This window comes from Callospermophilus lateralis, chromosome 19, assembly GCF_048772815.1.
Source record: "Callospermophilus lateralis isolate mCalLat2 chromosome 19, mCalLat2.hap1, whole genome shotgun sequence".
NCBI classification, from domain to species: domain Eukaryota; kingdom Metazoa; phylum Chordata; class Mammalia; order Rodentia; family Sciuridae; genus Callospermophilus; species Callospermophilus lateralis.
In genome coordinates, this window is record NC_135323.1 from 32,712,699 (window position 1) to 32,852,298 (window position 139,600).

General features: G+C 47.2%; 2 protein-coding genes and 2 non-coding genes across 5 annotated transcripts; 1 reads left to right on the plus strand and 3 right to left on the minus strand.

The window, feature by feature from the left end:
• Positions 1-8,729: 8,729 nt before the first annotated feature.
• Baiap2l1 (BAR/IMD domain containing adaptor protein 2 like 1) lies at positions 8,730-96,827 on the plus strand. The gene is made up of 14 exons (XM_076840337.1): positions 8,730-9,023; positions 32,234-32,309; positions 37,481-37,567; positions 71,559-71,620; positions 71,729-71,800; positions 73,280-73,417; positions 74,471-74,623; positions 77,070-77,237; positions 79,466-79,613; positions 81,651-81,858; positions 82,871-82,948; positions 84,691-84,871; positions 94,617-94,654; positions 95,065-96,827. Exons 1-14 carry the CDS (start codon positions 8,973-8,975, stop codon positions 95,138-95,140), a joined length of 1,536 nt encoding a protein of 511 aa, XP_076696452.1. The 5' UTR covers positions 8,730-8,972; the 3' UTR covers positions 95,141-96,827.
• Positions 18,905-18,977, minus strand: Trnas-cga (transfer RNA serine (anticodon CGA)). Its single transcript has one exon. It is a non-coding gene; the product is annotated as a tRNA-Ser (tRNA).
• Positions 35,816-35,890, minus strand: Trnal-caa (transfer RNA leucine (anticodon CAA)). Its single transcript has one exon. It is a non-coding gene; the product is annotated as a tRNA-Leu (tRNA).
• A 124-nt stretch (positions 96,828-96,951) lies between the features above and the next one.
• Positions 96,952-111,642, minus strand: Bri3 (brain protein I3). 2 transcript variants are annotated; one of them, XM_076840340.1, is made up of 3 exons: positions 111,516-111,642; positions 105,277-105,379; positions 96,952-97,347 (listed from the first exon to the last, which is right to left on the minus strand). In XM_076840340.1, the coding sequence occupies exons 1-3, from the start codon at positions 111,640-111,642 to the stop codon at positions 97,215-97,217; spliced, it is 363 nt and encodes a 120-aa protein (XP_076696455.1). In that variant the 3' UTR covers positions 96,952-97,214. The 2 variants fall into 2 exon arrangements, with proteins under 2 accessions (XP_076696455.1, XP_076696454.1); XM_076840339.1 differs by lacking the exon at positions 111,516-111,642 and adding an exon at positions 105,659-105,913.
• Positions 111,643-139,600: the final 27,958 nt, after the last annotated feature.

A 139,600-nucleotide genomic window follows, 5' to 3' on the forward strand; every position in this document is an offset into this window, starting at 1 on the left:
TTTTTTATTTGAAGGTGCCTGATGTTTAGCCAGGCATAGTGTATGTATCTCTAATCCCAGTTCCTTGGGAGACAGGCAAGGGGATGACAAGTTCAAGGCCAGCCTCAGCAACTTAGTGAGGCCTTAAGCAACCTAGGGAAACCCTGCCTCTAAAAACCAAAATTAAAAAGGGCTGGGTTTGTAACTCAGTGGTAGAGCAGCCCTCCTGAGTTCAATTCCCTGTACAAAAAAAAAAAAAAAAAAAAAAAAAAAAGATTCATGATGCTTATATGTGTTGAATTTGACATGATCTCAAATTCTCCCACCAAATTTTAAGAACAATATAGGCAGCTCTTTGGATCCTCAGGTTCTAGTCTAGAACGTGAGATTTGACCAACCACCAATTGAAAATATTTTTTAAAAAATTGTACCTGCACTGAACACGGATAGACTTTTATTTCTTGTCATTATTCCTTAAATGACACAACATAACTACTATTTATTTAGATTTTACATTTTATTCCCCGTGGCTCGGGAGGCTGAGGATCGTGAGTTCAAACCCAGCTTCAGCAAAAGCAAGGCGCTAAGCAACTCAGTGAGACCCTGTCTCTAAATAAAATTTAAAAAGGGCTGGGGATGTGGCTCAGTGGTTAAGTGCCACTGGGTTCTATCCCTGGTACCAAAAAAAAAAAAAAAAAAAAAATTACATTGTATTATCTAGAGGTGATTTAAAGTATTGCAAGAATGTAAGTTATATGCAAATATTACACCATTGTATATAAAATTGGAACTATAGCATCCATAGATTTTGGTATCCATGGGCATCCTAGAACCGATTGCCTACAGATACCAAAGGAAAACCAACTATGTCACTTAGGAAGACTTTATTTAGCTGCCAATCAGAAAGCTCAGTGCTCACCGAAGCTTGGAAGTCAATGACGGTCTCTCCCTTCGGTTCATCTCCACTTGTTCATGTTTAACCTTTTTCATTGCTTCGGGCTTACAGATGGTGGCTACTTCTTGCATGAATGGATCTGCTTTCTAGGGAAAGCAGACCTTTGTTTACTCTGACTCTTTGGCCAGAATGTGTCTATTTTTCCACTCCTAACTTCAAAGAGACCAGAAAATCACATTTTTCCCCCTAGCTCACCATCTCCTATAGTAGAAAAAAGGATTTGCACATCAGCTTTTATATGCTTACTATGATCTTTCCAATGCTACAGCATTTACAAACTTTAAATATCCCTAAATACAAAAAAAAAATAATGCATAGGATGCATCTTACTGCTGAATATGAAAATAGTGAAGCTCTTTGGACAGTGAATTTATGGCTCCTATTTCTGAGTCCACAGTGCTTCCTGACATCATGGCCAAACTCCTGCTATAACTTTTATACTGCTCAGATACTGATGGGATGTGGATTGGCGAGGTCTGCTGTTTATACTCAGCAGAGTTTCCATTGATTCTTAATCCTTGCACTTCTCCGTCAATGTCAATATGTTGGGGACATTTGAAAAGAAACACATAAATTACTACTCAAGGTTTTGCTTAATTATTTATAATTGCATGCATTTGCCCTAATGGAAAATTTCATTTTATGCTGAATTTTAAGATACGTGGGGCTAATACATCCCCTTTGAGCATTGTCTTGTTTATTGCACTCCATAGATCCCTAGGAATTTGAAGTGAGAACCGAGGGACTGTGATGCTCAGAGTGGTGGGTCGCAAAAAGGTCTGAGTTGTTTGGGGAAACAAATTCACTAGAAATGCCAGGGTCCAAGGTGAAAGAGGCTGGTGTGGTGAGATGGCATCTGGCACAAGAACATAAATATGAGTGTGATAAGGTGGGTGTAGACAAAAAGGATCAACTGAGGCATCCTGTGTCGTGTCATGACCTTTGCTCTCTTGGAAAAAGAACTAAATGTTAAAAGACAGATCACCCTAGTGAAAAGATCGGTCCATGGTATTCCACCCCCTTAACCTCTCCTGGTGTTCTCATTGGGGAAAACTCCTTAGTAACCCCAGCCTTTTGGTGTGGTGGCTTTCACCTGTGATCCCAGCTACTCAGGAGGGTGAGGCAGGAAGACTGATTGAACCCAGGAGTTCAAGACCACCCTGAGCTACACAGAGACCTGGGGAAAAGAGAGAGACAGACAGAGACAGAGACAGAGACAGAGAGAGGGAATGAGCTTTTGTCTGTCTCCATAGATTTCTGCAAAAGTACTTCAGAGCATCGTTTTCCAAGTCTTCTCTTTCAGAAAAAGTCCCAGTGGAAGGTAAAATTGTTCCAGAACTTACTGAGTTTATCAAGGAAAAATACTGAGTACATATGCAAGGATTTGAGTCCAGAGACGTGGAAATCGACAGGAGCGGTAGATGTTTGGCATTTGGTAAATGCAAAACCCAAATTTGCTTGGCGAAGGAAAGTCTAGAACTTTCTCTGCTGATGCCTTCCCATGGCGGGGTGGGGAGGTTGGTGATGAAGACAAGGCCAAGGAGGAGAGGCCAGGAAGATCCACTTCCACAAATCCAGCTAGGCCATGTCCCCTCAAGGCCAACTCAATGAGGAACTTTCAGGACAACAGATCCGTGGCTTTCCTTTTCTGCCCTTGGAAAAGTAAAGAATGTTCTGGTTATCTTGGCCTTGGGCAAATAATGCCCCCCCACTCCCAGAAGCCAACCGACACTAAGAGAAAAAGATTTCACAATCAGATCTGTGCGCAGAAGTTTAAAGGGAGGGAGAGAGGGAGAACTTTAGGACTAAAAGTAACTTGAAGAACAACAACTCTATTCCAGAGGCAAAAAGAATCCTAGACCAAGAAGTGGAGAAAAAAAAAAAAAAAAGTGTCCCCTCATACCACAACTGATAGAGATAAACTGAAACCCGATCCCTGACCTCCTGTCCAGAACTTGCCACTCCACACACAGCCTCAAAGGGAAACAACAAAGGTTCTTTTCATGTTTCTGGCCCACTAGACAATCTAGAATTCCTCTAGTGACAAAGATTAAAAATGACAGATAAAATCTATCAAAACTGTTTCATTACATAGCTGAGTTTGCAAGAAAAAAAAAAAAAAAGACATCAAAAACACAAAGGAAAGAAAGCCAAGCAAACAGCACAGGAGAGCCCTTGGGAGTGGGGTGGGAATATAGGAGCTAGAAATGGGCCCAAATAGCCAGGTGGCTGCAATGTCCTGTGTTTCACCAGTATGGAGACTCACCCTCCGTGCAAAATGGAAAGTAGACACTAAGACTCTTTCATTCAGGAAGCTGAAATGACTAGAAAATTCTTAATGGGCTAGGGGGATGCCAAGGGAGCCTACCTTCACTGGGGTCTTTTTTTGTTTTGGGGTTTTGGTTTTGATTGTTTGGGCACTGGGGATTAAACCCAGGGGTGCTTCGCCACTGAGCCACATCCCCAGTCCTTTTTCTATTTTATTTAGAGACAGGGTCTCGCCAAGTTGCTGAAGCTGACTTTGAACTCAAGATCCTCCTGCCTCAGCCTCCTGAGCCACTGGGACTACAGGTGTGCACCACCACACCCAGCTTAATTGGGGTCTTGAGCAGAAAAAATTAATATCCTAAGATTGTGTCACAGGCCAGGGACAGAGTCTGAATTTTTACCCCACCCCATGGTGAGTTCTTTGGAGTGCCTGGCAAGAACAGATGGAGAAATAATGTATAACCCAGATGGGAATGGGATGGGATTCTTTCAACAATTCTTGAGCACCTACTATATGCTAGGCCTTGAGCAAGCTACAACGGACAAGACAGAAATCATCCTTGCCCTCATGGCGCTTGTCATCTAATGGTGGGGTGGAGGAGGAAGACAGCAATGAACAGGAAAAAGATGAGCTAGCGTACAGTTGGTCCTCCATGTCAGCAGGTTCCTGTTGTGGACTCAACCAAACACAGGTTGAAAATATTCGGAAAAATCTGTGTTAGACACAGTGATGCACACCTGTAATCCCAGCAGCTCGGGAGGCTGAGGCAGGAGGATCACGACTTCAAAGCCATCCTCAGCAACAGGAGGCACTAAGCAACTCAGTGAGACTCTGTCTCTAAATAAAATAGAAAACAGCACTGGGGGTGTTGCTCAGTGGTTAGTGCCCTGAGTTCAATCCCCAGTCTCTACCCAACCCTCCAAAACACTGTCAAGACTGAACATGTTCAGGGGCCGGGTTGTGGCTCAGTGGTACAGCGCTTGCCTAGCATGCATGAGGCACTAGGTTCAATCCCCAGCACCACAAAAAATAAACAAATAAAATAAAGATATTGTGTCCATCTACAAATAAAAAATATATTTTAAAAAAAGACCGAACATGTTCAGCTTTTTTCTTATTATTCCCTAACCAATGTATGAATTAATTAAGTATGAATCATCTAGAGATGATGCAAATGTGCTGGGGGATATGCACAGGTTACATGCAAACTCAACACCATTTTATGTAAGGCACTTGAGCATCTGTGGATTTGGGTATCAAAGAGGAGTCCTGCAGCCAATCTGCCATTCACATGAGGGATGACTGTATTGGTTTCTCATTGATGCTATAACAAATTACCACAAACTTAGTGGCAACTTATAACTTAAAACAACACTTACAGCTGTAGGTGAGAGGACCCATGTGTTGGCAGGGCTGGTTCCTTCCAGAAGTTCTGAAGGGAGAGTTCATTTTCTTGCCTTTTTCAGCTTTGAGTAGCTGTGGCTACCTGTGTTCCTTGGTTTTGGGCCCTTTTCTCCATCTTCTGCCATTGATATCACCTGCTCCTTTGGCCCTTCCTGTGTTTTTTTCAGAATGACCTTTGTGACTCTATCAGACCCATCAGCTAATCCAGGACCATCTACCTCTTTCAAAATCCCTAACATCTGTAGTCTCTTTTGCTATGTGAGATAACTGATGTTCACAGATCCTGAAGATTAGGACACAGACATCTCCCGGGAATTATCACCCAACCTGCCACAGCCAGTGGTAAGCACTATTAGAATTAAAATAGGATGTCCCAATAGGGACGTCTAAAGTACTATTCAGGTTGAGTGGTCAGGGAAGGCCTCTCTGGAATCCAAATAACAGGAAAGAGCCAGAGGGCTGAGGGCAGGGTAGAGAACATTCCATCCAGGCAGAGGAAACAGCTAGGGAGAAGCTCTACAGCAGAAGCTTGGTGTGTCAATGGCTTTTCAAGAATGAGAAAACTGTAAGCCCCATCCTGTCTCTTGGAATCTTTATGGGAACTTTCTCCAAACTTCTGTTCTCAACAGGAACTTCTTTTGTCACAAAACCTGATAGGATACTCCAGGACAGCTGGGAGCACTCACGGGAGGCAGAGAGCCCCTCAGCAGCTGCATACCAAGTTCAGAAGACACAGATCCCTAAACAAGAGCTTGTTTTGATTGTGGTTACCAAGATGTTATTGACATGGTTATTTGCAATTGCACTTTGCAAACCGTGTTAACATAAAACAGGACATTAGATTATTTCAACTGAAGCAGGAGCTAAAAGAGGAGGGGGTGGCTGTTTGTCCCTCAGGAGGTGTTATGCTGAGATGCTAAGAGACTGGACCAGTTCCTCTTCCTAGCTGTGTGTGTGTATGTGTGTGTGTGTGTGTGTGTGTGTGCGCTTTCTTAGCACATACTAAGCTATTGAATGACACCACAATGGTGACTTTTCTCCATTTTTTTCCTGAGTCATTCCGTTACATTGATTCATTTTCCTTCACTTTGACCATCACATAGTCCAAGAACAACTAAGACTATGGGTTCCCAGGTTTACATGCAATCAACAAACATAGGTGAAGAAATTAATTTAAATGGCCTGGAGGGCACACCTATATTTTTACATACAGCAGGATTGACCATACCTCTATTACAGCTTTCATTTTAATCCTCCTTCAATTTTGCCTCCTGCATTAAAGGATGAGGTAAACCTGGTTCCTTCTGCACCCAAACAACCCCCAAAAGAGTGCCTGGCACAGAGTATTGGATAATCAATACTCATTTTTTGTTGTTGCTGTTGTTTTTCTTCAATAAAGAACTCCCAAGAATCTAAGGACAGAGAGCCCTGAGCGGGGGCTGAGATATACTATATATGCCAGGACAGATTAAAAACTGATGATTCTCGCCGGGCACCGTGGCACACACCTATAATTCCAGTGGCTTGGGAGGCTGAGGCAGGAGGAATCGAAAGTTCAAAGCCAGCCTCAGCTAAAGCAAGGTGCTAAGCAACTCAGTGAGATCCTATCTCTAAATAAAATAAAAAACAGGGCTGGGGATATGGCTCAGTGGTCGAGTGCCCCTGAGTTCAATCCCCAGTACTCCCTCACCCTCCAGAAAAATCCAATAATTCTCAAAGACTTCTGAAGGAGCAGGATGATCATAGGAAATTATTTCCTAGGAAATTATTTCCAGAAAGGCATGTTAAATATGACCAAACATCTGTTGGAATATTTGCATACACTTAATAACCTGGTCCTTCCATCAAATTCCAACCTCCGCAATTAAATTGGGCTATCTGAGATACTCGAGGCTTTATGGTGGCTTGTTAGTCCCTGTCTCCTCCAGCTCTGACTCACACAGCTGGGCTGTGGGGGGTTAAAGGTTAAGCCTCTGCTCTCTCTCCAGCTCCCTGGATGACTGCCTGGCAACCTAGAGGAGAATGACTTCATCAGAAGGAAGGCTCAGAAGCAAGTTCTAAGACAAAAGGTGATCTGCAAAGTTAAGGTGGTGATTTTCACATTTAAATAAAAACTGACATACTCTAAGAGCCTAATATGTAATGGTGGTAATTATAAGGCCATAAACATATCCCACATACAGCAAAGGAGGCCTAGTTGGAAAAATTACTAGCCAAATACTGGATACCTATTAAGGAAGGGGGTAGCTGCTTCCTTTGCCTGAAATCCAGGACGATGTGTTATTTACCCCCAACATCCAAGAATATATAACTGTTTGGTTCCCAAGCGTGATATATTTTATAGCTTGCAAAACCTGATAAGACTGCCCCAGAGTCCAAGTGGATGTGTCTGTTCTAAGTCCAGAGACATCTCATACTTTCGGGTTTCCCATCCCAGTCACACAGTGCCTTCATTGTGAGATTTCCTAGTGAACTTTATCCCAGGAGCAGTTTAAATCCCACCCCCCACCCTGTATTGGGGAGCTGAACCCAGACCTGGTGCATGCTAGGCAGGTGCTCTCCCATTGAGCTACATCTCAGATCCCAGGAGCAGTATAGAAGTTATAAGTGATGCAATGTACCTACATAGAAGTTCAGTATTTCACTGCATAATCATTGCCACTACATTAAAGTATATTCACGAATATTCCATGCATACTAACCTTGTACCAAAGACAGTTTAGTAATTAATTATTTTAAAGTACACCAGCAAGATTAAAAAAAAAAAAAAACAGCTTCAAATAATGGTCGCACCCCTCTTTTTTACAACAACAACAAATTGGCATAAAATCTGTGACAATTATGCAGTGGAATATGGTTTTTAAAAAATCAGACTAAGCCAGGTGCGGTGGCACACACCTGTAATCCCATTGTCTTGGAGGTGGAGGCAGAAGGATCGGGAGTTCAAAGCCAGTTTCAGCAAAAAAACAAGGCGCTTAGCAACTCGGTGAGATTCTGTCTCTAAATAAAATACAAAATAGGGCTGGAGATGTGGCTTAGTGGCCGAGTGCCCCTGAGTAAATCCCCAGTACACGCCCCCCCCCCAAAAAAAAAAAATCAGAATCAGATCTCTTGTCTGTGCTTGGTGGAAGAGTCAGATGCTAAGCAGTGGCTCCTACTGTAAAACGGCTGTTCTGCACCCTCAGGGTCTGGGTCACCCCGACATTAGGTGCACACTCTGGGAGAGGCCCAGAGATGACATCTGCCTCACCCCTGGGCAGGGCTCGGCCCAGGAGTAGACAGAACAAGGAGCCTGAGGGGCCCCACCTGGGAGACAAAGGAAGACAGGCTTCCCTAAAACTCAGCTTACCATGGTTTCTAAATCCCATAAAGATCTTTTGATAAGCACAGCTCCAATGAGTTAAAGGTCGAGCTTAACGTAAAGGTTAAACACGTACTGCCATTTCAGCTACCAGTTCTGGGCACTTAATCATTTTTTTATATTCCAGGAGCTTCCCAAATTACAGGTGGAAGTCCCCCTTCCTCCACCTAAGAGGGTCATGCCCTCCAGTCTTTAGGTCAGCGAAGGGGTGGGCGGGGAGGCAACCATCAGGAAAATCCTTGCGCCTGGGGGATGCGGGTGCCCCCTTCCTGCGTTACCAAAAGACAGAGCTTAGGGGAAGAGCTCGCGGAGGACGCGGGCCTCGGACCTCCAGTCCCAGCTCCGTGTGGTGCACACAAGGGCTTTATTTAGGACCACAGAGACCCGAATGTCCTCGGTCCAGGTCCCGTAGCACAACAGCGACGCAGCAGCAGACTTTTTACAAGTCCCCTGGTCGCCAGGAGCCCTGGGAGGGCCGCGAGGGGGCGCGCGGTGGCCGCCCCGCCCGCCTCAGGTGGGGCCGCCACGCCTACTCCACCCCATCCTGCTTTGGCCCCGCCCATTCCGCGGCTCGGCCCCGCCCACCCGGCGCAATCTCATTGGCCTCCGCGGAGGCTGGCCCGCCCACTCTCACCCACCCCACCTTGGGCCCGCCCATCGCCTGCCAGGCCACGCCCTCCAAGCTGCCCCAGGTGGGGCCGCCCCGCCCACCGGCCCCGCGGCCCCGCCCGCTCCGCGGCCTCAGGTGGGGCCACCCGGCCCGCCCCGCCTGCCCCGGCCGCGTCTGGCCGCTGCTCCTCCGCTCCCCGCGCGCGGCGGTGCCGCAACTTTTGACATTTTGTCAGTGGGGACCCGGGCGAGCACTCTTGGGCCGACGGCTGTGGCCGCAGCCGACCCTCGGGGGTCCTCGATCGCGCCCCGCTGCTCCTGCCGCCCCGGGTCGGGCGGCCACGAGGCCCCGCCGCGTCCTCCCGCGCTCGCTCGCCCGTCCGGAGGCTGCAGCCATGTCGCGGGGGCCCGAGGAGGTGAACCGGCTCACCGAGAACACCTACCGGGTGAGCCTGGGGCGCCGGGCGCGGGGTTGGAGGCCCCGGTCCCTGGGGGAGGGGGGCGGTTCTCCAGGTCCCGGGTGCGGAGGCCCCGGGCGCAGGGGTTCGAGGCCGAGGGCGGGAGGCTGGGAGGCCCTGGGACTCCGGGGGAAACCGGAGTTCGGGGTTCGAGGCCGGGAAGGGGAGCCCCGCCGGCAGCGGGCAATTAATTGTCCCCAGGGAAAGGTCGGGATTTTCACCTTCGGGGTAAGGAGGGGGACTTTCGCGGGAAGGCCCTCCCCTGCCCGAGCCGGAGACGCCCAGCGAGCCCCACGTTTCACAGCCGACGTGTTTGGGGGAAGCTGGGGAAGGCGGGGAGAGGCCGAGCGGGCTCTGGGCCCCGTGCCCCTCCCAGCTTCTCCTTGCAATCAGTGACCGCGCTGGCCTGGCTGGGCTGCAGCCCTCCGAGGCCGGAGAGATCAGCTCGAGTTTCCTCCGAGAAAAGAAAGCGCACAGGAATGTGGGGGGGAGCTCCCCTGTAATTAGCCATCGCCAGGTGAGCCGGGCTCCCCGCCGGAGCCTCGCAGGAGGCTCGGGGAATTTTCTGGTTCGGTGGCGAGTTTGCTCTGGGAAGCCTTGAAACGCCCTCCCCCTTGCACCTTTCCTACGCAGCTTTAGGTTGAACTTGGCTTTCATACCTTCATGGTTTTGTCAGGTTATCGCAGCACCGAGGAGTTAATAAAATTGACATAACTTTAAGGAGCGCTGGATGGTCTGTCTCTTGCATGTTGTGCGAGAGAGAATTTTCCCAGAAGCAAGACATGGGATTAGTGGCCAGTTTAGTAAGTTTAAGTCCTAATAAATGAATTCCAGTTGAAATAAGATATGCGTTTAATCATCTGCTATTAATAGAATACAAAACAACTTTTGTTTTAATTCTGCTTAGGCTCCTTACACCCTTGAGACTTTGAAGTTCTCTGAATTCATTTGTAGCCATGTGTACATGGCTTTGCTCATTTTGTAGATTTCTTTTAATCTTAAAACTGAGTCTTTAAATTTGCAAGGACTGAGTGAGTTCCTGTAATCAGAGGAGTTTATTGACCTTTGTTGGGTAAGAGTCTAAAAACAGCATGAAAATATTTTCATAATCTAGCCATTGAAGGCCCCCAAATTATCGATTCTGTTCATCGCAATACATAAAGTGTATACTGTATCATGTGAAATATTACTTTATAGATAGACAGAGTAGACTGTTGACACAGCATTTGGGGGTCAGGAACTGTGACCAAAAACTGTTCCTGCTAGTGTATTTCCTTAATAGAAGGCAATTTCTAGAAATGCCAGAAATTTGGAGGCTTAAATTCTTATGTTTGTATTGAGATTGTTAACATTTAAATGACCCCAAAGATGGCGAGGCAGGAGGTGTGGGGTGCTGACAGAGAGTAAATAAAACATTCTTAGATTGGGGAGTCATCACTACTCTGATTATAGTTAAGGAAAAATTGTATGTGACTGAAATGCAGATCACTACAAATTATGTGTGGATTCTTTAAGTATTCGTTGGAGTTCAAAAACACATGAATATTGAAGTTCTCCAACGTAGGCCTGTTTTTCCAGTCCAAAATGAGAATATCAACTTTAGACAAGCAATCAGATATTCAGGGTAAACTCTTCTCTCTCCCTTCTGACTGACTGATTGCAGGAGTCTTAAGAGGGGTTGTATTCAAGCGAATTACAGAGTCACAAATGTCAACAATTTTGGCAAGTCATATACCCATGGAACTGGGACAGAAGGAAAAAGTGTGGATTTCATTGTTTTGGTTATCCAAATTTGTAATCATAAAACAGTGTAAGTCATTTTCAGATTTTGAAAGGTTATAATATACTGAAGATCAGAGACCACTACTTTATTGCTTTCTATTCCTAGGTGCCTGAAAGCACACCCCAAACTCACTAAATATTGATTGATTTTAATCACCTTTTCCTTATTAATATGTTGGGATCAGGCTTTTTCATGTTGAGGTGATGGGGAAAGAATTTGCAGAACCAGAAAACAGGTTTACATAATCATGCAGTAAAGGCTGCTAGCCCTTGGTTTGGCTATGATGAATACACAGTGAAGTTTTACATCCACAGGTCTGATTAGAAACCTGAAAAGCCTTTTGCCTCCTCCTCATTGAGTTTTTCTTCCCCAGGCCCCACCCACAGTGATCAAGGCTAAAAGCAAGCATAGTATGACAAAATTCTACTGACAATATTGGTGACTCTCATTCTTATAAAAACAGATTTCCTTTATGTTACCTAGCGACCTGCAATATTTTACTAATAGAAACACAGCCTAACCAGGTGTGATTGCAAAAGCCACCTGCAACTGAGATTTTTTTTTTTAATACTCAAATTTCTTTGAAATAAAGGAATGCATTCTTTAGAGAAAAGGGAGGTTTATAAAGTAGTCCTCTATATGCAGCATCAAATATCCTTTAATACATATTTAAACATTTGCTGAGTTTTCTAAAATATGTACTTAGACAAATTATTACTGGCAATCCATGCTAACTCCCAGGACGGCATGCATTTTACAACTTCATAAACAAATGACATGATAATAAGCCTCAAAATATCAAATAATCTTGCTGTTGCCAATTAAGAGTTTGCCCAAAGATCCCGCCCCTTCCCACACTTTAGTCCATAGTATGCCCATAATTTCCCTCAAAAGCTTGTGATTTTACATGGTTTTCTGATGAGTACATGCTTTAGTGGGAGAGGAAGAAGTCAAGTTCAAACAAACCTTTAATTAAGAGTAGCCACAACCTTCCTAGAAGTTAGAACTGTCCGTGTCTTAGGAAGTTGATGGAGGCCCCGTGTGGTGTCATCTAGGGATGTCCTCCTACACAAATCTTGCTAAACAGTTGAGGGCAGGAGGAAGATGACAAGGAGGGACAGGGACACAGAAGACTCAATGTCACCTTCTCAAGGAGGCTTGTTCAAACAACTTTAAATTTGCTGACAGCGCTCTCAACCTCAACTTTACCTTTCCTCCCATAAAACTTTCTACTCAGTATCCTAAGTGATATATTTTCTGTGTTTTTTCATCTCTTTCCTCTTCAACTGGACTGAGCTTGACAAGGCAAGGAGCTTTGTTTTATTGTTTTCCTTATGCCTAAAACCGTTCCTGGTGCACAGTAGGTGTGCATGTTTGTTGAGTAAATACACACTTAATTTATTAAACACCTAATCCTGTGCCACGCTCCCTGCTCCCACCCTTGATCATGTTCATAGAGCATCTTGTTGCTAAGAATATATCCGCCCTTGAGGTGGACGTACGTGAATTATGTGTACTTATTTGTCATTTTTAGATGAAAAACTAAGGCCTAGAATCTATGACCGGCTTCCACACTGGTCTCCAAGTAGTAATTTAATTTGTAGTTTCTAGTGATCAACAAATGCACAAACCAAATACATTGATTTTTTTTTTCCCCAAATATATTTTCATAATTTGGCAATCTAAGATGTCACTGGAATTTTTCTGTCATTCTGACAATTCACCTTTGGCATGTTTTGAACAAGCCTTTTGTTAAGAAACAAGTGCTTTTCTTTCGCTGGGTAAAGGGAACAATCTATGCATGTGTTTTCCTTGTCTGTTGAATACCTGTCAGGTTGATTTCCAGTGTGAGACAACGACATACACGTCTGGCATGTAAAACTTTCATGCCTTTCGGGACCCCCCTCTGAGGTGTGCTCATCACTGTAGCTCTACCCACTGCTGGGTGTCTTGATCTTTTCCCACACCCCTGCCTTCTTCAGGTGTGCTGAGATAAGGCGGGATTGCAGAAGTCCAGGCGGCTTGCTCTTGGCTCCCGAGGACTGACAGAGTGGACAGTAGAGCCATGTGCTAGGAGCAGCAGGAGGGGGTGCCAGGTAGCGCAAGTATTCTGAACAGCCCAGTGCCTTAGCTTTTTGTTTGGTAAAATGAAAGTACAAAGCAAACAATAGATTTTTTTCTTCTGTAATTTTTTTTTCCTGATGGGAAAGAGGTTTTTTTGAATTCAACAACATTGCCGTGCGGCATCCTTTATTGTGAAACCCAGGGGGCCACCTGGACAAGTGACACCTTCCTTGGGTTTCAGGTGGCTTTTGAGTTTACATTTGTGGCATTATTCCAGAAGTCACTAGCCTCATAAAAACCTGTACATTACGGAAAACTATTGTCCCCGGAATTGCCCCGAGTTCGTTTTCTTCATTCCGCGTGGCCATTTATTCTGCAGTCCAACAGCAAAAAATAGCCCGGCCAGCCTCAGCAGCTAAGCGGGGCCCTGAGCAACTTAGCGAGACACTGTCTCAAAATCACTGTAAAGCACTTCTGGGGTCAATCCCTAGTACAAAAAAAAAAAAAAAAAAAAAAAATTAAAAATTTTTATAAATGTACAGTTTAACCTGTTGACCCATGCAAATATATTTTGTTTTTAAACTTTTTATTAAACTACAATATACATAGAGAAAGGTGTGCTCAAGTATATATAGTTTACTAAATTGCCACAAGCTGAACACAGGACTGTCCTAACCTCTGATGGCCTTGCTTATTTTGTCCCCTTGCCCAGGTTTTGTGGTTCTTGTTGCTGAGTGGCATTCTACCATATGAATGAATCACAAGTCATTCTTCTCTTGACAGGCATTTTGGATTGTTTGTAGACTCCGGATCTTAGGAGTAGTGCTTTATGAATGTTCCTACTACAGTTATAGTCAGACCCTCATATCTCTTGGGCATACACTCAGGAGTGAGTTTGCTGATGTAAAGTATTTGAATACTTAGCTTTAGTAGAAAGTGCCAGGCAGTTTTCCAAAGTGGTAGCACCAGTTGACATTCCCACCAGCAGTGTATGAGTGTTCCTATTACTGTGCATCTTGCTGGCAAGTGATATTGCCCGTCCTTTTAATTTTTTGCCATTCTGATGGGTATGTGCAAATAAAATTTTAAAATTCAAGACCAGAGTGTTTGCTCCAGGCCCCTGACTGATTATCTGTTTCTCTGTAGGATGCCTACAACCTAAACAGGAGCCCCTTAGGGGACACTTTATGTCAGAGACAGGATCATGACCTAGGGGTTTGGATCTCCAAGAGGCCGTTCAGCTGTAGTGGTATTCTCTAAGGTAAAACATGACTCTCAGTGTATTCAGTTCTAAAACTATCATAGCTGCACATATCAAAGAGTTTATTATGGAAAGAAGGTTGAGGATATAGACAAGCCCTGTTTAGACAAACTGGAATGCTTGGGTGGAGTGCAGCACTTATAGTTAATTAATTTTCTTGCTAATTGAGAATTAGTGAAAGCCCCTCTCTCTCTCTCTCTCTCTCTCTCTCTCTCTCTCTCTCTCTTACACACACACACACACACACACACACACACACACACACACACACGAGATTGAACTCTGTTGCTCTACCACTGATCTACACCCCCAGCCCCTTTCCTTTTAAGACAGGGTCTCACTAACTTGCTGAGGCTAGCCTCAAACTTGAATCCTCCTGCCTCAGCCTCCCAAGTCACTGGGAGTAAAGGCATATGCCTCCACACCCAGCCTTTCCCTTTCTTTTTATGTAACTTTTCTTGGAAATATATGAACTTTATTGTTAGGGGCACAATAGGTTAGTATTTTTAAAAGATTTCAGTTTAGTTAGATTTCAGGGCTAAAACAAATGTTATTTTTAATTTCTCTCCAGTTACATTGTAGCTGTATGTACTTGAGAAATCTCCAAATGATACCTTTCAGCATTTCCCGGTTGATTCAAATGTATCTGTGTGTATATTTCATCTTGGAGGCTTTTCGTTGTTTATGGTACTGGGGACCACTCCACCACTAAGGTGTACCCCCAGTTTTCAGTACTTATTTCCACGCCAGTCGGTATTTGGTGCTTCGTCATTCTGATGACTCCACAGTACTCTGTTTCTCATCATAATTTATTGATTGAGCCCCTGTTGTTGGACATAGGTTGTTGCCAGGACTTTGCTGGTAAAGCACTGCAGTGGGCATTTCCGCAGGTAAAGCTTTGCCCAAATCCATGATGTTTCTGAAAGCTAAATCCCCAAGAGGGAGGCTGGGTCAAAGGGTGGATCGTTGCAAAATGCCCTCCAGAAAATACACACTAAATTATGCTGTAGCCTGCATTATGGGAGAGCGCACCTTTCCCCGAACCCAACCAGTCAAGTAGGTCTTTTAAAACTACTTCCTTTTTTAAATAACCCACAGAAGGTGCGTGAACTTACAGCAGTAAAACATGTTTAGCTCTGCTGAGATAGGGACATTGTCCAGAGTGCCAGAGATATTCCACCAGCTTTAGGCATATTTCCCCATAAACTTAAAACTTGTGGCTGTGTAGCAAGTAATTACAGCTCTGTGACCCTTCGGACCTATGTCCTTCTGTCCTTATTTTCCTCCGCCTTGGTTTTATACTTTTATTTATGTTTTCCTGACCTTGAGTCTCTTTCTGACTTATCAAGTTAGTGATTATGTTCCACCTCTAACAGTTGCTGCAAATCTTTGTGGATAAAGGTGAGGCTCATGTATATGAGATAAAATGTTGCTGTTTTCTCTTTCAAAGATAAATGAAAAATGTTACTAGAATGAGTTCCCAAACCAGGGAGAAATAGATGTTCACTGCTCAGAGATCCATGCCTTTCAGGCAACCTGCCAGGCTGAGTGGTTTGGACAGAGCTGCAGGGGTCAAGATGCCCTCCTGTGTTTTGTTGCTTAAACTGTTTATATGGTGCTTTGAAGGTTAAAAAGTCCCCAGGCAATAAACAATTCCTTCACTAAAAATCTCAGTGGCCAGCAAGTTAACTGGAGGAGGGAGATCTGGAGTAAGGAGGCTCTGCCTTCTGAAGTCTTTACATTTTTTAATGTCGAAGGGTCACTTTTACAATGCTTAACTGAAAAGAAGCAGCAAGGGCTATATAGTCCATTTACTAAGGTAAAATTACCATTTTCTATCTCTGTTTGCAAGTTGACCTTTTAAAGTTAAAAAGTTTTAATGGTTTTTCTCCTAATTTTCACATACAGGAATACTTTTTAACACTTACTAACCTGAGATTATAAATGCAACAGAAAACTACCTCAAAAGAATCAAACCATTCAGATTTCAATTCTTAAAACATGTTTTAAGAAGCTTATTCCTATTGTTGCAAACAGCTGATCACCTTCAAGGTGCAGCTGTGTCCTACCAAGGTATAAAACTGGTGATAACAACCTGTCAAGGAAGTCCACCTGATTAGAGCACAGTACCTGCATAGATGCACAGAGGGGGAGAGGGGATCAGAACCGATGACCAGCCCAACACCAGCCATCGTAAATGCAGAGCTGACCGTGTAAGTTATGGGGAGGGGTTAGGGGTACAGAAGATGGCCCTATCGCCGTCACATGCCTGTCAGATACAGGTACTCAAGACTTAAGGTAATAAACCAATCCACTCTGGCTACAGAAATTCAAATGACAAATCAGGAAAATTATATTGATAATTCCTTAAGTGTCGTGATAATGACGATGATATAAGACTTTGATGATTGGATTGAGGATGCTGTTTAGTGGCCAGACATTTGCATGGCATTCATGAGGCCCTAAGTTCTATCCCCAGCACCACAGAGAAAGAGAGAGATTTAGGTCAGTTATTCTCTGAACAGCTTGAGGTGCAGGACATGAACCAGGTCTTGACAGTACACTGTTTATCTCTAAGCATGTAAACATGTGAAACCTTGTTTCTATTAGAGTATTGGGTCTGACTGTTAATGCTCTTTGAGAAGATTTCTCCAGCTGACCAATCCATCCCCTGTTAGCCTAGATTTGAGGGTAGTTGATAAGTCATTCTCTTCCATTTGATCTTGTGCTTCTGTTTTCTTGTCTGTAAATAAGGATGATAATAGTATCTAGTCACGAGGTTCGTACTCATGAGGATTAAACATGGTAATGCATGAAAGCTTTTAAAACAGTGTCCAACACATAGTAGGTGTTTAGTTAGTGTTCCTATTGGTAGCTTGAGTCTACTGGACTGTAACTGTCATACAAGCGTTGATTTTCGTGTTTATATTTACAGCCTTCCTCAGTATCTAAAAGGCTGACACATAGGTGGAGCTGAATAAATATTTGATAAGAGTGGTGTTGAAATTATTGGCACATGTTTTTCTCTCAATGAGCTGTATGCTCCTTCAGGGTTTTTTAATTCCCTCATGGGGCTGGTGCATAGTAAGAACTCAAAAATATTTGTGGGATAAATACTGAAGATCTGTGTCCCTCACACAGCTGTGACTAAAACCATCACCTGCTCCTTAGCATGTGGGATTGAGACAGCAGTACTAACAACAGTGGCCCTGGTATGAGCACCTGTTGTGTGTGTCCTGAGCTTGCCACCAACATTCATTCTTTCTGCAACTGTTTTCTGGAGCACCACAACTGTGCCAGGCCCTGTGGTCACTGGAGAACCGACCAACACAGACTGGCCTTCTGAGGTCATCACCAATGGTGGCACAGCTACCAGAGTTTAGCCCCGCCAGCCCTCCCCCTCCCCCTCCCCCTCCGCCTGCCTGGAGTCATGGATTGCACTCCCCTGGCCCCAGCCCAGAGTTGTCCTGCCTTTGCCAGTTCATTTCTTGGGAGTTTGTTCTCATATTGGAAGAAAGGAGGAAAGAATTAAGAGATGTGAAGATTGAGTTTCAGAGAGGTTTTTTTAGGTATTTTGTAAGAAGCCTTTGGAAAGTTGGATATATAAAAGAAGTAGAGGAGAGATAACAAGTATATTTTTTAGAAATTTTAATTCTCCTTACTGGAATCTAAGAAATATAAAGATCTTGAACTGTCGTTAAATTATTTGGGGTTTTTGAACAATAATTTTCACCTTGCAGGGGCTGTGATCTTAGTGTAGAGCAGAATGACTCTTCTCAGGTGGAAGTTCACTGGAATTCTTCTAGATACTACCATATAAGAATGGGGTTGGGGGCTGAGGCTTTAGCTCAGCGGTAGAGCACTTGTCTAGCATGTGTGAGGCCCTGGGTTCAATCCCCAGCACCACATAAAAAGCTAAATAAACAAAATAAAGGTATTGTGTCTGTCTACAAATAAAAATATTTTTAAATTTTTTTAAAAAAAAGAATGGGGTTAGGAAGGAACTAGTGAGCTTCACAGAAAAATGGCATTTGCTGTATGAAGTCAATGTACTTTGGTTTCATAAAGTTCCAGTGTCCTATATAGTACTTTGGGGCTTTCTAAACAAATGCAACCCCAGGCATGAGTTGGGCTCTCCTGCAAATCCATTGCTTGGATGGATTTTTAAATTGCAGGGTGCACTTTTTAAAAACAAAAACTAGGCAGGTAAAAACCCCTAACCAAATGGTGGAGGGTACTTCAAGAATGACGGCTGTTTTAAATCAGCATCAAATCAATTTTTGTTTTTAATATATGCCTTTTACATAATTAAGGTTACATATTTCTAAGTGATATTCAAGTAATATTAAAGATGTTTGCTTTTCTTATTTTTCCCACATCAACCTGAATTGCTGTGGTATTTATCACACACCTGTCTTCCTATTCGACTATACACTTTGAGGGCTGAGCTGTCACCTCATTTATCTCAATGTTTTCCTAGGCTCAATGTGTGTGTGCACGTGTGTGTGTGTGTGTTTATACATATATATTTTTTATTTTTTTGGTACCAGGGATTGAACCACTGAGCCACCTCCACAGCCCTTTTTATTTATTTATTTTATTTTGAGACCAGGTCTTCTCACTAAGTTGCTTAGAGCCTCACTAAATTGCTGAAATTGACTTGGAACTTGGAATCCTCTTGCCTCAGTCTCCTGAGCCACTGGGATTACAGGCATGCACCACTCTATCTGGCTACATTTTTAGTTTTTGTTGGGTTGGTTTTGGGGATGCTGGGGATTGAACCCAGGGCCTTTTGCCTTCGAGGCAAGCACTCTACTAACTGAACTACATCCCCAGCCCAGCATTTATAGTTTTTCAGGTTGCTTCAACAGCCCAAATGTGAGGAGGATTTTACAGAGCTGGTGGAATGAGACTTAAATACATGTGTTTTCTAGTACTCATCCTGATTCATTTGTTCAGTGTATGTCTCTCTCAAATACCAGAAAAGAGAACATTTTCAGATCCTGATTGCAGTGTTACTTTTAGAATTTAAAGTCACATTCTGAGGTAGTCATCCTGGTACCACAATTTAGAACAGGAACGATCATGTTTCTGTTCTTTCAAATAAAAACATATGCCTCTATCAACCAAGCAAAAATGGTTACAGCTCTTATCATAATTGGAATTTCAAGAAGCAGTGTTTGTTTCAATTTCATAGACACTACTCTCCCTGAAGTTCAGAGTCTGAAAGCTGCTCCAGCTCTGGGTAGGTTCCCCAGGCCAGCACAGGTTAGGCGCTGGTGCGAGCCTGGTGGCTGGCTGCTGCCAAGGCTGGGGTGCCTGCTTCCAGCCAGGGGTTTTCCTGGCACCACTGACCCCAACCCAGTGTGATCATCTGCACTGAAACTACAAGGAAAAGTGATTATGAATTCTACCAACAAAAAGTGTAAAACTTTTGTCTAATGTTTAAAATAGAGATTTTCTGGTTGTGAATTGAGTTCAGATCATTATTTTTTTTTCTTCAAGTCACTTTTTTATCAGACGACTGCGAAATCTGAATACCTATATGTGGTTCTCCCTCCACAATTAAAAAAGTAATTGAAAAAAATCCAGATTTTTATATGATATACTGGCTGGGATCACTCCGACACATAATTTTCGTGAAAGCCTTGAGAACTTTACCTAAGAGGTGTGAGCCGCAGCAGAACTTCCTGCTCATTCCCATCAGTGTGCTGGGGCCTTTTTGTTTGCCTGTATTGGGCTTTAGCTGAGCACAGTCCTTGATGTCTAAATGAGTAGGGACTAGTGTGTCACAGAAATCTGTTTCTTAAAACAGTGACACAGAATGCTGTGGGCATGTGATTGCATCTGGTAATTCATACCTATCTTTTTGGATGATCACACTCGTTCTCTTGGTCGGTTCTTAGGGAGCTCAGGACCGCATAGGTGCACCCATGACTCGGAACATTCTTCTATGAGAGGCTCAGCCCAAAGGCGTATCCGTGCTTCACTGACCACTTGCCCTGAGCTGCTCAGGCTCAGGCCACATCACTAGGAACAGATCCATGTGAACCTGCACAGTCCCCCCTGTTTCTTTCTAGCTGGACCTCTGCACCTGAAGGATCTCTTTTTTTTTTTCCTTTGCTGTACTGGGGATTGAACCCAATCTCAAAATAATTTTTAAAGGGGCTGGGGATGTGGCTCAAGCAGTAATGCACTCCCCTGGCATGCGCGGGGCACTGGATTCGATCCTCAGCACCACACAAAAATAAAATAAAAGATGTTGTGTCCACCGGAAACTAAACAATAAATATTAAAAAATTCTCTCTCTCTCTCTCTCAAAATAATAATAATAATAATAATTTTTTAAAAGGGCTGGGGGTACAGCTCAGTGGTAGAACATTCCTGGGTTCAAAAGACAAAAAGAAGGACGCAGTAAGGACTTTTGCTGGAAAAACATGCTAGATTTCTTCCCTAGTCATAGCTGGAAAGACAGCTGCTCCTCAGCAGTTTGATCTCCAAATTTGTGGGTTATCACTTTCTCCTAATGGGTCACATCGATTTTCATCCTGTGAGTGGAGACCGCTGCAGACAGCTGCATGAGCACAAAGCTCTAGAACAATAACACTCTCCGCTGGTCCTGAACAGCATTCCCAAAGGGTGGCAATGACCTGCGTCTCAAAACATCTGGCTCTCTGTGTGTGAGCTAGTTAGCCACAACCAACGTGCAAGCAAACAACTCTGTAGCCATCCCAAAGCATGAGGATGTGAATCCTTAGCAGTCAAAAGCTGTCTGATTTTTAAAGCTTTATTTTTTTAAAGCTTCATGGAGTTGTAGTTTATGTAACTGTCAAGTTCACCCCTTTTAAGGGTACACATTCTTCTTGCCCGTTTTCTGTCCTTTCTTACTCCATCTCAGACAACCTCTGATACATATTCTCTCTATAGATACATCTTTTCTGGAAATTTCATATAAATAGTGTCATGAAGTGTGTAATCTTTTGTGATTACTGGGCATAATGGGATTCATCTATGTAGCATGAATTAGTTCCTTTTTATGGCCAAATAATATTCCATCGTATGGGTATACCATATTTTGTCCACTCACCAGTTGATGGACATTGAGTTGTCTCCAATAACTATTCATGTTTATTTAATTATTTTTTAATGGTACTGGGGATTGAATTCTGGGTTACTCAGCCACTGAAGCCTGAAACAACCCAAGCCCTTATGTTTCATTTTTAAACAGGATCTTGCTAAATTGCCCAGGCTGACCTTGAATTTGAAATCCTCCTGCCTCAGCCTCCTGAGCAGTTGGGATTACAGGCATGCACCACCACACCTGGCCGAATAAGACATTTTTTTTTATTTAAGAGCCACCTTATTGCTTAATGTGTGAAAGGTGATTTAAATGGCAACTTGGGAAAACACAGAATTTGGAAGCAGACTTCATAAGGAAAGCCCTGGCGTTTTCAGATTTTGTAAGTCTGGGAAGCCTTCGCAGGTGGAGGGCAGAGCCTTGCAGCTTTTATGATCCTCGGATGGGCCTGTTACTTGGAGCTAACGAAGCTGCGAGCTGTGGCCCCATTACCTCATGCTTGGTCTGCGCGGCTAATTGGCCCACTGGGCCGAGGTGTCTGTGCAGTGCAGATGAGCTGTGGGGCCGAGGGAAGGCGGTGGCAGGTCCACCGTGGACAGGCCTCTCCGCAGAACACGGTCCCACCCTGGCCGGCCCCCAATGGTGCAGGCGCTCTTCCTGGTGCAGGGGAAGCCGTGGGGGCTGATTTAAGGCCCTTGTCCTTTATTTACATCTAGTTCCTGCTGAGGGAACAGTGTCCTGTGGGGTGGGAGTGCTGAGCACTTTGAAGGAGGAGAAGCCAGGGTCCGTGAGCACGAGGGAGGGTCTCAGAGGTTTTGGGCTGAGGCCAGTGGCCAGCTCTCAGAGATTGAGCCTTCTGGCGCCAGAGGAGCAGGGACGCTCCCCTCTGGGAATGAGTGCATCCCGTTGAGGGACAGCTGGAGCCCGGGACTGGGTGGAGAGCACAGCTCTGGCCAGGGCACAGCCAGGACCTTCCTCCTGCCCTGTTGTTAAGAGGACAGTCGTCAAACTTGAGGACTGAGGGTAAATCCACCAGGAAACCACCTTTCTCTTTCTCTTCCCTACTTGGATGTTTTCAGACACATGTGCTTTTCTCTTTAATGCAGACAAGGGAAAGAGTTTATGGCCTTTTAAAAAGGGGACTTTCTTTCGCTCACCAGGTGGACCAAAGTATAGTAACATCAAGTGTCAGGCTGTGGGACGTGGCATTCTTACTCAGGGTTTGTGCAGCCGCTTTCTTTCAGCTTGGCAGTACTGCGTCTGCAAAATTGAAAGACCTGTCACATGTTGAGTCCCAGCAATTCTGTTTCTGGGAAAACTTCCACCTGTGTGCACACCTGTGTGATTCCTTGCCCCGTAGCTGATCGTAGCAAAGCTTGTAAGCCACACACAAGCCACTCAGTGGAGGAGCAGAGGGAGGCCATGCAGCTGTGTATATGCTGAGTGTGTGTACACTGGGCGTGTGTGCACTGGGTTTGTGTACGCTGGGCATGTGTATGTGTGTCCACACAGAAAGATTATTTCAGGAAAACGGCTCACACAATCATGGGGGCTGACAGTGTGAGGTCTGTGGGCCTCAAGTGAAGGGGATGTTGTGGTCCTTAAGTGAAGTTTTCTCTTCCTCAGGGAACCCCCAGTTTTGTAGTTTAGGTCTCTCAGCTCATTAGATGGAGTGCACCCAGAGTTGCATTTAATTTAAGTAAACTATAGCTAGTGCCCGCATCTGCAGATGCCCCCTAGCATCACCTGGGCTAGTGTTAAGGCAACTGAGGACTGTGGCCTAGCCACGGGGACACCTGAAAGGCCCCATCACCATCCACACAGACGCTAAATGGGAATGAACCAGATCCATATATATCCGGATGGACAAGTCCTGCAGCTAATGCTGAATAACACAAGAAAGTACAAGGGAAACATTGTATGGTGCCATTTAAGTATTTTTTCATTTAAACATCTTTTCAATGCATAAAGCAAAATTATATGTCAATATGACTAAGTAGATATTCGTGTAAAAGTATAAAAGGCGGGTTAGAAAGCTAGCAGCAGTGTTAATTAGCAGCTTCCCTGGGGGCTCCGAGACTTGGGTGGGGTGGTTATGGCGTCCTGCAGTTTTTGTAGATTGTTTTAGTGACTTTCAGCAAAGGGAACCAGTAGGACAGTGTTGACTGTTAGCCACTCCTGTGGGGACTCTAGTGCTGCGGATTCTTCCTCCCCTCCGTCTCTAGTGGAAGGAAAAGGGGAAGGGGGTGAGAGATCTTGCCCAGGTGGAGTGGCTCCATGCTGTGATGCTATGAGGTTAAAATATTCACCCAGGAGGAGGAATGAAAGCATAAGAAGGATCTAAAGGAAAAGGGGACACTGGAGAAACGCAGCTCCTCCCTGAACTTGTGCTCTACTTCATAAAAGCAGTGCCCTCTCTGTTTCACAATCCTTCAGGAGGAACCATGGAGGCCCCGGGCTAAGCGCAAAGGTCAAAGCTGCCTGGGTCTGCCTCTGCCTCTTGCTGCCCCTAGGACCTTCAGCAAGGTTTAAACATCTCAGCTATAAAACAAGGATAACAACCATGATGATAAGGTCAGATGCGAAGCTCCATGGAAAATATTGGGCATGTAGCCAGACACAGACCCAAAAATTAAACAAGCAAATGCTCTCAACTGAATAAAACAGATAACACCAATTTTCTTTCTAGAGAAGGGTGCCATAAATCCTAGATGGTTTGTAGTTGTGATCTCTCTTATCCCGATAATGACACTTTGAGGTGGGAAAACGATTCCATTTATTTTCAAGTTGCAAATGGAAGTACCTAGAGAAATCTGTGTAAACAGGGATGTTTATTCATCTGAAGGTTGACTAATATTTAGAGCTTTTCTTTTGAAATATTAATTATAATTCGTTCAGTATGTGCTAAGTGTCAAGAGCTATGAAGAGCACATAACAAGTGCCCCGCAGGGCCGCGGTGTGGCTCAGTGCTAGCTCAAGGTTTGCCTAGAATGCACAAGGCCCTGGGTTTGATGCCCGTAAGTTCACTGTAGTGTTCAGTTTTCACATTCAGTCTTCATATCCCTTATAAGGTGAAAATCGCCCTTATTCCCATTTTATAGAAGAAGAGACTAAGGCTCAGAGAGGTGGTGATGTGATCTGCCCAAGAATTCAAGGCACAACCCCTCGCCCCCCAGTCTTGTTGCTGCTCTCAGGTCCTGTCACATAAGGTATACGTAGTGCAAACTGAAGGTGATTTAATAAATGGGGAGGGGAGGCAAAACACTACCTCACGGACAGAAAGCGTTTCTGTGTTTGTGTTTGCATGAGTATTTCTGATCTAGCTTTATACTTCACAACTATACAAAACATCTCAGTTGTCTGATTTTCCTCTAAGCAGCTGTGCTTGGCATCCATGTGGGTATGAACTGTGACTCCTGTGGCCTTCTGCTAGCCCTCAAGCAGCTGCCTCTTTGCCGGAGTTGCTTACTGATACTCTCCCTCAGGCAGAGCGGGTCAACCCAGTGCCAGGGAGGTTAGCAACAACTGCCAGCAACTTCCAAAAAGGAAGCAGGATTTTCTTCAAATAAAACCCACCTGGTACCCCCAGATAGGGGGCTGGGGACACAGCTCAGTTGGTAGAGCACTTGCCTTCCATGCACAAGGCCCCAAGTTTAATCCCCAGCACCATAAAAATCAAAAAAGAAGTACCCCCAGGTAGCCCTTGTCACATTCCTGCCATGTAACACTAGAACGTGCCTTGATTCATATGAGCAATTATGATTAATTCGCATGAGAGCATGTAGAATAAAATAATATATGAAATTTCAAAGATACATACTCAGCCAAGTTGTAGAACTCCAAATATTTAAAGATTCACAAATCAGTTAACAATGAAATCCATTATTCTGTGTAATCGTACTGATAAAAAAGGAAAAAGATTCACGAATCACTTTTAAAGCTCATCCAATGTAGATATCATTCCCCTTCCCCCACCTTGTGGCACTGGGGATTGAACCCAAAGGCACTTTACCTCTGAGCTACATCGCCAGCCATTTTTATTTTTGGAGACAGAGTCTCACACTGAAATGATGAGGCTGGCCTCCAACTTGCAATTCTCCCACCTCAGCCTCCCAAATTGCTGGGATTTCAGGCATGTACCACTATGGCTGGTTTATTACTTACATTTTTAACTAAGAAAAACAGGGTGCTGAGGGCTGGGGTTTTGGCTCAGCGGGAGAGCGCTCACCTAGCATGTGCGAGACCCTGGGTTCGATGCTCAGCACCACATTAAAAAAATAAACAAAAAGTTAAAGGTATTGACAACTATAAATAAAAAATAGATATTGAAAAAAAAAGAAAAAGAAAAGCAAGATGCTGAAATATCAAATAATTTGTTCTTAGTCATGTAGAAAACTGGTGGATAATGGGAGAAAACTAGAAAATAAACTAATGCTTAGAAATTTAAAGTCTTCTTAGTTTCACTGTCTGGCTAATCATAATTTAATGATTTTATACTTTCTTAAATGCAAATTAATTATACCCAGTTAATTTGTGTATAGTTCTGTATTGGTAAAGGTAATTTTTTTTCATTTTATTTATTTATTTTTTTGGTACCAGGGATTGACCTCAGGGCACATCCCCAGCCCTATTTTGTATTTTATTTAGAGACACAAATTAGTTAACAATGAAATCCATTATTCTGTGTAATCGTACTGATAAAAAAGAAAAAAGATTCACAAATCACTTTTAAAGCTCATCCAATGTAGATATCATTCCCCTTCCCCCACCTTGTGGCACTGGGGATTGAACCCAAAGGCACTTTACCTCTGAGCTACATCACCAGCCACTGAGTTGCTGGTCTCACTGAGTTGCTCAGCGCCTCACTTTTGCTGAGGCTAGCTTGGAACTCTCCATCGTCCTATCACAGCCTCCCAAGCTACTGGGATTCCAGGTGTGCCATCAGGCCAGCTGGCAAAGGTGATTTTTCAAAAATGAAAAAATCTGAAAACTAAAGTTGTTAAGGCCATGATAAGAGTGCATGATTTGTTATGAAATTATGATTAGTAACTACAAGGGCCTATAATAAACAGACCAACTAGAAATCTGGTGAAAAGTGCCTACAGGTTCCCAGGGACCTGCTCTTCAATATTTTATTTAGAATAGCTGACAACTGGGCTGGGGACATAGCTCAGTTGTTACAGGGCTTGCCTTGCATGCGTAAGGCCCTGGGTTCAATCCTCAGCACCACCGACAAAAAGAATAGCTGACAACTAGTTCTCCAGTGCTGCTCTGCATCTGCACTAGAACTAGCCCCTCTTCACTTGAGACTGGCACAACTAGAACTGGAACATCGACAGTCCACTAGCCTAGAATTTACTTTATAACCGTAGCTATGCCTACTCTATGAATGGAAATGAAACATTCTGATTGAAACCTGGTTGCCAAATTCTCCTATCAGGTAGTAACCAGAGGTGCATATTAAGTGTTCATTACTTCTTTGTAACAAAAGAGTGCTTCTTGGCCCATTTGTATCCTTTTTGTTCACTTTATTTTAGACTTGGGGTCTTAAGCCTTTTATCCTCAGGCCAAATTTAAACTGGACTTTGTGGGTATTGCTGATGACTCTAGTTGCAGATCAAGTCTTAGCGGGCTTGGCCATAGCACTGGCCTTTGACCCAGCGATTGCCCTCCCTCAAACCAGGGACCCATAAGCTCACAATGTGTCCGCTGCCACTGTGATGTCTGTAGATTTTGGAATACAAAGGCAGCACTTCTTATTTGTTCCTCATTGTAGAAATCACATGGACATCAGCTAAAATAACTAGATCAATGGCCAAAAGCCAGTGTAGAAATATATTTTCCACTCTTTAAAGGAACGAAAACTTCTGGGGGACATTTCCTAAATAACAAAGTCTTGTGCTGAACACATTGGACTTTTCAAGCTGAAAAACCCTCATGTTGTTTCCTCCAAAGCTGGTTGTGATCTTGAGCCTTGAACTTTGCTTCTCAGTGGAACCATTTGGACAGTGATTTGTGTTTGGTGTGCGTTGTTCTTGGTGTTTGAAGGTGACAGTTATATGTGAACATTTCAAAAATTATATCAAGAAACCAAAGTATGCTTTCCCCTTATTGGGTAAGGAGCATGCTTAAGAAAACAGACCTGGGTTTCTGTGTGACCTCTTCCACGCAGTAGGACGGTGCTAACTTAGCATTGGTTTCCTCTTTATGGCCTAGACGCGGCCTTCTAAGAATATTACAAGAATTTTAAGCCAGATTTCCTAAAGATAATTTTATCTTTTAATTAGAAAGTGAACATTTCCTGGCTGGGACTATAGCTCAGTGGTAGAGCCCTATCTAGCACGCAGAGGCCCTGGGTTCAATCCCCATTACCATTAGAAAAAAAAAAAAAGTGACCATTTTTTAAAAAATATTTATTTTTTAGTTGTAGTTGGACACAATATCTTTATTTCACTTATTTATTTTTATGTGGTGCTGAGGATCGAACCCAGGGTCCCACCTGTGCAAGGCGAGTGCTCTACTGCCGAGCCACAACCCCAGCCCCATAAAGTGACCATTTTTTAATGAAATTATTAATTTTTAAAATTATTGAGCTCACCTTGATTGCTGATAGGAATGTAAAATGGTGCGGCCACCCCGGGAGCAAGCCTGGCAGTTTCTTATAAAGTTAAACATATACCTAGCCCATGACGCAACTGCTGAACTCCTGGGTATTTGTCCTGGAGATACGAAAGCTTGTGTTCATACAAAAACCCGCCCATGATGGCTCATATCAGCTTTATTTGGAATAGCTAGTGACTGAAAATAACTCAGATGTTTTCCAACAGTAAATTGATACGCAAACTAAGATTCACCCGTACCGTGGAATACTAGTAAGTAAAAAAGAAGGGAATAAACTGTTAATATGCCAATACATGGAATGTGTCTGAAGGACATTATGCTGAGTGAAAAGGCCATTCTCAGTGGGTCACAAACTGTAGGATGCCATTCATTCAAGGTCTTCCCAATGACCAGGTTAGAGATGGAGCTCGAGGACGCGTGGGGAGGGTGACTAGGAAGGGACACACAAAGGAGTCTTTGTGTTGATGGACAGTCCTGTATAATTGAGGTGATGGCTGTACCAATCCATACAGGTGATAAAATTTCATAGAAATAATGAAACCCCCCACACACACCAAAAAAAGGTGAGATGAGAACTGGAAAAATCCAAAGGAGGTCTATAGTGGGGCTACTGGTGTCACCAGGATGTCCTTTCCCTGGGTTCCCTGCAGCCATAGAAGACATCATTGAAGATGCTGGAGGAAGCATGCCTGGGAATCGGCCATCCCACTCCTTGTGAGTCAGAAACTATTTTAAAATTATAACTTTATTTCAAAATAAAAAGAGAACTGATAGGAGATCACAGAAAAAGCAGCTGTGGCGACAGGCGTCCAGTACTGAGGCTCTGCCGTCCTGCAGGAGGCGGGGGTCACTTGGCCTGGGCCTCCGGACTGCTGTGGTACCTGGGCCCAGGACAGCTGCCCGCCCAGTAACACAGGACAAGTGGGCTTCCCGGGAGACGGGGAAGAGGCGGGGAAGAGGCGCCTTGTGTTTTTTGTTTCCTCCTCTTGCACACGTTAACGGTGGTAAAGGATTTTTTTTTATTTAAATGTAAATCTGAAGTGCAAAGGGACCTGAAAAGGAAACATCCGGTGCGGGGCGGGAGTCCTGTAGGGATTTTGGGGAACAGACGGTGGATGGAGGAGCAGTGGCTGGCTGAGCAGGACCTGCTGCCCTGGGCAGGACTGAGCCACTCCTCCCCAAACCCCAGAAGCTCAGGACCACCCCGCAGATTGGCGGTGGGGGGGGGTCCTGGGATGGGGAGTGGCTGGCTGGCCTCCCAGGTCCCCTTCCTTCCTGCCCCCGCAGCAGTAGCTCCTCTGCCTGACCGACCAGAAAGTTAATCTCAGATCCGGAGCTGAGAGAACTGGTCTGGAAACACCAGGGGTAAGAACAAGGGGCTGGGGTTGAGGCTCAGAGGTAAAGTGCTTGCCGGGCACACGTGAGGCACTGGATTCAATCCTCAGCACCACATAAAAATAAAAAAATAAAGATATGGGCTGGGATGTAGCTCAGTGGCAAAGCGTCTGCCTTGCATTCGCAAAGCCCTGGGTTCGACCCCGACAAAAAAAAATTGGAACAAATCGGCTTAGGATGAGCAGGGTTCTCAGTCAGCCAATCCCCACTTCCCACCCAAGGAGAGGAAACCAGGATCTTCTGTGGAGAAGCCCAGTGGTCCTGGCTGCTGTCTGTGGGCGACCCACGGGCGTGCACAGCTCCCTGCTGATGAGTGAGTGAGGGCTTTACTCACAACATGACTGGCCATGGAGGACCCCCGGAGGAGCTAGAGGACAGTAAACAATGGGGACAGTAAACAATGGGGACAGTAATCAAGGTAATCAAACAATGGGGACGGTGATCAGGAGATGATGTGGGGAACAGACCACTGTTATTCAGATAAGAGAAGAAACCACAGTCCTAAACCAAGATCGGGAGGGTGCTTTATAAAAGGACCAGGCAAGGAACTTTAAAGTACTCTTAGAAGCTTCACATATGACAACATAGCTTAAAAGTACTATAAGAGTTGGAATATATAGTTGAGGATATTCATTAGATGTAGAACATAAAAACAAAGGGGAAAATCAGAGAGAAGATAAAATGATTAGGGAATAAATCCAGGTTGTGTAAAATCCTCATCAGAGTTCCAGAAAGAATAAGACAAATAAGACCAGGAACATTTTCCAGACTTAGAGGATTTGATTTTCCTTATGGCTAACATCCCCAGTGTCCAGTAAAATAAATGGAAAAACACCCACACTGAGGCAGAACAGTATTCGGTTTTACAACATAGGGATAAAGAAGTGGCTTCCAGAAGTAAGCTTTAAGAGGAGGCAAAAGACACAGAGGAAATGACAGATGATTTCTCAGTAGCAAAACTGAATGCTATATACCAAAAGGACTTAAAATCAGCATACTGTAGTGGCGTGGCCACATCAATGTTCATAGCAGCTCAGTTCACAATAGCTAAGTTATTGAACCAACCTAAGTACCCTTCAATAGATGGATAGATAAAGAGAATGTGTGTGTATATATAGATGATGGAATATTACTCAGCCATAAAGAAGAATGAAATTATGGCATTTTCTGGTAAATTATGGAACTGGAGACTATCATGCTAAGTGAAATAAGCCGATCCTGAAAAAAACAGAGGCCAAATAGTCTCTGATATGCATGTGGATGCTAACACACAATAAATGGGGGGGGGGGGAATAGAAGGTCGTTGGATTAGACAAAGAGGAATGAAGGAAAGGGAGGGAGAATAGAAAAGACAGAATGAATCAGACATAACTTTCCTATGTTCATATATGAATACGTGATCGGTGAAACTCCATACCATGTTCAACCACAAGAATGGAAAGTTATACTCCACGTGTGTATAATATGTCAAAATACCCTCAATTGTCATGTATAACTAAAAAGAACACATTAAATTTTTTTTCAAATGCTAAAGACCAGAGCTGAATCTTTAAAATGTAAGGAAAGTTGTTCAGCCTTCTTATTACACTCCAAACAAAAAGATAAAGGTAACTTCAGACACATGGGGACACAAACTTACCTCTCGCACAAAATTTCTTAGGTCAGTTGTAGAGAATGTTCTCCTGGAGAAAGGAGGGGAAGGAGGGTGTGGACCCAGGTAATGAGAGCTCTTAACCCCAGGCAACCAGAGAAGGACACGCAAGGCCGCAGGGGGACAGGCTGAGCAGGAGGACAGGGTCCTTGGAGGGGTTCTGGGGGGAATGGAATGGAAGGTTAACTGACAGTTTTATGTATTTGAGAAACAGTGTTGGTAGTCTTTGCTAGACAGCATGTGGGAGAGCTGAAGATACCTAGAAAACGGAGCATGGCAGGCAGGGGTAAGAATCAACAATTATTGATCTCAGAAATAAGAAAAAGGCTTCACCAAGAAATGTAATCTTGAGTGCATTCTTCAATTGTGACCAGTATTTATAAAGTCATATCAAGCTCTGACTATTGATTCACCAGAACATTGCCATGTGATTATCTAGAAGGACTGAGAGAGGGAGAGTGGAGTGGTGTGGAGAGCTAGGTCCTCGTGGACTGTAGGAAGAAGCCAGTTACTGTCTAAAATTGGGAAACCAAAACGTTCTGGACTCTGGTGACATGCAGGAGAAAAGGTGATTGGCTGGAAGCACTCTGGAGCGAAGGGTGAGGATGGGGAAGGCTGAGGCGAGCTGGTCACTGCTCGGTGACTGTCAGTCTCCTCGCGCTCTCTGTTCCCGGTAGCAATGGAGAACCTTTTACTTCTGCAGGGTGGGAAGAATCCGTCCCCGCTGCATGTCGGGTTGTACACACCTGGGGAGAAGAGGCAGAGAGATTCCCCTGGTCCACATGGGATGGTCAATGCTGTGTAGCTCGTTGTTCCCAGATGGACCAAATACAGTGGCCCTGTCCTCCCTCATGAAGTCCACGTCGCAGGAGTCATGTGCCTGTCTTCAGGCTCTCCTGGAAGGTTCTATTCACGGGGCAGCCCAAACCCTGCCCTTGACTCTGAATGAAGTTCAGGTAGTGGGTTGAGCAGCTGAAGCCCGTCTCTTCACACTAGAGTGACAGCGATTAGCAATCCACTTACACCCAAGAGGGCACCCTCACCTCTGGGCCACAGTCCCGTGGGGCATGGCAGGCTTGTGAATGTCTGCCGCCCGCTTGTTCCGTTTATAGTAGGTTCCAGGCAGCCCTTGCACAGGTGAGAATGGCCAGGGTTACACACGCCTTGCCACCTGCTCCATCAGGTAAGAAATATGGGCTCTTCGTGATTTTTAAGTCCACATGCGTGACTTTGGGGGTGCGACTGGTAAGCATACACAGGTATCCAAGGCCACACAGTGGCAAAATCTGAAGATTGCTTGGTCTGCTGTTTATTAATTTTTTTGCTTTGTTTGTTTGTTTGTCAGAATGTTATGGAACAGTTTAACCCGGGGCTACGAAATTTAATAAACCTAGGAAAAAATTATGAAAAAGCTGTTAATGGTAAGTCTGTTTTTCTACATTGCTCAATGTAAAGCCCATGAAAAAGTTATTCAGTAAATAGTTTACTTATTTTTAAATGCTTAACATTGAATGTTTAAAACAACTTTAAATGGCAAAATTAATTGAATCTACAGAACTGTGCAGTGATAGTGCACGATGACTTTAGTGTGTATGAAATGAGCAAGTTGAACCGGAATGCAGCAACTGCCAGCTCATTTTAACCTTCAAATCGGGCTTGGTTGACATGGCTCAATCTTCTACATCATTGCTCTCAGTGTGTTTTTTCCTTTTTAAACCAAATTCTCCGTGGACTAATAAACATATAAAATGTGTATTTAAAACATTATGCATGTTCATGTCCTGCACACAGGAATTTTTCTGCTTTTTTTAATATCAAAGATTTTCTTGCCTTGAAATGTAGCACTTTTAGAAATAACATGAGAACTAGTAGTTTTAGTCCAAATGGAAAAACGTACAGAGTTTGGACTTAGATTCTCATTTCAAAATAAACAAGCTTCTCATTCATTTAAAAATAAACTTGAGTGTTGACATTTGCCTCTCTGTGAACTAGAGTTGTTCACAAACTCAAAGTTTCATTGAGAAAACTGATATGCCGGTAAGAATGTGTTAAAATTACCTGCTAAAAAATAGATGCTATTATAATTCAAGCATAATCACCTTAATCACCACATTCTGACATGGTCAAGACAATTCTTCCTGTATGGCTGGTGTTACCCACCCATCCCAAATATCCACACTCTGGCTTCACCACCTACCCTGGTTCACCAGGGTCGTCGAGAAACATAAGTAAAAACTTTAGTTTCCAGTGGTTTAAATCTGAAGAAGTCTTCAGATCAAGTTTCAGCCACTTCAGATCAAGTGGCTTTTAACTTACCCCTTCCTTCTCTCTTCCGCCACACCCCACCGTGCTCCCTGTTGATATTTCAAAAATAAACCTGTGGCCTGTGTCCCTGAGCAGAGGCAGCCCAGGAGAGGGGGATGTGCTGGCTGGACTGTGGGTGACAGGGAGCATTGTTGCTGTGGTAGTCATCAGAGAAGGAAACTGCTTCCTTACTTCGTCACCGAGCTTGCTTTGCCTGACACTTTCAGTGTCAGGAAGGGCAGCAGGTCGGGGACCCCCGGCCCCCTGACCCCCCAGCCTCAGTGCCGCCTGCAGGCGCCTTCCCCGCTTCAGAGGGCAAGAGCCCGCCTGGCATTGCCGCCTCTCCCTGGTGGTTGCTTAATCACAGCCCAGAGTCATTGCTGTAGACGTCCTTGTGAAGGAGATCGCTGGGCCCACAGAGGGGTGGTGTTTCTTCCCCTGCCTCTCTGAGGCGGAACTGCAAGGTAGGACAGGGAGCTGCCCACAGCCTGGCGTCCTGCCAGCAAGACTTCTCACTTTAACACCTCCTGGAGAAGATTCTCTAATTCGCAAGCATTCCCAGAGTTTCTGCAGTCCATCTGGCCATAGTTTTGCCAAAGCCACTGAGAAATTTAAATATTTATAAAATTGTTGGTGGGGATTTGGAGTAGAGTTGAGGATGCCGGCCAGATGTGCAGTCAGCCGATTATAAAGTGGAGAACACTGAATGAATAAGAGCCGTGTGGACACCGTGTCCCAGGAGGCTGGTCAGCGGGGGCTGCTGTGGACTGGAGCAGGCAGGAGGCCATGCGGGAGCTGCGCGCTGGCCGACAGATGTTGAACTCCAGCAGGCGCCCGCTGTGTCACTCAGAAAAACAGCATCCAGGCCAAACCCTGGGTCCAGCCGGCCTGGGTGTGGCTGGTGCAGAATAGGTGGAAGGGCTGGCTTGTGTATGCATTTGAATGTATCATAGTCACAGTTGCTGTACAACAAGCCGTCCTCAGACTTGTGGCTTTGGACAGCAGTTTGTGATTTCTTCTGTGAAGGCAGGACAGTTCTCAGACACCTGGAACTCACTTCTGCAGCTGCAATCCACTGAGCCCCAGATCAAGGCTGGGAACTGGGCTAGCTCTCTCCTCACGAGGTCTTTCCCTTCAGTGAGACCACACTGGGTCCTCACACCACAGTGGTGGTGTCCCGAGAGTATAAGCACCAATACCTAGCACCAATCAAGCATCTCTGGTGCTTGCCGATGCCACACTGGTCAAAGCAAGCAAGTCACATGGCCAACCTACCTTCAGTGTGGCTGGGAACCACACAGATGGAATTCTGGGAAGTGTGGTTCATTGAAGGCCATTACAGTAAAGATCTACCCTGATCTCCAGGGAGCATGGGTCTACCATACTGGCCAAGGGAGGCCATTAAAGGCTTTTGAACAGGGCAAGTAACCCAACAAAACTATTTTAAGGAAAACTTAGCTGGTAGAGGTATGTATGTAGTTTATCTAGTTTGATGAAATAGTTTACCAGCCACAAAAGTGGAACAAATATGCCTCATTCCTTAAGCAATAAGTAGTAGAAACACAATAAGAATTGTGTTCCCAAAAGGAGGCAAAATTATTAAAATGTTATTAGTTCTAGATATATTAGTTCTAGATATTAGTTCTAGATACATTTATTATATACATAATTTTATAATATATATAAAATTTTATAATATATATATTTTTTTGCACTGAGGATTGAAACAAGGGGTACTTAACCACCAAACAGCCACATCTCCAGCCCTTCTATATATTTTATCTAGAGACAGGTTGCTGAGGTTGGCTTTGAACTTGTGATCCTTCTGCCTCAGTATCCCGAGCCACTAGGATTACAGGCGTGCACCACTGTGCCCAGCAAGTTATATAATTTTAAAGTTAATTTTATCATAAAAGCAAATATATTTTTGAAGACTAAAAAGATTACATGGCTTTAAATGTAAGTCAACAGTTAATGAAATTTTTGGATTTCACATGGGGATGCAAACCAGAAATTTTGTTTAAATATTGTGCAATCCTGCATGCCGTTCTCCCACTAACTGGCTTTTCAGCTTATCAGTACTTTACAATTTAAAATCTTCATTCTAAAATACATATATTAACTTGACAGTTTACTGGTCATGCACCATGTTTTGAGGTATAGTCACTGTTTTCTCATCCCAGCTAAGACCAGAGAGTCAAAAAGCACCACAGTTTAGGCCTGAGGAAGTGGAGTTGGAGCTGTGTGGCTGTCTCTGACTCACCGCTGACCTTGGGGACCTCCCAGGGTATCTTCACCCCACTCCCCTTCACAAGAGAGGCTGATAACATTCCCATTGACATTATAGGGTAGATTAACCAAGTAATGGCTTGAAAAGTCCTGTAAATGGTAATTACTATTGTTCTTTTTGTAATTATGCTTTAAGTTTATCCCCAGTCATATAAAATAATTGTACAGCAGAACACTGCATTTCCTGAATTTCTATACAGACATAGTGAATGCTGTAACTTAAAATTTTTAAATGTCTACAATAATAGATAAATTTATCATAAAATTGGGTTATTTGTTTTGGCCTTCAGCTGGACCTGATGTAACTCTCCGCCCCCTCCTACCTTGTGTGGGGGGGTGGTGCTGGGGATCGAACCCAGGGCTTTGTGAGTTTGAGGCAAGTGCTCTACCAACTGAGCTACACCCCACCCCACCCCCCGTGGGTGGCTCAGTGGCAGACTCCGTGCCTAGCATGTGTGATGCCCTGGATTCAAATCTCAGCACCGCATACAAATAAATTTTTTAAAAATTCATCAACAACTAATTTAAAAAAATTATATAAAAATTTTTTTTAACAACTTTAACATTTTTACTAGGGCCTTTCCCTGCTATCTTTAGAATAGTTACACAAATATAGATGTTGATACAACTGTGGTCATTGTGTCTTTGATATGCATCTGGTTTTGTTTTCATCAAAAATAGAATATAGCCATCTTTACATATAATACATATATATTTTTAAATCCACTCTTTAAGAACATGCTGGTTATGAAGTAGGCAAAGCAGCTGGGACACCCTCTCGTTGTCCTCTCGGTAAAGGCAGTGACTGGACAGGGGGTCCTTTGGGTTCTAAAATCCTGCCATACCTAAAGCTACAGGGGAAGCCAGTTTCTATGTATGAAACTAATCTTTGGATTAAAGTAAAAGAAATGATTTTCTCCAAAATCACCCTACCTTCAAGCTGGCAAGGCCGGCTTGTCAAGCACCTTCCTTCTTAAGCTGCACTTGCTGTGGCCACTGCCATCGGCAGCCACGTTTCCCCCTCCTCTGTCCTAAAGATTGAACCCAGGAAAGCTGAACCACTGAGCTACCTGCCTAGCCCTGGGTAGAAGTTTTTATTTCAAGACAGGGTCTTATTGAGTTGCCCAGGCTGGTCTCAAACTTGCAATCCTCCTGCTTCAGCCTCCTGAGGAGCTGATACTACAGGTGTGGGCCTCTGGGCCCAGGGAGCAGCTGCCATTTTTTCATCGGTCACTCTCGTCATTAGGGCATTTTATGGATGAACAACCTCATTTCAGAAAGGATATGCAACTTGTCCACAGAAGTCATGGAGTCCTAGTTTAGTCTTCAAAATCAGTTTGAAGGGGGAGATGTTTTTAAAATAATTAGAACCCAGTTCATATGGCAATAAACATTTTTCTGTTTCTGCCAAAAAAGGGAGGAGGAGCATTCTGTTTTGTTGGGTTCTCCCTCCTAAATAATTCTGGGGTTTTTTTGGGGGGGGGCTACTATATTTCAAATTTCATAGGTTTCCCCTAGTAGCAAATATGCTGGCTCTTTGTGATTTCAAATGTCTTTTTTAATAGGAAAAAAAAAAAAAAGTACCATCAAAGGACCAGGTTCTTAGACTCCCCACTCAAGTCCTCCTAACTCATAATGTTGCTGACCCGTAGTGCTGTAGAATAACCATCTGGGAAAAGAGTTTTCGCTGGAGTAGATGTGTTCCCAATCCTGATTGGGTGTCGGGCACATCTGCTCTGGAACTGGTGCCAGGAATGGCCAGGGCCTTCTCTGGACCTCTGGCTCCTGTTGCTGAAGTTTCCTAGGCTGGTCCCAGGTGAGGATCTGATGGGGCTCTGCTGTGGGCAGAGGCCACCAGCACATCCATCAGGCATGAGTCCCGCCTCCAGGCCACATTTGCCATAGCCAGGAGGGACCTGGGATGTTTGAAAGAAAACTTGTATCAGTTCCTCCTTTCCTTGTCTAAGTGACAATTTTGTGTGTTCCCTTTGCTGTCTAGCTATGATCCTCGCAGGAAAAGCCTACTACGATGGAGTGGCCAAGATGGGGGAACTTGCCACCGGGTCTCTGGTGTCCACGGAGCTGGGTGAGTCAACCATCCATTATTCAGAAACCTAACTTGTCATCCTGGGCACCCTGATGAGAAGGTACAGGGTGGCTGCGGGCACTCATGGCCTGTGGCAGCAGAGGCTCAGTGGAGGTCAGGCCAGGCCCAAAGCCCAGCCGAGCAGAGGGGCTTCCCTGCAGCCCGGGAATCCTGGCTCCTGCTCTGGCCTCTCACCGTGGCCCCGAGGTTGGAGCCTGGAGCCTGACCTACATTCTGAGCCGCAGGAGGTGGGCAAGCCGCGGCCTGGCAGGAGTGCTTCCTGAGTCACCGAGGGAAACGGGCTCTGCGTGGCACTCTTGGCTTCCACGGTGGCTCTTGGTGGTGACTTTTCCGGTTCTGCTGGTATGAATCGATCTCCTGTGCAGCAGCAGAGGGCGGCCACACCCTGGGCCGCAGGCGGGGGAGCGGGTTTCTATTTACAGAGTCACTTGGCTGTTGCCATCCCCGCCAAGAAAGGTCCGTTTTTTTATAGCCCTGAACGTCGCCCTCATTTTCAAAACTGTCGAGTGTGTTTTATTGTATGAGGGGTAAGATTTCAGCCTCAGAGTGTTTGGAAACATTCAGAAAACCAGTAGGAAAGGACAGGAAAGAGGGGTCTGTGGGTTTGAAGAAGTGTCTGGAACGTGGGGAGGAAAAGCAGAGGAGTGCAGGGTCCCAAAGTCAGCCCGGCCCAGTCCTGAGGGCCTTCAAGGTGGTTGCGAAACTCTGACCATCAGCGGCCAGGATGGAGAGGGGCCAGCTGGGCGAAGTCCGTCTGGGCTCACGATTTCTGGCGCTTCCTTAAGCTGTAGGTGACAGGTGGGCTGCAGCCAGTGTGATGGGGCCTCATGCAGCTGTGCACGGTGGCTGGACCCTAGCTCGAGCGCTCTGGGGACTGACCTGGGGCTCTGCTCCAACACCCGCAGCTAACAACACACAGATGCAAAACCCAGGACGTTTGGGGGAGTAGGTAGGATGATTGTAAGGTTCCAAACAGGGCAAAATTAATAAGAAATGTCCCATTTGTGTCATCAGGGGGAAAAAAACAAGTGTGACCCTTACATTAAAACATATGGCGCTCTGACTCACTGCCATTCAGGGTGCCTTTTTAATGTTTTATGGGTCCTGCCACTGTTTAAATAAGACTTCGGCTCCACACCTTGCTTTATCCAGCTGTGAATCAACTATTTCCACAGCAACACTGTTGTTATAAACATGGCTTGAAACTCCAGTTTCAGTAAGGAAAATATGTTTCGATGAAGTTTCTTTCATGTGGATGTGTGTCTTATTCGGAGGGAATGGAAATAACTTTGGCTTCAGATTGTTTCAAGATATCCTTTTGCTTATATGCACCGCCTCACAGTTACTAGCTTTCCACTGGTTACAACAGTTCCAGGATAAAATAGCACCTCAGTAGGAGATGATGATTGGGAGGCTGATATTAACTTCTTTTGACTTGCAAGTTTTCATTTTGTTGTGAATGAAATTTTAGACTAAAATACCATCCTGCATCTGTTTAAATTCCCTATATAGAAGAGTAGTGGCAACTAATTTAAAAAAAAAAAAAGTGGCAAAGGTAGACAATATTTTTCTTGTTTTCCAAGAAGATTTTATTGTGTGGTTGGTTATTCCTGCCTTTCAGTGTTGGTGCTCATAGTTTGATTGTAAATCTTATAAACTTTCATTCACTGTGTCTTTTTTTTTTATTTTAATAGTGTTCTTTGTTTTATATACCTTTATTTATTGTTCTCTGGTGTCGAGGATTGAACCCAGTGTCTCACACATGCCAGGCACACGCTCTACCACTGAGCTACAGTCCCAGTCCCTCACTGTGTCTTTTGGGTTGAAGTCCACTAGTAAAGCCAGAGCTGCTGCAGAACCATGGCTGATTTCTAGCTGTGGATATTCCCATTTAGACATCCCAGCTGACATTAGTTCACCCATTGCTCTGTGAATAATTTAGGATCCTTTTGCCTAAAAGTAACAAAGTATACAGCCAATAATGATTTAAGCAACAGCATGCTGCTTGTTCCACATAAGGCCAGGAGTAACAGGTTCCCAGTTAATCTGGGGAACCTAGGTTCCTTATCCTCAGCGTCATGCCCATTTCCTCATTCATGGTACTAAGATGGCTGCCAGTCTGAGCATCACCTCTCTTCCCATGGTCTCCAAAAGCAGGAAAGGGGATTTCTTCTCAGATGTACTCTTTTACAAAGGAGGAAACCTTTGCCCAGAAGCCCCAGCACACAACCCCTCGGGTCCCATAGTCCAGTTTGTTCACACACCGACGCCCAGCTCCCAGAAAGCCTTCCCTGGCATGTTAGCCAAGGAATGCCAGGGAGGAGAGGGCACAGCTGTTAGGAGATGGCCTGTGATGGCCCCCACATCAGGCGTCTGGCATGAAAGGTCTGTTTCAACAGCTTCTGATGGAAGGAAAGGAGCTACACCAGCGTGCCCTCTAGCAGGAGCTTGCGCTTCTGAGCTCTGCGTGTGTCTGGTTGGGTGACATTTTTCTCCCACGTGGCTGGGGGGGGGGGTGCATTACTTCCTCCAGAAGGCCATGACGGTCCTTCCTGGTCTGCCCTGTGTGGAAGCAGGAATTCTAGCGCGGAGGCAGCAGGGTGTGGGCAGCTCTGTGTCCTCCGCCCTCGGGCTTTCCCCAAGCCTCCTGGACTTGTCCCCATGAGCGCGCATCTTCCTCACGCCGCCCTCTCCACGGTCTTCCTCGGGTCTTCTGGCTGGGGAGTCTGCAGGGCCAGGTCAGCAGCTGCTTTCACTTGTGACCCCTCGGCTGTATGGTGCACCGATGGGGGGATAGAGAAAATGAGTCACCCGCCCCTCCGCAGCCACCGGCCGCTGCCATGGATCCCTGCGCTCTGGGACAGCGGCGACCTCACGCAGCGCCTGCGCTTTTTCCTGTGCGTGGCCCCAGCCGGCCTGCGTTCCGAGGCAGCAGGAACAGCGGCCAAGCGCTTGCTCTGCGCGGGGCCCAGTATCCTCTGCGGGCAGCGCTGGCCTTCAGTTCTCGCCGCGGCCCTGGGGGTGGAGTTGAGGCAGCTGTGCCGTGGCCTCACAGTGAGGCTCCAGAGCCAGCGGCTCGCCCTGCCTGGGTCGCCGGTACTCAGAGTTCTTCACCCCCGAACTCTGGAGCACTTCGCTGAGGCCAGGGGAAGAGGAGAGGCCAGCCGGGAAAGGTCACTGAAGAGGAAGAACATAAGGTCCCAGTGATGGAGGTCTTTTTGAGAAGGGATGACAGGTTGTTGTTAATGGCAGATTGGGGCCAGCAGGTGTGGTGATTGGCAATGACCAGTGTCCGTGGAAATGATCTCACTAGGGTCTTGACCATAAGCACCAGGTGTCTGGGGGTCAAGGAGAAGGGAGATTCCGGAGACATCGTCCACACCGAGCTGTGGGTCCACCACCTCATTCCCCCGAGCCCCCCCACCCCACCATGAATTTCTCCAGATTGTGCGCAGATGCAGCATCCCTCTGGGAGGTGATAACATGATGGTCACCAAGGTCGGGGTGTAAGAAATAGTCTGCAGGGGTGACCACCTGGACTCTCTTATCCCCAGCATGTGCTCCCCAGCCAAGCAAGGTGGAGCAAGGCTTGCAGAGGCGGCCACCCTGGAGCTGGGCAGACATCTGTGCACCTAGTGGAGAGCACACCCTGCCCAGGAGCCCAAGGAGGACCCAGGAGTGAGGCCTGGTGCCTTTTACTTTCCCCTTGGACGGTTAGGGAGTGGGCCACCTGGGCCTGCATTGCTGCTGTCAACTGTGGTGCAACCTTGAGCTTTATTAGTGGGCCGGCCAGGCGTAAGGGAGGATGGCCACAGCCTGAAGACGGATGAGGCAGTGAGCCTGTGGCATCCGAAATAACAGAGACCCAAGACGCCCCAGTGCTGGTCCACGGGCTCACAATAGTTGAGAATTTCAAAGCAACAGCAATTTTTTTTCATCAGCATTACTCTCCTCTATAAAGCAGGTGATGTGAATTTGTAAGAATATGCACTTTTCCTTGATTTTTTTTTTTAACTGGGGAGGGAGCCCAGGGCCTCACACATCCTAGCCAAGTACTCTGCCCCAAGCTGCACCCCCAGCTCTTTCCTTGATTATTCTTGAGACAGTTTTCAGTTCTCTCCGTTGTATCTTTGTTTTCTGTTTCATGGATGTCTGTTTCCTCTCTGTCTTTGAGGTCACTCTTATTCTTTTCCTAATTTCTCAAATGGCACACTTATTGTGTTAATTTTAAATATAGCAGTCCTGCTTTTTATTGTAATGAAGATATCTCTGCAAGTGGAAACCACGTTGTCATTCTTGATATTTAATGGAGTAAGTTATTATTTTGTGATCTTTAAAAATGTTTGTCAGAATGTTTAAAATAGTCTTATTTATGAGTGTACAGGGAAGTAAAAAATAATAGAACTAATATTAAGCCACTGTAATTTAAATAATTAGAAACATTGCAAATTAAAGTGCTTTTATAGGTAAAAAGTTTATCAAGTAATTTTAACTACACTGCCTTCCCATACAGCTTGGAACGTGGAGTGAGCATTTTCTCTTTGCTTTAGCACAGTGTCATACTCTCCTAAATTTGGATTGTTGAGACATAAAGGGAAAAAAATCAACTCAATTTCTACTCTTCTCCAGTGCAAACACTTGTATGCCCAAACCCTATACACCAAGCAGGCAATTCTGCAGTGAACTAGCTGGGGTGTCCTCTCTTTCAATTCAACTCTGTCGTTATCTACCTGGAGATAGTAACAGACCCCACTGGTTGAGGGCTCAGTCCCCCAACTTCAGAGCCAATCACAAGTAATAAGTTGTTACCTGTTCTCTGGCCAGGTGGCTTTAAGTTGCAGTTCCCACTACCTCCTCCTGGGTTTGACTCATTTGCTAGAGTGACTCACAGAACCCGGAAACACTTATTACCCATTTATTGTAAAGGATACTGTGGAGATACAGACAGACACACTTAGGGCCAGGTGGGACAGGAAGAGGTGAGGAGCTTCCACACCCTCCCCAGACGCACGGCCTGCAGGAACCTCCTTCTGTCCCGCTGCTGGAAGCTCCCGGAGCCCAGTCCTTCTGCATTCTTAGAGAAGTGATTGATGAAATCGTTGCCCTGCCCTAGCAACCAGCCCCTCCTGAGGGACGCAGGAGCCCCCAGCCATCAGTCAGCTCATGGGCACACGAAAGACGCGCAGCCCCAGACTGGGATTCTGGGGACCTTTGGAGCTGTATATTGGGAAACTGGACAAAGACCAAATATGTGTTTCACAATATCATGGTCAGTTCCCACATTTTATCCTTCCTGATTTCAGTGATGGGAAATCTCGTCAGGAGTTCTTTAATGTGAAGGGCATTTTTTCTGGCCTTTTTTTCCCCTGAAACGCCTTCATCCTTTTTATTACAGCCACCTTCTTCTGTTAGGTTGACATTATTCTCAGTCAGCATTTCCTCCACCCCCGACATTCAGCTAAGAGCTGCCATTTTTCATGTTGTACTGTACTTTCATTTTTTCGGGCGGTTCCTCTTGCAGTTATTTGTCTTTCTAACAGGTCGCCTGGGTGATGACTGGGCCACTTGGCTGTTCGCTGGCCCTAACCATATCACACTGTCTTGATTACTTGGCTACATTGCACGTTGTGGTATCTAGTACTTAAGTCCTTCAGCTTTGTTCTCATCCAGATTGTCTTGGCTGTTCTAGAATTTTTGCATTTACATATATGTTAGAATCATTTTGTCAATTTCCACTTTAAAAGGTCTCCTGGGATTTTGACTAGGAGTGCATTAATATCTTGATATTGAATCTTCTAATCCATGAAAATGGTATAACCTTTATGTGAGACATTTTAATTTCTCTCTGCACTCTTTTTATATTTTTATTGGGGAAGTCTTACACATTTTTATAAATTCACCTTAGACACTTATGGTGTGTGTGTGTGTGTGTGTGTGTGTGTGTGTGTGTTCTATTGTAAATGGTATTTTTAAATTTCTATTTTCTGATTGCTGGTCCCATTGAGATTTTTATTTCAGTGACTGACAGTTATTACTGTAAATTCTCTTTTGTTCGTTTTTGATATGTGAAAAGTTTTAACATTTATTTTATAACAGCTCACTTGAGGAACGATTTACATATAACTCACCCACTTAAGAGTATACAGTTCAGACTGGGGATGTAACTTAGTGGTAGCACACAGGAGGCCCTGGGTTCATCCCAAAGTGAATAAGTGCAGTGAAGTGATCTTAGTATGTTTACAAAGTTGTGCAGGATCGCCACAGTCCACCCACCCCAGAAGGAAACTTAGCACCTGTTAGCAGTCACTTCCCATTTAACCCTAACCTCTGCAGTATTGCAACGGCTTACTTCCTACCTCTGTGAATCTGTTTCTGGTGGGAATTCCATGTAAATGGAGTCGCACAATATGTGGTCTTTTATCACTGGTTTCTTTCATTCAGTATAGGGATGTTGAAGTTTATTCATCAGGTAGGATATATCAATACTTCATTTCTTCCCATGAATGAATAATGTTCCATTGTTCAGATTGAATATCCCTAATATGAAAATCCAAAATGTTCCACAATATGAAACTTTATGAGTGCCAGCATGACTTTACAAAGGGAAATTCCTCACCTGACTCATGTGACAGGTCACAGTCAAAACGCAGGCACACTAGAAATACTGTATAAGATTATCTTCAGACTATGTATGTAATGGATATGAAACATAAATGAATTTCATGTTTAGACTTGGGTCCATGCAAATATTAAATCTGATATCCCAGACACTTCTGGTACCGAGCATTTCTGATAACAGATACACAACCTGTGTGCATCACAGCACATTGTGTCTACACAGTTACCGGTTAAAGGGCATTTGGGTTGTTTGCACCTTTGGGCTATTAAAAATAATGCTGCTGAGAAAGTTCATGTACAAATTTTGTGTACACGCTTTTCCTTCTCGTGGATTTTCTGGCTCCTGTGGTAACTCGAAATTGAACCTTTTGAGTAACTGCCAGACTGGTTTTCAAAGTGACAGTCACTTATATTCCCACCAGTAGTACAGGGTGGTTCCAGTTCCTCCTCGTTCTTGCCAACACTTGTTAATCTCTGTGATTTTGCCTTTATTATAGTTTTCCTAGTGAATGTCAAGAATTATTTTGAGCCAGGTGTGGTGGAGCACGCCTATAATCCCAACAGCTTGGGAGGCTGAGGCAGGAGGATTGTAAATTCAAAGCCAGCCTCAGCAATTTAGCAAGGCCCTAAGCAACTTGGTGAGACTCTGTCTCTAAATTAAATACAAAACAGGGCTGGGGATGTGGCTCAGTGGCCGAATGCACCAAAAAAAAAAAAAAAAATCTCACTTTGATTTTTATTCTCATTTTCCTAGTGACTGATGATACCAGACATCTTTTCATGTTCTTATTGGCCATTCACTATTGTCTTTGGAGAATTGCCATCCCTTGTTATGAAGTTCTTGAGGAACTAATCCTGCTGATGCTATTTTGGGCCTCTTTATTTTATTTATTTTTTGGTACTGGGGATTTAAGCCCAAGGCACTTTACCACTGAGCCATATTCCCAGCCCATTTTGTTTTATTTTGAGACAGGGTCTCATTAAGTTGCTGAGGGTCTCACTGACTTGCTTAGGCTGGCCTGGGACTGATGCGCTTCCCTCAGCCTCCTAAATCAATGAAGGCTGTAGAAGTTTTACCATTGAAAGTCACCAAGAAATGAAAAAGAGAAAGGCCAAGTAGAGGGGGTCTTCTCCGATTGCCTGATATATAACATGGTTTACTTCTTACAGAGGGTAAGATGTAGGAGTGGAGTTAGGTAGCTCAGGGTGAAGCCTGTGCTCAGCATGCAGGAGGGCCTGAGTTCAATTCCCAGCACTTAAAAAAAAAAAAAAGAAAAGAAAAGAAAAGTGATATTTAAAATATGCAAAATTTGCAAGTTTCTCTAATTATCAAAACTTAAGAAATAATGACAGATTTAATTTATATATTAATCTTCCAAGTATATATTTCATCCTCCCCAGACCTCATTTCTTGAGAATAAATGTCCTTTATGAATAGAATCTATTCTCTTTCAGAAAATGTGTCATTGCTTTAAACTATATTTGAAAACAATGGAAATATATTGATGATTTAAGAGAAATACCAAACTCAGGTCATTTTTATGCTGAGTGGTCTCAATTCCTCAATAGTAATTAGCATATTTTTTAAAAAAATTTTTTTAGTGTTGATGGACCTTTATTTATTTATTAATTTATATGTGGTGCTGAGGATCGAACCCAGTGCCTCACCCATGCTAGGCAAGCACTCTACCACTGAGCCACAGCCCCAGCCCTTAGCATATGTTTTTAAGGCTTGTTCAGATTCATGTTGCCAAGTATCACCTTTTGTCAATCACAGCTTAACTGAAGGGTGAACACACATGGCCAGGGGCTGGCCAGCACCTGTGTCTGAAGTTTTACTGGCACCCGACCACACCCACTGGCTTGTGTGTTGGCTGTGGCCGTCTTCAGGTGAGGATGTTGAGTGGTTGCAGCTGGGAAGTCTGGCCCACAGGCCTCAACTCTGCAGTCTAGTCATCCTTACCAGGATGGTGGAAGACTTTAATGTCATGGAATTGCCTGAATATGAGTAATCCTGTGAGGGTTTGACATCCTCTTCTCCAAAGAAAAAGCAGCTTCTTACCCAAGTATCCAGGTTTAATAGGCATTGTTAGCAACATGGTCCTGGACACCACAGTCAGATAAGACACTCAAGTCCCTGGGGCTGAGGTTGTGGCTCAGTGGTAGAGCACTTGCCTGGCATGTGTGAGGCACAGGGTTCGATTCTCAGCACCACATATACATACATACATACATAAATGAATATCCATCAGCAACTAATAAAATATTAAAAAAAAAAAAAAGAAAAGAGACTCAAGTCCCTAACCACTGAGCCGTGTTGGGAGGAACAAACAGACTAAAACTGAATCCAGATTTTGGCTTGTAAAATATTTTCATCCACTTTGTTTAATTATTAAACAGTAAAGTCACAGGGCCAAATGTATATGATTCTACAGTTGTTGGTGTGTACCTGTTGTCACACACGTCGGTGTGTGTGTGGTGCTGGGGATGAAACTCAGGCAAGTGCCCTGCTACTGACCTGCACCCCCGCCCACATGAGTCCTTGTCAATGTGTATCTCGGCTTCCCTGGGCAGCACGCTGACTTAGCAAAGCTTGTTTCAAAAAGGAAGCTGAAATTTAAGCAAACTTCCATTTTTCCCCCTAAATCAAGCAGAGTTTATTTTTTTAAATTTGGAAAATATTGAAAAGGGAAAACAGAAATGGTCAGAGGAAAATGTTTTGGCAAAATATTTGCGGGGGGGGGGGGGGGGACTTGAGTTAGTTTTTTCATCCTTAAAGCAGAGAAAACTAAAGGTTATTCTCATTTATTTAAAAAAAAAAAAAAAAAAACAGGCTTTCTTTGGGGACTTTATAAATTTGTTTGATTTCTTACAATTCACCATCACATGAGTTTAGGCTGTTCTTTTGCTCCAGGTTCGCCAGGTGTTCCATTATTTTGAATCACATTTAATTGTTGGGTCAGCTTCCTAAATTGGACCCAGAGCAGATTTTATCTCCTCACCATCAGGAAAATTAGAATATCACAGACTTTTTTTTTTTTGTAATTGATAGGATGTTTATTGGTCTTGCAACTTTAAAATATATATATATATATATATATATATATATTTTTTTTTTTTTTTTTTTTTTTTTTTTTTACTTATTTATATTTATTACAGTTTTGTTGATATTCAAGTTCCAACCTGGACAGTCTTTGGTCTTAAAAGCAAGAGGAAAACGAATATTTTTCAAAAATGTTTTTAAAGAAGTGTTGCTAATTCATAGAAAATTACAAATACATTCCTAAGATCTCAGTAAAAATAAAAGAATTCATGCCAGAATCAGTGACAGTGCTGCTAAGCCAAAGCGGTTACTATTGTCTGAAATCACTTAATCTTTTGGTTACAGGTTAGGCTGATTTAAAGAGATTAAAATTCTTCCCACAAACACAGGAAAGAAGCCATCCGGGCTTTATTTCACCTCCTTACCAGTGCCTGCTACATGCTGGGCGCTGTTCTGAGACCGCACAGATGTTAGCTCCTGAGATCATCAGGACAGCCCTGTGAGATTCACACTAGGATCATCATTTCTGTTTTACAGATGTGGAAACTGGGGTCAAAGAGTAATTGCTGAGGTCATCCAGCTGTTCATGGCTGGTTAATTTGATCCCAGGCAGCCTGCCAGCTGTGTGGCCTATTGTGCCAACTTAATTTCCTATATGTTGAAAGATGCCTTTCTGACATTTTTTATTGTATGACAGACTAGCCTTCCCATCCTAGCTCAGCAAAAGAAAATAGAGACGCATCATATGGTCTAAAACTGACTCGCGTGCATGTAAGTCTGTGTTGTGGGTTTTCCTCGGATGTAATCAAGATTGTCTTCTTTTTACTTAGGAGCATTTATAATGTGACCATTTATTCCAACTTTTTAATTGTGCAATCCTAGTCAGAGATTTGGAAAACAGTGCGTTTTTTCCTGGAAACACCCATATGATAAATGCCTGTAGACCTCACAAGTGACTTTTCGTACCTCAACTTTTAGGTGACTGTTGCTCACCCAAAACATCTTTTTCCCCTTTGGGAGCAGGAAGGATCCCAGCTATAAGAATCGTAGTGAAAAATAGGCTTATAATCTCTAAGTGTATACTTATAAGGTCTGTGCTCTGCATGGACCATGTAAGCCTATATATCACATAGGCAGCTTGTTTTAAGTATGTGTAAGGTCCTAAAAATTTTCAGATGTTCTGTGTTATGAATCTCACTTTACTGAAGTTGTTATAAGAAAAGCACTCCTCTCGGGCTGGGGCTGGGGCTGAGCCATAGAGCGCTCGCCTAGCACATGGGAGGCCCTGGGTTCGATCCTCAGCACCACATAAAAATAAATAAATAAAGGTATTGTGTCCAACTACAACTAAAAAGTACTTAAGGAAAAAAAAAAAAAAGGAAAGCACTTCTCTCCGCTTTGAACCAACCGTGTGCCCATGTGGTGCTCTAATTAGTAAAGACCACGTCATTCCCTCATTTTCATGATACTTGCCTGTTCCCTGGATCTTTGAATTCTGAGTGTACAATAAAATTATCTCATTTAAACCTAGTTTTCACAGTTAGTTAAATTGGTCATCCACTACTTAAAGAACATCATGTGTCTTCACAACTCCGAGGGGCAGGGCGAGGCACCCTTGTTCTCATGCTGACAGCCACAGAACAGCTGCAAAGGACCCAAGGGACTCTACTTAGCCACTGTCACCATCCTCGGTCACCAGAGCTCCTTACATCCTCTTACAAGCGGATGTGGGTTTCTTATTCTGCTCACAGTGCTGTGCTAGACCTGAAACTAAGGATCAAAAAGCACCGAGATGTAACAATAGAGGAGGGAATTTAGAATTCGCCAACAAGAAGTGGCTCTGATTCGATGCACAGGAAACAACACAGGGACAGGCTGAAGGACAGCTAAGTAAAGGGGAGAGGGACATCCCCAAGACAGAAGATGCTGGACTCGTGGAGGGAGTGGGGCCTGGCATCACCAGACACATGCCCCAGCTTGCCATGGAGCCCAACGGGCTGGACAGCTCTGGAGGGGCCTTAGGCCGGTTCCTTGCTAACATGGGCCGGGTACTAAAGTCTTTGGACGCCAGTTATTTGGGAGTGAATGTGCTTCCTCGGGTACTCTTTCCTCTTCAGGTAACTTAACAAAATTGTTAAAAGCAGGGGTGCCCACAAGCACAGGAAAAGATGCAAATCCTTGTGGTTTACCAGATAACCACTTCACTCCAAGGGAGCAGCTGTCATTAAGACAGACAATAACAGCTTTGTCAAAGGTGTAGGGAAATTGGAAGCCTGTGCATTGCTGATGGGAATGCAAAATGGAGCAACCACTTTGGAAAGCAGCCTTTGGTTCCCTAACGTTGAAGCTTAGTTACCGTATGACCAGTAGTCCCACCCCTTAGATGCCTACTCAAGAGAAATAAAACCTAGGCCTACACCCAATCTTGAAGACACATCATAGCCAAAAGGTGGAAACGGCCCACATGTCCAGCAGCTAATGATCGGAAAAGCAAAATAGGGTCCATTCGTATAATGGAATATTATTCAGCAATGAAAAAATGAAGCACTGATGCATGCCACAACACAGAGGGACCTTGAGAACATGCTGAATGGAAGGAGCCAGGAGTAAAGGCCTCGTGTGGCCTTAGTCCATGTACGCGAAGTATCCAGAGACAGCAAACCCAGAGACAGAAAGCAGACTTTGAGGTTTCAAGGGGGACCAGGAAATGAGGACTGGCTGCCTCGTGGGCACAGGGTTTCTCTTGGGGTGAAAATGTCTTCCAACTGGGTGGTAGCGTTGGTGCACAACATTGTGAGTATCACTGTCGATCTTCATGTGTGTCCCACCACCAGAACAAACGAATGAGTGTGCCAGTAAAGTCCCCAGTGTGGGGTGTCCTGATTCATTCATACTAAAACAGTAAAATGCACAGAGCTGCTGTAGGAAGTCCAGGGGCCACCGTCACACCTTATCTGCAGCCCCTAGACGAGCAGGTGACAGATGTGTCTCAGCCTAAGAAAATTATCTAACTACAGTTTGTAAGTGTCAAGTTGGGGTTAAAATTCAATTCACTGATTCTATGGGTCCTGGAAGGTTTACCATGACCCTCAAAAGAGCTCAGGCTTTAGGCTTCTGGGTCCCCCCACCCTTCAGTAACTTTGTTCTTTGTTGTGCTGTGCTGAGAGTTAAACTCAGCGTGCTCTTCCACTAAGCTGCATCCCCAGCCCTTTTTATTTTTTGTTTGGAGACAGGGTTCTGCTGAGGTGCTGAGGGTCTTGTTAAGCTGCTGAGGCTTTCCTCGAACTTGTGATCCTCCCATTCCGGCCTCCTGCCTCAGTCTTCCAAGTAGCTGGGATTAGAGGGTGTACCACTGCCCCCAGTTCCTACAGGGCCTCATTTCTATTCTTTTTTTTTTTTCTCCTTGCTTGCTTTTTAAAACATTTTTCTTTTTAGATATACATGACAGTAGAGTGTATTTTGACCTTATACATTTTTTGATTGTACGTGATACGGAGTTTCACTGGTCGCCTATTCATACATATGAACACAGGGAAGCGATGTCCAGTTCATTCTACTGTCTTTCCCGTTCCCATCCCCTACCCTTCCCTTCATTCCCAGTTGTCTAATTCCCCCTCTTACTGTGTGTGAGCAGAGAGAACATTCGGCTTTTGGTTTTGGGGGGTTGGTAAAGCCTGGTTCTTAATTGTGAATTTGTCATTTTGTATTCTCTGCCTTAAAAAGGACCCCACAAAAGTTGGATGTCTAGGCAGGAAGCAAATCATAAAAGTAGTCTTTAAAAACTGAAAGATTGGGCATATCAGAGAATGATGTGAATCATCTGCGTCTTGTTCCTTAAATCCAGTGGCAGGAAGAAGCAGGAAACCAGAATTTGGTTCAATATTAAAAAAAAAAAAAAAAAAAAAAAAAAAAAAAAGGCCTTAGGCTCAGCCCCTGGGTGAGGCCTGCCCACGGCTGTGCTGGCAACAGTGTTTCAGAAATGGTTCTGGGACTGGGGAAGATGTCCTGGTGGGGGAGGTACCAAGGCTGGGTGACAGCAGTTGTCAGAACCTTGCCCAGCTCAGTGATAAGTTTTAGAGAGGCCCGGATGTGAGGAGTAAGATAGTCTAAGGATGTTGATTGACTTTGTCCATGTGTCGGATTCAGGAATTGGCTCTGATCCTAGGGATCCATTTTCTCTAGGCTTCTTGAATCCAGGGTCACCATTTCCAGTGTTGGTGAGACCTGATCCCCGACTTCAAGATAACCCCAACCAGTAAGGGGCATGTGAGGAGCACATGCATAGTGTATAGGACCAACACAAGAGTAAAATGTGTAGAAGTGACAGGAGATCACCAGGAGAGTGGTCCCACCCATGGCGGAGCTACCAAAGGGGCCAGGGAACCACCTCAGGGGATGTTGGACATCCCAGTGTGTGGGTGGTGGTGCAAGTTCAAGGGCAGCCTCAGCAATGTAGGCCCCATCTCAAAATAAAAATTAAAAAGGGCTGGGGCATTGTAAAGTGGTAAAGCACCCTGGGTTCACTCCCTGGCACCCCAGAACCTCAAAGGCCAAGTGGGAGATGGGGTGGTGGTGGTTTCTTTCACTTTTCTCTCTTACTGGCCCTGAGGATTGAACCCAGGGCATAACACTGGGCAGGCAGAGCTACGCCCGCCGTGGGGCGGGATTCTGGCAGATGGGGCAGGCTCATCTCTGCTTGCTGGGTAAACCCTGAGGTTTGTCGGGATCACGGAAGACGGTGAGCAGAGGAAAGGAGAGCCTGGTCACTCTGTGTGCCAGGCTGCAGTTTCCACACTTGAAGGTTTCGTTTCAAATTGAAGTAAGAATTAGTATTAGAAATAAAAGGTTTTGAGCTGTTAAAAGCTGACTGATATTTTAGGATCATGGGGTTCAAAGATAAAAGACAAATTAGCAGGTGACTGAAGAGGCACAGTAAGCGACAGGCTCTTCCCCGTGAGGAGCTGGACTCTCAGATTCCAGTGTCCACTTCTGTAACTGCAGGGCCCTGAAGCTGGCACTGACGGAGAAGCAGGGCTGGCGGAGGCTTTCATCTTTGTAACAATGGACTTGTGACAAACTCCCATCCCCCTCTCCTTCAGTGTCCCTGATGAAGTCTTTTCCTCTCTGCCCAGCCCTGCCCAGTTTCCCACTTGATGTTTGTAGCTCGAGTTCTCTGGGAAGTCGAGACACTTTCACTCTATAGTAAGAATTAAAATGTACTTTAAAAAAAGTCAGACCTTTATTGAAAAATGAACCTAATAAACATCAAGCTCGGTTTTTAAAAAAATATTTATTTTTTAGTTACAGATGGATCTTTATTTTTATGTGGTGCTGAGGATCGAACCCAGTGCCTCCCGCATGCTAGGCAAGCGCTCTGCCTCTGAGCCACAACCACAGCCCCTCTAGCTACAGTTTTTATCTTTATTATTTTAAAATGTCTACTACACTGTTGTTGTTTAAAGTACTATAGATTGAGCCAGGGGCTACATCCCCAGCCCTTTATGGTTTTTTGTTTGTTTGTTGAGATAGCATCTCTTTAAGTGGCCAAGGCTGGCCTTGAACCTGGCTCCTCCTGCCTCAGCCTCTTGAGCTTGTGGGGTTACAGGTGTGCTCCGTGATGCCCACTGGCTTATAGATGTAACATTCTACTGTTGAATTGACTACCCGTTTACTCATCTTTTTTTTTTTTTTTTAGTATCTTGTTTTATTTTATTTTATGGTGCTGAGGATTGAACTCAGCGCCCCATCAGTTTTGATGACTATTTTCACCCTAAATTTCTCTCTGTTGACACTGACACAGAGCACAGCCTTATTCCAGGGAAAAAGATGAATGTGGTAGTACCCACATGGAGGACAGAGTTTGGTTTTTGTTGCTCTTTGGGAGAAAGTTGTTTTTTAATTGAGAGGGGGATCACTCTGTGGTATTCCAAAAGGCACATAAAACCAAATACCAGTGATCAAGGGATTCCGTAGTTTTTCTTGCCTAGTTAAACCACATTTAAGTGAGCATCTACTACCTGGTAGGCATTGTTCTGGTCACTGGGGGCAGCAGTGAAACACCAGTCCCTGCTTTCCGGGAACTGACTTTCTAGTGGGTGGTAAGACAAGTTTAATTACCAGGTGATGATAAGGTGAGGGACAGAGTGGAGCTGATTCAGGTAGGGTGACCTGGGACAGGCACTGGGGAAGCTCATCAGGCAGGACCTGCCCATGGAGGCCAACCCGTGCCAAGGCCCAGAGACCTTAGTGGGCTTGGGCTCTGCCCCTGTCTGAGGTGCGGTTAAGGGTGGGGAGTGGAGGGGAGGAAGCCTGGAGGCCAGAAGGCGGGGCTAGGTCTCTGGGGCCTGGGAGTCGCTGGGAGACTCTTGCCTTTCTACCTGGGCTGGAGGCGTGGCCCCTGGAGGTCTTGAACCTGGGAATGACTGGACCCACTTAGGTGTTAAAAGGCTTTTCCAGGCCTCCCGTGTCCAGGTGAGAAAGGTGATGGCCCGGACGGGGACGGAGGTGACAGGTGTGCTGGCTCTCAGCTAGGGGAGAGTCTGGTGCCTGGTCTACCAGCTGGAAATGTGAGGGGAGACCTGTGTGGGCGTGTAGTTCTATACCCTGTGAACAGGAGCGGCCCCTGACCTCGGCCACACTGACACCCAACACCAGCACCCTGGCTTCCCCAGTCGGATCCGAAGGCTCCTTAGGATCAGGGTGCGCCCGACCCGGGGTCTTTTCTCATTTGATTCTCACAAGCTCCTAGGAGGGGGCAGTTCTCTGTCTCACGGGTGACTACAGGGTGCAGGGTGGCGCTGGGCCCTGGAGAGGCCTCCTCCGCCCACAGGCCCCACCTCTCTGCACAGCCCTGAGCAGCGGGCAGGTGGGCAGGTGAGCAGGGCTGCCACATCTCCTGCATGAGTTCACAGCAGGCATGGAGACGTCCCACCCCCACCTAAACCATATTTGATTGGTTTCAAAAGTTTAGGCGCCCAGAGCTGGTAGCCACTGACCACTCTGTTGTGTGTCAGGGCCTCTGTGTGTGTCTGGGCTGTGACACGGGTGCCAGGGCCTGTCTTGGGGAGTCAGTCCACCACCTTAATTGAGCCTCCCGCACGACCCGTGGTGCTCTCCGAACTGAAACTGCTTCCAAGACCAGCCCGGCCCTTGGCTCCTGTGGGCCTGCACCTGGTGCTGGCCAGCCCTCCCGAGGTAGCCGGCTCATTTCTAAACAGTGCTAATAATTAGAAGGTTCCGGCTGGTGTGGGGGAGACCATTCCCTCCTCAGGTGCCAGTGGAGCAAATCTCTTTCTTCACATAGTTGACCAAGGACATCTGCCCAGGTTCTGTCCTGGCCCTTCTGCCTTCGCTGTTTGGGTCACCTTGGGAAGACCATCATGCCTCTCCAGACCTCAGTGTCCTGCTCTGTAAAATGGGGGTACCCACAGAACCTCCCTCGGAAGGCTGTACATGGTGCATGGCAGAAGAAAGGACTGACCCCTCGGGTGGCTGCTGTGCAGCCCTAGTTCAGTGCTGTTTGCCGTCGTTGCCTGAAGGTGGCAGGTGGGTTGACACTGGCGTTGTGAGAGCCTGGACCTACGCCTTCTTAGTCGGCCTCAGTCGTCACTGGGGAGTGTTGGATCCAGAAAAAACAGCTTCCAGCTTTTGCAGAATCTCTCCCATTCACATCCTATGGGACCACTCAACCTCTACCCGGGTCGCCATTGCAGATCAAAGGAAGAAATGGCCACCTGAAACTCGGCTCTGTTTTACTTTTGTGTTTTTAATCTTTTTCAGCTAGAACTGGTTGCTTTAAAACAAAACGACAAAGAAACCTTAGTTCTTTGGAAAATAATTCTTAAAATTTTTAAGATGGTCACAGTAATATTCAACAGAAACTTTTTAAAACTTTTGTATTCATTTTGGTAACATGACAATAGAATGAATTTGATATATCAGACATACATGGAGTATTACCTCCCTTTTTTGTGATTGTCCATGATGTGGAGTTTCACTGGTGGTGTATTCATATATGAACACAGGAAAGTGACGTCGATTCCCATTCCCACCCCCTATCCCTTCCGCCAACTCCACCCTGTCCAATCCAGTGAACCTCCATTCCCAGCACCCTCGCCTATAGTGAGTCAGCATCAACAAATCAGAACATTCAGCCTTTGGTTTGGGGGGACTGGCTTATTTCACTTAGCATGATAGTCTCTGGTTCCATCCATTTACCCACAAATGCCATAATTTCATTCTTCTTTAAGGCTGAATGATATTCCTCTGTGTATATGAACCACATTTTCTTTATCCATTCATCTGCTAAAGAGCACCTAGGTTGGTTCCATAGCTTAGCTTGTGAACTGAGCTGCTATAAACATGAACGTCACATAGTATGCTGATTTTAAGTTCTTTGGATATAGACCAAGGAGTGGGATGACTGGGTCAAATGGTGGTTCCATTCCAAGTTTTCTAAGGAATCTCCATACTGCTTTCCACAGTGGTTGCACCAATTTGCAGCCCTACCAGCAACATATGAGTATGCCTTTTTCCCCACATCCTCTCCAACATTTATTGTTACTTGTATTCTTGATTTTGTTGTTGTTGTTGTTGTTTTGGTACCAGGAATTGAACTCAGGGCCACATCCCCAGCCCTGTTTTGTATTTTATTTAGAGACAGGGTCTCACTGAGTTGCTTAGTGCCTTGCTGAGTTGCCAAGGCTGGCTTTGAACTCCTGATCCTCCTGCCTCAGCCCCCCAGCTGCTGGGATTACAGGCTTGCACCACCGTACCCAGCTTGCTGAATTCATTTGTGAGTTCTACAAATTTTGGGAGTCTTCTAAATATAGAATTTCATCTGCAAATAGGGATAGTTTGAGTTCTTATTTTCCTATTTGTATCCCTTTAATTTTTTCTTCTGTCTAATTGCTCTGGCTAGAGTTTCAAGGACTATGTTGAATCAAAGTGGTGAAAGAGGGCATCCCTGCCTCGTTCCAGTTTTTAAAGGGAATGCTGTGAAACTGTATGCTAGCAGCACTCTGCCACAGAGGTACGTCACTGGCCTATAGACCTAGCATTGTTTCAGTCTTGAGTGAAAATACCTCAGTTAATTAGTTATATCCTAGGAAATAAGGGGTTGTCAGCTGGTCCTTATTGATACCACCTGTCTTCACTTTTGTTAGCATCACAATGGCTGTATTTTTGCCTTAATCTTCCAATCAGTGAAGAAGGAAGATGAATAATTAATGTTAATTTACCTCACTTGATAAAGTAACTTGTAGAAAACTTGTAATCTTTTAATATTGTGTTTTACATTCAGATCTAAAAAAACAAGTACCTGTAATCTGTAATAGATGCAAAATTGATAAATTATTTCTTGTGGTATATAGTTGATACTCTTGAATAAACTAACATTGTCCTTTTAGCTAAAATTAAAATAGTACATTAAATTCCAACTTAGGAGCCAGATGCAGTGGTACACGCCTGGAGTCCTAGCTACATGGGAGGCTGAGGCAAGAGGATCACAAGTTTGAGGCCAGCCTCAGGAATTTGGCAAGGAAGGCCTTGTCTTGGGAGAGGGAGGTAGCTTAAGGATTGAGCACAATCAGGGTTCAGTTCTTAGTACTGGGGGGGGGGCGGGAATCTAAGTCGGGGAAATACTTATTTATTGCAAGCTGGTGTTTTGTTTAACTCCACAGTACTTGTGCCCAGCAGATAGACTGACTGCTTTAGTAGGTAACCAAAAGTCAAGTGGGAAATAAACATTTAATTTGCTTCAGAATCAACTTATCAGCCCTAAAGACTTGTTACCTACGCCCCATGTCTCCCTACTCCTCCTAATAATGCAAATTGCTTCTAATTTTCAGAGAAGACATCTCTACTAGGCACCACCATTAGATTCCCAGTAGTCTATTCATTTCCTGTTGCATTTGTTCTGTCTGGAACGTTTGGTTTTGTTTTTGGTGCTGGGAATTGAAGCCACATCCCCAGGCCTTTTATTTTTATTTTGAGACATGCTCTCACTAAGTTGCTGAGGCTGGCTTTGAACTTGCAATCTTCCAGCCTCAGCCTCCCGAGCTGCTGGGATTACAGGCCTGTGCCACTGAACCTGGCTTTCTAGAGTGTTTTCTTTGGGGGTTCTGGGTATAGATATTGACCCAGGAGTGCTTAACCACTGAGCCACATCCCCAGTCCTTTTTATTTTTTATTTTGAGACAGGGTCTCGCTAAATTGCTGGGCTTGACCTCAAATTTAATGATCCTCAGCCTCCTCCCCAGTCACTGGGATTATAAACATGCGCACCACGCCTGTCTAGAATGTTCTCTAATGGGAGTTCCCAGTGAGATTTGAGTTCCACTTCAAGGGTAATAGTAATGTTTTAGCTTTTTAAAGATTTTTTTTTTATGTGTAAGTTTATAATTAATTGTTTTCCAATCACCTGGGGATTGTTCTTCCTTCAAACCTTAAAAGTCATCTCTTTTTTAAAAAAGAAAACAGTCATTTAATATTGCTCTTTCTTATTATTGCCCTTTTTTATTTTATTGTCAGTCTTGGAAATTGAGCGTTTTATTCCGACTTTCTCCTTTCTCCCTCGTCTCTCCCTTTTTTTCCCACTTTTTGCCAGAAACCAGGAAGCTGGAGGGGACGTAGCACTGAGCCCACGCCTTGATCTTGGCACTCTTCGCTTGCCAGGACTGAACCCGCAGGACCTGGTGCCAGGCGTCTGGTCCTGGCGCGGGAGGGTCTGGCGCTGTCGATTCTCGCTTGGGAAAAGGAAAACTTTGTGAACAGAAATGTTTGTTGTCATTCCCTTCCCACGTCTTGCTTGTGGCTCAAGATCCTCTGAGACTGGACCTTGGTGTCACTAAACCCCGGTGACAGGAAGTGAAAACTGCCAGGCATGTGCCCCTGGTAACTCCAAGATGGGAGACAGAGCCCACGTGGGGACAGCTCCTGCCCCTCGGGGGCTCAAGGTCCAGCGCTGGGACAACAGAGGCCTCTCTGTACCAGAAACAGTCGTCTCAGTGAGGATGAGGGGCTCAGGTCCCACAGTCGTCACTTTTCCCCAGGATCCCTGTAGAGAGTGTGTAGAGCAGGGCCCTTTGGTGGCTCTTCCGCCACTGCAGCACTTGTTTCCACGCGTTGTCACTTACGTGGCCCCGCCTTCATCTGCGGGACAGATTGACCTGTCTGTGACACTCTAAAGGCCTGTTTGGGGCCCGCGAGCCCTCGGGCACACCATCCAGAGAATCCGGACCAGTCTCTGTCCAGAACCACGGGCAACTGTGTTTTCCCCCAGCAGAGCTCTGGTTCCCAGTTACTGATAGTTCTAGGTGATGTCTGCTCTTGTATTTTATTTTAATTAATAGCCTGGTTTTTAGAGCAATTTCAGGTTTACATAAAAATAAGCAGGTCTTGTTATTGTTCCCATATGCTGCCCTCTTCCCCAGTTTCCCCTATTTTTAACATCTTGCATTGTTGTGGTTCATTGGTTATAAATAATGAGCTAGTATTGCTGCTACTACATCATCATCGTCATCATCATCATCATCATCTTGGTACTGGAATTGAACCCAGGGGCATTTAACCACTGAGCTACATCCCTAGCCCTTTTTTATTTTTTATTCTAAAACAGCGGTCTCACCAAGTTGCTGAGAGGCTGGCCTCAAACTTGCAACCCTCCTGCCTCAGCCTCCTGAGTCACTGGGACTACAGGCATGTGCCACCACGTCCAGTGATACATTATTATTAACTAAATCCTTAGTACGTTAGGCTTCACTCCCCAAACCCCAGGCAGCCACTGATCTTTTTACTGTCTCCATAGTATTTCTTTCCCAGAATGTCATGTAGCAGGTTATGCAGGTTTTACAGGTGCTGCTTATACTAAGGTTCCTTCTTGTCTTTTTGTAGCTTAATAGCTTCTTTCTTTTCTTTAACCTTTGCATACTATTCCATTATATGATTGAACCACATTTCGCTGTTCCGTGTACCTTCTGAAGGCCTTCTTGGTCACCTCTAGGTTTGGGCAGTATGAATAAAGCACAACCCCAGCCCCTTATTTTATTTTTTAAATTTTGAAACATTGTCTCACTAAGTTGCTTAGGGCCTCACTAAGTTGTTAAGGCTGTCCTCCTGCTCCAGCCTCCTGAGTCACTGGGATTACAGGCTTGTACCACCACACATAGCTCCTCTTTATTCTTCTTTAGTATTGCTCTGGTTATTTGAAGTCCTCTGCTATACATATAAAGCATAGAATCCTGTTGTTAGTACACACAAATAACTTGTTTTTTGGTACCTGGATTGAACTCAAGGGCGCTTAACCACTGAGCCACATCCCCAGCACCACCACCCCCACCCTTTTTTTTGTTTTGTTTTGTTTTGTTTGTTTGTTTGTTTTAATTTTGAGACAGGATCTCACTAACAGCCTCACTAAATTGCTGAGTCTAGCTTTGAACCTGGGATCCTGCCTCAGCCCCCGGAGCTGCTGGGATTAAAGGCGTGCACCACCACACCCAGCAACCCTAATCAGAGTTTTTATCATTTTCCTCACATAGGATTTATTAGTTTTATTCCTAAATACTTTGTTTTCCTTTTAATATAAGTAAGCAGTATTGCTTTAAATTTAAAATTCCAACTGCTCATTGCTAATATAAAGGAAACTCATTAACTTTGTGTATTAACCATTTGTCCTGCAACCTTGCTATAACCACTTAGTTCTAGAAGGTTTTTAAAATTTTGTTTGTTTGCATTACTTTTGCAGTTCCAGAAATTGAACCCAGAGGTGCTCTACCACTGAGCTACGTCCTCAGCACACCCATCCCCACTGTTTTTTAAATTTTGATACAGGGTCTTGCTAAGTTGCCTAGGCTGGCCTTGAACTTGTGATCTGTCTAAGAAATATTTGGGTGGGGGGTACTGGGGATTGAACCCAGGAGCATTTACCCACTGAGTCACAACCCTAGCCCTCTTTATATTTTATTTTGAGACTGGGTCTCACTGACTTGCTTAGGGCCTCACTAAATTGCTGAAGCTGGCTTTGAACTCATTATCCTCCTGCCTCAGCCTCCCAAGCCACTGGGACTACAGATGTGTGCCCCCAGGCCTGGATTTCTAGGAGTATTTTTGATGAGTTCTTTGGCATTTTCTACCTAGAGAACCATGTCATCTGTGAATAACAGGTTTTCCCTTCCTTCCCAGCCTCTTTGCCTTTATTTCCTTCACTCTTCCCATAGCGTTACTATTCTGCATAGGAGTCATGAGAGGGGATAGTCTTGCCTCGTTCCCACTTGAAAGAGGGAGGGTTTCCCTCTAGCTTCCCACCATTAAGAATGATGTTATCTATAGGATTTTGTGAATCGTGTTTTTTGAGGATTTCCGCATCTCATTCATGATGCTTCCATCTGTAGGTTTTCTTTTGTACTGTTTTTATCTGGTTTTGGAATTGGGGTGATGCGTCTCTCACAAATGAATTAACTCTCCCTTGGCTTTTATCCTCTGGAGGAGACTGTAGAGAACTTATATTACTTTCTTCCTCAAGTGTTTGGAGTTCACCAGTGAAACCATCTTGGCCTACTGCTCTCTACCTTGGAAGGTCATTACTTGTTGATTTAATCCCTTCAATAGATACAATCTTTTTAAATTAAACTCAGCGTGTGTGAATTTTTAAAATATTTTTTTAGTTGTCAACGGACCTTTACTTTATTTACTTACTTACTGATTTATACATGGTGCTAAGGATCGAACCCAGGGCCTCACATATGCCAGGCAAGCGATCCACCACTGAGCCACAACCCCAGCCCTGCATGAATGAATTCATTATTCTTCTAATGTTCATGGGGTCAGTAGTGATGGCCCTCTGATTTTTTTCCCCTAATTATTACATTTCAGTTATACAGAACAATGAGTTTTATTGTGGCATGATATTAGTGATGTATGTTTCTTTCTTTTTCTCTTGGTTAACCTAGTTTGAGGATGATCAATTTTATGGAGCTTTTCAAAGAACTAGATTCTTTTTGTATTATTTTCTTCTCTTTTTCCCCCATTTTCATTCTTTGATTTCTGCTGTACTTTTATTTCTCTGCTTGCTTTAGGCTTTTATTGTTCTTCCTAATTTCCTGAAAAAGGAGCTTAGTTTGTTGGTTTAGGTCTTCTTTTCTAATGCATGCATTCAATGCTATAAATTTCCAGCTAAGCCCCACAGTTGCTGCTCCTACAAAGTTTGATAAGTTACACTTTTTCATTTTCCCTTAGTTCAAACTATTTTTAAATTTCTCTTGAGATTACTTCTTTGACCCATGGGTTATTCGGAAATATGTTGTTTTATCTCCGAATATTTTGGGATACTCCAGCTATCTTTCCATTACTGATTGCTAGTTAAATTCCATTGTGGTCCGAGAGCCTACTTTGTACAATTTCTGTTCTTCTAAATGTGAGAAGGTGTCTTTTGTGGTCCAGAAAGTGGTCCGTCTTGGTGAGCGTAAAAAGAACTTGTTCTCTGCTGTTGGTGGAAATGTCTATAAATGTTGACGAGATGGAGTGAGTTGGTGGTGCGCAGTTCAGCTGTGCACACTGACATCCTGCCAGCCGGGCTTGCCAATTACTGATCAGGGGTATTAAAGTCTCCAATTATCAAAGTAGATTCATTTGTTTATTCTTGCATTCCTATCAGTATGTATTTTGACTTTTTCATTTGGTCACATATCAAGGATTGTTATGTCTTCTTGGAGAATTGACTCCTTTATCGTAATATAATACCCCTCTTTATCCCTGAATATATCCTTATTTTGAAGTCTGCTTTGTGTGAAGCTAATGTAACCACTAAGACTTCTTGAGATTAGTATTAGCACGGTAACCCTACTTATCTCTTTTCTTCTAATATAGCTATATTTTTAGAGTTAAAGGGTTTCTCGTGGAGAACACATATGATGTATGTGGGTCTTGGGGGTTTTTTTACCCATTCTTGTCTCTGTCTCTTGTGTACGTGCACGCACCTCCCTGGAGTTGGAACCCAGGGGGCCTCATGCATGCCAGGCAAGCATTCTGCCACTGAGCCCCATCCCCAGCCTTTCCTTATATTTTATTTAGAGACAGGGTCTTGCTGAGTTGCTCAGGGCCTCAATAAGTTGCTGCAGCTGGCTTTGAGTTCATGATCCTCCTGCCTCAGCCTCCCAGGCCACTGGAATTACCAGTGTGCTCCGCCTCACCCAGCTCTATCAGTCTCTTTTAATTGATAGATTTAGACCATTCATATTTAAAGTGATTAGTGATATTATTGGATTTGTGATTTTTCTATCATTGTACTCTTTCAGTGGTGTTTTGTTTTGGTTTTTTAACTTGTCTTCTGATTTTTTTGTTGTTCTTGTTTTTAGTTTGCTGGGGTTTTTTGTTTGTTTCTGCAGCACTGGGGATTAAACCCAGGGCCTCACACATCTAGGCAAGCACTCCGCCACTGATTTCTTCTCCCCATCCCTCTTCTTTGGTTTTCATTGAAGATTTTATGCTCCATTTTCTCCCCTCTTCGTGTAATCTCAGTTATACTTTTAAAATGTTTTTACTACAATTTACAATTAGTCTATGTCCACTCTCAGATAATACTATACTTCTACAGGTCCAAATGCCCCTCATTTTACGATGAGCTGTATCCTGATTAATCCGTCATACTTGAAGATGACCATTAAGTCAAAATGCATTTAATACACCTAACCTATTGAACATCGGAGCTTAGCAACGCGGCGCACTGTAGAATATCAGTTGTCCCCCCCATAGTCACGTAGCTGGCTGGAAGCCCTGGCCACTGCCACTGCCCAGTGTCACAGGAAAAAATCATCATACCATGCATCACTAGCCCAGGAAAAGATCAAGATGAAAACTCAAAGTATAGTTTCTACTGAAAGCATATCACTTTCACACCATTGTAAAATCAAAAAATCCTAAGTTGGAGACCATCTGTGCCTAATTATAGGAGGTTAACAATTCTTTCCTCCCCTTGTTGCGCATTCAGTTATTAAATGAGTTAATAGTAAAAGGTTTTATTTATCTTAGTTCAATCCTTTTTCTCTCTGTTGTCTTACTGGGGATTCCACTCAGCCCTGGAGCATGCAGCGCAAGCATGTTGCCATTGAGCTGTGCCTATGCCCAACCCCTGCTTTTTCTTTTTGTTTCATTTTGAGGCAGGGTCTTGCTAAATTGCTGAGGCTGGCCTTGAACTTGGATCCTCCTGCCTCATCCTCCCGGAGTCGCTGGGATTACAGGGGTGCACCACCATGCACAGCTGTTTATTCCTTCTTGAATGGACTTCCTTTATGTAGATCCGTGTTTTTGACCATGTGATTTTGTCTAAAGAACCTACTTTAACATTCAAGTATTTCTTTTTGTTTTTGGTATTCTACAGTTTGAATACAATATGCTGATGTCAGAATTTTAGTGTTTATCTTGTGTTCTCTGAGCTTTCTGGATCAGAGAAAATTCTCCGACATTATAATCAAATGTGTTTTTTTCCTGTTCTTTTTTCTCTGTCTGGTTTTTCTACTAAGGGTATGTCACATCTTGTGTAACTGTCCATTCTTCTTGTATATTGTTCCCTTTTCTCATTCTTTTTTCTCTTTGCATCTCAGCCTGGTGAGATTCCACCGACAAGATCTTCAAGCTCATCAATTCCTTCCTCGGCCCTGTCCAGTCCGCGGGAGAGCCAGGCATTCTCCGTTTCTCTGGTTTCTAGCTTTTCCTGTTGGTCCTCCATCAGCATCTCCGTCTCTGCCTACGTGACATCTGTTCTTGCCGGGTGTCTGCTTTCCTAGTAGTGCCCTTAGGATCTTCATCATGGCTGTCCCCAGTTCTCAGTCTTATTATTCCAAAATCTGTGCCGTGACCGAGTTTGGTTCCGATACTTGCTGTGTCTCCTCGGGTCCTTCTTCTTCACATGCCTGTGGGAAGGTGAACGTGCTGGACCAGGTCACTGGGTGGGTCAGTGCCTTCAGTGCTGGGATGTGTGCTTTCTGGCCAGGGTGTACATCATGTTCTATGTGCCTGTAGCTCTGCCTGCACCGGGGGCTCCAGTTTTCCGCCAGTGTCCCTGTTTGTGACTCCTCTATTGCTTGTGGTTTCTCTAGAAAATTCTGTTCAGTGGTGTCTGTCCTGGAGCCCTGGGGTGGTGGTGAAATACTGGGAACAGGAAGTGTCGCTCTGCTATCTCAGGTTGAATCTTGGTTGTTGTGGTGTTTTGTGGACGTTTCCTGGTCGTCGGGGCTACCTGGGATCTGATCTTTGGAAGAGTTTCTCAGCCTCTTTGTTCCTCCCCTCAGAGAGGAAGCCTCAGGGGGCTGGAGTGAGCCATCGCTCTCCCCCAGGTCAGATGAGGCATCAATAAAGCAGTGTCCCTCCAGTGTCCCTCGAGGGCTGGCCTTGCTCACCCAGCACAGAACAGGACTCTAGGCTTATTTAAGGGCGGTGACATTTTCCCTCACCGTTGCCAAAGGGAAATCGTTTCCAGTCTTCACAGTAAGAACCTGACGCGGCTCCTAGAGGAGGGGACCAGGGACCGCGCTCTGGAGTCCTACCTCAGCTCCACACTGAGCCGGCCACTCATCCCTTCCGGCCTGAGACTCCCCACCAGGGTGGCCCCTGCACTGGCTTTTTTAAGCACTCCTGGGGTTGGACCTAGGGACATTCTCTCTCTGAGCTACTTCCCCAGACCTTAGTATTTTATTTTGAGACAGGGTCTCACCCAGCTGCCCAGGCTGGCCTCAAACTGGGACGCACCTGCCTCAGCTGAGGGTCTAGGATCACAGCCTCCCTGGCCCACGCAGCTCCTCACACTGGCTTCTGCTCCCAGGAAACTGAGTCCTTGACCAACCTCCTCTCCACTCTTCCGGGCCAGCCTGCCACCCTGTCAGCTCGATTCTCTGATGAACCTAAAGAGTTGTCATTTCTCAGTTTATGTCGCTGGGATTGCGGGGAGTGGGGGGTTGTTCTGTTTGAGACGGGGTCTCACAATTTGGCCCAAGCTGGCCTTGAACTCCTGAGCTTGAGGGATCTTCCTGCGGCAGCCTCCCAGGGGCTGAACTACAGGCACGGGCCCCTGCACCAGGCTCTTTGCTGGAATCTTCTGGAACCATCTTTTGCTTGTTTTGTTTTGTGAGTAAGGGAGGGATAACCTCCAAGCCCTTTACCTGTCGGAGCAGAACCCAGAATTGCCTATTCAGTAATCAACAGTAGCCAGAATATGTACTCTCCAAGGGATAAATTCTGATAAATACAGTTTATAAAACAGGAGAAAGGTCAGTCCTGAAGGGTGGACTGTTATGAATTCTGTTTAATATAGCAAAATGCAGTGAGGTGGAGGAAAGCCTTTAAGTGTCTTTTCTTACATGATAGATTGACAGTTTCCTTTGGAACCCAGGGGACAGGCGAAGAAAGGAACCGAGAGGAGAAGTGAGAGTCAAGTTTAGGTGAAGTAGGTGTCTGTTTCTCCTTTGTTCTGTACTTTTTAAGCATTATTCTGAAACATTTGAGCGTACAAAGATTATACATATGTGTAAGATACGAAATAAAAAAGAAGGGCTGGGGCTGGGGCTCAGTTTAGTTTAGTTTTTTTAGTTTTTGTTTTTTTTTTTAAATATGATGCTAGGGTTTGAGCCCAGTGCCTCAAGCATGCAAGGCAAGCGCTCTACCACTGAGCCACAGCCCAGCCCCGAGTGTGTGGATTTTATTTTCATAAAACAAATACCCAGGGGCTGGGGCTGGGGCTCAGTGGTAGAGCACTTGCCTCACATGTGTGAGACACTGGGTTTGATTCTCAGCACCTCGTATAAATAAAAAATAAAGGTCTATCAGTAACTAAAATGAATAAAGTAAATATATATTTTTTTAAATCATTGTCTCCAAAAATAAATAAGCAAATACTGCAAAAAGAATTGGCATTGTAAGCCTGAATCAAAAATGCCAAGGTGGGGTTGTGGCTCAGTGGTTAAGTGCCCCTAGGCTCAATCCCCTGTACCAAAATCCAAAAAATAAATGAATAGATAAATAAATAATGCCAAGTGTAGGTCAACACTCGGGAGCTCAAGATCGTAACTTTGAAATGTCTGGTCTTTGTGATTGGATTCAGATTACGGTTTTTTTGTAGGTTTGTTTGGTACCAGGGATTGAACCCAGGGGTGCTTTACCACTAAACCACATCTCAGCCATTTTTATATTTTATTTAGAGACAAGGTCTCACTGAGTTAGTTGCTTAGGGCCTTGCTACGTTTCTGAGGCTGGTTTTGAACTTACAATCCTCCTGCCTCAGCCTCCCAAAACGCTGGGATTTCAGGCGAGCACCACAGCACCCGGCAGGTTATACTCCCGTAGCTGGAATGTTGTCTGGGTAATTTTGTGTCCACTGAATATCAAATGTGGCCACACAAGCATTCATTCCCTCTTGTTTTTATGTAAATATGGTTGTCCAGTAAAGGAGTCATGTGATTTCTACACCGCAGGTAATTATTTTTTTCTACTGTTACTAACAAGCAATTTGTGGGAGAAAACTTCCAAATTATGCAACTGTCTTGTTTCCTCATCAATATTTGTACCCTCGACTTAGCACCTATTAGTGACTTTGGCCCCAGCCAGTCTTCACTGCTGCATGGTGACTTCTCAGTTCTGACCCTCCCTCCTCCCTTACTGATGGCCGCTGGGCCGCCTGCCTTCAGCAAGGCACCTCCTTGTCTGCCCTGTCTGTTTGATCCATTGTCACCGTGGACCTATGGACTCCTAGAATCTTCAACAATTTACTATTTATTATTGCCCTTCACTATTTTGGTGCTCAAACTGCCCCATATTTGACCAGTACCCGTTCCTTGTGAAAGACGTTCATTAGAGCTGAAGTTCTAACATGAGCAGTAACATGTAGTGGGTTAAGTCAGAAGGAGACCTTTGGAGGAACGTGCAGCGAGTGTCACCCTGTGCCCGGTGTGGCATTGTCCCTGCATTCACTTCCCTTACCTGCACAGCACATGAGCTGCTGGCCTGCACAGGGACAGAGCCACTGTTAGAGGGGCGGAGCCCCCCATGTGGTCACTAATCTGCCTGTGTGCTAATTCCACACGGGGGGCCTCTGACCTCAGCTGCACACTTGCAACTTCCGTGTATTTGCTCTTCACTTCTATTATATTTTCTCCTGATCACGTTTGACATTTGGAAAATCATCAGAAAGATTCTGTTCTTTTCCAGTGACATTTTTGATCCGTCTTGCTTTACTCCGCACAGCGTTACTTCAGGCCAGTAGGAGGCTGGCCTGCCTTGGTTACTGGACAGTCTCATTCCACTTGTAGTAACACGTAGGAAGTGGCGCGTGACTCAGCCACTACTCTGCTTTCTGGAAATAATGAGTGTTCAGAGTACCCGTGATCAGATATAAATGGAAAGTGTCTTTCTCCCGGCCTACGCGTTCCACACATGTTCCCTGCTGCTCGGGTCCTTCGGCAGTCTCCATCTGGCTCCTGAAATTTTTACAATTTTTAAATTGGTGAAGAATTGTATAGTCAAAAATATGCTAATAGTCCAGTGGGTGGTGGGGGCTGTAGCTCGGTGTCTGAGCACTTGGCAGCATGTGCCAGGCCCTGAGTTTGATCCCTGGCACCTCAAAAAGAAGAAAAATTCAAAGACCCATATTGCAAATGAAAACTTTCTATGCTTATGCCAATAGTATCCTTTAAATTTTGTTATTTAGCATTTAAAATCCATACTGCCTATTGGCCAGATGCATCTTTTTTTGTTGTTGCTATTTGTACCGGGGATTGAACTCGGAGTGCTTAACCGTGGAGCCACAACCCCAGCCCTTTCTATTTTTTGAGACAGGGTCTCACTAAGTTGCTGAGGCTGGCCTCCCCATCACTGAGTTTATAGGTGTGTGCTACAACACTCCACCGAATATATATTTTTATATAGTATTATTTAAAGTGTTGAACATATTCGTTCATGGTTTCCAATAAGAGTATATCCCTATTGTTTGTATGAATTTTTTGAAAACTTGATGGTAGGTATTGTATTTTGAGTTCATGATTTTGAAGTACATATATATTAAATCTAAATTCTTTGAGCCGGGAGTATAGATCAGAGGCAGAGAGACCCTGGGTTCCATCCCCAGCACATGGAAATTTTTTTTTTAGTTAAAAAAAAAAATTATAGATTCCTTTAATATTGTCAGTTAAGAACACAGTACATGCAGACTGAATCACAGGACTATAATCACTGTGAGTTTCTCCCCACCTGGAAGGGAGGCGTGGAGGGCTGGGGCGGGGCATGGCGGCCTCCTGCCGGGGCACGCACTTAGTTCTGCTCTGTTTGAATCTGGGTTGTGCTTTCTCCCTCCAGTGTTTTCAGGGTTTGGTTTCTTTCTCTTTTTTTCCTTCTCACGTGTGATTTATGAAGAAGTAGGTTCACAGGACTCAGAGCAAAGGCCTGGGGGCGGGGGGCATGACTTTTCAAACACAAAGCAACACTCACTGAATCCAAGACTAGATCTGCAGATTGAACATAAACGCAGTTTTTCATCTTGTTTTCAAAATATACTTGAGCAGCTTGCACAATCCCAGCCAAGGTGTGTGTCAGCCCTTTTATGACCGAGGACTCAGTGGCTGCCACTGTGGGGCCAGGGACAGGAGTAACAAGGCCCGGGTTTCCTGCCTGCCCGCCGTGAATGGACTGGTTCACTAGCCTGAGCCTCAGTGTGAGGAGCAGGGCGGGGTGGCCCGCAGGGCCAGAGCACCAGGGTCACCCAGCGCCTGTCCTCAGGAGTGTCCTGGCCACACATCGCGCGCTCCTCGAGTCCTCAGTACACCGGGTTGTGGAAACAAAGTCACAGAGAACAACGACTGTGGCTGCCGAGCTTCAGCCTGGGTGGCTCTCATGATTTAAGCCAAATTATTTTTGGGCATTTTTTTTTTCTCAGTGACTCTAACTTGCCAAAGATAGAGTACTTAATCTTCAGATAATTGAAGTGAATTTTGTTTGTGTTTCATCTTTAACAAGGACTTAGTTGTTCAGGGGGTTAAAATAGATGTAAAAGAAACTCAGAGTATTTTAATACCTAAGATGACTAAATGATGATCAAACGGCACATGAATGTCCTCATGTTCTCGGCCATGGAAGGCTCCTTCTGCAAAGAATACCCTCTGTTTTTTCATAGTTTTGGGAGTGGACAGCGTGAAGGACGCAGGAGAGAAAGCTGGTGAATTGGGCGGTGGCACCCTGAGGGCTGGGGATGGCTGAGCTCTGGCTGGAGTCTGTCTGGCAGGTTGACCTATTCGACTTCCTAGAATCACAGAGCTGAGGGAAAGGGCTGTTTTGTGACTTCACAGTGTGTGACCTCCCGGGTTATGTTCCAGTAGGCAATGCTCTGTCCTACCACCTGCAGAGGTAGGGACATGGCTCCTGGAGGATTCAGTTGTTGCTCAGAGCTGGTTTGTCTGGGACACCAGGAGAACCGGGGAGTGACCTGTTGCACCTGTATTTTGGAAAGATCCCTGGCCCCTGTGAAGAAGGTGATCCCTAAGAGAACACGGGGTCAAGGAGGGGGTGTCCACAGAGATAAGGTCTGAGCCGGGCTTGGGGACAGGGGAGGCAGGAAAGACCTTACAGAGTCAGTGGCAGCACCCTGTGGGGACGGGGAGATCCCTCCCCTTACTGCTGGTTGGACAGACTCAGTGAGCGGGTGTCCATGACGTCACCACCTGTCCTTCCCACATGTCCTCTCCCTGGCAGGAAGGAGATAGGAGCCTGGGAAGGGCCGGCACAGCTGTTGCCCGAGGAAGCACGGTGAGGGCGGGCATATCTTCCCTAGAGGTAGCCACATGGAGGCGCCATGTGCCCAGCAGCGGGCCTCGGCCCTGAGTAAGACACAGCGAGCGGCGGCCCTCATGGCGGGCTGGCAGAGCTGGGGCGAGGAGATGGGGGGGGGCGACTTAACCCACACACCTGTCCAGTCTGAGGTGCCTCGGGGGTGTCGATGAGTCCAGGTGGAAGTGGGAATTCTGAGTCAGAGGGTGAGGGGAAGGGCGGGTTTGCAGCTCAAGTCAGCTGTCTTGAATGCTCCTGGATCGCAGCGAGAGCCACTGTGCAGAGTCACAGCTGAGGCCACGGTCTTTCCCTGAGTCCCACCACAGTCCTTGTTTTTACCCTTCCCCGGAGTCATTCAGCTCACCACAGGGTTCTTTTTACTTATGCGTGACACTGGAATTCACTTTGGTATAATATACAAGCATGGCATATATCTTATTCTAATTGGAACCCCAATCTTATGGCCGTACATGATGGTGGGTGCACTCAGGTGTATTCGTGTAAGTTCATGGGAAAAGTATATTGGGCTCACTCCACTGTCTTTCCTGTTCCTAATCCCGCTGGCTTCCTCTCATTCCCCTTTGTCTAATCTAATGAATATCTGCTCTCCCCCTGTCCCCCGTTATGGTGGTTATCTTCCACATGGCAGCAAAGACACTCAACCTTTGGCTTGGGGGACTGGCTTGTTTTGCGTAGCCTGCTGGTCCTCAGACCCTTCCATTTACTTGGAAGGTCATAAAGTCACCCTCTGCCTGGCTGAGTGACACTCCTGTGTACGATCTAACCTGGCCACTGAACTGTGGGGTGAGCCATCCTGTTGTCTGGCTCACTGTGGTTCTGAATGATTCTGTGTCAGGTATCGGATGCACTTGGTTCCTGGAGACAGGTCGGCAGAGAGAGCCTGTCACTCACTCTTGTCAGAGGAAAGTGGCAAAACGTCAACACGCTGCTACCAACTGCAAGAGACGAGCTCCGCAAACTGTGTGGTCAGACCGCTGCTCTCTGCAGTGAGGCTCTTTGTCCTAGAACATTCTCTCTGTCATGTGACTGCCCCTGTTTCAGAGAAGTGGTGTCATCCCGGGAGACCTGGGGCTGAGCACGGTCCTGGCTGCCGTTTCCCCTGGCACTCATATTTTCAAGAACTACAGCGGGAGGGGAGGGAATAGCCACTTTCTCGTATGACTGGCAAATAATCAGATTACTCCGGAGGTCAGATAAAAATAACTAATTTGTTCCTATAGTTAGTTCCTGTGATGACTGAGGTAATCTTCTGTAAGAAAATTTCAAAATTAATCAGATCTAGGTTCTGGTTTAGGAAATAAGTAAAATAAAACAATGTGGATTTGAAGACAGTGGGCTCTGGATGTTGTGAAGAAAGTCTGCCCCCAGCCGGCCCTCCTGGGACCCCCTGGGGACCGTGGCCCTGCTGTGCTTCCTCCAACTTCTGTGCGCCCTTTGTATCTGTGCGGAGGGTACGCTGGCTTCGGCTAACGGGTCTGGTTTTGTCCGCAGGCCACGTCCTCATAGAGATCTCCAGCACCCACAAGAAGCTCAACGAGACTCTCGATGAGAATGTATGTGGATGTCTTCATATTTGCAAAATGTGTTCATTTTATTTTTAAATTTTATTTTGCCTAAAACCACAAATCTGGTGTGGAATTTTTATTTCCTTTTGTTAACAGTTCAAAAAATTCCATAAAGAGATTATCCACGAGCTGGAAAAGAAAACAGAACTGGATGTAAAGTACATGAACGTGAGTAGGGTGGTCACCCTCCCCCCCCCCCCCCCCCCCCCCGGGGTCTGACCTCGTGGCCCCAGAACTTTCCCCATTGCTCCGTCAGCAGCCAGTGGGGTGGGGGTGGCCTTGATACGGGTCTGGCTGCATAAAACCAGCAAGCCCTTTGGGCTGAGTAGGCCCAGTTTTGCCTCCACGCGGGATCTGCATTAAAAGAAGCGTAGAAGAAAAAATATGGAAGAAATTACAGTGCCCTGGAGAGCAGGGATCTCAGAGGGTGCTTCTCTGTGACAGGGCCACTACATCGTGTCCTGCAGCCAGTGCTTTCACAGACCAGTGGTTGAGGGCATGAGTTATGTGTGGGAGGGTGCCAGAAGCCTGTCCTGTGGGTGCCTCTTGCCTGTCACCCAGGATTGTCCATTTCAGTGGTTTTCTGGGCTCTTTCCATTTGATCCCCCGCCGCAGTGCATGGGCTCTCCGCCATCTTTCATTTCTGCTCTAGAATGCTTGCTTGCTTTTGCCACCCCAAGTCCCCTTTCTTCTTAATAAGACCCCATGTGGCAGTAAGTGATATAGGTTACCCCTAAGTCACGCCCACCCATCCACCCACCCCGCCGCCCATGTCCTCACGAGGCCTATGGCCTGCCCAGTGCTTTGCTGTGCACTGCTTGAGAGACCATAAGGCCTGACACAACTGTTCAGGCACATTTAATTCCGAGCCTTTTGTGTACATTATCTGATTTTAGTCCCTACAAAAACCCCATATTGTACATGCAGCTTAGAAGGAAGGCATGGATTTTAGAGAAATTAATTGCTGAGATCACACAGGCAATGAGAGTGTAACCTGGGTCTATGAAGCTCCGACACTAAGTTCTTAAACACTCTATTGCTGAACATGGTGGTGCAGCCTGTAATCCCAGCGGCTCAGGAGGCTGAGGCTGGAGGATCGCAAGTTCAAAGCCAGTCTCAGCAACTTAGCGAGGTCTAAGCAACTCTGTAAGACCCTGTTTCTAAATACAAAATAGGGCTGGGGATGTGGCTCAGTGGTAGAGCGCTCATGAGTTCAGTCTCCGGTACACAAACACACACACACACACACACAAATCCACTCTGTTACACAGGACCCCCAAAAAGCCACAGGCAATTGCACTTGTTCATTCCATCTTTTGTAGGTTGACTCAAAAAACAAGAACATGTGATTGAGTTTATGTAATCACTAAAACACATACTTACTACCCAGTGTCCAAAAACCTTTGAGGAAAAGGAAGAATAAAAGAGACTGTTGTTCCTGGAGAGCTGCCCTTGTGGTCAAGGGCCCTCGTACAAGCAGGGGACGTGAGGACAGACAACCCCAACGTGTTCAAGATGAATGGGGGGATCTGTGTGAAGTGTGGGTGTGAGGGTGTCAGAGTTACAGTCAGCCACACAGTGATGCGTGAACAAAAAAATGGTCACGCGTGGTGCCTCAGTTAAATAAGCACAACATTTAATTTACAGGCAACTCTAAAAAGATACCAAGCAGAACACAGGAATAAATTAGATTCTTTGGAGAAATCTCAAGCTGAGTTGAAGAAGATCAGAAGGAAAAGTCAAGGAGGACGAAATGCACTAAAATACGAACACAAAGAGATCGAGGTGAGCTTTCCTGGGTGTTTGCTTTTGCTGTAGGGTATTGTTTGTACACTGTACGGGGAGGCGGGGCTGTGCCTACTCACTGCTGTGCTACTGCTGTAATTAAAAGTAAGCATTATTTATTAAAAGTATTAAGAGCTGAAGACTGCAGAATTTTCCAGAGTCAAAAATGATTAGTCTGTGAGCTGGGTTTGGCACATGCCTGTCATCCCAACTACGCTGAGTCAGGGGATCCAGGTTCAAGGCCAGTCTGAGCACTTTATTGAGAGCCTGCCTTAAAGTTTTAAAAAGAGCTGGGAATGTGGCTCCGTGGTAGAGCACACGCCTTGGGTTACATCTCCAGCACCTCAGAAAACAAGCAAGAAATATAACTGATTGGGTCAGGCGTGGTAGCACATGCCTGTAATCCCAGCAACTCGGGAGGCTGAGGCCAGAGGATCAAGTTTGAGGCCAGCCTGGGCAACTTAGCAAGACCCTGTCTCAAAATAAAAAAAGGACTGGAGATATAGCCCAGTGATGAAGAGCTCCTGGATTCAATCCCAGTCTCAAAAAAAAAGTAATCCGTCCAAGGCCACCTAAAAACATTAGCATTTCCCCCTGACGTGAGTAGGAGCAGGGGCCTCCTTGACTGGTATTGCTGTCCCCATTTAACACCCATTTTACAGTGAGGGGAAGTGAAGTTTAGGTTAATCCTATGGTTGGCATTTGGAACCCGGGCTTAAACCTGGAGCTCTCTGGCTCCAAAGTCCACAGTGCTCTCCAGTAGAACGCCGTCATCACGACCATATCTCTGGGGCACAAAGTAGTATTTTGTGCCCGGCGTCCTGTGGGAATGTGAAACTCCTGGCCACTTCTTTCCACACATGAGTCAAGGACTTGATGATGGTATTTGCTCCAGTCAGATTCCACCTCTGCCCGTAGAAGGTCTGTCTGCATTTAGTGTTTATTCTGTTATCAAAATAAACTGAGCATAAAGATGACAGGAGATAAACGTCAGGCCATGCAGCTATCTGATGCCTTGTGTCATACTTTTATCGTTGTTGTTTATTTTCCTAGTACGTAGAGACTGTTACTTCTCGCCAGAGCGAAATCCAGAAATTCATTGCAGATGGCTGCAAAGAAGCTCTGCTTGAGGAGAAAAGGCGCTTCTGTTTTCTAGTGGACAAACACTGCAGCTTTGCAAATCACATACACTATTATCACTTACAGGTGAGTGTGTGGGCAGATGGCAGTAAGTGTACCAGCATAAGCAGATGCCCTGATGCTCGGCCCTTCTGGGTAGGCCCCTGTAAAGCAGTGGTAGCCTATTTGCCAATAAGAAGATTCAAAAAAAATTATTTTTTTGCCAATTTGAATGTGCAAACATATAAAAATACAGATATATTGATCATATGTCTACTTATAATATTTAATTAATTTAGTAATCACCCATATTAAAATTCCTTATAATGCTTATTCATTGAGAAATGGCACCTTTTTTCTTTTCTCACCTACAAATTGATTTTTCATACACTCTGATGGTCTGGAGTCTCAGTGTCTTTTTTTCTCCCTTGTCCTGAGGATCAAACCCAGGGGCACTCGACCCCCGAACTATACCCTTAGCCCTTTTTATTTTGAACCAAGTTTTCACTAAGGTGCCCGGGCCAGCCTTGAACTTGCGATCCTCTTGCCTCAGCCTCTGTGAAGCTGGGATTACAGGTGTTCTCCTGTGCCAGATCTTGACCAGGGCCAGCCCCTGGGTGGTCTGAGATGCTTTTCTTGTAGACTTTGGGGGGGGTGGTCACTGGCAACTCTGCATCAGGCATGGACCCCCATTCATATCCATCAGAACAGCTGGCCCCATCTTCAAGGTGTTCATTCATGATCCCCTCAGCTGAGTGGTTGACTGACTTAGTTCCCTGCTCCTGATACGTGCAGCTGTGAGGTTAGAACCCAGGAGCTATTATACAACGTGCTAAATTTTCCTCCTCCTTCTATTTTTTTTAATTATGAATTCTCTGGGGCCTATGTACGTATCCAAAACTAGCACTAATTGAGGTCAAATATCCACTGTTGCTCATAATAAGGTAATTCAGAGAGTGCTCCTCAGTAGGAGATGCTTTGCAAGAGCTTAAACATAAGTCAGCTGTCTCTCTTTTGGGGACAGCCTTGGCCTTATGTGTGTATGTGCATATGTTACCTATTCTAAGAAGGTTTTGCAACTTGAAGAAATATTCAGCCAACTAATACGTAAATACCTAAGATTTAAAATTGTGATAGCAAAAAACGAACTACTGTATTAAGTATTTGCTTTTGTTAACCTTACACTACTTAGAGCAATGTTGAGGTAGCTTTAGAAACTTGTTTCCGTGGCGAGGGCCTCGTCCTGCGGCAGGGTCATGCCGTGGAGAGCTGTAAGTGGCCCCGAAGCTCCCTTCCTCTGGCACAGCCCCACTGTGCCGTGAGGCAGCCTGGGCTGTTTTCAGGGAGCGCCGTTTATTGGCAAGCTCTTTCTTAGACTTAACCTTAGGTCCCTGCTATGCTTTGGAGTGGCACACACCAGTTCTGTGTTTTCTGTACTAGAACTTTTTGACTATCTGAAAACTGCTTTGTGACTTCCCTTATCACAGCCAAAGCATCCCAGTCTTTTTTGTGGCTTTGGATGAGGCAGGGCCAAGCTGCTAGTCCACTGTGTGGCACTGCCCCAGTTTGTCAAGGGAATAGTCAGGGTAGGCTTTGCTGGGGTCATTGTGTCCCCAGGATATACATCAGCATCCCCAGCCACTCCCGATAAACCTAGAGTCTGCATAGGAACCATGCGATCCATGTTAAGTAGCTTCACGAAAGGCTCCTACTTCCCTTCTCTGGCCAGACTGCTGCCCTGGGAAAGGGCTTCGCTGAGAGGCTTCCGGAGCCTCTGGGAGTCCCAGTGCCAGAAGCAGAGTAGGCTTGAGGGAGCAGGAGGGCTGACCCAGGCTCCGGGCTGCTCTGCCCACATGTGCCTTTGGGCTGTCCCCGCTGCTCCATGAGGCCTTGCTTAGCCTGTGGGAGGGCACCCTTGGTGCTTCCACCACACCCTGCCTGCGGTCCCTCCATCCCAGGCCAAAATCTGACTGACTTGTCAACATGTGCCTTGGTCTTCTCAAAGTCCAAGGGGTTCCTGGGCCTCTCACCAGCAACTGAGGGGATGCTCTTAGGAGTAGGAGGAAGGAGACGGTGATTGGTATTTCTGGGGCAACTCAGAAAATAGTGAGATTCATAGATTGCCCACCCCTGCCTCCTTTAGCTTTTGAACTGATTCTTTCTTTGGGGGCAGGTGTTTTGTCATTCTTGTTTGTTGGTTGGTTTTGGTGCCTGTGCATGCCGAGCACGCGCTCTGCCACTGAGCGCACCCCACCCCTGAGCGATTTCTACTTATTTGCCACCTCTGCATTAGGTGTGTGTTCACACTGAGGCAGCAGAGAAGTTCCTTGAGGGTGGAGTCTGCTGCCATCTCAGCAAATGAGACACAGCAGGTGCTCACAGATGCTTATAACTGCTTCCTGAATTAAACTCGGAGCTCCCCCCTTCTGGTGGGAAGCCAGTGGTTCATTATCAGTGATGCCACACGATGTGGTGTTGCCAGCTCTTCACACAGTGCACCTCTGTGTTTATTTTGTTTCTTTGGGATTCACAGTCTGCAGAATTACTCAATTCCAAACTGCCCAGGTGGCAGGAAACCTGTTGTGATGCCACCAAAGTGCCAGAGAAAATCATAAATATGATAGAAGAAATAAGGACTCCAATCTCTACCCCTGTAGCCGGGACACCTCAGCCGTCACCCATGATTGAAAGAAGCAACATGGTAGGAATCCATCACTCTTCTCTATTTCAACTGCATGTTTACTGATATGATTTGGCCCAAAGGGCCAGGGCTTCCTTTGTTGGTTGAAATCATGATCTCTCCTTGTCTACTTTTCTCAGCTTTTTTCCTTTACCTTCAGATTTGGAATTAGCTGTGCAAATGTGGAATACTATGTGTAGCACTTTTGTCTCTGTTTGAAAACTTTATTGTTACTCTTTTTAATTATAATGATTCCAGCTTTATAAGTTTATCCCCAGTGAAGAAAGTACAGGTGTCTTGGAAAAGAGACTGAAAATCTCCTGTGCCATTGACCCAACGTCAGTTACTCGGGGAGGGGGGTATTCAAGGTAAGGAATTCAGGCTCTCTAGTTCCCTGGTGTTGGAGCCTGGGCGTGACAGCCTTCTTAGTTTTCACAAGCGCGTGTGGAGATCTGGATCCGAGGTGTCTGGACACAGGGATCCCCCACACTTGTTCATCTCCAGCCCCAAAAAATGATAGCCTCCTAGCCCCAGAACAGAACCCTGAGCACCTACAAAAGTAAGAAATAGCGCCCCAGGAGCAGCAGCGCTGAGGAGTGAGAGAAGAGAGAGAGAAGGGCAGAATCAGGGCGCAGGGAATCGACATGGGAGGAGCCTCCTCCCGTGGATCTCTATTCAGTCTCTTCCTCCCCGTGGACAGGACGTGGATCTCTATTCAGTCTCTTCCCTGGCCCCAACTACAGGCCGCAGGGCCTTTGGTCTACCCGACAGAAAGCGTATGGGGACTCCGGGCGGGGCGAGCACCCCTGGAAGAACGTGCTGCCTGCCCCCCCCCCAGCACCCCCTCGCTGTGGCACCAGCGGCAATGAGAACGGAACAAGTGCAGACTAGCAGACTAGTGAAAAGAAGAGGGGCCAGCGGGGGCTCCTGGACACTGGGAAACCCACATCACGAAAGGAGACACCAGAGTAAACCAGCAGGACCAACTGTGGTCACAAGTCAGCGGAGGTGGAGGAAGCCGTCAAGAACTACTGCTGGAAATCTTGGGAACTAAAAAGTGGATCATCATTTGTATTGAAATGATGTCTTGGATTTGTTTCAAGATGATCCAGTGTGGTTTGGGAAGCCGGGCGAGGCACGGAGAAAGACAAGCCATGAATTGGTCGCCCACTGAGACCAGGCCCTGGGCGAGGGAGGGTTGCCGTGCTGTTCAGTCCCACCTTTGCACAGTGTTTGAATTTTAGTTACATTTTTTTCCTTCTCCCTTACCCCAAAATAACACCCCCAGTGGATGGCTCAGTAGCAGAGTAGAACTGCCCGGAAAACTAAGCCGAAGAGCTCTCCCAAACCAGAGGGCTTCACAAACAAGGGACCCAGGACAGATACACGCCAGCAGGTGCACTCACTGCCTCCTCACCGCCACCCTTGGATTCCACAGGCTCTCAAGTCCAGCTTGTCTAAATCATGTCCCCGATTTCTCCACCTAATCCTGCTTGTCCATCTTCCCCAGCCAGTAAGAGGCAACTTGTCCTCAGCCACCAAAGCTCTGCTCTGTCTCTGTCCTCTGCACCAGCCTCTGTCAGCATATCCTCTTGTTTTGGCCTTCAGAGCCCATCACAGGCCACTCATGGCTTCCCCCACCCCTGTGCCCCCCCACAATGTCCTCTCTTGGGGAGGCCTGCAGTGGCCCTGGGCCTGGTCTTCAGCACAGTGGCCAGGGGGATGGACACCTGCACAGATGTGAGCCAGGTTTCAGAATATTAAGGATACAGAGAAAACTCTAGAAAATTCCAGGGGGAAGAGGATGATTTACTTACAGAGAAAGGTGAATCCCATTGATACAGATTTCTTTTAGCAAAACAAGATGATAGAATTTGGTGTAAGTACATTCAAAATTCTGTGGAAACATTATTTTAAATGTAGAATCCTATAACTAAGTAGCACTTTGAGGGAACCTAAATTTGTATAGAGAGAAATTGGATCAATGAGTGGTCGCCAGAGGTAAGGGGATGGAGAGTGGCTGCTGCCTTTTTTTTTTTTTTTTAAAGAGTAAATATTTTTTTAAAAAAGGTATGGAGGGGGGAAAAAAGAGGTATGGTATTCTTGAAACAATCAATATGGGGCATTGCCCTACAACTAAGAGAATTGGAGAAGAAGGTGGGATTTAAAACACGTGATACAAAACAGTTCTGGAACTCTTTATCATTCTACTGTGTTATTCTAATATTAGACTAATTTTTTTCCCACAGATTGGGAAAGATTACGACACCCTTTCTAACCATTCTCCAAAGATGCCCCCAGCTCCTTCAGCCAGAGCGTATACTAGTCCTCTGATTGATATGTTCAATAACCCAGCAACAGTTGCACAGAATTCAGAAAAGATAAATAATTCAACAGGTAAGATATTTGGTTTAATTTCCTTTCAGGTATCTTTTTAAATTTTTAAAAGTAATTTGTAAAATAAATATTTTGGCTAAATGTATTGGGAAGGAAAAAGGTAAATACTGAGCTGAGTAGATACATCTGGCCCCAGCCTTGAGTAGCTCACATCTCAAAACAAATGAGGGTTAGACCATAGGACATGTTGATAAGTGACCCATTTCTGACACTAATTCTGAATGCTGATGGATGTTGGATAGAGTAAACATACTACTGAGACGTGCTACATCTAAGAATGAGCCAGCTAGAATGCACCCAGCCTCACCCTGCGTTCCATATTTGGTGGCTATTACAGTAAAATTTCCTTTTCAGTAAAACAAACTATAAAAGTTCACATGACAAAATTATGGTCATAAATCTTACCAAAAGGCTTCATTTGAATTCTCCTCCGTATTCTCCATCATCTCTAACAGGGCACCTCAGACTTTCTGGAAACTTAAGTATAACTGCTTAAATTTCTGAACCCATCACTGTAGTTCAGCACTCAGGACCAGTTTGACAATCAGGAAAAGCAGACAGACGTCTCAGGCTGCTTCCCTGGTGGCCCCTCTCCTATGTGGTCATTGGCACACAGGCCCTAGGGCCATGTTGTGGTGCCTGGCCCACGTGTGTGGGTGTTGCAGAGGCCCCAGCAGCAATTAAGTTGGGTGTTGAAGAGAACCTGCAGATTACAGATGCTTACAGCTGTTGGCCGAAGATGAGAGATTCCCTAATGACAGTGAGGATTGCTTAGCAGGAAAAAATGATAGCCTGTGGTTAATTCCTTTCAAAGGAAGTACAGAATTGCGCAAGATGTAAGGCACATGGCCAGACATGGTGGTACACGTCTGTAACCCCAGCTACTCAGGAGGCTGAAGCAGGAGGATTGCAAGTTTGATGCCAGCCTGGGCAACTTAGTGAGACCCTATCTCAAAATAAAAACAAAGAAGGAGAGTGGGGCAAGGCGGCACTCGCCTGTAATACCAGTGGCTCAGGAGGCTGAGGCAGGAGGATCGCAAGTTCAAAGCCAGCCTCAGCAATGGTGAGGCGCTAAGCAACTCAGTGAGACCCTGTCTCTAAATAAAATAGAAAATAGGGCTGGGGATGTGCCTCAATGGTCGAGTGCCCCTGAGTTCAATCCCCAGTACCAAAAAACAAAGAAGAAAGGTCTGGGGATGTGGCTCAGTGGTAGAGCACTTACCAGTTCAATTCCAGTGCTGCAAAGGGGAAAATTTTACTTATTTATTTATTTATTTTGATAAGAATAAAGCAAAAAGAGATCCTCCGTTGCTTTACATTAAATCTCCATTCCAATTTTTGTTTTCTGGAGTGGCACGTGTCAACCTGCCATCGATTTGAGACATGACTTTTGTAACATAGCACCTCCAAGTAGAGGCTGTGGGCTTGCTGCCGCACATGGCGTCCCGCACACCCTTGCCAGTGGTGCATCCTGGGGACTCCGTGGGGCTCGGTTCCTTTTTCTGTCTGTCAGTAGTAACCGTGGCTTTCTGGTGGCTGAAAAGCACTGAGATCGTTGACTGCCCCCTAGTGAGGGCTCAAAAAAGAGAACTGTCTCCTCACCCTTGCTCAGGACGGAGAAGCCAGAAGTCCACCTTTCCAGTCTGCCCCTTCTCCCTGTGGCTCAGGGCATTAGCAGTGGGGTTGTGCTCTCGCCTCAGATGCTTCTGTGACCCAAGCAGGGAGCAGCTGGGTGTTGGGACAGGTCTTGTCTCTGAAGCGAGCCAGCCTGGCGGCCACCAGTACAAAAGAAGCCAGTGCTCCCCGCTCATCCTCTCCTCTTAAAGGGCCCGCGGCCCAGGCTCCTCTGCCCACTGTGAAAGCCCTCGGGCCACAGCCTGCTTGTTCCCTTGCAGGCCAGTCCCACCTGGGCAGTGTGAGGCCTGGAATGGGCCCACTAGCCTGAAGGGTCACATGGGCAAGGTGTGGCGGGGGGTGTTCTGAACTTGCCTGATGGTCAGCTCTGAGAAGCCGTCCCTGCTGTCCCCGCTTTAACAGATACCTCAGAGGACGCCAGTTTACAGCGTTCTGTTTCGGTCGCTTCTGGACTGAACCTGATGAAAAAGCACAAAGTAAAGACCATCTTCCCGCACACCGCGGGCACCAACAAGACCCTGCTCAGCTTTGCACAGGGAGATGTCATCACGCTGCTCATCCCCGAGGAGAAGGACGGCTGGATGTACGGGGAGCATGATGCCACCAAAGCGTAAGTTGATGTGAACCGCTACGCAGGGCTCACCCAGCCCTCGTTCAGAAGGTTCACTTAAGGTGCAAATCGTGGGGACAGACTAGCTCTTCAGCCAGAGTTGAGTTTGTAGTTCAGTTGGCAGAGTCGCTCCATCCCAGGCTATTTTTGGTGCATCTGTGTATACAGAGATAGATTTGGTACATGAAGAGATTAACAGATCGTGTGCATAACCTCTGACAGGGGCTTACATGTTGTTTTAAAAAATGTGGCTTTGGGCCAGGCGTGGATTGAAGGCCCATAATCCCAGCAGTGCGGGAGGCTGAGGCAGGAGGATTGCAAGTTCACAGCCAGCCTTGCTAATTTAGTGAGGCTGTAAGCAACTTAGTAAGACCTTATCTCAAGATAAAAAATTAAAAAAGGGTAGGGATGTGGTTCAGTGGTTGAGTGCCCCTGCATTCAATCCCTGATACCAAAAAGAAAAAGAATACAGGACTTTGGGTTTCTCGGGGATATTAGATAGACTTTAAGAAGCAGCTGGAGTGGTGGCATACTCCTGTAATCCCAGGGCTTGGGAGGCTGAGGAGGATGCAGGTTTGAGGCCAGCCTCAGCAGCTTAGAGAGGTCCTAAGCAACTTAGTGAGACTCTGTCACAAAATATAAAATAAAAAGATGTAGCTTGGTGGTAAAACACCCCTGGGTTCAACCCCCAGTACCAAAAGAAAAAGAATTTAAGACAAATTGTTTAAATGTCACCCTTGTCATTTCAACCACAAGTCTACATAAGTCTCATCGGCACTAGGTTGTCAGTTTGCTGTGTATGGTGACTATGTATGTAAGACGTTCACTGTCCTGGTTTGTGTGGGCAGTCAGACTCATTCATAAAGCCTGGTTTCCCTCAGTCCCTATGAGCCTTCACTGCTAGCCGGGGCCACCTGCCCAGGCCATCGTCAGGACGCCCCGTGCTGTGCACTTGACCTGCCCGCATCTCAAAGCACAAACAGGTCCTTTTTTTTTTTTCCTTCACCTGCAGGAGGGGTTGGTTCCCGTCGTCATACACAAAGTTATTGGAAGAAAATGCAAAGGAATCGGTGGCCGCGCCTGCTCCAAGGTAGCCGATGTGAGCCAGCTCTCCTGACCTTCCCCTAATGTTCCCAGAGGGCTGGGTGTGGGTCCGTGTAGGACACTGCAGTGTGCACGAGGCCCTAGGGTTCAATCCCAACGACCACAAAACAGACAAAAAAGAAAAAAAGCAAGAAAAGCTGAGTTATAACCTAGACGTGCAGCAGGCCCCACCACCACCATAGAACGTCAGCCCCCTGGAGTAGGAGTGGTGGCTGCTCCAGTGGTTTCTATGAGTGGCCCCGATGTCTGCTGTGAAGAAGCTCGCGCCTGGCCCACCTCCTGCAGCCCTCTGAGGCCACCCTTGCCGCCTCCCCCTCTCGCAGGTGCTAACCCACAGCTCACATTCAATGCCCTTACCTTTCCCAGCAGCTCTTACCACTAGAGAAGGCTTTTCTGCACTGAGTGTTCTCTCCCCTTGGTTTCATGACCCGTTTGCCATCTGTTTTCCTTGGACTCACCCGCTGTCCCCGTTCAGAAGCCTCTGCAGGGCCCCCGCTGCCCACCACCAGTACTGGGCAGTCCTGGGTCCGTCCTTAGCCTTTCCCTTGTCTGCTTTCTGGGCCTTCTCATCTGCTCATGACCGTGACCCCACAGGATCAGACCAGTAATGATAGCCCCACCTCGGGGCTGTCCCCCTGCTTTGTGTTGGGAGCTCACAGCAACCCAGAGACGGGACCCTCCCCACACCTTTAAAACAGGCAGCTGCTGGGCGTGGTACACACCTGTAGGCCAGGAGCATTGCAAACTCAAGGCCAGGCTGGCAGCTCAGCAAGACCCTGTCTCCAAATAAAGAATGGAAAGGGCTGGCTGTGCAGCTAACTGGCAAAGCCCCCGGCTTCAGTCACCAGGACCACGAAAAACAAACGGACAGACACAGGAAACATGGGCTGGGGCTGGGGCTCGGTGGTAGAGCACTCACCTAGCACAGGTGAGGCACTGGGTTCGATCCTCAGCACCACAGAAAAATAATATATTGTATCCACCAAAAACTAAAAAATTAATATTGGAAAAGAAAATGTTCAAGGATACAGAGAAGTGCAGAACCCAGACCCAGAAAGAGCTCTTTGATTTAAGAATGGATTTTTGTTCTAGTTGGCTGTCCCTTGGCCCCCACAAATGACAAGTTCAAATTGAGCTGGTCCTCCTCCCCTACACTGCCTCTTACTTAGTGTTCCTTGTCTCAGAGAAACCATCACAGCCCCCCCACCACCACTGTGCAGGTCGACCCTTAACACCACGGTCCCCGGGTCCTCCCCCAGCAGGGTCTTGTGACACCATCTGGGTATGCCCATCCCTAGCAGAAGAGCCAGAAGGCCACCTGCCAACAGAAACTATCGTCTTAAGATGTTAAAATTCCCAGTGTCAACATTTTTGATCCTGGTCACCCGCTGCTTGCTGAGGGTCTGGTTGATGTCCTTAAATGACTCAAGAGTCAACCCCAAATTAAATTGTTTTCCTCTCCTTTTTTTTTTTCTCAGTTTCACTATAAATCTTTTTTTAAAATCTCTCTCCTTTTTTCATTTCTTTTTAAAAAATTTTTTTTGAATAGACGTTTATAATCCAGGAAAAACACCGAGTGCCTTAGGCAGATGCATAGAGTGTGTGCCACCGTCCCCCCTCTTCCCTTGTGGCTTAGTGACCTGCTGTTACTGTGGTCCTGGTGGGGGGTGCTGGAGTCGGGCGGGTGGAGGACCTTCTCTGACTTTGCTCTGTGGTCTCGGCCTCAAGCCCTGCCCCGGTGAGGAGCGTCAGCACGGTGGACCTGACTGAGAAGAGCAGCGTGGTCATCCCGCCCCCCGACTACCTGGAGTGCGTGTCCGCAGGAGCCGCTGCCGGTGGGAGAGCCGACGCTGCGCAGAGCACGTCCACCTTCAGAGCGCTGGCGTCCAAACCAGAGGCCACGTCTCCTGTGAGTGCACTTGACTTCCCTCCCGGTCACCTGGCTCTGCCCTGGCAGAGGGTGGGCTCCTGGCCAGGTGGGCTGGGGGGTGTCTTCTCCCCCCAACTCCGGTCATCTTCCTGAAGCCCCATCACGACAGCCTTCCTGTGTCCCTGTGTCCCTGACGGTTTCCACATCCTAGTTGCTGGGTCTTTTAGGGCTTTCAGGAAACCTTGCCTCTGGTGGCAGCTGCAGTCCTGTGGTGACAGCTGTGTCCCCTTCCTCCACCTTTTCTTCCCCTCTGCATTGTGTTCACCCCTGTGACGTCATCTTAGACCAGCCCTGGGAAGAACAGCCAAGGCATGGGTTCCGGGCGTCATGGCTCCTTTGACAGCTGCAGGCGAGGGGAGAGCATCTGTGGCACACCAGGCGCTGGTGCGGGCTCTGGGGACAGCGATGAGTGATGATGCCCTGGCTCCCTCAGAGCCCAGTCCTGGTGTAGGAAGCAGAGCATAAAAAACCAGCAGACCCAGGATGAAAGAACTAAGGCCAGGCGAGGAGGTGGCAGAGCGGGTGACAACCTAGGTAGACGGGACAGGTTAGGTGTGCTGAGTGACCTCAGCGCCCTGGGAGGGAGGCCTGAGGGAAGGAGGGGCGCTCTGGGTGGGGACAGTGTGGAGCTGGCTCGGTGGCCAGGCCTCTGGGCCTCGTGACAGCCAAAAGTAGTCCCCCAGCAGCCCCTGCGTGGGGAGCAGCCCTCCAACCTGAAGGACATGGAGCATCTACAGCCACAGGCTTCTCTGAGGTGACATTTAGGCTGACAGTGACAAGGATCCAGCTGTGCAGGGCTTGAGGTTCTTATGAGACGAGCAGGAAGCTTTAAATCCCTGGGCGCCATGTTTCTGCAAGGGCAGAGAACGTGGCGCTGGGTCAGGGCGCTGCTGGTCCCCGGGTTTCCTCTCCAGCACAGATCAGAAGGGATGGAGAAGGGGCTGAGAGGCCAGACAGGCCAGGCAAGGAGGAGGCCGAGGGCGAGGGTGCACCCAGGGGTCCCTGGCCCTCTCCGCTCAGGGCGAGGGAAGGTGGCAAATTTGACGGGAGGCTGAGGAGCAGGGCGCAGGGCAGCAGTCAGAGGGTCAGGCTGCTTGTCCTGGGGAGCCCAGGCTGTGTAATGCTGGCTGTGTCCACATGGCGTCCTCTGCGGTGTCCTCCTCTCTGCGTTCCTGGTCACGGGTAGTGAGGGAGGCCTCAGGCCTGGTCGGACCTGCACCATGGCTTGTTCATGGTCCTGTCTGCATGTCCCACGGCCTCTCTCTGGGCTGGTGACTGCTGAGTCACCAGGCCCCGCTGCTGCATCAAGGTCATGTGATAACCTCTTATGGCAAAAGAATTTTGCCCCAAAACGATGCTCTGGGATTACGAATGAAGACACTGACGTCCATCTCGCCCTTGTTGCCGTTGTAGTGGGGCTGGACCGGGGGCACTCTCCCACTGAGCTTCGTCCCTTGTCCTTTTCAGTCTTTATTCTGAGACAAGGTTTTGCCAAGTTGCTGAAGCCAGCCTTGAACTTGAGATCGTCCTGCCTGAGTAGCAGAGTTACTGGCATCACTGACCTTTGGTGGCTGCCCCGGGGAGGCGCTAGGGAGGGAGGATGGCCTGAGGCTGGCAGACACCACTCCTCCATTCCACCCACTCCTCCTCGCACAGCAGGAGAGCTGTCATAGTCAGCATTTGCATCACGCAAGACCCGCAAGAACAACATAGAGAAGGCAGAGTTTGTTTGGGGCAGGTCCTTGGTCCACAGACAGCTGACCCCATTGCTCTGGGCCCAAGGTGAGGCAGAACATCATGGCAGAAAGGCGTGGTAGATTAAAGCAGTTTAGGATATGGCCACCAGGAAGCAGAGAGAGAATTCTACTCACCAGGGACAAAATAAGTCCCAAAGGCACGCCCCTGGTGACTACCTCCTCCAGCAACGCCCAGTTTATCCCCATCGGGGATCATCAGTTACAGCTCTCATCCCCACCCCTGCCTCGCACTGTGTCACGAACACATCCTATCTAAACCCCAACAAGCAACAAGCACACAGTCTTCTCCCAGGGACCCGCCCTGGAGAGTGGGAGTGGGGTGCATGAGGGAGGGCAAGACACACGAAGCCACTGGTGCTTTCCCACCTGAGCTCTTGGGGCCTGGGGGATACAGCCATCCCCTCCCTTTAAGGGGCTTCCGGTGAGTCATGCCCGCAGAGCTGCTTACCCAGGACCCCTCCCCACATAGCCCATCCCCATGACCTGGGGTCCTGTTTCTGTTTCACATGCTAAGAAGGCCTTCTGTGTCATTTTAGTAGCCATTAGTTTTGGGTTTCACTTAAGAACACTTAAAAGTTTCCAATGTCTAGAGAAAATGCCTGCCTTACGTGGTTCCAATGGTGATTTCAGTTGTCATCACTTGGCAAGTCTCACTACCCCTGAAACCTTCCTGGGAAGCCTGGTTAGCCCCTCAGACAGGTAAGGAGTTGGTACCTGCAGCAAAGTCATGTGGATGACTGATGGCAGCTGACATTCCTCTGGCAGAAGCCCTCCACCAACCTGACCTCTCTGTAAACACTGTCAAGTGGTAGGTGAGGCCTGTGTGGGAGGAATCTCTGTAGATTAGGGTGAGACCTTCACATAAACATTCAGCCATTCTGCATTTGCAGGCCAGCTTGTGGTCCAGGTCTGCGCACAGACAGGAGGAAGACCAAGCTGGGGGTGGAGCCCAGGGGGCAGGTGGAGCCCAGAGTGCAGGACTGGGCCCTGGAGGCATGGGGGTGGACGTCTAGGAGGAAAGCATCTAGCCGAGCTCTAAAGGCTGAGATTTAGCAAACACACAACCTAGCTGTAATGGCATCTGGCTATGACTTGTGGGGGACAGGCAGCATGGGGACCAACAGGAACGTGGTGGGGTGGACAGGTCAGGCCTAAAGCCTGATGAGCCAGGCAGCCTGAACTGCATTGGGTCCTGGGTCCAGCCTTTCAGTTGGCTGTGAGGCTGGGTGGTCATCCCCCTCCAATGACATGGGAAGGGTGACAAGGGCTTCTCCAGAACTGGTGACTGACTGGTGTAGACCACGTGGGGCAAGCCATTGTTCTGTCTCTTCTCTCAGCAGGTCTGATTTGCTCATATTTACATATTTTGGAGCCATTTTTTGAAAACTTATGTAATTTGAACTCTAGATCTTTAACATGCCAATCTTTTTTTTGGGGGGGGGGCAGGGAATACCAGAGATTGAACTCAAGGACACTTGACCACCGACTCTCATCCCCAGCCCTATTTTGTATTTTATTTAGAGACAGGGTCTCAACTGAGTTACTTGGGGCCTCACCATTGCTGAGGCTGGCTTTGAACTCAAGATCCTCCTGCCTCAGCCTCCTGAGCTGCTGGGATTACAGGCGTCTGGCAACATGCTAATCTTAAAAATAGGAAAAACATTCTTTAAATGCTAGAAAAAAAGATGGGACCATTTTGAAGATTCTGAATTTTTAAGTAAGGGCCTATAGGTTACGATCTTATGCATTAATTCCCAAATGAAAGACTTTTGAGACAGAAATACACCAAAATCTACATTTGTTTTCTAAGTGTAAAGCGATTGATAAATGTTAGTTCTAAAGTTTGTCCTTGTTTCTGCCTCCAGAAATAGTTTGTCAATTTGATTATTTTGTAGCAGAGCTTTAAACAAAATATTCACTAGAAATCCATGTTTTAATGTAGTAGTCAAACATTATCGTCTGCTAGATGCGTTAAACATCCACCAGATTAGGTTCCCTTTTTAAACCCACATGCAAGTCATAGCTTCAGGTTTTTGTTAAAGAGCAAAGTTCAAGTTTGGGCAGTGGCTCCTTCGTAAAAACTTAACCATCTAGAATCGTTACACTCATACCTATGGTGCTCCTATTAAAATAACATTTGCTGCTTGTAAAAATCACCTAAGGTTCTGGGATTTTTTTTGGTAATATCATTAAGGAAACTAGAAAAATATTTTTAAATTTTTAATTATGTTTTCACTTCTAGGATACCATAAACATTTTATCGCATTCCCTCAAGAGAGAGATGGACAGATAGACGGACAGCTTTCCTAACCTCCGCCTGTCTGCACCAGTCCAGCCACACAGCGGAGCCGGGGCCCCAGCTGAGCTGCCCTGTGGTCAGCCAGGCCCCAGACACCCAGGGGTGAAATGCAGAAAGGGGAAGCACAGAAACATGACAGGCAGTTCTGAGTCCCACAGCTCTTTGGGAAATAAGCCGTGAACAGGCATCAGCCTTTCACATCAGAACATGCTCACTGGTGGACACCTGCCACTCTCACCTGTGGCTAGTCACTGAGGTCCTGAGGAGTTGCTTTGCCGTTCCTCTGACCTAGAGGATAGTGGAAAATTCCAAGTAGGGAAAGTCACAAGAAAACAGTAATTGGCTTTTAAAAATCGAAGGGCCACCAGGCCTGAGCGCCTCCCAAGCAGGTGCTGTCAGCCGCCACTTCAAGGGCCACCCAGCTGTGCTGCTTGAGGACATCCACTTTTCCTTCTCTGAAACAAACAAGGAAGAGGGCAGCAACCCCCAAGTAGGTAGTGCCTCACAGGTGCACGCACGGTTAAATGGTCGCCTTACGTTCCTATCACAGAATTGACATTTTTAAAGTAGTGTTTCAAGATCTCATGTTTTTCTTTTCTTTTTTTCTTTTTTCTTTTTTTGGTACCAGAGATTGAACTCAGGGCCACTCAATCACTGAGCCACATCCCCAGCCCTATTTTGTATTTATTTAGAGACCAGTCTCCCTGAATTGCTTAGCGCCTTGAAGTTGCTGAGGCTGGCTTTGAACTCGCGACCCTCCTGCCTCAGCCTCCCAAGCCGCTGGGATGACAGGCTGTGCTACCACGCCCACATGAAAAGAAGGGAAACTACCCCCGGCATATGTGGCCTCTCCTAACGTCGTTTTTCAACTGGATGGGCCACTACATATTCTTTGCTGCCAAGAAGTTCAAACCAGGAGTCCTAGGGCCACAGCCCTGGGAGGCCAGGGACCCTGTGGCAGGAGTGGCCGCTTGCCGCAGGCCTCCTGGTGTTGGCCGCCTCTCCCGGAGCAACAGGAAGTGCTGTGTCTAGTACTCTGTGTGGCCGGGGAGAGCTGCAGTAGGTGACACTGGAGAATTTAGGCATCAGGCGGAAACGTTCTAGAACTGTCCTGCTTAGTGCAGCAACTGGGGCCTGTGGAGCAGCTGAGCAGCCTTAAACAGTGCAGGGCACTTAGAAAGTTGGATAGACTATTTTGTCCATATATGGCCAGTGGCCACCCTGCCAGACAGTCAGGTTCCAGTCGCGCAAACTACAGCAGTGTTCAAGATTGACCCACAGTGGGACGCTCTGTGGGATGCTTAAGATGGCAGCCCACCCTACCTGGCAACCATGGGGACCCAGTCAAGTTCTGACACCCAAATGGTTTAATTTTCTTTCCTTAACCAAAATGATGAAGCCAGCTGTTGATGTGGGGGACTAGGTGCTGCTCAGGCCAGACTCAGGGACCCATGAGAGCTGGCAAAGCCACCTCTGTGCTTAAACAGGGTTCCCCCCCCCCCCCCCCCCCCCGTCTTCAGCTATGGTCACTTGCACACAAAGGTTTGGTGTTTCTAACATCAGCGTTCTTGGGCTTACGGACACCCACACATGATACTGGCGCCTTTCTGCCCCGTGATGTCGCCTCTGAAAAGATCTCAGAAAAGCCAAGAAGGGCTTCACCCCAAGTGGTTCAGGGGAGCAGCCATATGGACCAAGCTCAGGGCTCAGCGTGGGCCATTGTTCCCTAAGTCACCTGAGAGAGATCCTTGCAAACATGATTAAAAGCTCAGCTGTCTCAAGCCCAGAGCCACATTTCAAAGTGCACGTTTGCCATGGCAGAGCCCCTGGTGCAGGCCGGGGGGGTGCTTTGGTTGGCCCCCCACTGGGCACTTTGATTCAGAAAAGGTCCCAGGACTCGGAGCCATTGGCTTCTCCCTGTTTGGCCTCAGTGTTCCCATTTTAAGAATAAGGGGTTGAACCAGATCAGAGGGAGCTGGGAGACAGTGGCAGCCCCAGGGGACCGCATGAATTGCCAGCGCTGAGGACAAGTGTTGGAGGCCTTGTGGCAAGTGACTGGCCTCCAGCTGCTTAGGAAGGAAGTGTTGTTCTGTTCCACTGAGTGGACGTCCTGAGGCCAGCGTCCTTGCTGTCCCATCACCGCCTGGCCTGCCACAGTGAGGCCCACTCGCCGTCCTTGGCTAGACCTGACTCACCCTGGGCCTCAAGGCTCCTCTGTGCCGGCAGCTGGGGAAGGAACTGTTCTGGTGGTCTGAGGTGACAGGGACCTTCCTGTAAGCGGGGATCAAGTGGTCCCCTCAAGGCACATGGCCCTGTGGTAGACACCCCCACAAAAACCTGTACAGGAGGGAAGGGGGAAGTAGAGTGGACAGCAGCTGCTCGGTCAGCAGTGTCCCGTGCAAGGCGTTGGGGATTTCTGGGTTCTCCTGCCCTGTCCTGCCCTGAGGCCCCCACCTGTTGGTTCTCTGGTTCTCCAGTTTCAAAGTCGTCACTGCCCTTACCCTTCCACTCTCCTGATGGCCTACTGTGGGCACCTGGGTTCAGCCTGGATCACCTCCTGTCCTGTCCACTGTGCTCTGGGACCAGCACCATGCTGGCTGCCGAAGAGGACAGAGGAGGAAGTGCAGCAGGCCCTGCCCACTGTCCCCCAGAGCCCCAGAGATGACTCGTTCTTAGGCCAACTAGAAAAGGGGGCTGCACTGGGGAGCACTCAGTCCTGGCTACTGAGGGCGTGTGCTGACCGAGCTGGGCGGGGTGCTGGGAGATGGCAGTCCCTACTGAGGTCACTGATTCTGGGCACCAAAAGTACAGTCTCGGCACTCACTGGACTAGAAGAAATCGGGGCTCGTGGCGAGCTCCCCTGACCCAGCATTCCAGCAGTCACTAGGATCTTTGGTACTGGGGTTGAACCCAGGGGCCTTTACCATGGAACCACATCCCCAGCTCTTTTTATTTTTTGAGACAGGGTCTCACTAAGTTGTTGAGGCTGGCTTTGAATCTGCAATCCTCCTGCCTCAGTCTTCTAGTGGTGTGCACTACCACACCCAGAAAAAACCCCAAGTGTTAAAGGGGAAATTGGTCTGAAAATGACTGACACATGTGCACCTGGACTGACAGCACTGTAAACTGAGGACAGGCCTCGCCTACAGACATCCCAGCTGAGTAGCAGCACAGGGCACACAGTGTCAGGTGTCTCCCCTGTGATTGTGGGGCTGACAGGAGCCACGGCTCGAGACCTTACCAAGGGCCACTAGAGACTGCGCCACATATTGCTGGCCCAGGTGAAGATTCACAAAGTTCAAAGTACAGTTTCTACTGAACACACACTGCTTTCACACCAGCAGGAACATGGAAATCAAGTCAAGACATTATATTCAGGGCTGCGTCTAGGCTTGTTTTTTTTTTAAGTAAACATTTTATTAAAGAATACCACATACAGAAAAGTGCACAACACATTTCCATAAAGTGACTCTATATCCAGCAGCAGCTCAAGAAACAAGGTTCCCTGGCCCCAGGGCCCCAACACCACCCATGCACACCCCATGCAGTTCCCATCCCTCCCGCAAGGCCAGAATCCCAGTATCCTGGCACTGAGTGGCCTGCCGGGGACAGAATTGCCTGGGTGTGTTCAGCATGGGCTGTTAGCACTGGCTGCCCGCAGCACCTTGGTGGCCATGTGCCCTGCTGGTCCATGCCAGTGCCGGGGTATGCCCAAGGAGACATGGGCACAGCACCAGGATCTGCCCCAACACCTGAGAGGTTCTGGTCTGTTTTCCCTCTTCCTCATGGCAGTCCTTGCCTTGTGCCACGTTACTCTTGAAGATTTGCCAGGATTCCTTCAGGCGAGGTGGGTAAGCACCCAGACTGATGCCAGGGCTCATTAAAATGCCAGTGAACTTGCTTTAAAATTCAGTTGGGCCATGAGGCTCCAAGCAAGCGCAAGCCTCTGCTGGAGCACAGCTGCTGGTGGGGGCTCCCAGGTAGAGGAAGCTTCTGGCTCCGGTTCCAGTGGGCAGAGCGCCTGCGCCCCCAGGTGGCAGCACAGGGAGGGAACAGTGCTCTACCCCAAGGCTAGAAAGTGCCTTCCAGTGGGAGGCAGGGCCCAGGGCTGGGCCTGCTGGTGTGAGCGGTGCTTGGCATGGTGTGTGGAGTGGCTCTGGCCAGACACAGTGCCCTTCTGACCTCTGGGTCTACAGGAAGTTCCCTTCCTGCACAGGGGCTGTCACCACGGGCTTCCTGCTCCGGGCAGTGCGTCACTCCAGCGCTTTGAGAAGGCAATCAACAGGCACAGTGGGGCACACTTATAATCCCAGCAACTCAGGAGGCAGGCTGATCCAAGTTCAAGGCCAGCCTCAGTTATTTACCAAGACCCTATCTCAAAAACAGTATTAAAAAGGGCTCAGAATGTGGCACAGTGTTAAGTATTCCTGGGTTCACTCCCCAGTACAAAAACCAACACATTAGGAATGACACCAGACATAACCTACTGAGGCCTGTCGGGGAAGCCTGGCTCCCCTGGAGAAGTCACTTTTGCAGCCACTTCAAGGCCCTATGGGGATTTGCTCAGCAGGGCAGTGGCTGTGCTTCTGTGAGGAACAGCAGACGCTGCAGCTGCCCTGGCCTAGGGCTCTGAGGCTTCAGTCACACCCGGGACCCAGCTGTCTTGGGCCCAGCATTTGGAAGACACCATCCAGCAGGAGCCTGGCCCTGGCCTTCACCCTCAAGGCTGGCGCTGGGAAGTGAGAAGAAGCATTCCAAGTCTCCATGTGCCAAGACAACCCGGAGCCTGGGAAGCTTTCTGGGGACTTCAAGGCAGTTGGGCCTGGCTCCCTTGGCCGGACGGCTTTTCGCTGCCCTCTGCTGGGTGTCCACGTGCAGCAGTGGCAATTTTTCCAGAGAACAGCAAGAACTAATGAGGGGGAAAGGTGCACACACACACCTGGCCCCAGTCGGCACTGCACAGCAGTGCCCATGAGAACCTCAGTGGCCTCCCCGGGACTCCAGGAGGGACAGCCCTGGGGGGGGGGCAGCGGAGGGCTCAGCGCCACAGGGCTTGGGCAGTTCCTGGTGTTAGACAGCGTTTGCGTTGGTGCCATCTTCTCTCCCTCCCATTTTGGGACTTCCTGTCTGTAAGACCACTGGCCCCAGTAATCGCCTCAGCCTCCCGGTCAGCAAGGTTTGATTTTTACCTTCTACTTTTTCAGGTCTTCATTCAGTATTCAATTCCCAAAAAAGCCCACCACCATCAGGACGGCTCTGCCAGAGCCAAGCCTGCCTCTCCCCTGAGCGGCGCTGGCCTGCACACAGGTGTTTCCTGGTGGCTCGGCTGCTCAGTTAATTTGCCCAGGTCTGAGTGTCCGTGTTTAGGACATGGTCGTCACAGGCTGGCCTGTGTGGGGGCCTCAGCCACACTCTTGAGGCAGCTGTTTGGTCCGTGTTCTGACACTAGTGAGGGGCCCTCCTGGCCGTAGGACATTGTCACATCTCACGCTGCTTCTTTCCAATGAATTCAGACACCCAGGTGATCTCACATACAGACCACAGGGTGCTTTTAAAACAAGGAACCTTAAATAGTCCTTACGCTTTCCGGTTCTTTATCTGCAGGTCTTATTAAAAATGTCCCAATTTCATGAGCCTTTCATGAACTTCCTCTTTATCTTTCCTACAGAGTGATGCAAACGGGACTGCAAAGCCGCCCTTTCTCAGGTATGTGTGACTCCTGGAGCAGCTCTTCAGAGCTGGTGCTGCCCTTGCCTGGGGGAGTGGGCAGTGCCCCAGCCCAGGAGGCCCAGCCTGAGAGGGCCATCATCCCCGCCTGCTTTGCCCTTCCCAGCATCAGGCCTAGAGGGACCGAGCACTTGTGCCCTGTCCAGCTCCTGTTCCGGGTGGTTCCCACATGCAGCCAGGACCACAGAGGTGTAAAGCGTTGGCGTGTCCCCAGTGGGTCACACGGAAAGGACTGCAGACTTTCACAGAAACATCATTCGAGGCTTGTACACATGGGGAAGGTGGGGAGCGCCACAACCCAGAGCAAGAACAGGGTTAGCAAACTCGTTTTAAATGGAATTCCTGTCCTGCAACAGTTTGTCTATAATTTCCCCCTCCCTCCCCTACAGTGGAGAAAATCCCTTTGCTACTGTGAAACTCCGACCAACAGTGACAAATGATAGATCAGCACCGATCATTCGATGAAGATGCCCATTCGATGAAGATGCCACGGATCCTCCTGGTCCCTCTGATGTCGAGTTCTCACCTGCACAACAATAGGTCTATACTGACAAGTGCTGGGACTGTCGTAGGCTTCACCCAAGGGGGCCTGATTTCCAATGTATCCTACTTGAGCAAATCAATGCATTTTCTCAATTTAGTTAGCATAGTTGAGTTTACACATTTCTGTCTTTAAGATAAGTGAATAATAGTTTAGTGACAAGCTCAATCATTTGAAGTATTTTTTCCTATTCTGTTTAAAAAAAAAAAAAGTAAATTTGATCCCAGTCCTTACTACATCTTTAATATTCTGATTTTTAATAATAACTGCCAGAATAAGGGATAGTCTATGCTTTCATGGTTGGCTTCTGCACCTAAATGCGAATGAGACCATGATTTTATTTTATAAAGCACGTACTCTTAAATAGCATTATAACATTTGTCTAAAGAAAATATTGTATAAAGTTTGCATCTTAGCATGCAAATCGTAATTTTAAGCAATATAAATTATGAAAAACATCATATTAAAGGTAATAATTTTTTTAACTTACAAACTTTGAACTTGTGGTTAAACATAGAGCTCCCCAGAGATGGAGGACTCCTGGCCTCCCTCAGAGTTGCAAAGTGCAGACACAGCTCATCTGCCCTCTGCACAGCCACACTGGGCACTAATGAAACCGTCCGTAAGAACTACTGAGCTCAGCGTTGGCGTCACAGCTGGATTCACAGTGGGCCACCCAGGTCGTCCTCACTGCGGCCTGGCGAACTGGCAACATGTGACTCCAAGGGCCTCCTCCCTAAGCAGGTTGATCAAAGCTGCATCCACTTAACAAACCTCTTCCTAGGGGGCCTCCTGGAAGCCAAGTTCCTCTGCAGGTGGCACTTGTTCCAGCCCACCACTGTCAGGCACTCAGCTTCAGACCTTCTAGGACCAAATTCTGGTCAGGCCTCTCTGCACACTGCCCCAGACCAGGGGCTGTGGCTTGACCCTGCTCCGAAGGATCTGGGTCTGGTCAGTGAAGACTAAGATCCACACAGAGGGGGGGCAGGAGCCGACTATAATGGCTACTTTGATCTCAGCATATATAAATCATTGTTTTGTAAGTCAGAAGTTGATCAAGGTCAGATGGAGGTGAACCAGTGCATATAAGACTCCAGCTCCTTCCAGCTGGCAGAACAATGTCTCAGGCTCTCCTGGGGGACGCACAGGCACCCCCAAGAAGGGCTGCTGCTGCATGACTAGTTAACACCCTCCCAGGACAAGGTCTGGGTTACACCATGAGCAGGTGTCACGTGGCACTGTCTTGAAGGTGCCCCAGCTTGGAAAGAAAGCAAATTTTAAAATCTATTTAGTGGCCCACTGCTGCTCCCACCATTTCAGAAGCACAGGGTTAAGGGAGTCCACTGTCTTTAGCAGCGGAGAACGAGTGAGGCCCATGGTTTGGAAATGGGGGGTCCACACCCTAGACTTCATAGCTCCCCATTTGGGAGTTTTCTTAAGCTTTGTGACTCTGGTGTGTAGTAAGGGACCCCCCCACACACCAAGGTCATTCATTAGTTGCAATGTGCAGCCCCTACAGCCTGGAACTGAGTCGTTAGGTGCCCGAGGTGCGTGCTCTGTAATTGTTGGGGGTCTTGTGTTTAATGTTGAATAAAGAGTCTGAAATACCCATTCCTGCGCCATCATCAGTGCCAATGAGAAGACGGCCACTCACTGGCTCTGCATGTGTAGTTTCCCCCAAGGAGACTTCCCGTGGGTGACAGGCGCAACGCCAAACACGCAGGACCCGCTGAACAATGGTATGAATCATTTATTTAAAACAGTATTTCTCACCTTTCTCAAATCGAAGACTGCAAAAAATAAAAGCAGTGCTTTCTTGAGTTGTCATTAACCTTGGGAGCAGGGTCACTGCCTTCCACATTCTGCCAAGCTGGCACATGCCAATCTATCCCACCTCACTTTACAAAACAGTCCTGAAGCTTAATCAAATAAAACTATTATACACGACATTTACATTAGAAAAGAGCTGGATGTAGGAAAGCCAGGTGTGTTGTTCCCTTAGGTAAAGGTTGCTCCACAGTTGGGACATCTTCGCTTCTTCAAGGCAAAACAGCAGATGAACCCAAAGGGAAACAAGATGATGGCCAGGAAGATGCCCAGGAAGGTGAAGCAGTCCTCCAGGACCCCGACTCTGTGGAGAGAGGGGGTGGGCGGTTAGGACCCTGGCCCTCCCTGCCTGGGCTGCACACAGGGCAGCTGGGACCCGCGGCAGAGCTGCCTGGAAAGGCGGCCCGTCCCCAGGGTCCCCCAGCAGCAGCCTCAGCTGAGGGCACAGAGCAGCTGCTCGAGGCAGGGCTGCTGACACCAGCTTCACGGCCACACCCTGGCATCTTTTACACCCCCTAAAGGGCAACTGTCCCTAAAAAGTGATGAAGTCTCCCTACAGTGTGCATGATGGAGGGCACCAAGACACTGGGGACACCGCCCTGGTCCTGTGCAAATGAGCACAAGTTCATTGACCTGAGTCTTCCCACAGTCCTGGCCGATGGGAAACAGGCTTATGCTCAGCACTTGGGTCTCCCTCTAGAAAGCGCTGGACCCAGGGCTAAAGTGATAAGCATCACTAGCGCTCCCCTCCAGGCCTCGGAGGTGCTGCCCCCTATCCCAGACTGTGGCCCTGAACTCAAGCACTTCACAAAGAGAAACTACAGAAAGGACAGAAGGACTGGGGCTGGAGAGGGGGGAGCAGGGACCTGCTGGCAAGGGTTGCTTTCCTTTGTAAAGCTGAGGGGAAAAAATGTCATCAAGGCCCCAGAGGACCCCACTCCCTACCCCCATCCTAGCTCCTCCTCTAGCTGCCCACCCTACACACACACACACACACACACACACACACACACACACACCTGCCCACAGTGGCCCGGAAGCAACCGTAGTTCTCCTGCCCCCTGGTGGAAAGGAGGAAGGGCACAGCTTCAACCAAGGTGTGAAAGTGGCAGAACTGAGGGCTCCCACCAACTCAGGCCACAGCAGCAGCCAACAGAGGCAGGGACCCAGGGACCAGTACCTACTTCTTTGGGGCACATGAAAAAACAAACCAGAATATCCCAAAAGTCTGGTTTTTTGCTAAAAAAAGATGTCAAACTCAGTGCCCACCTCCCTCCGACCCACACAAGGGGCATGGACAGTGAGTCCTGAGAGCACTTTCCACCACACCTGGCCCCGGGTGGCTCTGCAGAGAAGGGAAGGTAGGACTCTGGTCTCTCCCCTCCAGGGGAACGGTTCCAGCGTCCACTGGCTCACAGGCTGAGTGCCCTGGGTCAAGACTCCTGGGGAGCTGGGCCTAGTGGCACACACCTGTCTGTAATCCCAGAAGCTCAGGAGGTTTGCATCTTCAAAACCAGTCTCAGCAACTTAGCAAGACCCTAAGAAATTTAGTGAGACCCTGTGTCTAAATACATAAAAATGGCTCAGAATATGTCTCAATGGTTAAGCGCCCCTGGGTCAATCCCCCCAAAAATAGACTCCTGGGGAGCTCTGTTCCAGCTCTGCTTCCCTGACTCCCAAGAGCTGGCCCTTTCTGCATCAAGATGGTGGGCCAGGCTGGAGCATGGAGAAGCCCTGCTCTGAGGCCACACAAATCAGGTCTGAGTTGATGATGGCAAAGTTACCACTTCTGGTATGACTCCTCTGTGTAGCACAAGGTCATTAGGTCACCACACTTGGGCCTACCCTTGGTCCCCTGCCTCCAGTCCAAGGAGGGTACCCACGCCCAGCGTGCTACACACAGCATGCCCCAACCTAGGGCCCTGGCTAACCAGGGGTTGGGCAGGGCAACCCAGATGAATAGCACCTGAGGCCACTCTGGAGTCCTCAGCCACCAGCTGCCCCCGACAATAGATGGATGGGACAGGGCCCTGGGCTTAGGACCTCACCCTGGTTGAGGGGGGCCAGGTGACTCCAGACTACTGGGAGCTTCTGGCTGTGCTGCCCTCCCCACCCTGTTCTTCCCACACCTGCAGGTGAAACCCTGGGGACACTGGTTTGCATGTTTCAATTAGAAAATGTCCCATGAAAAAAGCAGAGGGCAGGAGGGAGCCAGGTGAGTCAACTTCCAAAGAAGCCAGTCCCTCTGAAGGGGTCCCAGGGAGCCAGGTCCAGCACCTCTCCAGGCTGTGAGGAAACCAGGAGCCTGTGGGGACCACCGAGACCTAAAGACAGTGACCAGCTGAGTGCTTGCCGGGCTTGTTCCCCCAAGGATCAAAAAGGCAGAGCGAGGAGAGCACCAGAATCTGCTCATGGGCTGCGGAGGAGCTGCACCCAGCCAACCGCTGGATTTCAGTGCCAGGAGGGCAGCAGGTGGCACAGGGCATCCTGGCTGCAGGAGTGAAGGGCTGGGGTGGGCTCCTGGTATTGGCCTGCATCTCATCCCCACAGACCATCCCAACTGCAGCCTGCTGCTGTCCTCGAGGTTCGGCACTCAAGGGCACAGCCCCACCCCATATCCTGATTCTCTATCCAGACTCCAAAGCCTTGGCCACATTACAGAAGCTGGAGGGAGCCCAGGAAAGGTAAGGTGGTCACTCCAGGTCTCTCCCTGCCACCAATTCACAGTACCACCTGATGCTACGATTCCCACCAATGGCCAGGTGAGCTTTCTGGGGCGAGCTTTCTGGGCCCAGCTCAACACCCAGCACCTCATTTTCTCAGTCCCTGGAGGGGCACTTAGAACTTATAAAGTAACAGAATTGTGGCCTACACTGGCTGGCCTGGCCCTTGGCCTCCAGGCACTAGGGCAGCTCATCCTCAGTGCCAAATTCATGGGTTTCCTGTTCAAACCCACTGCTTCCTTGAGCCAGAGCTCAGGGCTGGGCAGCTTGTGCCACCCTCCACTGACCTGGGTCACGAGAGCCAGGTCTGATGCTAGAAGTGCCCAGCAGTACCCAACCTCGTAGCTTCCCACACTCCCGCTGCCCAGGCCTGCCTGTTCCATCTACCTTCATCCCCTTGCCAGAGAGGGCCAAGGCTACCTGCGCTCTGGGAAGAGTGAGGATGCTCCCCTCAGGTCCACCCATGTGGGATTATCACCCACAAGGCTCAGGTATCTACCATCAAAGAGTCTGTAACCCAGGACCCAAGAATGCTCGTCCCCTGACAACCTGCACCCATGGTCTGACCTGGCTTCAATGGGCCCAAGGGATGGAGAGGACACCAGCCCACAGCCTGCTTCAGAAAGCTTCCGCCCTGAGCCTGGGCTCAAACTGAGGCCCCCACACCCTCCACCCCAAGATGCTACTCGCTTACCTGCAATTCCAAATGCCAAAAAGCTGGGAAAGTGCAACTTTCCCCAAGTTTATAGCAAACTCACTGGCAGCGACATGACCTGAGCTCCTATGTGGCTATTCAGAGTTTTAATTTCTCCTACTTAACGTAAGACTCTCATCTTGCCATAGGAATATTAATGTTTTAACTACAGTACTGCCCCAAACCTCAAAAACTGTTGGCATGGTCTAGATTTTTAAAACCCAACAACTTCTGATTTAAAAAGCATGACCCAGCTTTGAGGCCAATCTGGAGCCAGCAGCACACAAGACCACCTGTGGAGACCAGCCCCTCCTGCCAGCCTGGCCCTGGTGGCCTTGTGCTCTGCCTCTCCAGACCCAAAGGCAGCCCCACGCTGCCCGAGCAAGTTTCAACTCCCTCAACTGGCTCAGAGTCCAAACCCGAAGTCCTTCCAGCTGCACTGGCAGGCTCCTCCCCCGTCCTTGCACACAGGTCACGTGGGGGTCGGAGGATTATGGAAGCTGGAGACACTAGGGAACTGACTAACACTGAGAACGCCGCTTTACCCCCACTTGAGCCTCTCAGAACAAGTGGCCACTAGAACCTGCTGATGTCAGCCGGAGCTGGGCCCTGGGGGGTTCCAGATGAACTCCGCCTCACCAGGACAGAAATGGGCAGAAGACACTGGAAAGAGCAAGCTCTGAGCTGCCCAAGGACAGGTACCCAGTCAGAATTGTCCTTACCCCTCACATGTCCTCACATCACCGAACTCCATAGGTATCATCACCACCCCACCTGACAAGACGACCCGGAGCCACCTGCAAGGCCACATAGCTGGGAGTGCGGTGACAGGAAATGCAGATGGGCTCCCCAGTCATGGTCCTGCCCAAAAAGCCCCAGCCAGCACAAGGCACTCAGGAGCCTTCCCAGTTCATCCCCAGTCATTTTCTCCTAAGCTCAAGGCACAGTCCAGCCCCAAAAGCAACCCAGCTCACCTGCCCCTGAAGGACAGCCTCCTCAAGAAAAAGAACACGTAAGCCCACCACAGTGGTGCACCCCAGTAATCCCAGCGGCTCAGAGACTGGGCCAGAAGGATGGCAAGTTCAAAGCCAGCCCCAGCAATTTAGCCAGGCCCTAAGCAACTTAGCAAGGCTCCGTCTTAAAGTAAAAAATTTAAAAAAGGGCTGGGGATGTGGCTCAGTGGTTAAGCACCCCTGGGTTCAATCCCTGGTACCAAAAAAAGAAAAAAGAAAAGGAACACAGAGGGCTTCTTCCCTGGCCCACAAATCTGCAGCCAAGGCTCAGGACCAACCTGCCTCTGGCTGTCCCAAGGTCTCCAATCTGAAGGCCCCCTGAGCAGCAGGTTCACTAGGACCTGCAGGCCACACAGGGCAGTTCTCACCAAGTCCAGCTGCCAGGCCCAGCCTCGGGCCTCCCCAGTGGAAGAAAGTAGACCTGGGCAGGGCAGCATCCAGCGGGCTTCCCAGAACACCAGTCTGTCCCACCAGCCACCACCTCAAGGAGTCCACACTACCACGGCTGGGGGACTTGGACCGAGCAGAGACTAGGCAGCCAGGGAGGCAGCCCAGGCATCCTGTCATCAGGCAGCTTGGCCAGCATGCAGGCCAGGGCACAAGTTCCTGCCATCATGCACATGCCCCCACCTCAGGCCAGGACCACCCAGGGCCAGGGACAGCCCCTACCACAGCTCAGGCTGTCACTTCCCTGACCAGTTCCCCACCACAGGCCCTTGGCCACCCACCATCACCTGAAGCCCAAGGCTCGGCCACTCCTTCTCCCCTCCAGACTCCACAGTCAACCAGAAGAAAGACTGTCTCTGCCTCCAAGGGCTCCACACGGACCACCCAGTGCCACATCCAGGGCCTGTGGGCAGCATCTGACCAGGGTACCTGTACTTTCTCTTGGCTTCCAGGACCCCACTTCTGTGACTTTCCTCCTGCCTCCCTGGTCACCCCCAAAGCCAAATACTGAATGGCAAAAACTCAACCAGTGCTCCTGGGCAGCTTCACACACGTTCTGCCTGCAGCCTGTGCTCCCAGGGTACCTGGGCCAGCACACAGTGGCCCAGAGAGGCTGCAGAGATCCACAGTGCTGCCATCCTTCCCTATATCTAGGGACAGCCTAGGGCAGGGGAGAACTGAGCTTCAGAGGCCTAGCACCAGCATGGACACCCCTGGCCAAGGCAGTTTCAGCAGGCCTCGGCAGGGCAGGGTACAGGAGGTGGCTTGGAGGAAGCAGGCACAAGACTCACTCAGCTGCTGGGGGTGAAGAAAACACTACTTGTACACGGCTAAAAAGGGAAAATGGAGTCAGGCTGCTTAACAGCGGCTCAGACAGGATGGCAAAGTGACAAGCGACATAGGCCTCTTATGCCAAGCCTCGCTCAGAGGGAATCACAGACGTGTGACTTGGGCAAATTCCTGCCAAGCCACCAGGGAGGGCAGGGACAGAGCCTGGCAGGCCTGATGTGGAAAGAGAGGAAGTGTAGTCACATGAGAAGTATTCTGTCTCTCGGTCCTAAGATGCCAGACAGGGGCAGACTCGACTCTTTTGGGAGGAACATCTCTGTTCTCTGTCCCTATGCACAAGTGGCCCTAGATCACACACCCTCTCCCCAGATCAAGAGGCTGCCTGCCTCCAGGCTGGCCATGTGGCTATTCACCTAGGATTCCTGCCTGAGAGCAGGGGGCCCTACACCCAGTGAGGCTGCTGCCACCGTGGCAAGAATAGCCTCAGATACCTGCAGCAGTAAGGACTGCAGGTCTCCAGGTGTACAGGCTCTAAGGACACAAAGGGCCTTTACTGTCGGACATCAGGCATGCCCAGCCCCAACAGAAGGGCCCAGGAGGATTAAGGAGCGCTCTGGTTCCAACTTTAGGGATCTGGTACCCATAAACTTATCCTCGGAGGACCCAGCCTCTCAATGCTGGCATGCTGACCACCACTGTCCAGGGGCACAGAGGAAACCACCAGCTCCCATGAAGGCAGCCCCCCTCCAGACCTTCCCCAGAGTGCACAGCCTGTGTTCCAGACCTGCAAAAGCCACAGCCTCCAAAATGAGACAAGTCACCTCCTAGAGAAAGGGAAATACCAGGGAAAGTGCTCCCCATGCCAGGAGCTGATTAGGCACCCCACATTCCTGGGAACTTCATGGCCACCCTGCCATGCGCTGGCCTCCCCTCCAAGTTCAGGGGCTCAAGCCAGAGAAGCCTCCAAACCATCTCATCAAACACCAACATATCCCAGGATTGGGAAGCGACCAGCTGCATTGGGCCCTTTGCTCCAGAGGCCTTCCTGCTTCTCCCTCTCGTCAACCAGCCTAAAAACCTCACCTCAGATCACTTGATATCTTCTCTCCGCAAAAAAAAAAAAGGAGGAGGGGGGTGGGCCTTGGAATCCAGGACTTGACTGAGTGGGGACAGAGGGCCTTGCACACAGCAGCACTCTGAGCACCCAAGATGAACCTCAAAGCCAGAGATTCTCCTTCTCCCACCTCTTCATGCAATTATCCAGAGGAATTTCCCAATGACTTTCTGCACGGGGGACTAAGTCCTGACCTCCTCACTTATTGGCACAAGGCCCAGCTCCCAAGCCATGCCCCCACTTTTCTCCACCAAGCCCACCCCATGTGCTTCAAAACCAATCACTGGCATCCCCAGGTGCAGCACCTGCAGACAACTGCACTGGGAGACAGCCAGTCCCCTCGCTCCCACTTCTCCCAAGGCCCATGTGTCAGTAGGGAAATGACCACCAGGGTGTCAGAATGCACACCCAGCTAGGGTTTGTACTGGGGTTCCTGGGTGGGCAGACAGCCTCCCAAGGCTCTCGCTGGCCCACAGCCCCTTTACCAGGCACATGGTCAGCTCCCAGGTTCCAGTGTCTCTCCCCTCAACCCACAATGCCCTCCTCATTGCACAGTTGCCCCCAGGGCTGTGAAATCATTAACTTCCCTATGACTGGCTCCACACTGGGCCTTACCAAGACACTTTTGAAATGAAGTCTCAGTCCAAACCAGGGTTTCTTAATTCCATCTCAGAGACTTCAACTTCCTCCTCTCAGAGGCAGGCCGAAACCTTGCTTTCCAACTCTGCCCCAACTTCCTGAACTGAGTACTTCCAAATGCCAAGGATAGGGATCAAGTCTTATTTGCATTTGAATCCTCAAAACCTGCACACACACACACACACACACACAAAACACATATGCACGCACATGCGCACACGCACACGGTCCAGCTGTACCTCAGACCCTATAAAAAGTCCTTAGAAAGTTTCTGTCAGGCTTCAGGTTTGAGGATATGAGAAAACCACTCCTGCCCGGAACAAAGAACCACGGATTTCCTCCCAGACCAGCCAGTGGCCAAGAGTTGTTAAGCCCTGCTCCAGGGCTCTGCATTCAATGACCCTCACAGCTGTTGCTCCCCTGGTCACATGGACCTCCATCTCCCTAAACATAAAGGCCAACTGACTCATGTCGTGGCAAAACAAATCAGCCTCCTTAAAAAATCAACTGCACAGCAAACTTTCTAAAGAACCCGTCGCGGGTCCAACACCAGCGAGGAAAAACTATCAGTCCCATTTTGCATGCCACTCATTCGGAGGTACAATGCCCCCCAAAGGCATACGACTCCCCAGCAAAGGGAGCCCACGCCCTTTGCCCCTTGCGCGCCGTGGGCCAGCGATTCCACCTCTCCCACACTGCAGTCAGGCGGTCCAGCGGCCTCTCCCAAAGCAGGGCTCACCCCAGCTCGCCGCCCCCCGCTGCCTCTGCAAGGTCCCGGCACGTGCGATCTCAGCCTCTCGGGGCCAGGACTTACCTGCAGACCGGGCAGCCTCCGACCACGACGATGGAGTTGGCAGGGTACCGGGTGACCGTTCGACTCTGGATGTTGTAGACCCGGGGGTGGTGGGTGGGGATCCCTGTGGGCGGGGGTGCACATCAGAGGGGGTGGCCCGACTCCATCCTCCCCCCGATCGACCCCTGGTCCTGGCCCGCCCGGCCAGGCCGCTGCCCCGAGCGCCGGCCCCTGGAGGGAGGGCTCCCCGGACCAGCCGCGCCTCGCGGACCCCACGTTGCCGGCCAGGGGCAGGCTCCAGGAGGGGCGCGCCGCGGAGCCGCTCGGGGCAGCCCGGCCCCGCGGCCCGCCCGGAGGCTGCCTGGCTGCGGGGTGCGCCCCGCCGCCGCGCCCGCGGGCCCACCTGTGACGAGGTAGGGGTAGGGCGGCGGCGGGGGCGCGGCGGGGATGGCGCCGTAGCCGTGTGGGCCGCACGCGAAGTCGCCCTGGCCGGCCTCCAGGCTGTAGGCGGGCGGTCGCTCCTGCAGCAGCGGCTTGTGGTCCATGGCGGCCCGGCCCGCGCCCGCCCGCTCTGGCGCGGTCGGCTCGCTCGGCCCAGCGGGGACGCGGCGGGGACGGCGGCCCGCGGCTCGGCCCTGGGAGGCGCCGGGCGGGCGGGGCGGGCGGGCGCGGGCTTCCCGGCCCTCCCGCCGGTCACAAGACCGAGTCACGTGGGCTGCGCGGCGGGCGGGGCCGCCGGCGTCTTAAAGGGGCCGCGGCTGCCCGCGGGTTAGTGCCTGGCTCCGATCTCCTCGGGCGGACCAGGGGCTTCCCCGCCCGAGGAGATCCCGCAGCGGCCCCAGATGCCCCTTGGAGTCTTGATTTTTACGGCCCGCGGAGAGCCCTGGCCTGCCGAGGCGACCCCCTACGGGTGACCACCCACGGAGTGGGGGCGAGGCCCCAGACGGTCCCCGGGTGTGCCCGCCGCCCACAGAGCCAGGGCTGCAGGGCACCGAGGACTGGCTCCCGCGGGAACGCCCGCTCCGCGCTTGGCTGCTCAGCTGCGGCGCATTCCTCCCTCTGCTTTTTTTGACAAATTAGGTCGTAGCCAGGGTTGGTGGCGCTTATTACAATAATTCCGCCATCTCGGGCAAACCCTAACTACCGGGCACCTGCTGTGCGTCCTCAGGTTTCCCACTTAACCACCCTGCGAGTTGCCTGTAGTGGCCCCGAGGTTACGACGCGGGACTGAGGCTCGCGTGGGCGCGGGGGAGCAGTGGCTCCACCTGGGCCCCAACCCGCTCCCTGCTGGCTGCTGTTAGGCCCCTCGCTGAAGCGCTCCCACATCTGAAGCTTAATGGGTTTGGTGTGAAGACTGTTGCAAAAGTGGAACACTTAGGATCACTTCCTGCGACTTTGCAAGGACTGACCCAGAAGCACTTCCCGTTTTCCGTGCTTTTATATGTAACCTGCATTTTGATTCCGCACTAGGAAAACTACAAGTTCACTCAGACCCGCCTTGTTTTTGATTTTTAATAGAAGACCATCATATTCCCTTCTAAGCCCATTTCCGTCTGTCTTGTAAGATCTCCCAAAATCCCATGGAGAAGAACCAAGTAGTGGTCCATATTCAGGCCTAACCTGCTTTAGGAGGACAGCCAGGTCAAGAATGAGAGTGATGGAGAGTGGCTGAGGGTTTCAGGGTGAGCAAAGGCCCTGACAGTCACTCCTCAGAGACAGAACTCAAAGTAGGGCCAGTGAAAGTGGGAGTCTCTGTCCAGGGAATTTGGCGTCCAGCATCGTCACATGAGAGGTGGTTCCAGGTCAAGCTTCCTGACACCTGGTCAGCTGTGGCCACCCAGATAGGGACCCTCATTCTTCCCCCTGCCCTGCAGACTACTAGTAAACACAGTAGTCAACTAGCCCTCCTGATATCCTTTCCTATCAACCCAGCTTGAGCTAAAATATCAACCTTCATAAAGTTCACAAACTAATTTCGCCTACCTTTATTCATCAAACCCACAAGCCTCTGCTCCCTTCCCTTCCATTAACTGATTTCTTTCCCCCTAGCATTGCCCCTTGATTTCCCAACATTACTTTATTACTACTGCCCTTCATTCAGGCAGCTTGCAGCTGATGTACCTCTGCTATCCCGGTTCCAGCCCAGCTTGGGGAGACAAAGATGACGTTCATGGGAACACAAAGAAGGGAGCCCTTGGGTAGAGAGCCAGGCCTTAAACTTGCAACAGACAGGTTAAGAGATGCCACACACAGGAGGTGGTACACCTGAGTATCCTGGAGTACCAGGGCCAGAGCCCAGCTTGGGGGCCAGTGGTGAGTTGGTCCCAGGGACCAGGCACAAGCCTCCCAGGCAGGGGGAACCACAATCCCAAAGGGGACACAACAGCCAACTCAGTGCCAGGACTCTTAAGTCCTGAAGTGTGACCTTAGGAAGGGTCTCCTGGAATCAAAGACAAACCCCCAGAAGTGGGCCCAGTCATTGAAGTTGGGAGAGCATCCTGTAAGAGCTAATTGGGGAACTGCATGGAGTTTAACCTGGTTAGCAGCAGATTTGCGTATTTAGAAAAATGACCAGCAGCAGGAGGGTCAAGAAGATGGAAGAAAACGTGTGAAGAGGTTAAGAGCCCATTAAGACTCCTCCTGGGTAGAGAGATAAGGCGCTGAGGACTCCAGATGCTCAGGTTTCTGGCTCAAATGACCATAGATAAAGACACCTGCTCCTTGCTGAGGACTCAAGAGAAGTCGCTGTGAAGGAAAGGACCAAGCAGCCCTTTTGCAAAGGTGAATTTGAGCTAAGCAAAATGGCATCTGTTGAAAGCTGATTTTTGCTAAAAGCTCTGCGATGTCTCACAGCTAAAGTGGCTCATCCAAGAAGCATTTATGGAGCACCTAGCATGTGCATGGATGCACCCAGAACAAAATGCATATTTAAATTCATCCCACTTATGGAGTTTGAGTTCTCTTGGGCTGGAGTAGGGGAAGGGAATTAGGAAGTGATCAGTGCTGGCAGGGATGAAAAGGCTCAAGGAGCTGGGGAGTGAGGCAGGCAGGGTGGGGAAGAGGCTTGTGATTTTCTTTCATACAGTGTGGGCCCCGTTTGGGTTTCTTTGTGGTGCTGGGGATCGAACCCAGGGCCTTGTGCATGTGAGGCAAGCATGCACCAACTGAGCTATATCCCCAGCCCCCTGGGCCCCTTTGGAAGGAAACATTTCAACAAAGACCAGAGGGAGGTCAGAGAGGTGGTCATCGAGATGGAAGAAGGAACAGCCTAAGTTTGCCTGTTCCTTAAGATGAGAGCAACAGTGTTTGCAAGCTGATGGAAACAGTCCAGCAAAGGGAGGAGGAGGATGCAGAGGGCCAAGATGGAGTCTCACACATAGCAGGGGCAGTTCCTGCTAGCATCCTGGACGGCCACCCAGTCATCCACAGGACGAGAAGCAGGAGCAGGCAAGCTGCTGGTTGCAGGCAGTTGGTGCTGACTAGTCTACTCAGACATGCTGGCCACTGGCCACAGTGCTCCACTTGTCCTGGGGCCATCCCATGGAAGGAAGCATTGACATCCCAGTTGCTTATGGAGGAAACTGAGGCACAGAAAGCTTCTGTAGCATCTCCAGGGCCTCCCAGCCTTCAGACATCAGATCTACCTCATATAGCCCTGAGGTGCGCCACACTCGTGCCTCTGCGCCAGATACACAGAGAGGCACAGCGATGGTTGGCTGGTTTGAACAGAACTACATTTTTACAGAATGGAATATAGTTTACACAGATCCTAACTCCTTCTAAGCTTATTTTTCAGGTAGCTGAAATTCTGCTCTTTATCCACTTAATGTACTTTACAAACAAACAAAAAAGGTTTAGCATTGGTATTGCCATAAAAATAAGTAAATACAATTTTGATTTTGACTGTTTTGTGTAAATGTTTTCTCTGCCGGGCCCCAGAAGGGATCTGGTCAGACAAAGGATCTACTGGCTCCTGCCTGGGGGACCCAGGGAAGTGGCATTGTCCCCCATACTTGACAGTGACAGTCGTTGTGACTCTCTCAAATGTATCAGAGGCAACCAAAACAAAGATCATGCCCTTGAGAAGTGCTGATAACCCATCACGTGAGTTTCTTGGCACATACAGGATCCTGGTATCTCACATGGTTGGGACTGTGACCAAAAAAAGGAAGCAAATATAATTTCAAAATCCAAGGCTGTAACCAATTACAAGTGCCTCACTCAGGGAAGGACCTTGCCAAATATTTGCTGAATATGTGTTAAATGTTTATCTTAGATAAACACTTTTAAGTTTTATGGTAAGCCTGTGGTAAGCCTTACAATTCTACTGGGCAAATATTTCTAAATATTTTATAAATCAAGCACATAAGTTTCAACATCACACACAAAAATGTCTCTTTAGTTGAATTGCTTAGTACATCCTATCATAAGTCATATACATACATATTTAAATCCACAGGATTCCCTTCATTCTCTAAGGGAGTGGTCCTTGTCACAGAATTCTGCTCACCCAAAGGAACATAGAAAGGCCTCCCCTTGTAATCAATGTTTACAAGCAATCCTCACAAGAACAAAGAGCAAATTCCAAATAGCAAGTTTCTGTCTAAACAGTTTTCCACGTGGCCATGCTTGGAACCCCTGAAAAGCCATGGTAGCACTGATGGTTGTACAGATCTATGTGAACACGCTAAAAATGGAAGCCAACATGCAAAATATCTATGTATTTTAGCGTGTATCTATGTGAACACGCTAAAACATGGAAGCCAACATGCAAAATTAACTGAATGCGTTTCCAATTAATAGCACAGTGTGTGTGTGTGTACGCATGCCCACATGTGGTGGGGCTAGAACCAGGGCCTTGTGCATGCTAGGCAAGCACTCTACCACAGAGCCACATCCTGAGCCTGCCAAGACTTCCTGACTGAGGAGCAGGAGGAATCCAAGGAAACTCCATCCAAATCTGGATGTTGAAGAAGGCACAGAGAGGGAGCCAGCTGTGGTTGAAACAACTGGTTCTCAGAATTCCGGGTGCAATTTAAGCAAGTCACTTAACCTCTGGGAGAAGTGCTCTCTTAAACCAGAGACTTCAAAGGTCCTTTCAGAAGTAGAATAATGTGCCTTCTTTAGGGACATTTTGGCCTCATCACCTTCCAGGATGACAGAATCAACCTTTCAAAATGGAACTCCAAGAGACACATCATCATCTGTCACACCCCCGTTGTGTGTGGGGCACCACATGTGATTCACCCTTCTGTGTTTCAGAATCACATCTGACCCTCAGAACCATGAGGAACACTATTCCCCCTAATTCACAGAGGAGGTCAGACATTGGTTCCCCACTGAGTGTCTAAGATCCCCCAAGGTGCCATATAATTTGTGTATCTGAATCACCTAGAACACAATAGGTGCTCAATAAGCATCTGAGGTTGAGGTCATGTGCCAGGATCACTTGGCTAATAAGGCAAGAATTTCAATCTTCCTCCGCCAGAATTAAGCTCTGGCCTAGAGACCACGAAGTACATCTCCCACCCCTTTCAGGCTAGAAATATGCCTGGATCGTTCCAGAAAGTTCACTCAAGAGTGCCCCGAAGGGAAGATGCTAGTGAAGCAAGGCAAATGAATGCTCTCTGGAATTCCACTGGGTGGGGCTTTGTGATCAGGGGCATCACTAGGGAACCCGCGTCCTCCAGAGCTTTCCTGCCCTGTCATGGGGCACCGCACAAAGGTCTTCCCCTTTGAAGTCTGCCCACTGTGGTTTACAAAGGCGGAGAAACCAAGTGGAACTTGAAGCACGCCTGTCGCCAGTTACTGGAATGCTGAGTCTGGTGACAATCTGGAATCTTTGGTTGGGGGAGGCAGACCAACTACGTCTCCCAGGTTGAGATGGAGAAGTCAATCCTTGGCGGGGGAAGGACTTCTGGGACCCAACCTCCTCCAGTGGTGATTTTTGGGGGGCTCTCAAGGCTGAAGGGTCTTAGCCTTCTCACAGCCGTTGTTCTGTGTAGCCAGCAACACACAGAACTCAGCCCCCTCAGGTCCCAATGAAGGAGCAAACACGGGGGCTTTGAGTTGGTGTCCTGGGTCCCTGGCTCTGTGAAACAGGTAGGCTTGGGGACAGCTGTGGGAGAGTCCTTGAGAAGAAGAGAGGTCGCGGGGATGGAGGGAGAGGGAAGAAGCCACCAGATACTCAACTGCAGGAAGGCCTCTCATCTCCGGTCCCTTTCCCTCCCTGCATCCTGCTATCTGGTGGGGTCTCCTACCTGCTGCCTGCACCGTGGAGGCCATGGCTAGCCTCAGAGAGACGCCCAGGAGCAGAGGAAGGGAGCCTGAGGTCAGGCTAGCAAAAGCCCCCTTATGGCCCAGTAGCAGGTGGGCAGTGACCGACATGAAGGAGCAATCCAGAAGGTCAGCAGGAGGGAGCCATCCCATTGAGGGTGTGGGGAGGCCCAGGAGGAACTGGACAGGGCCGGGCCTCGCAGGGGACAGAATGCAGCCTCACAATCCTGCCCCGCGCCAAGATTCTCAGGTTCTGAGCCTGGAGCCCTGTCTCCAGGAGGAGGTCAGACCTGTCCGCTCAGAGCGGGAACAGGTCCAGGAGAGGCCCATTTCCTCCCACGGCCAACGGAATCCTTGATACGAAACACGATCCATGAGGGGGATAAAGAGCCAAAGAGAGAGAACTGAAGGCAACAGCCTGCGTCAGTCCCCAGAGAGCGTCTGTGGGGACAGGGGAGGTGAATAGGCAGGAATGGCCCCAAAATTCCATGAACCAAGCTCCCCAAACATGACACTCATTTGTGTGGTTCTGGGGATCCCTTCTCTAAGTTTCCTGGGACAAGCTTGTTCTTGCATTGCCAACATAGATCTTAGAAAAAGGGCTATGTACTTCCACACCCCTGCCAAGATGTCCCCAGGGCCGTCAGGATCCAGCCTAGATCAGCAATAGGAGCCCAGAGGGTCCACTCCGTCCAGGGCCTATCTGCATTCATGGACTACTGACCCTCAACTGGGCAGAATCAACTTCATCCTGGCTGCTGCTGGACATGGTGACAAGAGGGAGACATGGAATAGTTTCTACCTGCATACCGTGTGCCACTCTGCCTGGGGGATCCATTTTAAAATCCTGAGATATCATCTGAAGCCAACATCATCTCAATTTGCAAAACTGGATGCTGGTAAATAAGTTTTGGTCTTTGCTACCAAAATGATAATCAAAATGCATCTTGTGGGGCTGGGGATGTGGCTCAAGCGGTAGCGTGCTTGCCTGGCATGCGTGCGGCCCGGGTCCGATCCTCGGCACCACATACAAACAAAGATGTTGTATCCGCCGATAACTAAAAAATAAATATAAAAAAAAAAAAAATTCTCTCTCTCTCTCTCTCTTCCCCACTCTCTCTTTAAAATATATATATGCTGTGGGGGGGTCTAATGAAACAATTGGAAATGAGAAAAAAAATTTAAAAAAAAATGCATCTTGTCACTGGGTGCCGTGGTGCACACCTGTAATCCCAGCTGCTCTGGAGGCTGAGGTAGGAGGACTGTAGGTTCAAAGCCAGCCTACTCAAAAATGAGGCACTAAGCAACTCAGTGAGACTCTGTCTCTAAATAAAATACAAAATATTTGATGTGGTTCAGTGGTCGAGTGTCCCTGAATTCAATCCCCTGTACCCCCAACCCCCCCAAAATATATCTTGTCACTTGAGCTACTGAGAAACTCCTTTCAGTGCCCACATACTGCCCCCCACCGGCCCCCCGGAATTTCTATACATACACATAGGAGCTGGGGCCTGAAGGGGTTCTGTTGTTTTTTCAGTGCTGGGGACGGAACCCAGGGCCTGTTGTTAGACACTGAATTACATGGGAGCTCTTAGCCTTTCCTTTAAAGGTGTATACAGTCTTCTTCTCCAGCTCGTGACCCTAGAGCCTCCCCCGTGTCTCTGTGTATGCCTGTCTCGCTCCACCATCAGAGGAATCCTCCAGGAGAGGGAGTCTCTTGGCTAAGCTCCCAGCTGTCCCTGCTTTGAAAACACCAGTGGGCCCACCAGTTATCCCAGCAACTCAGGAAGAAGCTGAGACAAGAGGATCCCAAGTTCAAGCCCATCCTGGACATCTTAGGGAGATCCAGTCTCAAAGTAAAATTTTAAAAGAGCAGGGGTGTACCCCAGTGGTAGTATGCTTGCCTGGCACGTGTGAGGTCCCGGGCTTGGTCCCATTAGTGGTTCTCCACCCCCGACATGAGAGCCAAGCTCTTCAGCATGCTGTTTGAGATCTCTGTGCCAAGTGATGCACCACGTCCCCCTATTATGGTCTGGATGGGAGGTGCCCTCCCAGATCTCACGTGTGAGGCAATGCGAGAAGGCTTAGAGGAGAAACGACTGGGTCCTGAGAGCCTTGACTCAATCAGTGGATGCACCCCTGAAGGGATTAACTGAGTGGTGGCAGAGGTGGGTGTGGCTGGAGGAGGTGGGCTTAATAAGGTGGGCGATGACATCAAGAGCTCCATGCAGGTGCATAGATTGGGGGCGTGGCTTGGGGGCATATATTTTGTATCTGGCAAGTGGAGTCCCCTCTCTCTCTGCTCTCTGATCATCATGTGAGCTGCTTCCCTCCGCCACACGCTTTCGCCATGTTCTGCCTCACCTAGAGCCCTTAAGAATGGAGTTGGCCATCTATGGACTGAGACCTCTGAAACCATGAGCTCCCAAATAAACTTTTTCTCCTCTACAATTGTTCTGGTCTGGTCTTTTAGTGGTGAGTGAAGAAGCTGATAAATCAACCCCTGGGAGAAGCTCCTTCATGCAGCTGGTCTTTCCTTCCCTCCTAGTGGCTTAGCATACGCACTTGAACCCCAGTCCATTGGCATTTATGCTGTTTTCTGATACGTCCCCTTCCCAGCCCTCGGCTAGAGTCAGTCAGGTAGGGAGGGATTCTCCTACAGCTTTCTTTTTCTTTTTTTTTTTTTAATTAATTTTTATTGTTGGTTGTTCAAAACATTACATAGTTCTTGATATATCATATTTCACACTTTGATTCAAGTGGGATATGAACTCCCATTTTTACCCCGTATACAGATTGCAGAATCACATCAGTTGCACAACCATTGATTTACATATTGCCATTCTGGTGTCTGTTGTATTCTGCTGCCTTTCCTATCCTCTACTATCCCCCCTCCCCCCTCCCCTCCCCTCTTCTCTCTCTACCCCCTCTACTGTAATTCATTTCTCCCCCTTATATTTTTCCCCTTTCCCCTCACTTCCTCTTGTATGTAATTTTGTATACCCCTGAGGGTCTCCTTCCATTTCCCTGCAATTTCCCTTCTCTCTCCCTTTCCCTCCCACCTCTCATCCCTGTTTAATGTTAATCTTCTTCTCATGCTCTTCGTCCCTACTCTGTTCTTAATTACTCTCCTTATATCAAAGAAGACATTTGGCATTTGTTTTTAAGGGATTGGCTAGCTTCACTTAGCATAATCTGCTCTAATGCCATCCATTTCCCTGCAAATTCTATGATTTTGTCATTTTTTAATGCAGAGTAATACTCCATTGTGTATAAATGCCACATTTTTTTTATCCATTCATCTATTGAAGGGCATCTAGGTTGGTTCCACAGTCTTGCTATTGTGAATTGTGCTGCTATGAACATGGATGTAGCAGTGTCCCTATAGTGTGCTTTTTTTTAGGTCTTTAGGGAATAGACCGAGTAGGGGAATAGCTGGGTCAAATGGTGGTTCCATTCCGAGCTTTCCAAGAAATCTCCATACTGCTTTCCAAATTGGCTGCACCAATTTGCAGTCCCACCAGCAATGTACAAGTGAACCCTTTTCCCCACATCCTCACCAGCACTTGTTGTTGTTTGACTTCCTAATGGCTGCCAATCTTACTGGAGTGAGATGGTATCTTAGGGTGGTTTTGATTTGCATTTCTCTGACTGCTAGAGATGGTGAGCATTTTTTCATGTACTTGTTGATTGATTGTATGTCCTCCTCTGAGAAATGTCTGTTCAGGTCCTTGGCCCATTTGTTGATTGGGTTATTTGTCATCTTATTGTCTAATTTTTTTTAGTTCTTTTTATATTCTGGATATTAGGGCTCTGTCTGAAGTGTGAGGAGTAAAGATTTGTTCCCAGGACATAGGCTCCCTATTTACCTCTCTTATTGTTTCTTTTGCTGAGAAAAAACTTTTTAGTTTGAGTAAGTCCCATTTGTTGATTCTCCTATAGCTTTCTGATGAAGCACACAGACTCAGGCCAGACTGCCTGAGTTCAAACTCCCCACTGCCTGATCTACTAACTAGGATTCCATCTGTGACTCAGTTTCCCCGTCTGCAAAATGGGGCAACAATTGTAACTGCTTCATAGACTTTTGTGGGGTAAATGAGGCAGCACTTGGCACTGAGTGGGTGCCACCCCCACTCTGTGGTTCTTGCCTCTGAACACTCACTTGGTGCTGCCCAGGGACCCGCACACAGAATCCACACAGCAAGCATTTACATAAGGCAAAACATGACTGTCCCCTGCCCAGAGGTATCATAGTGGATGGTATCAAGTGGATCATCTGGATAATTTTTTCTTTTCCCATTAGTTACATGTATACTCCAGAGAGGTCCAAACTTGCCCTCCAAACGTTCCATAATTCAGTTTGCTGAAACAGAACAAACTAGGTAGATTAATAGGGAAAAATGTATGCAAATTGATTAACATACACATGTACATGGGAATTATTAAAAATATACTAAAGAGAAGGGCTAGAGGGCTGAGGCCTAAATACCCTCTTCATAGGGAAGAGAGTTGTTGGGGGACTGTAGGCAATTTTAGAGGGGTAGTGAATGATTTTATGGGGGTATGGGGGAAATGAGCCCAAAGAACAGACAGTGGCCTAGAACAAAGTTCTCTAGGCCTTAGACATAGCGTCTGATTTTTAGTTTCCCTTTCTGTGACCCGAGTCTCATCTTGCCTGGTGGGAGAAATTTTAAAAACAAGACAGAGGTAGGTTTGTTCCTCTTGGGCAAATCCTGCTCTAGGCAGACAGGGAACTTCCTGGAACTCCCTTTCTGCACCGGCTGCTCCCAACTGCTCTCTTGGGTTAAGGTCCAAAGAGGTGTCTTTCCTAGTATCATTTGCTGAGCCTCAACAATACGCAACTGGCACAGTTTGACTTTTTGCCCACGTGGGATCACACTCTGTGCAACTTTCTGTTTCTCTTGGAGATCTTTGCACCTGCATAGAGCTCTCGGATGTCTTGTCTCCCACCTTATTACACATTTTGCCTGTTCACTGGAAGGCCAGATACTGCACTCAGATTCCAGAACCCTTGTCTCTTTCCTTTGTTGATCAGGTTTCTGACTGTCCCAGAGCATCTGGCACAGAGGGCTTCCACACTCCCTATGTTTTGTTTAATGTTCAATTTATTAAACTCATATGTCTTAGGAGCCAAAATTTAAAAATGCTTCTTTGGGGCACATCTTAATAATGATTAGGAGCATCATTATATTAATTCTCTTAAGTGATTTAGCCTGCAGTTATAAACGTGGCAGGGTTGAATCTTACAAATATTGCAAACCCCTTACATAGCAAATAAGGTATATACTAATGTAATGACTACGGATCCAATTTCTTGATCTATAATCTCAATGTCATGAGTTTAACATCTTATTTCCTTTACTTAGAAAAAAAACGCCTTTTCAGCATTATAGCGATATTTATTTTTATATTCTTCCAAGTTTGCAAATCCAAAAATAAAAGATTACTATTGTTCATCAGCTGAGTTAAGACTTTTGGGTTACAGATGGGTTGATTTGGGTTCAGGATTGTATCAAAATTGCTCTACCCAAGGTGAGTCAAACTAGGCCACTGGTCATCCAATTAAAGTTGCTCTTCATAAGTAAATTCCATTTGCTATTTCAATAAAGTCCACTCTTTTTTGGGGGGAGGGGTGCAGGGATTGAACTCAGGAACACTCGACCCCTGAGCCACATCCCCATCCCTATTTTTGTGTGTGTGTGTGTATTTTATTTAGAGACGGAGTCTTGCTGAGTTGCGTAGGGCCTTGCTTTTGCTGAGGCTGGCTTTGAATTCATGATCCTCCTGCCTGGGCCTCCCAAGCTGCTGGGATTACAGTTGTGGGCCACCGCACCAAGTTTCAATAAAGTCCACTCTAAAAGGCCCACCCGCTTCATGTCGGTGTTTTGGGGTTTTTTTGGACCTTTATTTCATTTATTTATATGCTGTGCTGAGAATTGAACCCAGGGCATCACACATGCTAGGCAAGTGCTCTACCACTGAGCCACAACCCCAGCCCTTCATAGAGGTTTTTGAGTTTTGAAACTTTGTCATTCCCCCAATGTGACTGATGTTCTTTTACAGCTGATATTACATAATACACCTTTGGGTTTTTCTGATTGATTAATACAGTCCCATCATTGTGAAACAGAGAATCGTTTAGAATTATTATTATCATTATTTTAAATTACATTTCCTTGCTAGTATAACATTAAAATGAGCCACGCCATCAGAAATTCCATTGCCAAGCCATGAAGGACCAAGCTTCATGGTCTGCCCTCTCTTCATGAGGGCTCTGGGGTGATGTAGTTCCTGGATCACTCAGTAGAACCTGCTCCTTGCCTGGTTCTTGTGTGAGCACCAGGGCTGGGGCCCTTTTCTTCCTGGTTCTCTTGAGGGACCCCCAGTACTGGCAGTTTTGTTTTTTTTTTAATATTTATTTTTTAGGAGTAGATGGACCTTTTATTTTAGCAGAGTCCTCTGCTAAATATCAACACAATGCCTTTTATTTTCATGAGGTGCTGAGGTTCGGACCTGGGTCCTGCCCGTGCTAGGTGAGCGCTCTACTGCTGAGCCACAATCCCAACCCCAGTACTGGCAGTTTTTCTGGGGTCATTTTGTTTGTTCCTCATGTCCTGTGTGCTTCTCTTCCCACTTCCATGGAGAATATCCATGGCATTGCTTCACAAGCAGATGAAAACGTAACACATGCATTAGCCATCCCCAACTGCATCAGATTTCTAGGCTGCTTGCTTTTATGTCCCCCTAAATTTTATATTCAAACTTTCCATTAATCCCATCATCCCCTTCATGATTGATCACCCTTGAAGGCCCCACCTCTTAAGATTAAATCGTGGGGGTGCAGCCCTTTTGAATGGGATTAGTGCCCTTATAAAAAAAAGTTAGAGGGTGCTCCTGGCCTCTCCCACCCTGTAAAGATGCACCAAGAGGTACCACCAGAGAAGCAGAGTGACCTCTCAGGCCCTGAGTCGGCTGATGCCTGGACCTTGGACTCCCCACTGTCTGGAGCTGCCACATAGGAACCCATGCCCCTTAGCCTTGAGCGATGAGAGTGTGGTGATGTGGCAAGCCAGCCCTGGGCTGTGTGGGTGTGAACTGTGAGCATTGAGCCCACAGCGGGCACTGAACTGACGTCATCCTTCTGTTTGGGCAGGCGACATAACCATCTCTTCGCTTGCTCTGCCATGATCCCCACACAGCACATGAGATGGGCGTGGCCTTCCTAGATGTCAGTCAACCTGCTGACAGCAGACATCATGAAGCTAGACTAGACCCCTGAAACCTGACCCCTTGCCTCACTTGAATGGCTTCTCCCCAATAAAAGGGTTCAGCACATGCTCCTCGCTCTCTTTCTTGCCTGCCTTGCCCCCCTTGTGGGAGCTGCAGCTGAGGAGCCATCACTGAACCCGAAGAAAAGGTACTTTCTGTGTCTGTGTCTTTATATAGTCCTCAAATTCATTTGCAGTGACGCTGACTCATCTAGTCATGTGTCGTGACACCCGCACTCTGGAACTGTGAGCAATAAATCTATTATTTATAAGTTACCTAGTGTGATGTGTTTGGTGAGATGCTGTGTCAAAACTGACCATAAACTTAGCACCTTGAAACAATGCATGCTCACTCTCAGTTTCTGTGGGTCATGAACTTGGGCACAGCTTAGCTGGTCTTCTGCTCAGTGTCTCACTAGACTTAACCACAGTGCTGATGGGGTGCGAACTCATGGCTTTACTACATCCCTGGTCCCCCATCCCCAAGGCTCCCTGGGTACATCTCTTACTTAGCCTCTGGCCACACTGGCCTCTTTGCTGGTCCTGGGTCTTTGCACTTGATGTCCCCTCTGTCTACTTTACTCTTCCCCGAGGTCCTTTACTTTATAGAGTCCTCTGCTGAAATATCATTTCACCCAGGACCCCAAGGCTGCTCTTAGAGGCCACAGAGAGCAGGAACTAATAGCCAGGCTCAGTGACTGATAGATTGAAGGCAGATTTCCAGCTGCTACTGCACCAGCCATGTGATCCCCAACCCCCCTGGTGCCCATATCTCCCTGGTCAGGTGATGCTGAGAGCCATAGCCAAGTAGGAATGATGCATGGCATTTTGGTTTGAAAGGTGACCCTGCTCAGGGATTAAGGTGGCTCCGGGCTTAGGGTGGATCCTGCTGGGAACAGGGTGGCTCCAGGTTTAGGGTGGATCCTGCTGGGAATAGGGCGGCTCCAGGATTAGGGCATATCCTGCTGCCTCAGGCACCCGCTTCTTTAGAGTTCCCGTGGGGTTCTGAGAGTATTGGTACGCAGAGCCCGGTGTAGGGAGTGTATTTTCCCAGAACGTGCGTGAAGAGTGTCGGTGAGAGTTCGGGAATAAAGAGTTGCTGTTTGAATCTACAAGGCTTTTGTGGTGGGTCGGTGATTTTGTGCCCAGACAGACTGCAGCAGATGGTGGCCCGTACCGGGAGCCCTGGGACCCTTGGGGGTAAGTGACGAAAAAAAGCTGCCCGTCCCTAGATTGGACGGGAGCAAATCTGCTCATCCCTAGGCAGATAGGGTGAGAGGAAAAATGGCCATTTTGAAAAAATGGAGAAGATTGATACAGTATGTTTGTGTCTTGTTTTGTCTTGAAATGTTGTATTGTCTTGTAAGGGTCCGGCGAAGCGTCGGAGAAAGAGACCACAAGACACCAGCCTCATGCAACACGCAGGGGGAAGTTTATTAGGATCCGGTTCAGCGCGCTGAGGCTCCAGGCAGGCTCGCACAAAAAGGGAGAGCAGCCCAGAGCCCCGAGCAGAGGTTAAGCGGAGCTTAAGTACACTTTTTGGAGAGGGCGGGGGGCTTTGCATACATCAGAACAAATCATCATGAGGCACAGGAAAATTGAACAACAACTCTGAGACCTGATTAGTACATTCATTGGCGGGAACAGATTGGACAGGGGTGATTGGTCACTTCTAAGCGGGGTGCACATTCAAACTGATTGGTTTTGGGACTTGCAATGTCTACGTGCCATTCTACACAGAGTCCCAAGTTATTAGACAACCAGAGGAGCCAGTGAGAATGTTTACTGGGCAGCTCGGGTATTGTCCTAACAGCTACCGGGATTACAGGTTTGGGGGGTAGCAGGGGAACTTTAACAATACTTGGTCTTTTACTTTTTAACCCAAGCCTTGCAGTTAGAAACTTCACAATGTCTGGTCTTTTACACTTTAACTCGGGCTCTGCGGCTTAGAAACAGCTTAAAAATTTTACCCTTACAGTCTTTGTGATGAAAATATGGAAGGGGTGTTAAGTAAATTGATAAGGGAAAGAGGCACCCCAGTGGAACCAAGAGCAGTTAGGGCATGTGTTGATGGAAGCCCAGGAACTCTAGTCAGAAAGAAGCAAGTTCAGAGGAGGAAGGATTATCAGGAAAAAAGTTGCAGCAAAAGGCTACTACTGAATACTTTTTGTTACTGGAGGGTGCGTGAATCAGTGCGGCTGCCATGTGCGCGAGCCAGTCATGGCACAGCAAGGACTTTCCAAGCTGCGGCAGCCGGCTCTTCCCCCCACCCCCCTGCCCGCCCAGGGAGCGGGATGCCTCTGTGAGAGCCCAAATCCGAACCTGACCCGGAGGCACAGTCTCGCAGGCTCTTGCTCCCTGTGCCCAATGGCAGTTTGAGTCCGGGACACTCCCGGACTCTCCCCAGGGCCATCTGGGGCTGCCTGGGGACACTGCAGGTGGAAGACAGCCCGAGTCCCTGAAGTTTGATCATTTCCAAGGCCAGTAACTACAATGGTTCTCCCACACCTGGAAGCTAATGAGTAATGAGCACTATCAAGGCTTATTTCAAATGTAAAAAACCTTGAGATAATGTACTAAATTGTTCAGAAGGTTGTTTTCTTAGTGCCTGCTGGAATACTACAGGATTTTCTTTAGCCATCCAGAGTTCCTGCCTTCGTCCCAGTACCGTTGAGGACGATGGTGGAAGAATTTCCAGTGTTGCTGAGAACCGGACGAGACTTTGGATCAAGCTAGCTGCCTGCAGAACTTACCTGGACTGTGATTTAAGCTAGCTGCCTGCAGAACTTACCTGGACTGTGATTTACCTGGACTGTGAGTTAATCTATTGAGACACTGCTTTACCTGGACTGAGACAACAAACTGTAACCTACAACAAATTGTAACTTGGTATCTTTGCTAACAGTGTCATTGCTGGTATAATTTTTCCAAGGGCTTCTTGCATGGAGCCATCAATTGGCTTGGTATTGTGGCATTTTGTATTCTCCCCTTCTACTTGTAGCAGATTGTTTGTGGTGTTTGTGTAAAAACCATTATGGTCGTTATTTAAATTAAACAAAAGGGGGAAATGTTAGAGTCTGTGAACAAGTCAAGATGGCGTCTGGCAAAATGCCAGAGGGAGTGGTTTGTGAAGTAACGCCAGTGAGCCATTAAGTGTGGAGATTCCTTATTGGTTGACTGCTCTATCTAGTTTATGTTAATTAAGAAAAGCTGTGTGGAATGTATAACTACCTCTGTTGCCCTAAATAAACGGCTCCCACTCCTGCTGTATCAATCTATACAGGTTGCTTGTCACCCCCCCAGTTATTTTGCTGCAGCTGGACTGCGGCAGGTGAGGACAGCAATCAGGCTGTGACAGTTACCTGGCTGGTGCACACAGTCGTCCACCTCTCTCATTTCTGTCTGGGATGGACGCTGTGCACCTCTCCCATGTAGTTTCTGGGAGGAACTCACCTTCATCCTTGGCCGTTACAGCCCTGATCTATACTTCTCTCGGAGACCCACATGGCTCTGTTCTCTTTCCCCGGCCTTTAGATTAGTAGATATAATCATCTTGGGCTGCCCGCGGAAGCCTCTCCATACCTAAACCAAATTCTCTATCCTCCAAATCACTTCCACTCCTTGCCCCAAATGCACTAACAGACAGATTAACAGGAGAAGACACACACAGGAATGTGTCAACTGTGAACCCAAGGAAGTTCCGAGCCTTACAAACCCTTCCTGATTGTGAAGCCAGAATTAGACAGGCAGTCAGTATAGATAGGTAAATCAAGTCGGGTTGGATTAAGGAGGCCAATCTTAAATAAATCCGAGAAGTTGTAGACTGTCCCTGAAATTCCTTCAGAGTCCTTCTTCCACCCCATCAAGAACCTGCCCCTGCTCTAACCTGTTGCTAAGGTAACTTATCCCAGGAATTGCCCCTCCCTACAGGGAGCGCTAAGGTTGCTAATTAATGTGTCCTGGGCTGCTCCCTCCTGCCCTTCCCCCTTCAGTCCCTCTGTTTCCCACCTTTTGGCCATCCCACGGAGCATTCCTGGGCCTAGTAACATAAGCAGGAAGGAGATTGGTGGTGGTGGTGGGGAGACCAGGAGAAAGCCTAAGACCTATTAAAAGGCAAAACACCCTGGCTTCTTGGGATACCAGGATACCAGCTATGGCCCCCTTCTCCCTTCCCGGAGAAGTCTGTTACCCCTTTTTAAATAAACCCTGCTTTATATGCTTGCTTCTCTAATTTCAAACTTCAACATGTGAGGAGCAGAACTCTTAACCAATCACCCATGGTATCAATTGGAGGAGACGGATGGGGGAACATGGGCAACCTGGAAGGAAGGGGAATGATTATTAGGGAGAAGGAGTGGACCCCATGGAGACACAGATTAGCTTGCAAATGACTCTCTGCAATCTGAATGAGCCCAGGACATTATCTTTTTTTTTTTTTTTTTTTTTTTTTTTTAAAGAGAGAGGGAGAGAGATAGAATTTTTTAAAAAATATTTATTATTTAGTTTTCGGCGGACACAACATCTTTGTTTGTATGTGGTGTTGAGGATCGAACCCAGGACGCACGCATGCCAGGAGAGCGCGCTACCGCTTGAGCCACATCCCCAGCCCCCCAGGACATTATCTTGTGACAAGAGTTCATCCAAGCATGGCTACAGTCCTGAGAGTCCTCCTCTGGGACAGATCATGGGATTTTGTAGAAGGAACAGTGTTCTCTTTGGCAGGCTCAGTCTTAAGGCAGGGAAGGGAACAGCAGAGCCCTTCCTCCATCCCCATACCTGCCCTGTGGAAAACAAAGAGGATCAAGAGATGGAAGGGGGGGCTACCTGAGAGAGACCGTGAATCTGAGACTTTCCCCAGCTCAGCACATTAGAGCACCGTGCGCTGACTCCCACTCTTGCTGAGCACTTAACAATATCCAAAGAATTATGCCCTGGAGTGACAGCTGGGCAAACTATCCCACATTCCTAAAGCCTCTTTTAATTGATGATCCTTTTTTTTTTTTTTTTTTTTTGGTGGAGGGGAGGGGTTTGGGGATTGAACTCAGGGCTACTGGACCACTGAGCCACATCCCCAGCCCTATTTTGTATTTTCTTTAGAGACAGGGTCTCTCTGAGTTGCTTAGCACCTTGCTTTTGCTGAGGCTGGCTTTGAACTCAAGATCCTCCTGTTTCAGCCTCCCAAGCTGATGGGATGACAGGCGTGTGCCATTGTGCCTGGTTTCATTTGATGATTTTTATTGCTTTGGGAGAAAGAAGAGAGGCAGTGAAGGATGTGGAAAATCAGTCCAAGGACACTTTCCCAATCTGCAGCTGGCATTGTCTGGGGTAAAACTGAAGCTTTTGTCATTTAGAATCCTAGGCCTCAGCCAGAGCAAGAAGCACAAAAGGAACTCCAACCGGATGGTAGGGAATTCCCTGTTCACATTCCTGTCCCATCCTACTGAAGCCTATATAATCCAGCTTGCCATTTTCTGCCTTGAAAATGAGCCACGATGGGGTTCCACCAATTGACTCCCCGGCCAAATACAGAATAAAGAAAAGCCTGCTGGAAAAAAAGAGGAGGAAACCCTGCTGATCTGGGGTTTGCTTCCCTTCTCCCACCTTTGTCCTAATAGGTAGTAACTGTGAAACATCTGGAAAAGGCGTCCGCATGAATGTCTCCCCCCTAAAACATACTCGATGACACAATGGTGACCTAGAAGGAGGAATTCAGGAATTATATGTTAAAGACTTTACTGTAAAGGGCCCAGCTCTGTAGGGACCTGAACCTTACCAAGTACTTCTCTTTGTACTCCCTGGCCCCCTCTGCCCTGGCATGCTCTATTTATTGGCTTGAAAGTGAGTGAAGTGCTGTTGACAGGATTTATTCTGTGTAAGGTGACCTCAGGTTCCAGCCAGTAGCCTCCCAGGCCAGCACAGAAGGATGCGCTTCCTGTGTGTGAGGCATCTGAGGCCAGTGGAACGGCATAGGGCAGGGGGTAGATGTGGTCCCCTAGTGTCCAATCTCAGTCCCCAGCTCCAAAGCAAGACCAGGACAGTAGAAATTCATGTCTTCCCAAGCATCAGTCTGTCGCGATGGGCAAAAGGTGCGACTTATGCAGTCGAGGGAGAGAAATAAAGAATGTCTTAATACAATTTACTTAATACTTAATACAATTTCACTCTGTAGGTTTCTAATCAAGAAAATGACAGTCCTTAATGCTAGGCATTGCAATAGACAGAATCAATTCGCAGCAAACAATTCTAGGTTAATTCTAAGCACTGCCAACACACTTAAGCATGACAGGCTCATGATAGACATTTCCCCTGAATGTTAAGCTCAAGTTTCAGATCAAATGTTTCAAGCCTTAGGCTCTGAGTCCAGCAGGTGCTCACTCACTCAGACCACGGTGATCAGATCAGGAACCCAGGCTGGCTTCTCCTGGGGTGGAGTTGATGTTAAGGAGAGGGTCGTAGGGAGAAGTTGCAGCTCTCACCAGGGTCAAGATGTGGCTGTAGAGCTTGACAGAGGTGAGGAAGATGCAGAGGATCAGGCAAACGGAGGAGAGAAGAGTTGGGATGTCAGTCCAGGTCCTCACCAGGCTCTCCAGGGTGAGAGCATCAGTGTAGGCTGGCTGAATGTTCATTTGCTCCACCATTTATACTAAATTTGGGGGCTTCTGACCACCCTTTCAGTCCCTATCAGCTGCCACTGGATTTCTCATTGACCTCATTGTCCTGAGGTTAAAGCATCTTGTCTGGTGGTCCCCACCCTGATTTTCTTGCTTCCGGTTCTTGGTTCTTACCAGGTCAAGGGCAACATGTTAGAGACTTCACTCTGAGTTTATCAGGGTGGGGAGAAGTGACTTGTTTGTGTCTGAGGGCCACACCGGAGGACTCCATAGGTGTGCCTGGTGAGACTGCAGGTTTCAAACTGGAGTTTTAAAATGAGGTTGCTTAGGCTAAGGCCTAAGGCCTAAGGCCATCCTCACACAGTCTCAGTCCTCCCAGTCACTAGTTCTAAGGCACGATGACTGGATTTTTGACTATGGAGTGCGTGCGGGAGTTTGGATCTACAATGTCCTTTGAAGGCCCACGTGTTAAAGGTTTAGTCCTTGACTTGGTGCTTTTGGAAAATGGTAGAAACTTTTAGAAAACAGGTGGGGGTGGTGGTTATGGGGAATGTGCCCACCAAGTGGCTTATGAGAACCCGGCCCCTTTTCCTCCTTTCTCCTTTGCTTCCTGGCCACAGCAATGTGAGGTGCTTGGCTTCTCAACCTGCTGACATGATGTGCCATCTCACCACAGGTTCAAGAGCAACTGGGCCGGGGCTGGGGATGTAGCTCAAGCGGTAGCGTGCTCACCTGGCATGCGTGTGGCCTGGGTTCGATCCTCACCACCACGTACAAACAAAGATGTTGTGTCCGCCGAAAACTAAAAAATAAATATTAAAATTCTTTCTTTCTTTTTTTTTTTTAAGAGAGAGAGAGAGAATATTTATTTTTTAGTTTTTTTCGGCAGACACAACATCTTTGTTTTTATGTGGTGCTGAGGATGGAACCTGGGCCAGAGCCAAATCCCCAGCCCCCCCCCCCCCCCCCCGCTTAAAAAAAAAAAAAAAAAAAAGCAACTGGGCCGACCAATCACAAGCTGGAGCCTCTGAAACCCTGAGTCAAAAATAACCTTTTTCTCTGTGTAAGTTGGTTTTGGGTATTTGTCACATAATGAAAAGGTGACAAACAGTAATGGGAACTTCCTTGTGCTTGGGGAATCTGGACCTCGGAGTAGGTATGGTAGAATATGAAATACATTTGATCTCTGGCCCCAGTTCCTGGCACAGAGCACCTAAAACCCTGGGAATTTCCTGAGTGATATAGTATCTTTTGTTAAGTAGTGAGAGTTAAGGTTAAAGTGATGACTTTACCCTCCTGGCCAGAAAGATCCGGAGTTGGGACTTCCAGCCCCACCCACTGATTTGTGGAAAGGGCCAGAAGCTTGAGATTAGGCCCTCTAAGAACCCTGGATGAGCTGCCGGGCAGGTGAACTGAAGGAGGTCACGGGAAGGTGGCCCCAGAGAGGGCCTGGACGCTCCACGCCCCACTCTCCCCACATATTGCCCCCAGGTTGTAACCTTTATAACAAACCAGTAAACTGTGAAAATAAAAGGAAAATCACTCTGAAAACAACATGGACAGGCTTTTCAAAATGAGTCAGGAGGCCACCAAGGAAGAAGACGATGTTCAATCAGCGGCTACCTAGGGACTTGACCCTTGGTCACTTTCACCCTTTGACCACAGGCATCGGGAACAACCAGATCTGTTGGAGAGGACACTGCTCAGAGGCTCAAGGTGCACAGCGAGAGGTTGTTAGACTCGTGCTTTATGGGCATTTCCAGGCTGTCCAGACATTCTTTAGTCTTCTATCAGCCATGGAGCTCCTGTTCCTTCCAGCACACAAGCTCCCATTGTATGCCTTCCTTGGGACACTGATTCTGAGCTATTAGAACCTGTGTCTCCTGCATTGCGATTCCTAAGACCTCAAGTCCTTTGCTTTTCCAGCTTTTCTGAGTCTGAACTGATGGATGTCACATGGTGCCAGAAGGAGGACTTGAAGAGCCTCATCTCTGCTGCCACGGACACAAGTGAGAGCAACGATGTGAGCCCTTGGTGCTCCACTGTGCTCCTAGTGGCATCCTAGGGGCAGGTCCTCTGGGATTCAGAACCTCCTGTCTTCTTCTGAACCTTCCCTTGGTGACCTTTGTTGCCAGGTCACCCTCATCTAGGTGAGCACTGAATTTTCAAGACAGCCAACTTGGACATGAATTTTATGTGAATACACACAACTATGGAAAGTTCCGGTGGGAAACTGCCGCTTGGTCTCTGGCTTCCTTGTGGCTGAAGTGATGGGCGCCCTCTTGTAAGAAGGCAGACAGGAGGAAGGCGGGAGCTGGGAAGCAGACCTGGGATCGGCAGGCTTTCCTTTCTCAGTATGAAGCAGCCGAGTCAATTAGTGGAACCTTGGTGGGGCTCATCTTGGGGCAGAAAATGGCAGTGGGCTGCAGCAAGGGCCTGGGTTATGTAGCTTGAGTTAGGGTGGGGTGGGAGGGCCATTCCTGGGGTCGGTTGTACTGGGGTCCAGCTGACCTATTAGGGTGGGACAGGAACGTGAATAGGGAATTTCCTGGGGCTTATTGGCAGCAGGTGACCCATTGGGGGTGGGTCAGGTGCCAGTCAGGTGGAGTTCCTTTTGTGTTCCTTCCCTCTGGCTGAGGCCTGGAAATTTAGATGACAAAGCTTAGGGGAAATGTCCTTGGACTTCTTTTGCACATACTTCACCTCCTTATAAATTTCTGTGCAATGGGCTAAACTTTATTTGTAATGCTTTACTTTTTTTGTGGGGGGAGTAGGGGTTGGGGGGTAAGGACGCTGGAATTGAACTCAGGGGCACTCCACCACTGAGCCACACCCCCAGCCCTGTTTTGTATTTTATTTAGAGACAGGGTCTCAAGGAGCTGCTTAGTGACTCACTGTTGCTGAGGCTGGCTTTGAATTCACAATCCTGCATCCTCAGCCCCACCCCCACCCCCAGCCATTGGGATTACAGGTGTGAGCCACCATGCCTGGCCCTCAGAGTGCCTTAAACTATGTTGGCCCATTTGGGGTTTTATTAGAGCATCATACTTATACCAGTAACTGGGTTCATTTTGACAAAATCATAGATGCAAGGAATTTGCTTTCAATCCTCATTCCCCTCCCCACACTTTTCTTCCCCTCCAGCCCCCTATTTGCCCTCTTCTACGAAACTTCCTTTTTTTTCCTAAATTTTTAGTTCTAGATGGACTCAATACCTTTATTTATTTATGTGGTGCTGAGGACTGAACCCAGGGCCCTATGTATGGGAGACAAGCGCTCTACCACTGGGCCACAACCGCAGCCCTACACTTCCTTCCTAACACCTACACATGTACGTAAAGGTGAAGTCCACTGTGGTACCTCTATATATGACCAGTACATGATCTCATTAGATTCATTCCATTGTCTTCCCCTTTCCCTTCCTTCCTCCATCCCTCACTCTCTCTCCTCATTTTCCCAGGGATATCCGATCTCCCAAACACCTTTTTTGTTTTGTTCTGGCTTCCACATGTGAGAGAAAACATTTGATCCCTGATTTTTTATTGTTACTTCATTTAGCATTATTTTCTTCATTTCCATACATTTACTGGCAAATGCCATTATTTCATTTTTATGGCTGAGTAAAACTCCATTGAGCCACATCCCCAGCCCAGCTATTCTCTTTTAAGAAAGATTTTCATGTAATTCACAAAAGATAGTAAAAAGTTTTAGCCACCTTTGAAGAAGTTAAAAGAAAAAGAAGGGAGCAAGTGAGAAAAAAAATTGATCTATGTGCTTTATGCTGTTTTTATTGGGTCTGACTTTTAGAAAAATGAGTCTTAAAGAATTGAGGTCTTTCTATAACTATAACTATGTGGCTTTCTGCTTGTCTTTAACACCTTTTGTCACTCTGATTTTTTTAAAATTATTTTTTTATTGTCAATGGACCTTTATTTATTTATATGAGATGCTAAGAATGGAACCCAGAACTCACACATGCTAGACAAGCGCTCTATCACTGAGCCACCACCCCAGCCCTTCCTATCACTTTGGTTTTATTTCATAATAATCTGTGATTCTATTTTGATTGATTTAAAACTTTTTTTTTTTTTTTTTTTGTGCTGGGGATTGAAGACAGGGCTTGTGCATGCGAGGCAAGCATTCTACCAACTGAGCTATATCCACAGGCTGTTTTAAAACTTTTTCATGTGTTTGGCAAAATTTCCAAAATCAAATTTCAAAATGAAGCCTTTCTGAACAAAAACTAACCTTGGGATTTCCAGGAGTACTGGAAATATTAGATATATTAGACCTAAATTACAAGGAAGCATTATCAAATAAGGACGCTTAGCCTTCTTGTAGTTGCATTTGTGTGACTGTGTTATTAATATGTATAACTGTGACTTGTATGTCTCCTTCCTGGTGGAAGCCTTCCCCTGGCACAGGATCACAGCCATGGCAGTCAGTAAAATACTACTTTTAAAAGACTATCATTTTCTGGGGAGAACCTCTGAGCTGCATATTAACAGAGCATCTATTTTGTTAGACAAGTAAGTGTTCAGTTTGCCGAATCTGGTCCATATTCCAACATTTCCATTGTGCCTATCGACTTCAGTCCTTAGGACTGATGGAACGGACTGATGGAATCATAAAAACTCATTGAGCTAAACTACTGGAAAACTTTGTTTTGGAGTAAGGCATTACCCCTGATACAAATGAACCTACTGCTTCAGGTAAAGGTGAACAGACCTACTGCTTCAGGTAAAGTAAGTTGTCACTAAGTTCACAACTTATAGAAAGATCTTGTTACACTAGCACACAATCTTCAACCTGGCAATTATTGTGCTAGAAACCCCATCTTCATAAAAGCACTTCAACTCTCATTAAAAGGCTATTATTAACTCATCTTATGCTGCTAAACTGAAAGATTTTGGCTCCGTTTCATGTTCCTCATTTAAAGGTAAGTGACTCTACCTACACAGTCTACTGAAGGCACTAGAGACCCAGTCACCCAGCCAATGCTCACCAGGCCTGGAATAATAAAGCAGATGGCACTAGATGTAGTCAGCTCTCCCAGGATTTGGGAAGCAGGCTGTAAAATCCTTCTCTTTATAAATTACCTAATGACAAGACTTGCTCTTTTCTTTATAATGTTTTCTGTAAGATCCCACACATTGTGTAACCACCTCCCCTGCCAAAATGGTGATTCCATGATGACTGGGTGGAACTAATCACCCTCCTCGTCTCCTCTGATGAAGAATATCAAGGTATTGCCCAAGCCCTGCTCCGACTGCCTCTTTGTTACTTTTATGTGGCCTCAGGCTCTCCATCCAATCACCTCCTTCCTCCCCTGATGGGTTTCCAGGAATGAGCCTTTCTAGCTCCAAGGGACAAGACCTATAAAAATCAACACACAATCCAAAGATTGATCATTTTCTTTGAAAAGATTGTGATCAAAAGGAGAGAATTAAAAAAATTAAAGGAGAACTATGAGGAAATCACTGAAAGATCTTTTAAAGCAAGAGTGGGGAGGCCATTAAAGGAGGACTTTAATCCCTGATTTGGCTGCTGCCAGGAATGTGACCTTTGGTCACCTTCACCCTTTGACCACAGGCATCTGGAATGACTGGAAAGACCAATGACATTGTGCCTGGAGACTCAAGATTCATATCAGGGGCTCAGGGTATAGCTCAGTGGTACAGTACTTGTCCAGTATGCAATAGGCCCTGAGTTCTGTTCCCAGAAACACACACACACACACACACACACACACACACGTAATCAAACTTTCATTTTATGGACATTTCCATTTTGCTTCAATATTCTTTTCTTTTTCTTTTTTAGTTGCCAATGGCCCTTTATTTCATATCTATCTATCTATCTATATCTATATCTATATCTATATCTATATCTATATCTCCCTGAGGATCGAACCTAGGGCCTCATACATGCCAGGCAAGTGCTCTACCGCTGAGCCACAACCCCAGCCTTCAATATTCTTTTCTTTATTGGCTAACAGTCACAAGCCCAATTTGTTCTCAACATATGCTCCTCCATTCCTGCCTTATTCACTGATTTAGAGTTGTCTGAATTTGTGTCTCCCAAACTGCGATTCCTAAGAACTCTCCAAATTAAATCCTTTTGCTTTTACAGTTTCTGAGTTTTGGACTGATTAACAAAAATAAGTTGTCGCATTCTTGGTGACAAAAACACTCAGGCTCACTCCAGGGAACTGGGCTGCACGAAATAATTACACAAGAGTCAGAGATACGTTTTTCTTTGGGGGTCCTGTGAGGGCTCCTCTGACCTTAAGGGTCCACAGAAAGAAAGGCCACACTCAAAGGCAGAGCAAGAGAAGGGGACACACAAAGGGCGTTTCATAGAATATTCTATCCCAAACGGCAAGGGGTAATATCACAAAGGAACAGGTGAGCAGAGCTGGATCCATGGGGCTGCAGGAAGGCATGTCTACGCATGAAGACACATTCTGCTACTTCGAGCATCGGGGCAATGTCTGGGGCCACTACAAATGTGGCCAGATCACTATGAAAGTGTCCGACAGAGACTCTACCAATCATGCGAAGGAAAATGCTGGTCATTCAGCACGACCGCCTCTCACAATAAGCGTTTCCCTAAGTTCTGTGAGTCATTCCAGCAAATAACTGCTGATTTACAGCCATTTGGTCCTAAGTATGGGAGGCCCAGGCATGCAAATGGCATCTGAAGTGGGGGCAGTCTTGTGGGACTGGGCCTTTAGCTTGTGAGATTTGACATTAACTTGGAATTAAATTGAATGTAGGACATCCTGTGGTGCCAGGGAATTGGCTGATGTGGGGGAAGGTCATATCTGGTGTTCAGAGTGTTCTGTATCAAAGTGTAGACAAACAGGGGTGGTTAGAGACAGGACCCTTGCTCTCTCAAACCCCCAACCCCAAGATAAGGACAGAGGACTGGGTGTTGGCCAGCTGATACTCAAGCCTATGACTTCAGAGCTGAAGTGAGTAACAAAAAGGACAGTTAGGAAGTCATTGCACCCAAAGTCCAGGACTGAGTGGAGGGATGGCAGCGGGGCAATGACCATCGGCACCAATGTGACATCCTGATCAGGCTGTTGCTGCCCGAGCCTGAAGCTGTGGTTAGTTCTCGGCTGTCCTCGGCTCCTATTTCTTGACCTGGCTGTCAACTTCTGTGGATTCTATGCACCACACCGTGTCCATCACCACAGATTCCTGGGTTTTGGTTGACAATCTATGAACTCTGCCTAGCTGTATGGACTTGGGCAAATTACCTTCTTCCTCTGTAGGGAAAGTCCACTGGGACTAATAGTTACCCAGTCTGCCTTGGTATAGGGTGAGCTCTTTGGCTAACCATTTTTTTGAGGTGCTAAGGATTGAACCCAGAGCCCTGAACATCTAGGCAAGAGCTCTAATCCTGAGCTACAGCCCCAGCCCCCTGGCTCAACTTTCTGAGAATGAAACAGATGTCTACTTAGAATATTTAATAATTTGGTTATATGTAAATATTTTGAATCAAATTATGTATGAAAGAGATGGTGTCACCATCACCCCAGGGCCTTCCAAGGCCCATTACCTCGTCCTTTCTCTGGGTTGTTCAATACAAGGCATTTTAAGCAACCGGATGTGGTACTGGATTAGTCATGTCATTCATGTGAAATCATGTAAAAACAGCTGCTTTTACCATGTCCTTTTTAAGAAAAAAATTCATTATAAAACATAATACGAAGTAAAGTGTGTAGGGGACATAAATGTTGCGAATCAATCAGTTTAAACTTAAATAATCATCACCCCTGTCAAGAATTGGAACACCCCCAGGTCTACATGTCCCCTTGGTACTCCAAAGTTAACATTATGGTAATACTTCCTTGCCTTAATCCTTTCGTTTCTCCTCTTCTTCTTCTTCTTCTTTTTTTTTTTTTTTTTTTTTTTTGTACTGGGGATGGAATCCAGGGACATTACTACTGAGCTACATCCCCAGTCCTTTTTAGTTTTATTTTGAGAAAGGGGTCTCACTAAGTTGCTCAAGGTCTTGCTAAATTGCTGAGGCTGGCCTTGAACTTAGGTCCTCCTGCCTCAGCCTCCCCAGTGGCTCCGATTACAGGAGTGCACACTTTGCCTGGGTACCTTATTTTTCATCATCAAACACACACCTTCAGCCATTATGATGAAGTTCTTGATGTTTTTGAACTTCACATATAAATGAGATCACAAAGACTGTTTTTTTGTTTTGCTTAGCACATGTTCAAGAATCATTCATGTTGTCACATTTAGTTGTACCCTATTCATTTTGTGTCACCAAAAACATTCCACTGTAGGACCACATCACAATTATCCACCAACCCCACTGGGGATGCACATCAGGGCTTTAGGAACAGCGCTGCCAAGGACTCCCTGATGTTCTCTGCTGTGTGTACAGTTAAGGCCTCAGGGAGCTCCCACCTCCACCTTTCTTGGTGATGTCACTGATTTCCCCAGTGACAGCATTTCCCTGCTTACTACTGAGGAGGAACAGTTTCTGTGTTTATTGGCCATTTGTTTTTTCTTTTTTTCAAGTGCCTCTTGATGTCCTTTGCCTTTTTCTCCCCCCACTTCATGTAGGTCTTTTCCCCACAATTTGCACTTCTTCCTGTGTTGTGGATCCTAGCTCTTTGTTGGTTGTGTGTTGCAAATACCTTCTCTCACTGTGCTCACCTTTTCCCCTCTTAATGGTGTCTGTAAAGAAAAGCTCTTGATTTTAAAGTAGTTGAACGTTATCTGTTTTTTTCTTTAAGGTTAGTTCCTTTTGTGTTGTTTTTTTTTTCCAGTGGGGAGCAGGGGTTGAACTCAGGAGCACTGAACCACTGAGCCACATCCCCAGCCCTTTTTTGTACTTTATTTATTTGGAGACAGGGTCTCACTGAGTTGCTTAGTGCCTCACTGTTGCTGAGCTGGCTTTGAACTCACAATCCTCCTGTCTCAGCCTCCCAAGCTGCTGGGATTATAGGCGAGTGTCACTGTGCCTGCTGTGTCTTTGTTTTTTTCTAATTCTTCCTTATTTCAAGATCTTTGGGATATTTCCTTTTCTTTCTGTGGTGCTGGGACTGAACCCAGGGCTTTGTGCATGAAAGACATGCACTCTACTCATTTCTTTTTTGATACTGGAGATTGAACCCAGACTTTGTGAATGCTAGGCAAGTGTTCTACCACTGAGCTACATCCCCAGACCTTTTTGAGACAGCATCTCACCAAGCTGTCCAGGTTAGTCTCAAACTCGAGATTCTCCTGCTACACTCTCCTGGGTAGCTGGGATTGCAGGCTATGCCCATGTAGGATATTTCCTTTATTATCTCTTAAAAGGTTTATTCTGTTTTTCTCTTGTACATCTATCCTGAGAGTGGCCATATGTTTAGTTAGGCTTAGGCCTCTTGTCCTATCAGATCATCTAGTTAGCATCCCCTTTTACTTTCAAAAGTGTCTATACAATTTCCTTAAGTTTTTCTCCTTGAAAAAATGTATTATTTCTTTGTTCATCTAATTCTGATCATTGTACACGACTGGCTTTTGAAGAGGTTTAGAGAAGCATAACTGAATATTATAGAAGTTCCCATCTGCTGGCTGGGTGGCAAGAATCCTCAGTGCCCTGCATGCTCAGTGCCCTGTAAGGCTCAGCGGAGCAGAGACCAGGAAGTGCCTTTTCAGGTCCTGTGGAGGGCAAATCCTGCCTGCAGCAACAGTTGGCAAAGTTCCATTTCTGTGTTGGAGAGCGAGCTGATGAGGCTAAGGACTGAAAAAAATCACCTGGAGTAATGATCCTAATAAAACTCATTTGTGTACAAGATTATAAAACACAAGTACAATGAAAGACCATTTAGTTTCAATAACTGATGCAACAAATTATATTTCTAAAACCAAAATATACAGGAGGCATGTTCCCTTTATTTATTTATTTTTGCAATGCTAGGGATTAAACCCAGGGCCCCAACTGTGCTAGACAAGCACTGAACCAATCAGCTATACCCCAACCCAGGTATGCTCTTTCACATACAGGTATAACACACATGGATTATACTTGGGTTTCTGAAGACAACCTGTGATTTTACCATCATTAGACACTCCTCAAACTGTTATCCACCAGTAGCAGTCATGTGGCATAGAAGAGAATCATGCATAAAGCAAGCTCCAGCCTCCTCCTAAATACAGAAGGGTGTGTGTCTACCAGTACATAAAGAGTAGGGGTTTTAAATAAAGGTAGGAGTGCAAGTTTTATCTTGCTTCCTGGAGAGTAGTTTCTGTTAAGTGAGTAAAGCTGGCTTTCCTTCTACTCCTGACCCTTGTACTTTACCATGGACCATATCAGCTTATCCTGCTCAACCCTTAATGAAACACCTGTATGCACAGAACTCAAAACCCCACAGGTTGCATGCGGACTCTCCGGCCCTCTTGTATATTGTTCTTTTCCTATTGTGCTTTTTCAGCCTGAGATGAAAATATCTCTGGCCAATGTGAAGAGACAATAGTGCTAAGGAAGAACATAACTCATAGGGAAATCTGTAAACGTCTTTCAAAGGAAGGTCTCATTCAGCCATGCTTGCACAACTGACTTTACATAATCCGTTCTACCACTGAGCTACATCCCCAGACCTTTTTATTTTTAGATAGCATCTCATTAAGCTGTCTAGGTTAGTCTCAAACTTGAGACTAATCCAGACAGGGCTAAGGGACTATCATTGACTTGTAGGTCTGGTCCACTGTTTGTCTGTTTTAAATTCTAGAAGATTTAGGGTTCTAATCTTTGGTGGTTTATTTATTTGTGTTTTTAGAAATAAAACATTACTTCACTGCAGGGCACTTTTGTGTGTGTTTTGATATAAGAACCTGGACATGGACATGAATTTCAGATTTTGCTTTCCTGCAGACGGTTTGCCCTGCCAGGGATCGGGGAGGGCGGGGGAACAACATTTTAGCAGCTTCACTTAGCACATTAATCGGCACAAGGAAAAAACAAGTGTTGAACTTGATTTAATTAGCAAAGTGTAAAGGAAGGAGGACCACTCCAGGTCCAAGCGGGGAGAAGAGGCAGACAAAGCCAAGAAGCAGGGCTGGCCAGGGTCCACTCAGGAGGACAAGGCTCACTGCCAGACATGTGACAGGCTTTACAAAGGAGGCATGACCGCAAGCAAAATGTAAGTAAAAACACTGTACTGGGAACCACTTGTGATTAAGAGTGTACTTCCAGAAAGTAAGCTTTCACAGGAGAAAAAAGAATCTAACTGTGGCAAAAAAGAGAAAGACTAACCACTTCCCCCTCCAGCTAATGGCCACATACACTGTTGATGCAGGCAGGAGAGAAAGCGGAGACAGGGAGACAGACACCGATTGGCCAGTTTGACTCATCTCTGCCCTTTCTCTGCGTCTCTTCCAACATTTTTCAGTGCATGACCTGCTGGTTTTCTGCAGGGTGAGGGGGCATTGTATTCCTTCCTTTAGTACAAATGCAGTACCTGTCATGGGTTAGCCAATCATTAAGCCCTAGACATTCAATATGTATGAAAACATCACTCCCTCAAAGATCTCACAGCATGGTCAGGGAAACAGGAGAGAAAACAATTATAACGTCATGTGAAGGGCCAGAATGGAGAATGTACAAATTATGAGGGCATCAAAATGCATGCCTACTTGCCCCTCTGATAAGAGCTGACCTTTGCCCTGAGACTTGAAGGCTGAATGAGAATGATCAGGAAGAAAGAAGGTGAGTAGGACATCTCAGACAGTAGGTGCTATGTGTAGGAAGCCTACACTCAGAACAGGGCAGGGCCAGCTTCTGCCAAAGCTGGGGCCTCAAATCTCAGGGAACTGGCAGAAAAGAGGCTACCAAGGAGGGTGAGCTGGTGGGCAAGATCCGGGCTGATAGGCAACCACCTCGGCAGTGTAGTAGCCCTTCCTCCCTCAATCCTTAGCCATCTCTCCATGTCTCCAGCACCACACACAGATGCAAGAAGTCTTTCATCCAGAAAACAGTCCTCTACCTGTGTTGCTCCTCAAGTGTTTCTAGAACTCCAAGCAGTGAGCAAGGATGCAAATGGCCAAGTACCCTAAATCAAAATATGCAGAGGATATGATAATACTGTGCTGGATACTGCATTCCTTCCACTTCATCCTCCCAACAACCCAAAGAGGCAGGTGACAGCGTTAACTTTCAAGCCAGGACTCAGGTTCACAGCCTGAGTGATTCACACTGACAGAGCTGGGATCTGAACCCACTGTCTGGCCTGGAAAGAAGTGGCAAGGTTAAGACAGAGAAGAAACAAGAAATGAAAGAGGTAAAAATAAAGCAAAATAGGAATGAGGATTATTCTTTGTGGTGAGGGCAAAAAACATAGACTTCCTGACCATTGAAGGGAGCTAGATCTGCACAAAATGAAAGAACTGGGGGTAGAGAGGACAGGGGTCCCAGGTCTGCTGTATCAGACCCTAAATTCAAGGAAACTGGTATGGAACTGGCACAGTACATGAGCACTGCAAGAAGCCATCAAGAGCACCTAATCAATGCCTCTTTTTTTTTTTTTTAATATCTTATTATTTTTTTTAGTGGTAGATGTACACAATACCTTTATTTTATTTATTTATTTATTTTTATGTGATGCTAAGGATCGAACCCAGGGCCTCACACGTGCTAGGCAAACACTCTACCACTGAGCCACAACCCCATCCCGAGCCTCAACCCCAGCCCATCAATGCCTCTTTTAATGAGAAAACTGAGACCAAAGGGGAAAAATGGATGTGTGACAGGCAACAGAATCCAGGTCTCTCCTCCTCCACACTAATGTTTCTGCAGTCCAGTGGCCACTCATTCTTCTTCTGCTAATAGTATCCTATGCTTCCTCTGAGGAAGCCCTTTGCCTCTTTGAGCCTTCACACTTTGGGCAGGGTCTACCCAAATCTCCCAAAGAAATCCACAAATACTAATTTCATAGGTATTAAGAGAGGGTCACAGTTAGATGTAGGGCTCCACAAAGACATGCAGGGTTAAGAGGAGGGTCTTTCTTTCTCTTCCACTGGAGTTGGCCTGTCTGGGGCTTCCCGGCCAGGATTGTCAGGGAAAAATCTGCATTCTCAGAAAGAAGCAAGAAGGCAGACAAGAAGTGAATATGTTCCTCAGCTTTCCACTACCGCAACAAATACCAAAGATAATTAGAAAGAGAAAAGGTTTGTTTTGGCTCAGTTTGGGAGGTTTCATGATCTACTGGCCCTGTTGCTTTGGAGCCTGTGATGATGTTACCGCTATTTACCAGTGAGGAGTCCTTGCTTCCCCGAATGCTGAAGTAAAACCCCAGAGAAGCATGCTGAGGCAAGTGCAGAGTGGAAAGTAAAAGCTTTATTAAAGGCCAGCAGAAAAGACTTCTCCCCAGAGGAAGAAGGGGACCTGAAAGGAGTGGGAGGTCTTCCCTCTTTTACAGCTAAGGTCCTCTTTTACTTTTCCACATTCATGTCCTTTGTTTCCCTTTATCCTGCAGTGATAAGTCTGCAGGTGGGAAGGCTCAACAGGTGGGAGATAAGTGGGCTGGAGGAGTAATCTGGGCAGGAAGGGTCTGGGGCGGTTTTTGGATTAGTACTTCCCTGTTTGCTGGGAGCTGTTTCATTAACAGTTCCTTAGGATGGGTTCTGGGCCTTGGGGACATTAACATTTCAATTTCCCCAAGTGCTGCTCTGATTTCCTGGACTCCATTCTTAATAATGGCCTCCATTTTCTTTACTTTACTAGATATTAGACCAATTTACCTAACTACACTATCTACCTATCTTTAAATCTGGCTTCAGTGAGGCAGCAAACCCACTCAATTCATGCCTGAGAAGTGAAAGAGAGGGGCTGAGGTTCCATTATTCCCTTTAAGAGTACACCGTCAATTATCTGAAGACCTCTCAGTAGGCCTCCCTACTGCCCCCAGCTGGGGGACAACACCTTTAACACATGGCCTTTTTTTTTTTTTTTTTAGAATTCTTTTTAATATATATATTTTTTAGTTCTCGGCAGACACAACATCTTTTGTTTGTATGTGGTGCTGAGGCTCGAACCCGGGCCGCACGCATGCCAGGCGAGCGCGCTACCGCTTGAGCCACATCCCCAGCCCTAACACATGGCCTTTGAGAGGCATTCCAAATGCAAACTCTAGCACAGGGGAAACTAGATCTAAGT

What these genes read in the sequence shown, in the direction of transcription:
- Bri3 (XM_076840339.1), bottom strand. Translation starts at nt 105,800, where the DNA reads ATGGACCACAAGCCGCTGCTGCAGGAGCGACCGCCCGCCTACAGCCTG. An exon ending in CTACCCCTACCTCGTCACAG is followed by an intron (nt 105,380 to 105,658) that starts GTGGGCCCGCGG and finishes CCCCGCCCACAG; the next exon opens with GGATCCCCACCCACCACCCC. An exon ending in GGAGGCTGCCCGGTCTGCAG is followed by an intron (nt 97,348 to 105,276) that starts GTAAGTCCTGGC and finishes CTCTCTCCACAG; the next exon opens with AGTCGGGGTCCTGGAGGACT.
- Baiap2l1 (XM_076840337.1), top strand. Translation starts at nt 8,973, where the DNA reads ATGTCGCGGGGGCCCGAGGAGGTGAACCGGCTCACCGAGAACACCTAC. An exon ending in TCTGGTGTCCACGGAGCTGG is followed by an intron (nt 37,568 to 71,558) that starts GTGAGTCAACCA and finishes TTTTGTCCGCAG; the next exon opens with GCCACGTCCTCATAGAGATC. An exon ending in AAAGATAAATAATTCAACAG is followed by an intron (nt 79,614 to 81,650) that starts GTAAGATATTTG and finishes CCGCTTTAACAG; the next exon opens with ATACCTCAGAGGACGCCAGT.